At 44.4% G+C, this 126,449-nt stretch overlaps 1 protein-coding gene and 1 long non-coding RNA gene across 3 annotated transcripts in view; both read left to right on the forward strand.

Moving 5' to 3' along the window:
- Window positions 1-55,453: 55,453 nt before the first annotated feature.
- Window positions 55,454-118,479, forward strand: slc12a2 (solute carrier family 12 member 2). Its single transcript, XM_076284373.1, has 27 exons — window positions 55,454-56,530; window positions 82,209-82,328; window positions 84,820-84,895; window positions 85,380-85,475; window positions 89,007-89,146; window positions 89,506-89,616; window positions 90,114-90,222; window positions 90,404-90,528; window positions 90,693-90,777; window positions 91,161-91,324; window positions 91,510-91,617; window positions 91,818-91,941; window positions 92,340-92,441; window positions 94,554-94,709; window positions 97,361-97,460; window positions 99,518-99,629; window positions 100,771-100,911; window positions 101,169-101,275; window positions 103,149-103,228; window positions 104,050-104,172; window positions 106,013-106,060; window positions 107,338-107,460; window positions 107,864-107,975; window positions 110,645-110,731; window positions 111,539-111,674; window positions 112,188-112,255; window positions 114,044-118,479. Exons 1-27 carry the CDS (start codon window positions 55,967-55,969, stop codon window positions 114,177-114,179), a joined length of 3,453 nt encoding a protein of 1,150 aa, XP_076140488.1. The 5' UTR covers window positions 55,454-55,966; the 3' UTR covers window positions 114,180-118,479.
- A 5,815-nt stretch (window positions 118,480-124,294) lies between these two features.
- Window positions 124,295-126,449, forward strand: part of LOC143122497 (uncharacterized) — a 2,366-nt gene continuing 211 nt past the window's right edge. The window contains exons 1-4 of one of the 2 annotated variants that reach the window (XR_012986703.1): window positions 124,295-124,421; window positions 125,115-125,274; window positions 125,590-125,678; window positions 126,057-126,449. The exon at window positions 126,057-126,449 is cut by the window's right edge and continues 211 nt beyond it. This is a non-coding gene — a long non-coding RNA (uncharacterized LOC143122497). The remainder of the gene's footprint in view (window positions 124,422-125,114; window positions 125,275-125,589; window positions 125,679-126,056) is intronic. The other variant, XR_012986702.1, reaches the window with a different exon arrangement.

The following is a 126,449-nucleotide window of genomic DNA, read 5'->3' on the forward strand; positions in this document are numbered from 1 at the left end:
GGGATCAAAAAAGTATACTTATACTTATATACATTCCCATGGCAGTCCCCTCTGGGCAGTGACCGTGAGGAAAGTTGTAACGACAGACACCTCCCTGAGGGGTTGGGGTGCGACCCAGGAGGGCAGGACGGTGAACGGTGTTTGGCCGGACCAGTTAAGCTCGTCACACATAAATTACCTAGAGCTCCTGACTGTTTGGCTGGCTCTCAAACATTTCCTTCTCCGCCTACAGGGCCACCATGTACTGGTCCGCTGCGACAACACCACCGCAGTAGCCCATATAAACCGACAAGGGGGAATGTGCTCCTCGGCCCTGCACTGCTTAACACGCGACCTGCTGCTGTGGAGCAGTCCACACTTTCTGTCGCTACGTGCAACACACGTCCCAGGCATAATGAACACGGGGGCAGATCTGCTATCGAGGGGGAACCCGCTGTTCGGAGAGTGGCGTCTCCACCCTCAGGTAGTAGAACTGGTTTGGGCGAGATACGGCAGAGCAGCTGTAGATCTCTTCGCCTCGCGCGAAAACGGCCATTGTCCTATGTACTTCTCACTTCAGGACAAGAACACGCCTCTCGGCGTAGACGCACTAGCCCACCCATGGCCCAGAGTGCTCCTCTATGCCTTCCCCCCTCTGAGTCTGATTATTCCCACTCTCGCCCGAGTGAGGGAACAGGGGCTGACGATGATTCTGATAGCGACCAACTCTATCTCCTGGGCCCCCCCGCACACGGGAAAACCTATTTCAAAACAGCGCTTATTGCACTGGCTTGTCGACACCATAGCGGGAGCGTACAATTCGAAGGGGCTACAGCCTCCCGCGGGCCTGAGAGGGATATCAGTGCAACAGGTGTGTTCCACAGCTAGTTGGACTAGTCCGGACACCTTTGTGAGATTCTACCGGCTGGATGTTACTAGAACACCGGTTTCTCATTCGGTCCTGAGCGTTGGATCTGCGTGAGTCGCATCCCTACGTTCGTTACACTACTGTCACTTCCCTCACGGCTCAGCCCTGCTCGGGCGATCTCTAGTCTATGTAGGCTACATGGCCGATAACACATAAGCATATTCATAACCATAAACACATTCCCTGGTCATGCTGTCCGCTGAGTGGGATTATATTGTGATTGTGCGTATAACTTTGGATGTGTCTGGCACCACTGCGCTGAGGGGACACCTTGGCGTGGAGACCATCCGAGGCTGACAGTGTCACGAGCTGTCCAGATCTCTCCCTTAGGTGGATCTCGAACACGTGATGATGAAAGAGAACTAAAGGATATACTGGGTAACACCAGTTCTCTGAAACATTGAGTGGAGAGATCCACCGAGTAAGCCCCGCTTGCTTCACGAGAAGCGAATTGTCTACTGATGAGGGGCAGCGCAGCATCACCCTTGATGAGGGGCAGCGCAGCATCACCCTTTATACCACGGATGCGGGGCGGGGCTATCCTTGGCATCGGATTTGCGCTGCTGTCTGTCAAAGCCAGACTTGGTACAATTGGTTGCTTCTGCAGAGGTCGGGTACGGATGTCCCTCCCTTAGGTGGATCTCTCGAACTCGATGTTTCAGAGAACTGGGGTTACCCAGTATAACCTTTAGTTTTAGCAAACGTAGGCCTTTGCTCTCCCAATAGCTGGCCACTCGCGGCATAGCCTAATGCAGCGTTTCTCAAACTGTGGGGAGACATGCCAGGTGGGGCGTGAACTGACGTGAAAAACAGGAGTTTTTTTATTTATTTTCTTTATCTGTAGCACCCGATGCGCAATGGACGCACTGTGTTATTCACAGGGAAGCGCTCGTGTCAAGGCAGCTTAGTTAGTCCCGACCTACATGAGATTTTAAACGTTGTTGTGAGAGTGGTGAATTTCATCAAAACCCGGCCCTTAAAAGCGCGTCTATTCTCTGCACTTTGCGAAGAGATGGTAGCTGACCAAAAGGCTGTACTGTTTCACAGCGAGGCAAGGTGCTTTCCGAGGTAAAGTGCTGCAGGGTACCCGCGGAGTCTTAAAAGTATTAAAAAGTATTCAATTTCATTTTCCTAAATTAAGGCCTTAAAAAGTATTGAATTTCACCTCAAAGTCTGGAATTTTTTCACGGAGGTCTTAATTTTTCAAATGATCAGTAGATTTAGTCTAATATCCTCACGTAGCGTAAATCACAAGGATTAAAGTTCTCCGTCGTACGACGGATTTCCGTCAATTTGATTTTAGAAATGTCATATTTGAGATCGATGCAGATCCGGCGAGAAAAAAAAATAGGAGGGGGGGGGGGGGTCTATCACCTTTTCTTTTACTTTTTTTAAGGCAACTACAAATATTAGGTCCGATGAATTAATGTGTGTGATGGTAAATGTTTAAAGACCTAATAGTGTTCTTGAGAACTTTCAAGAAGATACGTCAGCCATGAGTTTCGCTTTGTTTATGTTGTACACGCTTGTCTCATTTAATTGGCCTGGGGCGGTTGCTTAAAAAAAAAAGAACACGTCTGGAGGACGGTCTAAAAGTTGGATTATAGTGACACAATTGAGACAGCTGATGAGGTTGCCCAATCCGTTTTTTTTTTTTTGGATAGGCCTATGCTATTGTGAGCTCTATGTATGAATTCGGAGGCTGTGTTCTTTCCATGCATCAATGTAGACAATTTCTTACTATCGCGAACTCTTGTCAGGGGAGGTCATTCATTTTGGGTGTCACCTATGACTTGAACAGTTGGCGTGCTATGCCACCCGATGTACTATTATTGTTACAGTTTTTAATCAATGCAACTAACATTATGTGTAAAACGACGCAATATAAACCGTAGCCTATGCCTCCCGTCTGTTATGACATGTACAACAATGTTTTTCACAATTTGCGACGGAAGGTTTTGACTGAGCGTGTTAACAGTTCGCGACATTAATTTTTTTATGTTGAGTAAGGGGGTCAGTCGTGTTTATGACGCACAGACAGCCTTGTAGCCTGCTTAGGCCTCACTTTTTTAACGACAGTAGGAGCGTATGTTGACAAAAAATAACCATGCAATTAAAATAGTCAACTTAAAACTTTGCTATTATTAATGTATAGCACAAAACCATAACCAGTAGGCCTACCAGAACCTCGCATATTAGCGTCATGAGTTGTGTACGTTTATCTATGGCTGATCGTTTTTGCGTTAAGTAGGCTACGCATGTTCTTTCATAGCGCAACACGACCTGTCCCTCACCATATCGCAACTTCTTGTCAACCTTATACAATCTGTTGCTGAAGACAAAAGCGCCCTCTCCAGATTGTCGTTATCAGATGCGCAGACCTCCTGCATGAGCACACACAGTATTGCTGCTCATTGGAAAACTGAGTTGTCTGTAAAACTCAAAATGACCATGTTTTCATTAAATGCGGATGAGGCAACAAATGGAAATATGAACAATATCTAGACTGTTCTGATTCGTTACTTTGATGAGGAAATGTGAAGTCTTGCAAAATTGATTTTATAGATTTTACTTGGTGTTGAATTGCATATTAACAAGAAATCTCCCCTTTAAATACTTTTGGCCTGAAGTAATTAAATAAGAGTGTAAGTTAAAGCTACAATATTGTTGCAGTAGAATAGAACAGCAATGGCTAATCAGCAATGGTCAGGAATGGTATTGAAATATTGTTTTGTTCATCAGGAAAACTCAATCGCAATCAAGAACAGTCTCAATTCGCTTATTCACATGGCGGCCATTGGCGGCTAAAACGAGGCTACAGGGTACACAAACCATAGGATTGTTATGTTCTATGCATTCACCTGTAGGTGGCATTAATTATATAGTAACTTAAGAGTACCCTGTAGCCTCGTTTTGGTCTTTATTTGGTGCTTTACTTTGCTGTTTGCATCTTTTTGTACATTAAAAACCAATAAGTCGCGACCGCAAAAGGGGTATAGGTAGATATGAACAACGTATGATTTATGGCCTGAAAAAAGTTTATATTCCGGTTCAGGTTCTATTCCGTGTAAATTTGTCCATGAAGCAGGACATTCAGTCACGTTACTACCGCGACAAATCTTTGCGTTGCCACTGCACTGCTGTCATGTTTATGTTGGCATGTGCAAACACTTGTAAACAGCAATTATTTGCAGGGATGGATTACTGCACGGGCCTACTGGGCCCAGGCCCAGGGGCCCAAGGGGTCAGGGGGCCCTGAAGCTCAAGCCTTTGCATGGAATCATTGCTTCAATATCAACAAATCAGGATGTAGGCTATGAATCTGATTGAATTTAGTATTGGCCATCCCCAAAATGCACCAGAATACAGGAAATCACATCAAACAAATTAAAACATTTCTGGGGGAGGACCCCCAAAACCCCCTCCCACATATACGACAATTAGTGGGGGGCCCTTAATACATCTGGGCCCAGGGGACCGAAAGTTCATAATCCGCCCATGATTATTTGAGGTTTAATCTTACCTTTAATATTATTTATTCTATCCGAATGGGTGCGATGTAGGTATTAAATTTCATCTGAAGTGGTATTAAAAAGGTCTTAAAAAGTCTTAAATTTAGGTCTGACAATTCTGGGGGTACCCTGTGCTGTTGCACGTGTTTGAGCTCCGAGTCGCCTCTTCTTGGAGGAAGAGCGAGTTTGAATCTGCAAGCACGTTCACTAATGAACATTTCTTGACGAAGCTGGCCTATCTTAGCGATATATTTGATATATCTTAGCGATACATTTGAGTTGAATGTCCAGTTACAAGGCAAAGACAAGCACCTACCTCATCTAGCAAATAAGATTACTGCATTCACCAAAAAAACTTGAGTATGGGACAGGCAGGCCCGTCGCTAGAAGGCAAGCAAACCAAGCAATTGCTTGGGGCCCCAAGACAACGACTGGTTAAGAATAAAATGCAACGACAAACTGTGAGCGCCCCTTAGTATAGCAGTAAAGTGCAACGACACTGTTACCGGCAATACCGGGATCCCCCTCAAGGGGGCCCCTCTCAGTAGTCGCTGACAGCAGACAGCCAGCCAGGTTCGTGATCTCTGCTGCCGGGAAAATATAAAACCTCGAGCATGGAGTTATGCGTCAGGAAGCCAGAAAAGAAAGAAGAGAAAGGAAGAGGATGACAAGAAAAAACAAGATAGTGGTAAGTGATAAATTACACTGGATAAAATATCTCTACTTGTCTTGTACAAATGGTATGTCCAGCAGGAAGGCTAGCCTAGCAAAACATGTTTATGTTAACTACCTGCCTGACAGCCCCTGCTGCTTGTAACAAACTAGAACAGTTAGCGCAACTTTTTTTTCCGAACGGACGGAATATGGTTACATACTGTAATATGTTTATTAACGGGATAAGGAAGACGCAGATCTGTTCCAGAATCACTGTTTATCGTATTTAATGACATAACATTGCTATAGCTTTGTAATAGGTTTTGATGAAAGTGGCATAGCTTCTCTGCTATACTAACTATTGGACAGTTATAATCTATTTACCAAATGGGGGTTAGGAAAACCACACGATAAATTCCGTGCATCAAAGCAGACTGGAACATTCATGTCTAGTAGTATTCATGCACGCCAGCTGTTTACTATCTTTAAAGCACCAGGTGCGTCTGTCTAATTCTCAAACAGCAGAATGCTTAAATGCTATGTTAAGCTACAAGTAGGCCTAGGTCAATGTAACATTAGCTTGGGATGTTTTTACAGTAAGCATTGGTAGTTGTGGAAGCAGCTGCATCCCTTCTAAATATTAAAATATGGAAATGCTAACATATATTTTTTTTCTCCCTCAAGGTGCTTTGCTTAAATATCTCAGCCCTCAGGCTCTTCCTAAGGATACCTCCACTGATGAAGATGGCCTGAAAGGTTAATATTATGTGTGTGTGTGTGTGTGTACTTGTATTTATGTTGGATTTTTAAATTGCTATACAACCTGCACTCTTTATAGTTTGAACAATGCATCCTTTTTCTGCATAAGATGGCAGTGTTTTAAAACATTTTTTAACTGAAAAATGTTAATGTGAGTGTGTGTTTGTATGTATGTGTGTGTGTTTAAGTATGTTGGATTTAGTTATTGTGCACTTTTTTAAATGTATATTGGATTTTATGGTACGGTGGTGTTTTTGCTCAAAACTAATGCACAGTATATATATGCAACAGCAGTATTTGCACTGTCAACATTTTTTATTTATATAAAGTGTTGGTGAACTTAAATTGTATGGCTATGCTGTGGTTCCTGTAGGCTTTGCGTGCGGTGGGGGTTGGGGGTCCATGTCCATTTTGCTTGGGGCCCCCAAATTCCTTGAAACGGCCCTGTTTTGCAGATCAGCGATATAAGGTCTTTATAGTCAACCAAAGGGTCAAATGTGAAGTAAATTGTGTCATAATGAAATCTAACTACTATAAGACACCCTGCACGATGAGGCAGGGTGTTCATAAACGAGGTAAGTAAGGTACTTTGACGGGCACTTGACGAGTCACCAAATGCGAATGGGTGTCATCTTAGCACCGGGTTTGGCACTGTCAATGCAATCACAAACCTTAGGGTTTGGCTCCATCTTATGGAGAGAGAGGTGCTGTCACATGTTTGTTTTAGGTTATAGCACTACATCAATGAACAGAGCTGAACACCTGTCCCTACATTAATATAAGCCACCCAGGACAAATGTAAACATTTTGCTTGAACCCAGTGATCTCAAAGAACTAGCTAATGAACACATATATGAACAGTGTTATACACATTTCATAAAAAGTTTATATACATAGCAGCTAGTTATATGTCACAAGACAAATGTAAACATCTTGCTTTTTCAAAACCAGTGATCTCAAAAGAACTAATGAACAGGTGAATGAATGAACCCATTTATGTTTTATTTATTTTTTGCAAATGTATAAAACAGAAAACTCAAAGTCTTTAGTGTGTGTGTGTGTGTGTGTTTTCAGAAAATGCCAAAACAAGTTAAGTTGTACAAGAAATGGTCCCAAGAGGACATGGCGAAGGCCCTGCAGGAGCTGGAGGCAGGGGAGAGTCTCCGATCGGTGAGGGCCCATTATGGCATACCGTTCAACACCCTGCAAGACCACCGGAGAGGCCGGTACACTTATCAGCCCCACCCCAGCCGTGCCCTCCTCCCGGAGGAAGAGGAGTCTTTGGTGAAATACATCATATGGATGGGCAGGTACGGCTTCCCCATCACCAGGCCCGTGGCAACACTGCTGGGGACAGCGATCGTCAAGGGGTCCGGGCGGCAGACGACGGTGAACTTTGAGCAGGGGCTGAGCAGGATGTGGTGGGGCCAGTTCCGGGATTTTTGTAATCTGTTCTATGTTGTCTACTTTGTTCAGTTTTAATAAATGTTAATTTTTCAAGAACTTATCCAAATCAAAAGTGCATCAGTCTTTTCTTGTAGCACACACTGTTTCCTAAAACCTAAAACCATGTTTGATCCAGTGACCGTCATTGACGGGTTTACTAAAGCTAAATAAACGAAATAATGGACTTTTGGTGGAGGATACAAGCTTTCATAATACACACAGCCTATCAAATAATAAACAGCAGAAGGTAAGTTTACCAAATAAAAACATTAGCTACCTAGCTGCTACACACCGTCGAAAATACTGTACGTAGCAAACGACGACTGAAACTAAATACATCTTAATCGGTTATTTCGGCCTAACAACAGATAATGTACACAGCATGTGTAGTAACAAACAGCAAAAGTTAGGTTAATTCACATAAATGTATATAAAACGCTACCTACACGCCGTTGAAAACATTGTACGGTTTCATGTTACGGTCCCAACACTGACTGTACGGAATCCTGTGACACGTAACATAGTTCCATACACAGCGCCGCTGAATGGAAATAGTCATCTACGAGCTTTTTAAAGGCAAAACATAAACCAATCAAAGCTAAGAAACGAAGATAACACCCTCCCCCAGTAAATGAGACATCAAAAGTCCATTGGTCTAATCTGTTAAGGGTCACTCTGACGATTTTATGTGTCCGGAAGAGGAGAGGGAGTTAAGTCATTTTCCGACGAATGACCGTCGCAGGAAGTTGCGTCATAACAAAGGGACGCCAGACCCTCTTGTAACAGCTGTACTCGGTGTTCTCTGGTGATACTGCAGACTCGTAAAAGTAGTTAGAAAATGAGGCAGAAAAAAGACAAGTTTCCTCATGCTGCTTCCTTATGTGGCCTGAAGCATAATGTTCTAAACAGTGACTACGCCACTCCCGGTTAGAAGGGTGGGAGAGCCCTATACCATACACCTAGGTCAATTCCCCAGCAAGTTCACTAAGAGAATAAACTGATCAGGATACAGCTGTCATGTATTCAAATTCTTATTTATTTCACAGTTGTTTTTATACACAAAGAAGACAATGGGCTATAAATCGCCACCAATAAGGGTAATCGTAGGCAATGTGCAAAAAGGCAATCTCAATATTGTGCAAAATGGCATTAAGTAGTATCTCAGATATTGTGCAAAATGGCAGAAAGTAATAAATGGTAGATATTATTATGCAAACCGTAGTAAATAGGAACCATAAATATAGTCACTGAAATAAGTTACTATTAAAGGATTATAAATTACATCCAACAGTCAGACAGTACACTGTGCAAATTTGCAATAGTCCAGGACTTCAGCTCAATACAACCAGTACTCAACAGCTAGTACTGAGGCTCAGAGATGTAGTGATGGTACCGACCAATAAGACACACCACACAGCAAAGATGTTTCACAGCAAACACTAAACAAAATCAAACAAAACACCTAATGTAGGCTACAATTGAAAAAATGAATGCAGCTGCCACTTTAAGAGAAGGTAACTTCTATTCAGAGTGCCCAAAATACACAGCACACAAGGGTGAGAATAACTGGGGTTGGCTACACACACACACACACACACACACCTTAGTTAACCGGTGTACTAACATCAAAGACTGAAATATATTGCACTTAGCCCATATAGCCACTGATAATTGCACATAGATATAATTGCACAAACCCGTTGAATATTAACACAACTAATGCAAATCACCAGACACGCATTAGAAATCACCTTAGATATTGCACTAGCCCAATACGCCTCTTCAGTTTGCGACAGCACACACTAGTCAGAAACCTAGGCCTAGTCAGATATTGCACATAGCCCACTAAATTCACGAGAGCTCAATAAGAAACAAACTTAATAAAAAAACAATAAAATCAACATGGGAAAAACAGTGGTGCCCCCCTCTATCGTAGCAACACCAATTAGGGCCACGGCCGCGGCAAGCCACCGTGTAGTAATATAGACTCGTTCCTGAGAGTAGAAATGGGAGAGTTACCATGCGAGGAAATTTCCGTAGTTAATCCCATGTATACCCAACACCCGAAGCATTAAATACACTCACATAAGTGACGAGTATAACGTAGCTTAAAGGATGAAGGCTACCAGAGAAAGAGAGCAACATTACCTTGGTTGACTCACTTAACCCCGAAACTCGTCTCGTTACAGCTGGGCTCACACCACCAGCGACGCTGCTTGAATTAACAATCCAGTATGAAGGTAAAGACTTAAACGCACATCCGATACAATCCAGTATGAAACTTGTCTCGTTGCAGGCCCGGCGTTACAGCTGGGCTCACACCACCAGCGAGGCTGCTTGACTTAACAATCCAGTATGAAGATAAAGACTTAAAACGCACATCCGATACAATCCACAAACATTCCAGTATGGAGGCAAAGTAGGCCACGCTTGCTAACGACACAGGTGCACTCGGATGAACAATAGGCTCGGCGTCTCATGCCAGGTGATTTACAGATGACGTTTTAAGGCCTAAGTGAGACCTCATTAACCTAACCATGTTCCCGCTGGGCCCTAATGCCTGACCGTGAATGTGCGGACAGAAAGGGGGAGGAGGAAATTATCTAATGTATCAGAAAAAGCGTACAAAGTGCTGCCATGGGCTACATCCACCCCAACTTTCAAAGGGAACCGTCCCGGTGACCCACCCCATTTAAACTGGTCCCATAACCTAAAGCAAGCCTGAGGTCCCTACCATCGGGTGAGCTGCAGTCCCTGATAGCCCCTCGACCCCCACTGCGGTTGCAGACTGTGGTAGATGATAGGGGTTGGTGTGCAGTCCTGCAGTTGTCCGAGCGGACCGCCGGACCGTAGCCTCCGGGGACACACTACTTTCCCTCAGCTGTTCTTCTGGCACCCGTGGTGATGGAGGGCCTGGGGGGTCTTGGGGTTCACTGGGCTGACCAATGGAAGGTGCTGGTAAAAGGTCTCCGGAGGTTGAGCCTCCTACTGGATCACTCTGTGTGCAGGTCTCTGAACTTCCAGAGAGGTTGGCCAAGGTGGGCTCACTGGACTCCCAGCATGGGAAAGGCTTCGCCATCAGCAGGCTCCCTTGGTCACTCTCTTCCTCAGAGTCGCTTTCTCTGTAAGGCACAGATGGCTCTGCACACATATCTGTAGCTTTGGGATCAGGTCCAGGCTCTGAGGAACGGTCAACTGGGGAGACCCGTAGTTCTGTGCGGTGGATGTTCTTCACAGGCCCCTCCCCATCTAGGGGGCTGATAGCATAGACTCTACCCAGATCATCCAGGCATCTTATCACTTTGTACTTGGCCAGGCCCCAAACGTCCTGGATCTTGTTGCGGCCTTGGACATGATTGCGGCGGTAAACAACTGTACCCACAGGGAGCAGATCGGCATTGGCCTGGGGCTGCTGATGGGCTCTCTTGACTGCTGCCCCTTCCAGATGGCGTGTTGCAAGGTCATAAGCAACCCGGAGACGTTCCTGATGTTCTTGCACCCAGTCTTCTATAGAACCGTCAGTGGCACCGTCCTCTTGTAAACCAAGCAGAGCGTCCACTGGTAAGAGAGGCTTGCGCCCAAACATGAGCTCGTAAGGAGAGTACCCTGTTGAAGAATGCACTGTGGTGTTATAGGCAAATATTACTTGAGGTAGATGTTTAGGCCATTGCTTCTTCTTCGCCGCCGGGAGGGTCCGCAGGAGATCGTGCATGGTGCGGTTAAACCGCTCGCATTGGCCATTTCCCTCAGGGTGATAAGGGGTAGTGCGGCTTTTCTGTACCCCATAGAGCTTGCACAAATTCTTCAACAGGTCACTCTCAAAACTACGCCCCTGGTCGGAGTGGATACGTTGCGGAACGCCGTAGATGTAAAACCACTTTTCTGTTAGTACACGAGCCACTGTACTCGCCTTCTGATTAGGTGTTGGGTATGCCTGAGTAAACTTGGAAAAGATGTCGGTGACCACCAACACGTTTTCCTGTCCATCACTGGTTCGTTCTAAGGTGGTGAAGTCCACTGCGATCACTTCTAGGGGCCTGGATGCCAGGAGATGTCCTGGGAAGGTTCGCACCCTCGGTTGGACTGCCTTGGACACCACACACCGCTCGCACTGCTGACACCATCGTTCCACAGCTTTTCTCAGTCAAGGCCAGTAACAACGCCCTCTTAGCAAGTGAGTGGTTCTCTCACAACCCTGGTGCCCATGATCGTTGTGGAGAGCGGAAAGTACCTCACTGTGTAGGGTCTGAGGTAGCAGCAGCTGGAGGACTCCAGTGGTGCCATCTGGGGGGTGCACCAACCGGTAGAGAACCCCATCTCGGTATCTAATTCTCTTCCACTGACGCAGCAGCTCTTTAACTTCAGCAGGCTCCTGCACACGTTCCGCTGCAGACGGGGCTTCTCTTCGTTTCCAGTATTTTAAAAAGGGCCCTATGACTGGATCAGCAGCCTGTAGGACTTGAAGTTCATGTTTCTCCCTAACAGGAAAAGCATCAACTTCACCACAGGAGACAGAAGAATTGACAAGATTAGCAGAGGCGCTCTGGATGGACAATGGAATGGCCGTCCCTGGGACAACTTCAGACATGGTTGTTGGGGCAGGAGGGGCTGGCAAGCGGGATAAAGCATCCGCATTCCTGTTCATGGCACCCGGTCGATACTTGAGGTCGAAATCAAACAGCGCTAACTGAGAGGCCCAGCGCTGTTCAACCGCCCCCAGCTTGGCTGTCTGCAGGTAGCTAAGGGGGTTGTTGTCTGTATACACCGTGAACTTAGCTCCGAGCAGATATTCTCGGAACTTTTCAGTGATTGACCATTTTAGAGCTAATAGTTCGAGTTTCATTGAACTATAATTGGCCATGTTGCGTTCTGATACATGCAGCCCCCGACTGGCAAATGCTACAGGTCTCTTCTTGCCCTCGTGTTCCTGGGACAGGACTGCCCCCAGACCCGCATGGCTAGCATCAGTCTCTAGAATGAATGGCTTAGAAAAGTCTGCATACCCCAGCACTGGTGTGCTCACCAATTTGTTCTTCAGCCCTAAGAAAGCAGCTTCACAGGCATCATTCCAGTGTTCCTCCAGAGAGCCAGCCCCAGGCCTCTTTGGTGCACTCTGCAACACCCCCACTAGCTTGTGCAAAGGAGCAGCCCACCGAGCAAAACAGTCCACGAAACGGCGGTAATAGGAGGCAAAGCCCAAGAAGGACCGCAGCTCTGTCAGAGTCCGTGGGCGCTTCCACTCGGCCACCGCCCTGATCTTCTCCGGGTCTGTTGATACTCCTGCAGAAGAGATGACATGCCCAAGGTACTTAACTTCAGTCTGGAAAAAACTGCACTTCTTAAGCTTCAATTTTAGATTATGTTGCTGTAGTCTTCCCAGGACAAGTTCTAGGCGGTGTAAATGTGATGTAAAGCTACTGGAAAAGATCACGATGTCGTCCAGGTACAGTAACAGAGAGTTAAAACGCTCATCCCCAAAGATGCGCTCCATTAAGCGTTGAAAGGTACTGGGAGCGTTACATAGACCAAACGGCATCCTGTTGAACTAGAACAATCCAAATGGCGTACAAAACGCAGTCTTTGCCTTGTCCTGTTCGGCAACGGGAACTTGGTTATAGCCACTTGCCAGATCAACAGTTGAAAACAAAGTAGCACCAGTCAGGGCATCTAATGATTCCTCGATCCGAGGGAGGGGAAAGGCGTCTTTTCGGGTCCTAGCATTCAACTGTCTGTAATCAACACACAGCCTTATGGTCCCATCTTTTTTTTGCACAACCACAATAGGGGAAGAGTAGGGACTGCAGCTCACCCGCACTACACCTCTGTCTAGAAGCTCGCCAATGTGGGACCTAACCAGCTCATATTGAGAGGGGGGGAGCCTGCGATAGCGTTGTCTCACAGGGGCCTCATCGACTAAGGGTCTCATGCTGCACAAGTCCAGTACACCCAATGTCAGCATCACTCTGACTAAACACAGAGCTATATTTGTGGAGGAGGGCCCTACCCTCCTGCTCTTGACTGTGACTGAGATTGGGCCAGGATACTTCTGATAGGTCTAGGGGACTACTCTGCACTTGTAACGACTGAACCTGAACAGTGCACCCATCCTCACTCGACCTCTCTAGTGTGATTGTGTTGCTGTTTTTCGGTAATTGTGCTGCATACAACTCACCAAGGATGACTCGACGTGGAAGCCAGATATCTTCAGATGCAACATTAACTACCGGCACCCATACTTTCCCCTGTACTACTGAAAGAAAAGCCCTCGAAGCTAAAAGGCCATCTGGCATCCTGTTCATGGTGGGCTCAAACAAAGCAGAATGGAGAGCACGGCCAAATTGTTGAGTGCATGTGGCAGCAACCATTTTCAGTGACCCAGCTGGTACGCGGACAGGAGAGCGTCCATTCAATTTAACACATCCTAGTAAGCCAGATTCGGACAAACAGTCCAATTTGTGACACTCTGACAAAGCATCCTTCCAAACTTCACTAGCTGTTTGTACAGTAGAAGACTGAAACAATGCTGAGCCATGCTGGTGAAAGAGCTCCTCATAGCAACCACTTATCACATTCATGCCTAAGAGGCCAGGCACCTTGGCTTTGTTCGCTTGACTAACTGGGTGAGGGGGATCGCGGACAACCAGGACACCCCTACGTGGGAGGGCCTTTCCTAGAACTGTAATGTCTAGCTCTAGATACCCCAGATATGGAATCTCTAGGCCATTAGCTACCCTTAGTTGAAGCCAACTGCACTCTTGCAACTGTTTGTCACCCCAAGACTGAAAGTATTGTTTAAAGAAACTCTCTGATATAGTGGTTACCATTGACCCAGTATCAAGTAAGCAGGGAACTCTGACACCCCCCATCCCAACCTGTACCACAGGACACGTCCCAATGAGTTTTAAGTGCTTTGAATTTACAACTGAGCCGTTGAAATCCCCTTCTGACGGCCGGCTCGCTACACCAGAGGGGAATAGTTTCCCTGCTGCTCGGAACCCTCAGCCGCTACACCCGTTTCCACCTCATGGACAGCCACCCTTCCCCGCACATTAGACCCAGAGTTTCTAGGCAGTTCTACACAACAAAAACGGGCAATATGCCCTGGCTGGTCACAACGTAAACATATTGGTTTACCATCTGGTTGAAAACGATATGGCCTACGAGGGGGTCCACTAGGGCCCCGACTCAGCATGGTGGGTGAGTGGGAGGAGGCCAATTGTTGTAAAATAGCATCTAATTGCGTTTGCTGTTTCCGTAAACACTCCTTCAACTCTGACAATTCATCACTAGGTTTCATAGTAACTGCATGGCTGTCAGCTCGACACTCACCCACCACCTGGGCTTGAAAGTCACAGGAGTAAGCACGAGCCCTTGGAGCACCAACCCGTTCCCCATCTTCCACCCAATGAATGGCTTCACTGCGTATTGTAAGAAAAGAACACTCAGGGTTAAGCCTAACCGACTTCTTAAGTTCTCGTCTTAGCAGCCCATCACGCACATGTTCAATGAATTGATCCCGAACCAGAGCATCCGGATTCGGGACACCTCTGGGGTTGCTACGTTTTATAGACTCCATCAATGACAATAAGGCATGAGAAAATTCCCGAATTGATTCCCCCTCCAACTGCTTACGGTGAAAAAATTGCTTCTGGAGAGAGATAAAAGATTGGGAACACCCATAAATTTCAACCAAAATCTGCAATACTCTGTCCGGGTCAACTCGATCTGTAGATGGGCGGAACCGAATTTCATTTTTTGCTTCACCATCCAACAAATCATACAGGAATAAAGCTTGCTCTGCCCGAGACATATGTCGTACTTCTAAGGACCTACGTGCCTCTTCCACCCACTCCTCTACAGACAAAGGGTCAGTACTTTTTCCAGAAAATCGGGGACATTTTCTCTCTCTAGGCAAGTAGACATAACGTTCAGACCTATCAGGTGCTATTGGGGCCGGAGGAGTACCAGACCCTGATGTAGTAGCCCCCTGTTCCCTTTCAGAGCTAGCCCGTAACCTCTCATTGTCAGCCTGCAGCTTTTGAATGCGCTCATTTAGCAGTCTAAGCTGTTCTTCGGTGTCCATGACTTTATTTGTCGTAAGCTGACTCCAATGTCGTGTGGCTGGAGGGTCTTTCGTCGAATGGGGGTAACCACTGTTTTTCCCAATGTATTCCCACAAAACAAAAAAAAAAAAAAAAAATCAAAACTACATGCACCGGCCAAACTATGAGCTCTGAAAATCAGTGACAGCTGTAACCACTCAGTCCTGCCCGACTACGCCAAATGTGGCCTGAAGCATAATGTTCTAAACAGTGACTACGCCACTCCCGGTTAGAAGGGTGGGAGAGCCCTATACCATACACCTAGGTCAATTCCCCAGCAAGTTCACTAAGAGAATAAACTGATCAGGATACAGCTGTCATGTATTCAAATTCTTATTTATTTCACAGTTGTTTTTATACACAAAGAAGACAATGGGCTATAAATCGCCACCAATAAGGGTAATCGTAGGCAATGTGCAAAAAGGCAATCTCAATATTGTGCAAAATGGCATTAAGTAGTATCTCAGATATTGTGCAAAATGGCAGAAAGTAATAAATGGTAGATATTATTATGCAAACCGTAGTAAATAGGAACCATAAATATAGTCACTGAAATAAGTTACTATTAAAGGATTATAAATTACATCCAACAGTCAGACAGTACACTGTGCAAATTTGCAATAGTCCAGGACTTCAGCTCAATACAACCAGTACTCAACAGCTAGTACTGAGGCTCAGAGATGTAGTGATGGTACCGACCAATAAGACACACCACACAGCAAAGATGTTTCACAGCAAACACTAAACAAAATCAAACAAAACACCTAATGTAGGCTACAATTGAAAAAATGAATGCAGCTGCCACTTTAAGAGAAGGTAACTTCTATTCAGAGTGCCCAAAATACACAGCACACAAGGGTGAGAATAACTGGGGTTGGCTACACACACACACACACCTTAGTTAACCGGTGTACTAACATCAAAGACTGAAATATATTGCACTTAGCCCATATAGCCACTGATAATTGCACATAGATATAATTGCACAAACCCGTTGAATATTAACACAACTAATGCAAATCACCAGACACGCATTAGAAATCACCTTAGATATTGCACTAGCCCAATACGCCTCTTCAGTTTGCGACAGCACACACTAGTCAGAAACCTAGGCCTAGTCAGATATTGCACATAGCCCACTAAATTCACGAGAGCTCAATAAGAAACAAACTTAATAAAAAAACAATAAAATCAACATGGGAAAAACAGTGGTGCCCCCCTCTATCGTAGCAACACCAATTAGGGCCACGGCCGCGGCAAGCCACCGTGTAGTAATATAGACTCGTTCCTGAGAGTAGAAATGGGAGAGTTACCATGCGAGGAAATTTCCGTAGTTAATCCCATGTATACCCAACACCCGAAGCATTAAATACACTCACATAAGTGACGAGTATAACGTAGCTTAAAGGATGAAGGCTACCAGAGAAAGAGAGCAACATTACCTTGGTTGACTCACTTAACCCCGAAACTCGTCTCGTTACAGCTGGGCTCACACCACCAGCGACGCTGCTTGAATTAACAATCCAGTATGAAGGTAAAGACTTAAACGCACATCCGATACAATCCAGTATGAAACTTGTCTCGTTGCAGGCCCGGCGTTACAGCTGGGCTCACACCACCAGCGAGGCTGCTTGACTTAACAATCCAGTATGAAGATAAAGACTTAAAACGCACATCCGATACAATCCACAAACATTCCAGTATGGAGGCAAAGTAGGCCACGCTTGCTAACGACACAGGTGCACTCGGATGAACAATAGGCTCGGCGTCTCATGCCAGGTGATTTACAGATGACGTTTTAAGGCCTAAGTGAGACCTCATTAACCTAACCATGTTCCCGATGGGCCCTAATGCCTGACCGTGAATGTGCGGACAGAAAGGGGGAGGAGGAAATTATCTAATGTATCAGAAAAAGCGTACAAAGTGCTGCCATGGGCTACATCCACCCCAACTTTCAAAGGGAACCGTCCCGGTGACCCACCCCATTTAAACTGGTCCCATAACCTAAAGCAAGCCTGAGGTCCCTACCATCGGGTGAGCTGCAGTCCCTGATAGCCCCTCGACCCCCACTGCGGTTGCAGACTGTGGTAGATGATAGGGGTTGGTGTGCAGTCCTGCAGTTGTCCGAGCGGACCGCCGGACCGTAGCCTCCGGGGACACACTACTTTCCCTCAGCTGTTCTTCTGGCACCCGTGGTGATGGAGGGCCTGGGGGGTCTTGGGGTTCACTGGGCTGACCAATGGAAGGTGCTGGTAAAAGGTCTCCGGAGGTTGAGCCTCCTACTGGATCACTCTGTGTGCAGGTCTCTGAACTTCCAGAGAGGTTGGCCAAGGTGGGCTCACTGGACTCCCAGCATGGGAAAGGCTTCGCCATCAGCAGGCTCCCTTGGTCACTCTCTTCCTCAGAGTCGCTTTCTCTGTAAGGCACAGATGGCTCTGCACACATATCTGTAGCTTTGGGATCAGGTCCAGGCTCTGAGGAACGGTCAACTGGGGAGACCCGTAGTTCTGTGCGGTGGATGTTCTTCACAGGCCCCTCCCCATCTAGGGGGCTGATAGCATAGACTCTACCCAGATCATCCAGGCATCTTATCACTTTGTACTTGGCCAGGCCCCAAACGTCCTGGATCTTGTTGCGGCCTTGGACATGATTGCGGCGGTAAACAACTGTACCCACAGGGAGCAGATCGGCATTGGCCTGGGGCTGCTGATGGGCTCTCTTGACTGCTGCCCCTTCCAGATGGCGTGTTGCAAGGTCATAAGCAACCCGGAGACGTTCCTGATGTTCTTGCACCCAGTCTTCTATAGAACCGTCAGTGGCACCGTCCTCTTGTAAACCAAGCAGAGCGTCCACTGGTAAGAGAGGCTTGCGCCCAAACATGAGCTCGTAAGGAGAGTACCCTGTTGAAGAATGCACTGTGGTGTTATAGGCAAATATTACTTGAGGTAGATGTTTAGGCCATTGCTTCTTCTTCGCCGCCGGGAGGGTCCGCAGGAGATCGTGCATGGTGCGGTTAAACCGCTCGCATTGGCCATTTCCCTCAGGGTGATAAGGGGTAGTGCGGCTTTTCTGTACCCCATAGAGCTTGCACAAATTCTTCAACAGGTCACTCTCAAAACTACGCCCCTGGTCGGAGTGGATACGTTGCGGAACGCCGTAGATGTAAAACCACTTTTCTGTTAGTACACGAGCCACTGTACTCGCCTTCTGATTAGGTGTTGGGTATGCCTGAGTAAACTTGGAAAAGATGTCGGTGACCACCAACACGTTTTCCTGTCCATCACTGGTTCGTTCTAAGGTGGTGAAGTCCACTGCGATCACTTCTAGGGGCCTGGATGCCAGGAGATGTCCTGGGAAGGTTCGCACCCTCGGTTGGACTGCCTTGGACACCACACACCGCTCGCACTGCTGACACCATCGTTCCACAGCTTTTCTCAGTCAAGGCCAGTAACAACGCCCTCTTAGCAAGTGAGTGGTTCTCTCACAACCCTGGTGCCCATGATCGTTGTGGAGAGCGGAAAGTACCTCACTGTGTAGGGTCTGAGGTAGCAGCAGCTGGAGGACTCCAGTGGTGCCATCTGGGGGGTGCACCAACCGGTAGAGAACCCCATCTCGGTATCTAATTCTCTTCCACTGACGCAGCAGCTCTTTAACTTCAGCAGGCTCCTGCACACGTTCCGCTGCAGACGGGGCTTCTCTTCGTTTCCAGTATTTTAAAAAGGGCCCTATGACTGGATCAGCAGCCTGTAGGACTTGAAGTTCATGTTTCTCCCTAACAGGAAAAGCATCAACTTCACCACAGGAGACAGAAGAATTGACAAGATTAGCAGAGGCGCTCTGGATGGACAATGGAATGGCCGTCCCTGGGACAACTTCAGACATGGTTGTTGGGGCAGGAGGGGCTGGCAAGCGGGATAAAGCATCCGCATTCCTGTTCATGGCACCCGGTCGATACTTGAGGTCGAAATCAAACAGCGCTAACTGAGAGGCCCAGCGCTGTTCAACCGCCCCCAGCTTGGCTGTCTGCAGGTAGCTAAGGGGGTTGTTGTCTGTATACACCGTGAACTTAGCTCCGAGCAGATATTCTCGGAACTTTTCAGTGATTGACCATTTTAGAGCTAATAGTTCGAGTTTCATTGAACTATAATTGGCCATGTTGCGTTCTGATACATGCAGCCCCCGACTGGCAAATGCTACAGGTCTCTTCTTGCCCTCGTGTTCCTGGGACAGGACTGCCCCCAGACCCGCATGGCTAGCATCAGTCTCTAGAATGAATGGCTTAGAAAAGTCTGCATACCCCAGCACTGGTGTGCTCACCAATTTGTTCTTCAGCCCTAAGAAAGCAGCTTCACAGGCATCATTCCAGTGTTCCTCCAGAGAGCCAGCCCCAGGCCTCTTTGGTGCACTCTGCAACACCCCCACTAGCTTGTGCAAAGGAGCAGCCCACCGAGCAAAACAGTCCACGAAACGGCGGTAATAGGAGGCAAAGCCCAAGAAGGACCGCAGCTCTGTCAGAGTCCGTGGGCGCTTCCACTCGGCCACCGCCCTGATCTTCTCCGGGTCTGTTGATACTCCTGCAGAAGAGATGACATGCCCAAGGTACTTAACTTCAGTCTGGAAAAAACTGCACTTCTTAAGCTTCAATTTTAGATTATGTTGCTGTAGTCTTCCCAGGACAAGTTCTAGGCGGTGTAAATGTGATGTAAAGCTACTGGAAAAGATCACGATGTCGTCCAGGTACAGTAACAGAGAGTTAAAACGCTCATCCCCAAAGATGCGCTCCATTAAGCGTTGAAAGGTACTGGGAGCGTTACATAGACCAAACGGCATCCTGTTGAACTAGAACAATCCAAATGGCGTACAAAACGCAGTCTTTGCCTTGTCCTGTTCGGCAACGGGAACTTGGTTATAGCCACTTGCCAGATCAACAGTTGAAAACAAAGTAGCACCAGTCAGGGCATCTAATGATTCCTCGATCCGAGGGAGGGGAAAGGCGTCTTTTCGGGTCCTAGCATTCAACTGTCTGTAATCAACACACAGCCTTATGGTCCCATCTTTTTTTTGCACAACCACAATAGGGGAAGAGTAGGAAAGAGAGCAACATTTAGGGATGTGACGCTCGAAGCTGACGTTTCGAAACAGTGTCGAGCTTCCGAAACGCAAGTGTTTCGAACAGTGTTTCGAAGTGTGGTTCAAAACGCCCATGTCACGTGACCATGGCTTCGTGGTGTTTCAATTTGGTTTGGACCTTACCGCGCGAGCCAATTACCCGAGTAAACACCTGTTTGATCTAAATTACAAAGTCCCAGAATGCTTAAAAGTCATTCAAACACATCCTATCTTTGTGGGTTTTTTGTGAGGAGAGAGATTTTTAGAGATATAGCGACATAGAGACATATAGAGATATAGCGATTTATAGTGCATTCTTGTGATTGATAGGTTAGTGATATAGATTAGTTGACAGGCTAGAGACAGACAGTGAGCGATAGTTTAGATAGATATAGTCTAGTGACGTTAATATTTAGATAGTAGCAGAAGTAAAAAAATATATGACTGATGCCTTTATTTCAAGAACAGCTGACCCTTTGAAATACTGGCAGGAGAGGAGAGTGGTTTATCCAAACCTAACTGTGATGGCCAAAAAATATTTGTGCATGCCAGCAACAAGTGTGCCTTGTGAAAGAATTTTTTCCAAGGCTGGGGAGGTTTATTCAAAAACAAGAAACAGATTAAATGCCAAGACGGCAGAACAACTGTTATTCCTAAATAAAAATGTATGTTGACATACAAAAAATGTGTTGTTTATTTTTCCCATGTTGTACCTGTTTAGTCTAACGCATGTATCCTTTATTTCCCTACAACATGTTCCCAAAAAAAACCCTGGGCCATAAGCATAGCCTACATTTTAAAACCATTGTAGCATTTTCCTCTCCAGCATATTCCAAAGGATAATGTACTATGAAACTGAAATAACAAAACATCTAACTGGCAGATATAAAAATATTCTTGTTATTGAAGGCATATAGTCTGAAATTTCTAAGCACCAGCAGGGAATCGAACACCGGACGCTCCGGCCGAATGCAAGTGTGTTAACCACTCAGCCACGTAGCTGTGGACGAAATCGTGTGTTCCATGTTGGCTATTTATATTCTTCGTCTGAAGCAGTTGTGCTTCACGGTCAAAATGTGATGGTGACATCTAGTGGCTAGTTTTGCTAACATGGAGTTACGGGTGTCGGATTGTTTCGAAACCTCGACACATTCCGGCGCAATTGCTTCAAACGTTTCGTTGTTTCACAAAGCCTCGTTCTGCCCATCCCTAGCAACATTACCTTGGTTGACTCACTTAACCCCGAAACTCGTCTCGTTGCGTGTACGGCGTTACAGCTGGGCTCACACCACCAGCGACGCTGCTTGAATTAACAATCCAGTATGAAGGTAAAGACTTAAACGCACATCCGATACAATCCAGTATGAAACTTGTCTCGTTGCAGGCCCGGCGTTACAGCTGGGCTCACACCACCAGCGAGGCTGCTTGACTTAACAATCCAGTATGAAGATAAAGACTTAAAACGCACATCCGATACAATCCACAAACATTCCAGTATGGAGGCAAAGTAGGCCACGCTTGCTAACGACACAGGTGCACTCGGATGAACAATAGGCTCGGCGTCTCATGCCAGGTGATTTACAGATGACGTTTTAAGGCCTAAGTGAGACCTCATTAACCTAACCATGTTCCCGCTGGGCCCTAATGCCTGACCGTGAATGTGCGGACAGAAAGGGGGAGGAGGAAATTATCTAATGTATCAGAAAAAGCGTACAAAGTGCTGCCATGGGCTACACTTATGTTGGAATATGCAAAAATGTACAAACAATCAAGAGGATGCTTTCTTGTATGTGATTTCTGCAACAGTGATACTGCAAACGTGTTGATAGCCTATTGTTGAGCCTATTTTTATGCTGTAGCCTAGTGTAAAGCATGTCACACTAGCCTAGCCTACAGAAAACACTTAATTGATGTGATATAATGATAACTTGTATGCCTACAATGGTTTATTAAACATCGTAGTCATTTATTTAGTCAGTCATCATGTTCATGTTAATGAATAGGAAGGACATCTAAACGATACCAACATTTAAATAAACCAACATTTCGCGCAATATCTGCCGTGAGTCCCTATGCGTGAGTCACGAGCTCCTCCCAGCTGACTGGCAGATCACGTGGACAGTCAGTCGCGATCGATTATTTAATAAATACATGTGAATTACGAATAATAATAAAAAGATTCTACCTAATGTGACTATTTTTTCCATGAACTGTAAAAGAAAACACGTTTTTTTCCACTGTATTCTCCATAAAGAGTAAAGTAAATTATGTACTTATTTCTGGAATTGACGTCACTTCCTGGACTCGTCTGAGGCTGGTCTAATGGGTCATTCGTCTCTATAAGACTTAACTCCTACTGCGGAAGAGCGTTTTCGTGTACGGATGTTGATGTGGAACTGTGGTCCTTGTGCGCAACTTCAAGAAGAAAAATGTCACCCTGCAACTGATGATGAACCTGGCAGGTTCTTCATCTTTGTCACCCACATCGCCATTCATGCCAGTGTGTTTATTGTGACCCTGATGAGCGTGCAGAGGTACGTGGTGGTCCTGTACCGTCCGCAGTGGTCCAGACTTGGGGGATGAAGAGAGTGTGTGGTGTTCGTATGGGTACTGGCTAGTGCCCTTGCCTTCTCTCCTGCGGCCACTTCATGCAAAAAATAAAACAGACAAACAAATGGTTACTGGCTAGAAATTAAGCTATTTATTTTTTCAGGGTAAAACATTGCCAAATACTTTTCTTTACAAGGCAGATCTTGCAATTATGTTATTTTTTTACTTGATTCATGTTTTTTTAAATTAACTTGCCTGTTTAAATCCTTTTTTGCTAATTTAGTTACATTTTTTAACCTAAACTGATGCATCTGTGACCTGTTTTGTTGCCTGAGAATAAAAAAAAAATATTTTGAAATAAATGCAGCTCTGTTTAATAATCATCAATGTTTTGTGTCTTGAATTTTGGATGATTGTAGTCCTTGTCAAAAAAACTTTTAAAACTCTTGATAGTGTTACAAAGTTCATTTGAGGACAGACATTGACGTAGTAGCTAACAAGAAATAGCAGACAGAGCTGTAAAAATGATCAGATCTGTCTGATTAGGAACTGATTAGGAACACAAATTCAGTGATAGCAAAGCCTTAAAATAGTGAAATATTTCAAATCGGTTAGAGAAGTCGGTCTACATGCGCCAGTCATCCCACAGTTGCCATAACAACATGCCCACAGTAGACCTAAAGGAACTGTGAGTGAGTGAATATGAAGGGCCAAAGCTCCAAAACATGCAAAAGTGTTTGACAGACCAGAACAGAGCTATGATCACAGGTTATAAGGCCTGGGTGAGCCTTCCAAAGCCCAGAGAGAGGGTGAGATGGAGAGAGAGAGAAAGAGAGAGAGAAAGGGCTGTATTTTGCACACCAGCGCATGGCGTAAAACTCGTTTTTCACTCACGCAAAGTTTAATTCGGTATTTGGCACGTTTATTTTTTAAACATTGCGCCCAGGGGTGTGGCAATTACAACCTAGGGAGGGTCCTGGCGCGTTGTCTAAAAATCGATATCATACACCACCTAAACCTGGTCAGAAGTCAATGGCGAGTTGTTCATATGCTATTTTAAGAGCGCATGTCATATTGGCAGGTGCACGCACCATCCTTCTATCATTCATGAACGCACACCAGCACACGTCCATGCAAAGCATTACAAATTGCACGATTACAATGGGAAACATAATTAGAATAAAGATATTACGAAATACTGTACATCTCATGATGAGTAGTTATTCACCATCATTTGCAAATTGGTAATGACGGTTAAAAGTGATAGGGGAGAGGCGAGAGACAAGTATGGAGCACAGCTGAAGACGCACTGTCACGAGATATAAGCAACTCCTCTGCAGGATAAATGTTGTTTTATTCAGTCATTTGAGCAATATTAGGGTAAGGGTTGCTTTTTTCCAGCCTATGTTTTCGATGGTAACCCATTGTCAGTCAATAGTGAAAGTAACTGCATATAACTGTCTTGTCGTTGACTGACTCCTTGGTGAAGTTAGTTTCACTTTGCCAATGAGTTCAAATAATAGACGAGTGTAAATGCGTGAAGGCTATGCTAGGTTTTAGTAAAGCATGGTTTAAGAATGACTATTCTATACAGTCTCGCAAGCAGCCTCCTTCAAATGCGCCTTTGAATGCCTAAATACCGATGCATTTATTTGACATATCGTTCATGTTAAAGGGAATGGCAAATGTCATTCTCATTGGTTTAAAATGATGTTACGCCCCAAACACACCCATATGACTGATTAAAAGACCTAGGAACACCTTGTTACGCCATGCGCTCCACTTTTGATAGCGAAATCCCTCCCAATGTGAACTGGACATTTGTATTGATGGTGCAGTTGTCACTTTTAAAGAAGCCCTATGCAGGTCTGGTTATTCCTTCGCTGTTTCTGGGTTTTCGCCTGATTTGGGATCGCATTTTTCACTACACAGCTCCCCCTGCAGCTTCGGTAGCAAGTGACTTCTATGCCAAACCACCACTAGCTAGCGAGCTAGCCATCAAGAAACCAAGCTAATCACAATGAAACGGTCGAGAATGAAGTTCACCCAAGGGTAGGCTACTTACAATTTCAACAGCAACAAAGCCAAGTCAGAGTTCGTTTTGCAGTCTTCTTAGAAACTACAATCTGACTACATTTTCGCAATTGTTATACTTCCGCTGAGTCACATCCGGATGTGTTCGGACCGCGACCAGAAAGTTGCATATTCGGTTTTTCCGCGGAGAAGGGGGAGACGAAGCACCCACTAAACGACCCAAAAAGTGTTGTAGAACCATCAGAACGACTCTCAACCTGCCTAAGTAAGATATTTTTTGCTAAAATTGTTGCATAGGGCTTCTTTAACAGTCATGTCACAGAATTAATCCTCACATGTGGACTGATAGTGGACATCAAAACACCCTGAAACAGAGTTGGTATAATGTTGCGGTTGTTTTGCATTGAAGGATTTGAACATTTACTCGACTCCGCTTGGGATATGTATGCACACATACTCACATACCCAAGGGCACACACACACACACAAACACACACACACACACACTTAAGTGAGACTTGTGGCAGACAGCAGGGTGTTGAGGATGGCCTGCCCTCCAGTGGCATACTCATAAATTGAAAGAAAAAAAACACAAATACCTTACTCACATAAAATGTCTTTGTATTTGAATAAAATAATACAAACATATTAAAGTTAATTATCTAAGTTGTCTGTTCCTGGGCTATGCTGTGCTAAAACAAATTCCATCATGGGGACATTAAAATATAATTCATTTTATTCTATTCTATTAAATGAAGATACAAATATACTCATCCAAGACCATTTCCCCCACAATAACTTATATCTATGTGCGATAATTTGACCTGCTTTTTTGTCTATTTGTTCATTTTCTTTAAAGTTCTCAAGAAACTTGAGGGTGGTATGAAGGAGTGTATTGTGTGAGCAATTTCATCTTCCTAAATCTCAATATTATGATCACAACAAGTGTGGGCAAATTATGAATTAAATTTTTACGTGGGGTAACCACATAACCGGTTCCATTTCTTCCAAGTGGATGATTAATGATAAGTTTCTTGAGAACTTTAAAGTTCTCAAGAAACTTGAGGTTGGTATGAAGGAGTGTATTGTGTATTGTGTATGTGAGCAAACATTGTGCACTTTGCTTATGGGGCAACCACATAACCGGTTCCATGCGTTCGAATTGGATGACTAAAGTTCTCAAGAAACTTGAGGTGTATGAGGGAGTGTATTGTGTGTGTGAGCAACCTACATGTTACTTATGCCTGTCAGCACCAGTGCTGCATTCATTGTTTTGCACTTTTATAATCACATCACCAAAAGTAGGTTATTGGTTTTACCAAATGTATTTGGCAGTATTTTTAAACTACACACCTATAAAGTATTTTGATACAAAATATGATGCCATTTTTTCCCAACTAAATAAAATACAAATGTATTTTAAATACATGTATCAGACATGTATATCCCTGGCTGTTGGCTGCAGCAACTCAAGCTAGGTAGTACTGATTATTTTGTGTTTGTTTTGTGTTTATGTTAGTTTTGATCCAATTTGACAGCTTTGCTCTGTTGCCCACCCATAATTTCTACCAGCCCACCCAACTATAGTAGTAGGCCTACTATGTTAGAACCAGCCCTGCCCTGCATGGAGACATATTTTACGATAATAATGGAGAAAATGTTTGGCAAAACTTTTTGTTAACGGAATCTCCCTCCCTCAGTCATCTACTATTTGCGCAACAGCCCACATTCTGCGTTCAATCCAGCGAGACAAGTGAAATAAATGTTTGTTTTTTTTGTTAAGCGGACATCGCCATAGGCACGATATTTAAGCTACCTCTGTTAGGCCTGGGTGATTCTTCAATTGGGGGCAATTTTGCCATCTCAAATTTTAAATTATAAAATCAGGAACATTTTGGTTTAAATTATGCCAAGACAATGCTTACATACTTTAATATGAAGGTATAATGCTGGCCACAACCGAGTTTAAATATATTTAAAGTTTGCCAACTGGCATTACAAAATGTCATTCCCATCACAACATTAAAAACTTGAAAATAAAATAAAAATGATCTAACAAGGAGATAATTTAAACTCATTTATGTTGTAAACATTGTTAACCATCAACAATAAGTATAAATTCAAAATGTTCACATTCAGCAAATTACATATATTTTGATATTCTCAGCATCAAAATGTGATTTTCCGTGTTCAACAAAGTACACTTTTGTTTAATTTCTGGAAAAGTAGTTTTAGATATTTTTTCTTTGAATATGTGGATAAGTATTAAGCGTTTCATGCTCAATATTGAAGAATTTCAAAGAAAAGCACAAGTCCAACTTGTTGTGTTCGGATTTAGGCAGTAATCACACAGACTTAGTAGGACGCCATACTTCTTTATTTCTAACTCCACAACACCTGCCGTAAAACAGTCGCGCCTCTTAAAGGCACAGTAACCTTAAGAACAGAACAGACACTATTCTCAACCGGGCACTGTAATAGTGTTTTGCAAACATAACATTTCCCCCCCCCTTCAAGAAGACCAAACCAAAACTCTCAGCCCCCCCTAAACCCAAAGTAACTTTCACCCTGTAACATAGTCCCCATGCCAGGTGGGCGGGACCCTCACTCTCTGAGGGCGCGCCGGCAGGACCGCCATGTCCGGTGGTGGTGGTTGCGGCCGTGGCGGGTCTCCGGCCCCCTGGTTTGCTCTGGGTGGGAGCGGCCAGGCAAGAACCCCTGCTGGAGCCAGAGGTGGGTCCGGTGTTGTGAGGGCTGTTACTTTGTGCAAACGGTTAAAGTGCCAACGAGTTCCGTCGTTCAGCCTGTAGGTGGCCGGTCCTAGCTGCTCAGACACCTGGAGTGGCTCTGACCAGTATGATCGTAGTTTGTTCTGCTGATGACGACGTTTGATCCTAACCCAATCCCCTGCACACAGTGAGGGGCGCCGTACTCTGTGAGCGGCGTCGAACCTCCCTTTCATCCGTGCCTGTGAAGATGAGACCCGAGCTTTGGCTGTCTCGAGCCCTGGGCTCACTTGTACAGGGGCAGGCTCAGCTCTCAAACAATCCAGGGGCTGCCTTAACTCTAGTCCGATCATGAGCAGCGCAGGTGACACCCCCGTGGTGGAATGCTTGGACGCCCTGATGGTCAGCAGGGTTTGGCTGAGCGCATCATCAAATGTTTTCCCCTCTTCCAGGCAGGCTCTGAGTTCATTTTTGAGCGTTTGATTGAGTCTTTCCACTCCCCCATTACTCTCTGGGTGATACACGGCTGTTCGGATGTGCTTGACTGACCGAATGGCCAGGAACTCCGTGAACTCGGCTGATGTAAATTGGGCCCCGTTGTCCGTAGTAACAACACTGGGAAGCCCCCAGCGCCCAAACAGGCCATCCAGGTGACTAATGATGACGTTAGAGGTGATAGAGGTCAGTTGAACAACCTCTGGCCATTTTGAATGGAGGTCATGTACCACCAGCAGGAAGCGTGCGTGTGCGGGTGCTCCATGCAGTTCTCCACTGAGGTCTACCTGGAGGTGTTCCCAAGGCCCAGTAGGCCAAGGGGTTGGGGTCAGGGGTGCTGTGGAAGGCTGGCCTGTCTTCCCGCTCAGAAGGCAGCAAGTGCAGTTACGCACTAGCTCCTCTATGTCAGAGTCTATGCGGGGCCACCAAACTGTATCCCGGCAGCGTTGTTTCACCTTGACCACCCCCAGGTGCCCCTCGTGAGCCATGTGCAGCACTCTTGCCCTTAGGGTCTCTGGGACAAGCGCACGATGGCCACGAGCGAGACACACCGACCCCCAGCAGGATAGCTCATCACGAAAACGGTAATAGGGAAGCAGGTTGTCATCCACCTTGGCCGGCCAGCCATTCTGGACGAAGGCGCGGAGAGCGGTGAGTGTGCTGTCCTCCACTGAGGCCTGCTGCAGCTCTGCCAGGGTTACTACTGTGCTGAGGGGCCCATGCAAGATGTTGACCCAGTTCCCTCCCTCCTTCGTCAGGGAGACAGCTCTTGACAGGAGGTCAGCCACTGTGTTGGCGCGCCCCGGCAGAAACTCCAGACTGAAATTGTACTAATTCAGTCGGTCAGCCCACCTGTGCAGTCTCATAGGTCTGTGCCCCGAGCCTTTGGTCGCTAGCAGAGCCGTCAGCGCCTGATGATCTGTACGTATGGTGAAAGCCCGTCCATATAGATAGACATGCCAGCGTTCGCATGCCCACAGGCAGGCCAGAGCCTCCCTCTCCCCTACGGAGTATTTCTGCTCCGCTGGTGTAAGCGCCCGTGAAGCGAAAGCCACCGGGCGTTCCCCCCCCCCATGGATCTGAGAGAGCACCGCCCCAAGCGCCACCCCAGAGGTGTCACAGGTGACCAGGGTGGGCGCGGTCAGACAAAAGTGGGCCAGCGTGGGAGGGGATGTGAGCCGCTGCTTGATGGCACACACGGCTTCAATGCAGGCAGGGGTCCAGTTCCAGGTGGCATCCTTCCTGAGCAGCTGGCGCAGGGGGGCAGTCGAGTCTGAAAAGTGGGGCATGAACCTGAGGTAGTAGGCAGCCATCCCGAGGAAGGAGGAGAGCTGAGACGGTGACTGCGGGTCGGGCAGGGACAGAATGGCCTCGGTGTGAGACACAATGGGAGCAATGCCCTCCTTGGAGAGCCTGAAACCCAGGAACTCAACCTCTCTGACTCCAAATGAGCACTTCTCCCCATTCAGCACGACCCCATGCTGTTCGAACCGCTGAAACACCTGTTCCAGGCGGGTGTCATGCAGTGTGGCTGAGGGTGCGTGCACCACCACATCATCCAGAAAGATGGAGACCCCCTGGATACCAGCCAGTATGAGTGACATTATCTTCTGAAAACAGCTGGGGGCCGATGAAAGTCCAAACGCCATGCGTTTATACCGAAAGACCCCCACATGTGTGACGAACGCTGTGAGGTCCATGCTGGCCTGTGCCAGGGGCACCTGCAGGTAACCGTGTCGTAAATCCATCTTGCTGAAGACGATGGAGCCATGAAAATGGCTAGTGAGTTCCTCGGCTGTGGGTAAGGGATATTTATCGGGGATGATGGCTTTATTTATCTGTCAAGTCAACGCATAGGCGTAGTCCACCCCCTTTTTTCTTGGCTATCACCAGGTTCGACACCCAAGGTGAGGCATCAACTGGCTCTATCACACCCTCCTCCACCAGGTGACGCAGCTCGGCTTCCACTGCATCGCGGAGCGCCAGGGGAATGCGCCGGAGAGGCTGTATCACGGGGGAAACTGATGGGTCAACGGTGGGCTGGTGAACGAATCCAGACATGTGGCCCAGCCCTTTAAACAGGTGAGGATAGCGATCAGGCCAGGAGGCCCCCACCTGCAGGACACGCAGACCCCTAGAGTCCGTCACCGCAAACCCCAGGGCAAGGAACAGGTCTAAGCCCATAATGTTGGCTCCCTTCTGAGTGATGCAAAACTCAGCATCGGGAACAGTCTGTTTGTCATATCTGACCGGGAGTCGGGTTACACCCAGCGTAGAGATGGGGGAATGGCCATAGCCTGACAGGGGTTTTGCTACTGCTCCAAGAGGCACGTGTCTGAAAAACAGGTCATATGTGTGCTTGTTCAGGATTGATACTTTTGCCCCTGTATCCACCAGGAGCGAGATGTGAGCTGCCCCCACCTGACATGTGCAGAGCTTGAATGAGGGCTGGGAGGTCTGTATTGAGTTGATGGAGACAGCACCAGTGGCAGACTGTGCAGGAGGGGAACGACAGTAGCGTGCAAAATGGTTCAGCTTATTGCAGTGTCGACAGCGCTTTCCTTGGGCAGGGCAGGCTGGATCTCTGGCGGCATGTTTAGGAGAACCACAGTTGTTGCAGCTCTTAGACCCACTCTCTCTTGGCCCCCTGTCCACTCTCTGTACATCCCAGCTGTCACTCACCTCGATAGCGGCAACAGCGCCTTCGGGGTCTGTGTTCGGAACTGATGACAGAGGTGACTTAACAGGCTCCTGCACAGCGCGGCTGAACTTTCGCGCCTCCTTCAAAGCCTTTTCAAATTGTTTCCCTAGCACCAGAGCATCTGCTAAACTCATAGAGTCTGATTCTATCAGTAGTCTCTCCCTCAGCTGGTTACAGGACGTTTTCTCTATTAATTGGTCGACTATAACTCCATCTTCCAAAGCACCAAAATCACATCGCTTGGCCAGCTCACGTAATGCCAACACAAACTGATCAACGCTCTCACCCGGTTTCTGAGCTCTCTGACGAAACTCAAAACAATGCATGCGCCGGCTTCTTCCAGAGCTAAAATAATTCTTCAGAGCAGCTGTGGCTGCAGAGTACGCATCTTCCACCTCCGGTAACGGGAGCGTTGCAAAGATTCGTTGTCCCTTTTGCCCCAGGCAATGGCGGAGGAGAGCACACTTCCTCGCCTCTGGCAGGACCGACAACCTATTGCAAGCAAATAATCCTCAAACGACGTCAGCCATCGGTCCCAGGGAACGGCTGGGTCACCGGGAACAGGAAGGAAAGGTGGGGGAGGTGGTATCGCAAAAGCAGCCATCCTCGTTCGCCAAATGTTGTGTCGGATTTAGGCAGTAATCACACAGACTTAGTAGCACGCCATACTTCTTTATTTCTAACTCCACGACACCTGCCGTAAAACAGTCGCGCCTCTTAAAAAGCACAGTAACCTTAAGAACAGAACAGACACTATGCTCAACTGGGCACTGTAATAGTGTTTTGCAAACATAACACAACTCCTCCAAAGTTGACGCCAACGCCGATTCAAACAACCGCGCTTCGTTCGCCATAGCCACCTTCCTTGTTGTTCACTGTCGCAGGACTGTCGTTATCCTGTTAAGCCTGCCAAAATAGAGCGCTGTGATTGGATGACGTCCATGGCGTCAGCCAATAGAAATCCCTATGGTTTGGTACTAGACGTACAGGCTGAGCAAATTAATTTGCCGCCGCTAGGGTGCGTCTAGATTTCTAGGCTAACTCTAGCCTGTTAGTCCTCTAAAATGTTATAGAACATTGAGAAAAAGTTGAAATGATTTAGAAACGGACAGCAGTAGTTACATATAGAAAATACCAAATACCTATGCGCCACATATAGCGCATATCCACTTTTTGCGCCACTTACGAGCACGAGCACGCAAGCGTGCGCGCACACACACACACTTTATTAGTAAAAGACTGCTGGAGAGAAGGACTGTTGGCAAGCCAAACACACATTGTTTGTTTAAGCCCCAGTATTCTATATGTCATTCTTAAATAGCTATTATGCAAATCTGTGGCAGTTTTGGGAATAGAGGTTTCCCAAAACACCAGTGGTGCACTTATTATGAAACACTCTGGTCCTGAAATATAAATATATAGAGCCGCATTGTAATATGTTGTGGCCAACATATTATTTCCCATTTCATTTTCGACAGGAGGAAGTAAACAACATTGTTTCAACTCACCCATTGCACTCCGTGCTTCTGGTGAAATTGAAAACAGAAATGTTGTCCTGCAACTGAAAACAAATCGTTTTATGGGCAGGATTTAATGTCTGTAAGATTGTGATATGAAACACAGATTGATTGGCTGTTTTGCTGCAGGGCTATGATCCCTCTGCAAATCCATATCTGCAGTGGAGGCAGAATTGACACTTCTCGCAGAGAGCACTCTCTCTCTCGTCTTCTCTATTTTCTATTAAAACTCTAAAACTCTATTTTATCTCTATTTTCTCTGAATGAACTTTTCACAGCCAGCTGCATAAAAAGTGAGTCCAATTTCTGACATTTGCTCTATCCCTCTCTGTGTGTTTGTGTGTGCACATTTAAGTGTGTGTGTGTGTGTGTGTGTGTCTGTGTGTGTGTGTGATGTGATGTGACTGTGCATGTGACCTTGTGTGACTGTATGTGTGTGTGTGTGTGTGTGTGTGACTATTGATGTGCATGAATATATGGATGTGTGCGCTTGTGTAGATGCATCTTTATGACAAAATGGATGGTGCCTTCCTGATGGTGTTTTTCTCTGTGTGTGTGTGTGTGTGTGTGTGTGTGTGTGTATGTGTGTGTGTGTGTGTGTGTGTGTGTGTGTGTGTGTGTGAGCATGGACTGTAGCCCATGACTGGTCTGGTGAAGGCACGATGACAGGGAGATTGGACACTGCTCTAAAACAAAATCTTTTTTTTAAAAGTTATCGATTTTCATCTAAGAGCACAACTTATTTTCCATCAATGAAACAGTATGTAGGTCTATTCTAGTTAGGACAGCTCTGTAGTAAACATTAAAAACCCCTATAATTTATATACATTATTTATGTTTTAAGTAAATATGTCTAAGCCCTGCACCTGTGTCTTGAAACTTAACTATCATGGGATATAGGCAGGCTTCAGCCAATTACAGATTTAAATCCACCACATTTCCTCTAGGGGGATCCAGAGCACAACTTTCTCTGGACTGTGAAGAGAGAATTCAGATAGAGACATACCAAATCAGATTTTGTTGGTTATATTGAGTATGGAATATGGGGGATATAACACGTTTGATGGATGCTAGTTCACTCTTCACTTTCATTTGGTATTCATGGTGTCCAATTGAATTAATTCAATGTAATGTCCACCCTGGTTGCAATCATGAATGTATAACATTACACACAATTTCATCATATCGTATGACGATTTGAAAGTCGATAGCATCCCAGTACGCATGCTAATCTGTGTATAAGTATCCCTGTCTTAATTATAGTCTAGGGCACAAAGTACTGACCTCAACCTCCATCTAAGCTGTCATTAAAGCCACACAACGACTCCAGGTAGTAGATTCCACTCCATGAAGCAGTATGATACAATAATGACATCTTGGATGTCCAAAATCAAAATCAGAATGTCTCTTACTCTGTCCTCTGTGTCTCTTCCCTTCTCTCAAGTGTATGGTGCGTGTGTGCGTGTGTGTGCATGCTCGTTCCACACGCATATTGGTCTGTGTAAATGAGTGTGTGCATGTGTATCCTCATTCAGGTTAATTGAGTATATCTGTCTTCACCCCTCCATATATATCTGTAAGGGGGAAATGGACCCCCCCCCCCCTCCTCTCTCTCAGAGGTGATCACATCTCATGATCTGCGTATCTCTCTTGTCCTTGCCTGTGACTCTGACTTTGGCTTTGGCTCAGGCTCCACGGCCAGTGTGTCCGGCTGTAACCGGAGGAGGCCCCCCTGCTCTGCTGCCACAGCATGTTTTTTTGGGGTTGGACCTGCAATTTTATACAACGCTTCCTCCACCAGACTCTGCAATCAGCCATGTGACGTGTTCAGTTTATGTTCTGTAATATGTAATTTGACCATGTGTAATCTATAATCTCTGTTGTGTAATCTGAGGAATGTAGGGAAAAGAAAGAACTGGCTGTGAACATTTGTGGTTATTGATACTGTCACACTGTAATTTCTTTTCCATTGTTTTTGCAGATTATATTTAGCATAACCATAATAACAATGAGAGGAGTTAATCTTGGACCCCTGCAAAGATGGTTGAGAGTATTTGTTTATGATGCGGTCATCCTTGTGGTGTGTGTGTGTGTGTGTGTGTGTGTGTGTGTGTTAAAATCACAACAGCTGGCAAAATTCTGTGTGGTGCAGGCGATGTTTTCTGTACCCATGAGTATCTACTTTACCTCTGGAAATATTTGAATCCCTTCAGTGAAGTGATTGGTGGACCATGGTTATATGTAGAACATGGTGTTTAAAGCCACCTGAGGTGTATGTTACAAATGGTGGTTGGTTATATATGGATGGTTACATATCCAGTATGATAATGCATTGATAATGATATTGATAATGCAAGATTCAGTGGCTGGATGTAGACCACTTCACATCATTCTCTTCACAAAGAAAAGGCAAATAAGAGATCCTCAGAGACAGCTCTGAGTGAATTTGTTTACTATGAAGTTCACTCATTCATTCATAGCCCCAGTAATCACATATCTATGAAACTCACTGACCTTGTTTTGCAGGAGCACATTTAAACAGGAAAAACGGCATTCCAGATGAGAGGGGAAGTGACATCCACCGTCATGAATGTTCTCCTGTATGTATGCAGAATTCAAGAGTATACTGCTCTTAGTGGTTATCTAGACCAGGGTTTCCCAAACTTTTCAGCCCGCGACCCCCAAAATAACAGTGCCAGTGACTTGCGACCCCCCACTACCTCGGAGGTAGTAGAAGTATACCAATGTTGTGCGTAACAGCGTATACACCCTAATAGACCTGTCAAAACACAAGCATAATACCACAAAAGAACATAACAGCCTAACAACCATAATACTGTATTATGTATAATTTAACATAATATAATTTAACCATAATATAATTTAATCAATACTTTTTTTAGATACAAACATTTGTTACAATTATGGCTAAAATATGCTATTTCTAATAGTTTTAACATTTTTCTTTATTTCTGATTGTGGTGCAGTGAATACAATAGCCAAGGCAAAGCCAGTTTATTAAAAGTACACCACATTAAAGACAGACAGCAAAGGACAGTGCAAATGAAGCAAATTACACAATATCAGAACAAAACATCCAAGAATTTGCATGCACGCTGTACAAAGAAGAATGACAGCATTCATGGTGGTATCTAGAATACACTTCACTTCAGACCAGTGTTGTAGTCAAGTCACTATGCCTCGAGTCCGAGTCCAGGTTCGAGTCCCCAGTGTTCAAGTCCGAGTCAAGTCCAAGTCATTAAAAAAAATTCCAAGTCAAGTCCCAGTCGAGTCCACTACTCATCCGAGTCAAGTCCGAGTCGAGTCACTATTGATCCACGTCGAGTCCGAGTCTAGTCCCTATTGATCAAGTCGAGTCCAAGTCCAGGACTAAAGTAAGCATAGCCTACATGTCGTTCCATTTTTTCCCATTGCAGATGAAATCCTTAAAAGCAAAACGGACAATCTTCTGTCTCCAAGCAGGGGTGCCATCACTTGTGTGAAAGTAGTATTGCCAAATTTCTTGCCAAACCCAATGTGTTGTATTTATTATATCGGACAGAATACCATACCATACCATAGCCTATAGGCCTACTCATAATAAATGAGCAATCCACATCCCAATCACACAGGCCATTAAGTCACATTATGCTGTTACTGACTGCTGACAATTGTATAGGCAGTGCTGTAGAAGTTCATACTTCACAAGAGCTAGATGGACGTTGGAGTAGGCCTATTTGTGGATCATAAAAGGGCCTCCCCGGCATTTAAAAAAAATTCAGGCTGTTAAATAGCCTACACAATTTTAGCGCAGTTTGGGAGGGGCAGAAACAGAGCAGGACCCGTCTTGGTAGCTTCTTTCTGACTCCCGTGACGTAAACACTGGTTACCTGCAACTGCATAATATTATCACTTCACTGACATTATGGAGACATATTTCATGTCAACAATAGAGATGAAAACTAGCTTTCGGTTAACGGAGATGCAGATCATCTGCCTAATTAATTTATTTGCGCAACAGGCCACATTATACGTTAATTTCAGCGAGATGAGTGAAATAAATGTTTTTTTAAGCTGCCATCGCCATATTTGCTACGATATTCACCTGTTGCTACAAGTTGCTATTTCCTTTTTTTCGTGCAGTGGATTAGGCTATCAAATCGCTCATTTGAACAGTAACAGTAATCCACTGTTTTAAATATAGTTGTTTCTGGCCTACCCACGAGAGGTTCAGTTTGTCGGTTTCACTTGCGCAGACACGTAGGCTAGCCTAGCCTAGGCCTACATTGAAACTCTACATGGACACTCTACTAGGCAATGTTGTGCTTCTATATTTTATGACACCAAAATTAAGAAGTATGCTATATCTTGATAAAGAAAACTTTTATTTTATTTTTCTTTCATCCGATAATAGCCTGCTGCAAATTAACAGACAGAAGCACGGCAGGGCACGCCCCAAATGAAAATGAATGAATGGAACCTCGCTTCTCGCGTCAGTCAGGAAAAACACTGTTCACCAAGTCATGAAGATCAGCAGCAGTGTGTGATGTTTAGCCTAGGCTGAGTGTAATCTTAATGTCATGTCATGTATGAGAACTAATATTGCCTGGCAATACTACATTGAAATAGCCACGCACGGCCATGTCTCTAACGTTAGTTAGCTTTGCATGTGAACATGATGTGACTTGCGATGTAGGCCTATGACTCGAAGCAGTAGCCTAACATTCCCTTGAACTACAATTAGTAGCCTATTACAAATCATTTAGATATTAAAATCATATAGCAAATTATAGCTTAATGACATACTACAATTATAGCCTTATGATATATTACAAAAAAAAGTCGAGTCCTCGACGAGTCATCGCGAGTGCGAATGCACAAGTCCAAGTTCGAGTCATTTAGTGCTCAAGTCAAGTCACGAGTCTCTAAATTTAGCTAATGACTCGGACTCGAGTTCGAGTCTCGGACTCGAGTACTACAACACTGCTTCAGACTGATAATATATGAATGAAAAACATGCAGAAAGACATCAGTTAGATACCACATATGAGGTGGTGGCACAAAGTCACCTTGTACAATCTTAGGTCATGTACTTGAACGTTACAAGGACATTATCACATGTTGAAGAAGAACTCTATGTCTTTATCATGCTATTATTCATTGTGCAAACACACTGTCAACATTCTTAGTCAAATGAATCACACGGATGTAATTCCCAACTTCTGATTCTAGAACACAGAAGTCTTGTTGAGTCACCTTCAAGATTTGAATGAGAATGAGATCTGATGATTTGAATGTTCAAACGAATCATTCATAAAAGTGAGTTTGATTGAAGAGGTGGGGATTAAGCCTAGAGTAAGTCTTCTCCATTTGACCGTTTGGAGGACAATGGCTGGTCCAAATGGAAAAGCAAACCCCTAGAGCTTTTCAACATTTAGTGGTATAAATACCAGATAAATATTTACCCCTAAATGTTTACTGACATTGAACATTCAAATGCTGCAGTGCCCTGCCATGGATGAAGTACAATGGCAAAATGTCAGCGTGTGCACAACCCTGTTTCTACTGACAACACAGGCCAAGATGGACAGGGGGCAGGGAGTTCACAGGGATTAAAGTGAAAAAAAAAATCGTTTGACTGAACTTTTTTCAGGCCATAAGTCATACGTTGTTCATATCTACCTATTGAGATAGCACCCCTTTCGCCGTCGCGACCTATTGGTTTTTAATGTACAAAAAGATGCAAACAGAAAAGTAAAGGGAGTATTCGCCTTATTCACACAGCGGCCATTGTTTAAACCAAAACGAGGCTACAGGGTACACTTACTATATAATTAATGCCCCCTACAGGTAAATGCATAGAACATAACAATCCTATGATTTGTGTACCCTGTAGCCTCGTTTTAGCCGCCAATGGCCGCCATGTGAATAAGGCGAATTGCGAGGGTTCTTGATTGAGATTGAGTTTTCCTGATGAACAAAACAATATTTCAGTACCATCCCTGACCATTGCCGACTAGCCATTGTTGTTCTATTCTACTGCAGCAATATTGTAGAAAGGCTTTAACTTACACACTTATTTAATTACTTCAGGCTAATTTTTTTCTTGTTAATATGCAATTCAACACCAAGTAAAATCTACAAAATCAAGTTGGCAAGACTTCCCATTTCCTCATCAAAGTAACGAATCTGAACATTCGAGATATTGCTGCCTTATCCGCATTTAATGAAAACATGGTAGTTTTGGCTTTTACAGACAACTCAGTTTTCCAATGAGCAGCAATACTATGTGTGCTCATGCAGTCTGCACTTTTGATAAACGGTAATCTGGAGAGGGCGCTTTTGTCTTCAGCAACAGGTCGTATAAGGTTGATGGTTGCGATATGGTGAGGGACAGGTCGTGTTGCGCTATGAAAGAACATGCGTAGCCTACTTTCTGAGGGCAAAAACGGTCAGCCATAGATAAACGTAGCTCTGTCGTGGTGGCAGTTGCACCAGGTAGGGAAGATGTCCTGAAGTGCACGAACGTTAACCTTATGGCGGTCTTCTGATTGGTGGCGTGCTAAAACTTTTTCCTATTGCATCCATAAATAATTTTCTTGCAGCAAACCGCGCAAAAGCAACCCCCTGGCACTTTAATTTCTTTACACCATGGCTTAGTTCTCCCCCGTTTCCAACAGCCAAGCCCATCTCCATTTATTTTCTTTAACTGTATTGTCTATGACATGTGTGCCTTCCTTTAGCAACAAAGCATCCTTGACAGCAAGTGGCCTTGCCAAATAGACGCACACAAATCATGACGCCAATATGCAAGGTTCTGGTAGGCCTACTGGTTATGGTTTTGTGCTATAAATTAATAATATTTTATAGCAAAGTTTTAAGTTGACTATTTTAATTGCATGGTTATTTTTTGTCAACATACACTCACAACCTACTGTCGTTAAAAGTGTAGCCTAGGCCTAATATAAGTAAAATAGGCTACAACTGTCTGTGCGTCACAAACACGACTGACCCCCTTACTCAACAGTTCGCGATGATGACTGATATATATATATATATTTGTAATGTTAACACGCTCAGTCAAAACCTTCCGTCGCAAATTGTGAAACACATTGTTGGACATGTCATAACAGACGGGATAATAAATTGCATAGGCTACGGTTTATATTACGTCTTTACACATGTTAGTTGCATTGATTAAAACTGTAACAACTAGATGTACCGCAGAGCGGTACAAAATATGACCGCCGCCCAGTCCAGCACATGTTTTCCACAAAAATAAGTCACGCTGAAAGGCATATATGATTCTAACTGTCTCACTGAATTGCATTATGCACACTCAATTCTCACTGGTATCTGCTAGACAACAAGTACCAAAACATGATTAGTTCATAGATTTCACATGTAATATAAATTTTATACAACCCCACCCCCATCTTGCCTGTTCATAATTCTGAGAAATTCTTGAATTGTGTGCATGTGTGCGTGTACATGTTTATGTTTATGTGTGTGTGGGTGGGTGTGTGTGCGTGCATGCATGTGCATGTGCTTGTGTGTTTGCCTGTTTATGTGCCTGTGTGTGTGCATGTGCATGCATGCGTATATATGTCTACTGTGTGAGTATGTGTCATACGTAGGATTACTGTGAATGTATGTGTGTGCGTGTGTATCTGTTTATGCACATGTGTGCACATGGAATGGGTTTACATGACCCCTGGAGGCAAACATACGCAAAAAATTGGTCATCCTAGGCCCTACGGTTCTCAAGATATTCACAGAAAACTATGTCTGCCCTTCCCTCCTTTCGGGGGGTCCAGTCCAGCGGGGGGGCTACAGATCAAAACGAAAACAGGACGTTCCATGCTATCCATGTGGGGTTACATGCCCACCAAGTTTCGTGTACCCCGGTCTTACAGTGTCCCGGGAAGAGTTCGCGATAGTAGGCTAGGCTAAGAAATTGTCTACATTGATGCATGGAAAGAGTACGCTTATCTCCGAATTCGCACATAGAGCTCACAATGTAGGGCTACCATATCCAAAAAAGTTAAACGGATTGGCCAACCTCATCAGCTGTCTCGATTGTGTCACTATAATCCAACTTTTAGACCGTTAGTCCTCCAGACGTGTTTTTTTTTTTAAGCAAACGCCCCAGGTCAATGAGACAAGCGTGTAGGCATAAACATAAATGGCTGACATATCGTATCTTCTTTAGCGGTCACTGATTGAGACACAGAAAGTTCTCAAGAACACTAGGTCTTTAAAGATTTAACAAAACACACATTAATTCATCGGACCCCCCCCCCCCCTCCTATTTTTTTTCTCATCGGATCTGCATCGATCTCAAATGTGCCATTTGTAGAATCAAATTGACGGAAATCCGTCGCACGACGGAGAACTTTAATCCTTGTTGGTTTCTGATCACTCCTACCTTTCAACACCCTCTGGATCAGACTTTTTCACTGACAGATTCAGATGGTCTTGTCTGTCAGAATCAAACATCTCTACTCCCAGAAAAGTCACTCTTTCATCTAAGGAATATAACTCCACATCTTATCTCAGTCTCTCTTCAGGTCTTCAGTCGTATCTCTCGAACTACAATAATCAAATCTACTAACAGCACCACAATGATACGTTAGCTAACTGGGACAGATGACACAAGGAAAAGAAATCTCTACAGGTCATCAATACGCAAAAAAAATAACATAATAGTGGACTGAAAGAAAGGACAGTGTGACATGTCGTTGTGAGAAGACGGGTTTGTGCTTGACACAGATTGAAAAAAACGTTCCTTGACGACAGCTGAGAACACTGGGAGACTGTGAAAATGTCACCTGGACTTCACCATACAGGTGCACTGTTGAGAATGGTGCAGGTGTGTGAGGCATGAGTAGCTGCACCATCCATCAGAGTTTGGCAAACATGCTTCTCTGTCCTGAATGACGTGTCAGTTTACATTTTTGCTTGGTACTCAGATCCTACTTGCAAGGTAGCAGTGCATGTGTTATCATGTATGGTCTTAGGTTAGGTCTGATGCAGTGCATGAAATGGTCATGTTTATTTTTTAATATTGTAGCATTATATAATGTCCTATCGAAATAAAATCAAAATAAACAGCTAGTGAAGAGGGCACCTGGAGGGCCACCACAAGACTGCAGGAGCTTACAGACGCTTGGCTGGCTGGACAGGTCACAGAATCATCAAAGATCTGAATAGCTGAAACATTTCCTGAAACATATCCTACCATCTAAAGAGGTTAGCTGAAATGTTTCCATTCAGTTTACTCCTAACACACACACACACACACACACACACACACACACACACACACACTAAACATTTGTTTGCATGTGTTTATGTGAAAGTGTATTTTTGTTTGTGGCAATTAAGGGCTATCTTAATTGTCTATTTGTGTGTGTGTGTGCGTGTGTGTGTTAGGAGTAAACTGAATGGAAACATTTCAGCCAACCTCTTTAGTGTATACTCCAGCCCATCAGGAGTGAAAGGGCCCTTCTCTGAAACAATGGGACCAGTGTCCACTAATTGTTCAGTGGCTGAAGAGGCCGCGCCTCATTCCCCTCTTATCTCCTCTTATCGCCTGGCTTGTTTGTAAAAAACAAACATCCACCCACCCACCCCTCACTCAATCATTCTCTCACTCGCCTCACACAGGTCTGGCTGTGCGATCCTTCAAAATGGCCTCCTCTCCAGCCAGCCCACTTCAGCTCTCCAATGGTGCATGTTAATGAAGGCTACTAAAGGTTTCACTCAGTCATTGGAATCGGAACACCGGTTCCGGCGCCGACGAGAGTGGCAGCATGTCGAGGTAGCTCTGTGTCTTTGTGGTTTTTTACCGTCTTTTGTTTACTTTTTACCAAGCTACTTTTTTGGATTACGCACTTTAAGGGGTGTGTTCATTCTATCCTATGGATATGGATCTATTATTCTGCAGCGGCAGCAAACTTGTGTACATAAGGAATCAGCTGCTTGCAATACGACGAATGCTGGTAGGGTTCACGTAAACATCCCGGAGGAGCTGTGGTGCTTTCGGGGATGCAGAGCGGGAGTTAAAGTGAGGACTAGGCATCGGGAGAAGAAGTGGCAACACAAGCCCTCAGTTCCTTCGATGGTTATGGGAAACGTGAACTCACTGGCCAACAAGACTGACGAACTGGCTGCCCTGGTAAGAAATCAGAAGTTGTACAGGGATTGTAGTTTGCTATGCTTTACGGAGACGTGGCTAACAAGCCATATCCCCCCGGCTAATGTTGAACTGCCCGGCTTCAGTGTAGCTCGTTTGGACAGAGACAATAAACTTTCTGGCAAAAAGAAGGGAGGCGGACTGGTGCTATACATACAATGGTGCAATCCCGGACATGTTACAGTGACTGTATGCTGTAAGGATGTGGAGTTACTAGTGGTCAGTCTACGACCATACTACATGCCGAGGGAGTTCTCGCACACCATTGTTGTTTGTGTTTACGTTCCCCCTAAAGCCATCCCGGACACAGCGTGTGACGTCCTTCACTCTACAGTCGCTAGGCTCCAAACTCAGCACAGTGATGCCTTCTTTGCGATCTCTGGTGATTTCAACCACATTACACTGGATTCCACCCTCACAAACTTTTACCAGTTTGTTGACTGCCCAACTAGGAAAAACAGGACAATAGACCTCATGTATGCAAACATGAGGGATGCTTACAGTGCCACCCCCCTTCCCCCACTGGGGAAGTCGGACCATAACCTCATTCATCTTCAGCCAATGTACAAACCAAAAGTTCAGAGGCTACCAGTTGCCACGCGCACCATCAGGAAGTGGACACTAGAAGAGGCTTTGAGAGACTGCTTTGAGTCCACTGACTGGAGTGTGCTACTGAATGGAGAGGACTTAGAGGAGGTCACACATTGCACTACTGACTATCTGAACTTCTGTATGGACATTGTACAGTCCTTGTTGTTCCCACAAGGACTGTACGCTGCTATCCAAATAACAAGCCTTGGATAACCAGTAGTGTCAAGACCCTTCTCAATAGGAAAAAGATGGCGTTTAAAGAGGGGGACATGGCAGAGCTGAGGCGAGTACAGGGGGAACTCAAGAATAAGCTGAAAGAGGCTAAAGAGGACTACAGAAGGAAGATGGAACAGAAGTTGCAAGAAAGCAACATGAAGGAGGTGTGGGACTGTATGAAATCCATCACTGGCCTTAAGAAGAGCAGCAGCTCTGTGGAGGGAGACCTGGACAGGGCGAACCAGCTGAACCACTTTTACAACAGGTTCGAGCAGCCCCCACCCCACCTCATTACCAGTGCAACACTCACCCCCACCATCACTGGATATTGCACCCCTCCCCCACATGGCTACCACGAACAATGAGGTGACAACAACTTCAGTCAACAGCCATCAGACACACAGACCCCAGATGCACTCACATGTGATGAAGACACTGGAGCGACTGGTCTTAGGTATGCTCAGACCCCAGGTACGCCATGCACTAGACCTGTTACAGTTTGCATACCAGGAGAAAGTGGGCGTGGACGATGCCATCACTTATCTTCTACACAGGACACATTCTCACCTAGACAAGGGGAAAAGTGCTGTGAGAATCATGTTCTTTGATTTCTCTAGTGCTTTTAACACCATCCAACCCCTCAGACAAGCTCTTGCAGATGGGTGTGGACGCTCACCTGGTAACCTGGATTACAGACTACCTGACCAAGCGACCACAGTTCGTCAGACTGAAGAACTGTCTCTCTGACACTGTGATCAGCAGCACCGGAGCACCACAGGGAACTGTGCTCTCTCCAGTCCTGTTCACCCTGTACACGTCTGACTTCTGCTACAACACCGAGTCATGCCACATGCAGAAGTTTTCTGACGATACTGCAATTGTGGGGTGTATCAGGGACGAGCAAGAGGAGGAGTACAGGAGCCTAGTGGAGGACTTTGTGCAATGGTGCAAACTCAATCACCTTAAACTCAACACTTCAAAGACCAAGGAGATAGTGGTGGATTTCCGCAGGCCTAAGCCCGCTCTGCTACCAGTCTCCATTGATGGGGTCAATGTGGAGGTGGTAAGCACCTACAAGTATCTGGGTCTCCACCTGGACAATAAACTGGATTGGTCAGCCTACCCTGACGCACTCTACAAGAAAGGGCAGAGCAGGCTGTACTTCCTGAGGAGGCTGCGGTCCTTCAATGTGTGCAGCAAGCTCCTCAGGATGTTCTACCAGTCTGTTGTGGCCAGCGTCCTCTTTTATGCAGTGGTATGCTGGGGAGGAAGCACAAAGAAGAAGGATGCTGGACGACTTGACAGGCTGGTAAGGAAGGCTGGCTCTGCAGTGGGAGCTGAACTGGAGTGCATCACTTCAATATCTGACAAAAGGACCCTGAACAAACTGATCAACATCTTGGACAATGAATGCCATCCACTCTACAGCACTATTAAAAAGCAAAAGAGCTTGATCAGCTGGAGACTTCGCTCACTGCCATGCACAACTGAAAGGCTGAGGAAGTCATTTGTCCCCAAGGCCATTGAACTGTTTAATGTTTCACTAAAGGGAAGAGGAGAGATAGACTTCTCTGCTTAGTCTGTCTGCCTCTCCACCCTCTTCATGTTTGAGTACTGACTGCCCACTACTGCTTTACTACTGTTTTACTACTACTGTTAAGCCAATGGCTTCTGCTACAATACTGAATGGCTGTAACCCTATTACCTCAACCTGTTCTTGCACTGACATAGTTTTTTATAGTTTTTTATATTACCTTGTCTACATTATACTTTACTCTCCTATTTGTCCATATTATTTATGCTGGTCTCTAGACTTTATTATTGCACTGTTGGACTAATGTTGGACTACTTTTTGTACCTTCACCATGACACTCACTCTCTTGAGCACCTTACCATGCACACATAACTAAAGGACTACTGTTGGACTACTTTTTGCACCTTCACCATGACACTCACTCTCTTATGCACTTTACCATACACACAGAACTACAGGACTACTGTTGGACTACTTTTGCACCTTCACCATGACACTCACTCTTATGAGCACCTCACCATGCACACAGAACTACAGGCCCTGTCACTACAAACGTCTCATGCTTGATCACCCTCAAGCACACTGGATTTTTTACATTTAATTTATATAGTATATTTAGTATTTAGTTTTGTTAGTTTTTCTTATCTCCTACTGTCTCTACAGTGGAGTTTGGTTATGTTTATTACTTATATTTACCAGTTCTGCTGTAAGTGCATGTTGTGTGTGATGTCTGTATGCTACTGAGACCCCCTGAATTTCCCCTTGGGGATCAATAAAGTATCTATCTATCTATCTATCTATCTATCTATCTATCTATCTATCTCATATTTCTTCACAAAGTGCTGGCGAAAAAAAAAAATGTTCGAGATCAAGCTCTGTTCTGTCTGTTCTAGTACATGTCACTGAGATCCCTGGTAACATCATATCCTATCTGTCCATGAGTTAATATTTTCTCACAAGAATTTATATGTTATGAGAACATTCCGATCGTAACCTCACAAAGCTTACATAACAACAGACTGAAAATGGGAGCTCCTATTGATTTATTCACACTTTGTTAATTTGTCCATACCACATTGGCAGGCTGTTGACTGTCTAACGGCTTCTGCGGTGAACAGCACAAGCCCAGACAAATATTTACAAATCATTGACAACACATCTACAACAACATCTAGACGAGTTATAAGTTTTAGTTATTTGGCTAAGCCACATTGAACTAAGAAAGTCTGGGTATTTGTGAGATTTAAACAGAGGGGTAGGAAGTCTTTAACATGCTCTGTGAGGATGGCAGTTCTCGACTGGTATGACATGGTGTACAGTAGAGTACAGCTATGGGGGTGCTGCCTTAGGGGAAAACGGAAAGACTGTTCCATTTTTGGTCACTGATGTGAATGGCATGGCCCAGTCATCAATATCCCAACCGAGAGGCCAATGCATATCCATTGTCCTTTGTGGTGTTTAAGTATACCACAGATGACAGTAACTTAGTGGAGTTTTTTTCCACAGACTATAAAGCATAGCTAAGCTGTTTAACAATCTCTGATTGTTTTCACATGACCCAATAAATCACTGTTATTTTGCAATCTGGGTAATTTGATTATATAAGATTGTGATGAATAATATTAAGATCATATACAATGAATAATCGAGGAATTATTTATTATTTATTGAGCATTATTGCATAGAAATTAACAATTCATGTGGAAAACATTTCTATCTCTAAAAACATTTCCCCCTGTATTTTCTAACTTATCTAATTTGAACTGAAATGGCCTTTATATAATACATTTCCTTGCCAGAGTTGTCAATTGATTCGTTTCAATGGGATTTCCATAAAGTGCACTGTATTGTTTTTTCATGCTTCTGTTAGCGTGGGAAAATTTGGGTTGCCAGAGTTGTTAGTGAGTATAAGTATAAGTACTCTTTTGATCCCGTGAGGGAAATTTGGTCTCTGCATTTATCCCAATCCGTGAATTAGTGAAACAAACTCAGCACACAGTGAACACACACTGAGGTGAAGCACACACTAATCCCGGCGCAGTGAGCTGCCTGCAACAACAGCGGCGCTCGGGGAGCAGTGAGGGGTTAGGTGCCTTGCTCAAGGGCACTTCAGCCGTGCCTACTGGTCGGGGTTCGAACCGGCAACCCTCCGGTAACAAGTCCGAAGCGCTAACCAGTAGGCCACGGCTGCCCCTACAAAATGCTGTGCTATTCCAGGAAACTTGTTGTTACTTCCATTGCCCCCCATGAGTCTTGGTCAACTCAGTTTCCCCAAAGGGGCTTGATTTTTCACATGACTTTTGTGTTGCCTGATTGTACAGTCATAGCCAGTGGTGTAGTCTAGTTAGCTGTAGTGGTTATACTGTGATGCAACAGTTGGCTGTAGTGGGTATACTGTGATCAACCTCAAATGTTAATACTGTACATATTTGCTTATTTTAAGTGGATATACTGAGATGGAGATATACTACACCACTGGTCATAGCCACTGAGTCAAGGACACTGCCAGTGAAGATCAAGATTTGGTCAGTTGAAAGTAGAGAACAGCAGAGGAGCAGTGAGATGAGAGTTGATCTGCACTTTGGAATACCAATTTCATTGTTTACCTTGCAATATGACAGTATGGCTTACTAAAAAATGGATGGCAGGTATCCCTATACTCATTCACAGAGTCAGAATTTTCTTATTCATTTACTAGATCACATTTTGTTGTAATCCCAACGTTGTGAATTTCCGAGACACACAGTAGGATCAATAGAGTGAGTTGTTCATTCTGCGGGCACCAGTGGGAGCCGAGCAGCTCTGCTTGGGTGTAAATATTGCCACCAGCATGTCTCCAGTGATGGCAACCCTCCTATTGTTTGTGTGTTTTTGAAGCACGTTTGTAAATTAAAGGCCACTGACATGCACCACACCCTCTCATTGTTTAGCACCTCAACATGGGGAGAGAGGACCATGCACATGCGTATGCACAGAAATTACACCGATGCAGATGGAGGGAACAGACCTTCTTCTCCCGAAGTCTATGTGGCTGGCTGCCAACTCACAAAAATCAAAAAAAAATGGCTGCAATTTAACTGCCACAGCGGGATTCTCTGACGTTCAACTGATCTGGATAAGATCAAACGGCATATCAGATGTGATATAGATGTGTCTGCGCCCAGTCAGAGCCAGATCTGTCCCATACTCACTTGTGTATAAGGTGAAGGATATTTCATAGATCAGCCGACAGTATGGTGACGTGTCGGTAACTTTCTTCTTTCTTTCTTAATAATGCCTCTCCTTGACATTATTGCCTGAGTGTCTCCCTCCCAGAGGAGGAAGAAAGGATGAGCGTGTAGCTGTGTCGTTATATGTGTCTACTTTCTGCTCTCTGGCGGCAGCAGTTGCTGAAGGACACCGGAGGACAAATTGCCATGAATCACCTACACACCTTTTTTTCTGTTTCCTGATACAGTAGATGGCCCGACATGACATATTCACTGCACACAGAAACCTTGAGGTTTCAGGTGGCCAATCCATAAAATGGAGGGAGAACTTGTCTTTTATGCGCTGAAGCGGGGGCTGTTGCTTTGGTGACCGCTTTGAATATTTAATGTGAACTACAAGATTTGCAAGTGAGTTCATTCCTGAACTGTCATGTTTAAAAATATACACATGTTGTAAATCCAGGGGATAACTGCTGACGTAACTGCTGTGTACAGAAGTGGGTTACTGACAAGTCAAAAATAATCCTGAAAATACAAGATATCTTCAAAAGCCATAACAGACATTAAGTCCTTCTTGGCTGTAAGCAGGGTGTCTAATTCGATTTATGTGTGTACCGGTATGCAATTTAATTTTTGAGTAGTAAAATTTAACTCACTGAAATGTCATCCTTGATTTTTTTGTCACAGCAGTTATTATGCTGTTCTTCTAACTCCTCCTTTCCTCCCTCTTCCTCTATTTAGAATACTACTACAGCTGACATCACACCATCCTCTGCTGTCACTGACAGAACCAGGAGGCCCAGTTGTCTAGATGGGCAGTTGTATGGACAATACAAACTCAAGTTGACAAATTAAGTCTGGCAGAAGGTTAAGTCAGCGCGTTCTTACGCTCTGTAAAGGTTACCACACACATACGCACGTGCACATGCACACGCACATGCACACACACACACACACACACACACACACACACACGCTCACACACACGCACACACACGCACACACACACATACGCAAATACGCACACAAGCACACACACAAACACAAGGATGGCTGCCATCATAGACAAGTACTTTCAGCTTCAGTCTGGACCATCTCAGCAGACGTCACACTGTCTATGCGGGATCGACTGCATCACTTCCTTTTATTGGACCAATTAGAAAATGAAACTCAATAAACACAAGCCTTCTATAACAGACCTTGTGACTCTGGAGTCTTGACCACAGGTCACCCAATGGTCAAACACAGATGTAAGTGGGTACATGTTCATTAAGTATAAGGGTATCCCATTGCAGCTGGCACACAAAACTTGACCTCTGACCCCCTGGGGGACATTCTCTGTCATGACTGCAGTGGTCTGGATCAAAGAGATTAGATTAAGAAACTGAATCCGCTAAACAATCTCACATTTATCAATACCAACTCACTTAGTGTGTATATGATGGGGTTTGTAATGACAGTTGGGTAAAATGAGGATTCTGAATGACAGCAATGATTTTTTTAAAAAGTCGGTTGTCATTCCCTTTGAGTATTGCAACCAACTGAAGGAGAAATACATTTGATTTTAACCACACCACACACCAGTTTTCAGCAAGGACCTCTAAGCAGATTATGACTGAATACGGTAATCTTTTTTGCTCAAAGAGTAGATATCTGGACATTTAGGCGCAGAGCTTTAGCAGGGGTTGAATGTGGAGCTTTTCCGTGAGAAAAGTTGTTTTGGAGAGGTAAGTGGAAAAAGGTCTTACTGAAGTCATCTTACATCATTACTTCACATCATAAAACACTTTTGATTTTAACTCTCTGAATTGAGGAATATTTCCATTTAACAAAGAGAATTTGCTTCAAAGAAAGAGCGGTTCTTTGACTCTTGACAACCCAAAGAACTGGCTCCATTTTTGCTGTGAGCTAGCCAAAGTATACATAATGCAATAACAAACCTCAATGCTTTATTTTCAACACTGAGGAAACGGCTTCAAAATATAAACGGGAATTCAATATGTGTGCATTCAATGTGTGTGTCACACGCAGAGGAGTAACAACCTAATCTCCAAAAACGTAACCTCATTGACATTAAGCCCATAGCAGGAATGACCTTGTCATACATTGCCTCCACTCTCCTCCTGGCTGGCTTGTGCCAACCATAATATCAATCATACTCGACCCCCCTCTAAACCAAACTCCCGCCTCTAACAATTTGTCATGATAACAGAGTGTGATGGGCAAAGGCCACCAATGTATTCTTTTTTTCTTCAACTCCTCACAGTCATTAACATTTGAGCGCAAGTTTTACAGCAGGTTGTAACGACCCGAGGCTCCCTTGTAATTAAATTCCCTAGCGGTGTTCGTGCCACTCACACACAGTTACTCCTCACAAATCCTGGCCCATCGCTGGCCAGCGGACTCACATTACCACCCCTCACACACAGAGGGCCTGTGAGCCCCTCGTCTCCACGTCTGACCTGAAAATATGACACATTCCCTTCACTTTGCAGCCTCCTTGGTAATTTAGCACGTCGTGGTGCCTGCTGCAGCCGCTGCTGCTGGTGGAGGTGGAGGGTGGGGGACCCAGTCAGGGGGGCGTAGGGGGAACGTCACATTGGCTGCCTGTGTTATCTGGTGGAAGGGACTGAGGGGGAACGAAAGGAAGATGCTGCTGATTCAGGAGGAGGTGGAGCGAGGAGGTAGAGACACAGAAATAGAATAGAGAGGTTTATGGGGACCACACCCCCTCCAGTTAGATAGAGGAGGTCCTTAGGGTGGCCTGCTTTTGAAATTGAATGCTATGTACTATTTCACTAGTTCACATTCCTGAATTTGCATAAAGACATAAAAGCATAATACATAAAAGCATAATAGAAAAGCATGTTTGGCGAGGTCTCTGGCCATGATCCTGAAGGGCTTTGCGGAATCGTGCCGGAGTCGACTGCGCAGGCAGGAGTCGGGCAGGATTCCGCCATACACCCCCTTATTCTTTAACTTGGGAAGACGGGAGGCGTAAGGGGAGGTGGTGGGTTGCGAGCGGAGTAACACCGATGCTGCAACTTCGGCAGGTAGACTGCGAATAAATAACCTGACTGATTGAAGAAAGAGGCGTGGCAAATTCCGTCACGCTCCTCCCGAACTTTCGTTTGTAAAACGCCATATCTTACATACACTTGTGTATGTCTTTGTTTGTTATGGATAAAGTGCATGTGTTTATTTATAGTGCTTAAAGCTGCTGCCACTTACTGTGGTCCAAACAAACAAGCAAACAAATGATGGGTGCATGTGGTCCTAAATGTTAGAATGTAAGGTTTTGTGCAGGATAATCAGTGTGGGCCCTAAAGCTCCCTAAATCAGATTGGATCTCATAGGCTTCAGATAATTAAATATAATCTCTGTTGTGGTACAATGTTCTCTGCAGTGTTGTGTGCAAAGGTTCCATAGATTCAAGTTTTGTTGGTGCATGAGTCCTTTCCTTAGAAACAAACTACATATACACAAAGATAATAGCCTATTCATATCCTCTTTTAATGAAAGATAGAGAAATATTGGTGAAGCACTTTGAAATTCCTCCAGAGTATATCCCCTACCAAAGGCCAAATAAGTCCCCCCACTCCACCTATCTTGGGCAGCAAGGTCACATGAGTTGGTGCTTCCTCTCTGACTATTTTGGAGATTGTTATCTGATTGCAACACACTTACAAAGCCAAAATCAAGCAACCAGAGAGCAAGGTCATTCGAACAATTCGAACTCAGGGTTAACGCCACATTTTCTCACATCAAACCCCAGCATGTCTTTGTTTCTGAGTCAGCTTTTTGGCATGTGTGGCTACATTAAATTGACAGGCTGGGACAGATGCTGCAGGTTCACTTCACTGGCCTGTACCCCTATCTCTATAGTAACACAATTGCAACTTCCCTATTTCTGTTTTCTTTTTTCTCATTTTACAATTTTAAGTGTTTGCGTGACAGAAACTTATAATGCTGAGGCTGACAAGGTTCAACTTCCATCTCTGCTGGTTCAACTGTTTCTTAGTGTTGTGGCCTTGATTCCGTTATTTAATGTCTGAAACCATCAAAGTGAATTTACATGAAAAGTTTGGCCCTGTTGCATTTGCGTAAGATTTGACCAATGCACTCAATCAACTCGTGAAATTAAGATCACTGTGAAGGACACAACATGTCTCCTGATTGTTGTCATGGTATTTTAAAGGTCACTATGATCTCATATCAAAATAAATGTTTATCAAGAAATACACTGATCTATTTAACAAGCAGCCAGTACAATCACACTGACCATACATTTGAAACAATTCTGCTCTGTGACAGGCACGATTGCATGGCAAATGCAATGCAAAATAAATGATGGAGATAACAGCGCTGCCCCATAAACCACACAGGAAACACAACACAGTGAAATTATTTTGGGTAAATAGAACCCGCTCAAACTAAGAACACAAAACAAATCATCTATCTGACATGTCTAAAAAAATTTTTTTACACCAAACAATATGAAATATTACCACCTGGCCTACACCACCTGATCAAGGTTGTGAATTCCTGCTGCCCAGTCCTAAGATTCGGCTGTTGGTGAGGTGCTGTCAGGCAGAACACCAGGAGATAATCTCAACCATTCTGCTTGACTTGCAGGGAAAGAAAATGTCATTGTGGGAAAAAGAGAGAGGAGCTAAGCGATGACCTGCAAACTCCCAGTGGCCAGGCTTTGGCAATGAACATCTCATCCCATTCACTCTCACAGCATAAAAAAAAACTCAGCTCAGGTCATGACACGCTGCCTTCTGCCCCCAGAGGTCTGTCAATGGAGCCTTTCTGCTGGCACTTAAATGCCGCTCCTTACTTTTGTGTGACGGCTTCGGACCCCAATTATATGGTGAAACTCACCGTTCAACTCAAACGTTTTGTGGAAAATAGTCTTTCGTCTAATACTACCTATGTCAAAGCTATGAAAACAGTCAGGATAAAAAAAAACTGCCACATGGGATGATAACATTAAAGGAACAACTAAGGTGAAATTCACAGAGTGGCTTTTTGTTTGTACTGAATAAATGTTGGACCTGGTAGGAATCTGTGAAATTCTGTTTGACAAAACATAACTCTTTACCTTCTTGTCTTAAAGCTAGAGCTCTAGATCAAACAACCAATGAAAATTAAAATGGGCCTGGAGCGTCTTGTGTTATTGTTGGAGTTTTCCATGTGAAAGAGCCTAAATTTTGGTTCAGAGCTTTCAACAGCAATCCCCCCTAACAGACACTGTCCACATTGGAGGCAAGCTGTTACTAATGACCCAGAGGTGAAAATGATTTTCCAAGAATGTGACAAATGGTGTATTGTAGATCACTCTAACCTGACCTGAGATTATTATTATTATTTTTATTAAGTGACTGTCAACAGAATATGCACCGATGCACCAAAAGTATATTCTGTACACACATTTTTAAGGGAATGTAACCCGACAATAGCTAAAGCCTACGCGAGGAAATACTTGCTACTAAAAGAAAAAGGAAAAACATAATCTTATAAAATTCCCTAACATATAAAGAACATCTTTAACAAGCCAGCAGCAGAAATGTTTTGTCAGGTGCCATTTGTCTGTTTTATAGCTGGAGCCATATTTCACTTCGATGGTCAGATGACCTTCAAGTCCAAATACCAGACCAGGAGTGAAATTATATTAGGTTACAACCTGAAAAGCCTCTCTCTTCAACAATAAAGACGTGTATCTCACATCTCATACATTTTTCCATATGTCATAGTAGGTAGGCCCCATTTCATGGTTTTCTGCTTCAGGCACATTTGCAGAATGAAATGTGTTCAAATGTAAGCCTTGCACATGGTGTTTGCCTTCTATAGACAAACTAACAATAAAATCTCACATCACTTGTCATTTTTGTGATTTTCTTTTGTACATTACTGTGACTATGAAAAAAAAAAAAACATGCATGTAGAGTGTGTACAAGAATGTTCTGGCTTTTGTTCCCTCCCTGGAGCCTGGTGGTCTTTGCTCAACCTGCCTGGATCCAGTAGTAGCCTACACTTTGAAAACAACATAGAAACCTAATTGCTTTAACTGGATTATGGGCACCAGGGGTGTCGGATAATGAGAATGGATTTGAGTCCTCACCCATCGTTAACTCTGTAAGTAAAAGAAAGCCCCCCTACCCCTCTCTCTCTGTGTTGTGTATCCATACAAGTGCAAGCTAACCAAAGTGCAGTCGGTTCTCCCGCCATGGTTTTTGAAGTCACACACCTGCTGTAGGCTATCTAAAAGCCCACGCACATAAGGCCTACGACTATCACTCTACACGTCACAATTTAATTTACTATAGCTGATCCTGCCTCCCCAAAATGCCGCATCATGTGAACAGATCAGCAGGCCAGCAAATTTTCACCTCGCTTTCAGACACAAAAAGACGGCAAAAAGACGTCCCCTCTTCCCGCAAATTTAGCGTGATCTCTGTGTGAAAAGGCCTCATGTGTTTGTTTGTGTATTTCACACCGCCACACCGGGTGTGTCAGGCCTATTTGCATGATAATGTTCTGCTACAGACGGTTTGGTTTGTAAACTCTACACCCCATCACACAACACAATTAGCACTCCTCCTAAGTATGACCCATTTTGGACAAGACACTTGTCATTCGCCTATTCATTGATTTTTTTTCACCTAATGCCTAGCTTGAAGTATGCAACACTTTATCATGTTGGATAAAAGCATCTGACAAATTAATTCATTATTGAAGAAAAAACAAACCATTTAGGCTACATTTATAAACAAAACACTAATACATTTCTACTTGAATTGAAATGAAAATCCACTTGGATTTCCCCTTGGGGATCAATAAAGTATCTATCTATCTATCTATCTAATGAATAAGCCGTTAGGCCTATACTACAGCCTAATGCAGTTTATTAACACCAACCGAAACACTTTTCATATACGCGTTTGATTTTCTTTTTTGTGTTCTTTTAAACTGAGTACACAAGGTTTATTGCATAATTTCATTGCATTGGCAGCATCTTTCATTATTCCTCCCCCACCCCCAAGAGTTTTCTATCACACGTCAAAAACACGCCTTCCCTTAACCGCGCTGAAAAACCATTACACTGAGATCTCGCGAGTTTACGCTAGCTTGGAACCCACCCCTCCAGTGATGCCCTACTGCAGTGTGTGTATATAGCAGCGAGGGACTCGCTGGAGTCTAGGAGGAGTTGCGGCAAGGTCGGGGAAGCATCCTTTGACTGTAAACACCGAAATCGACCAGCCACGGGATCAATTAACATTAAAAAGACATTTCAAAGCTTTAAGACCGAGGATTGACTCGGCTATTTTACTTTCGCCGAGGAACATCAGGTGGAGCTGAAAGCAGACACCTTCCTCATACAGAGGTTGTTGAGTGAGCTAGCATTCTCCATTTGTGTCCGCATGTCTGGAGTCGTGTTGCCAGTTTCAACGAGGTAAAGCGGCAGTCGCCCTCAGAATTTGAAGGCACGTTTCCTGTGAATGAGCATTCAGGCGGTCTTTCACCACCAGGGAAGTGAACGGGATTGTGCCTGCGACTTCTATGTTCGGGACATCTGGTACAGAGGCTGTAACATCAGTTTAGTGTAGTTGTCGCGATCGGACACGGGTTGAGTTTAACATTGAGCTCGCTGTTGTTTTCAAAATCCCACCCTCTGCTGATTGGTAACGTTAATATTAGACATGTCAGACCCAGCGTCGCCGGCTGACTCTCCCGCCCTGGGGGATCATGCCCCGCCAGAATCCGAGGGGCTGACCGTGGATACTGGATTGAAACCTGCTGGTCCAACACCAAGCCAAAGTCGGTTTCAAGTGGATCTGGTGACAGAAGCAGCCAGCTTAGCGGCTGGAGGTGATAAAACACCCGGCTCGGATGCTTCTACAAATGCTGGCGATAAAGCCGCTCCCGTCGCGGAGGAAGCAGCTAGCGGCGAGGAGGCGAAAGGCAGATTTCGGGTAGTGAACTTTGTAGATCCAAGCGGGGCTGATAGCCCACCAGACGGTGTGCCCCCTGAGGGTTTCCAGAATGGAGACACCGTCATGAGTGAAACTAGCCTGCATTCGTCCACCGGAGGCCAGCACCAATATCACTATGACACTCACACCAACACCTATTACCTGAGGACTTTTGGTCATAACACCATAGATGCGGTTCCGAACATCGACTTTTACCGGCAAACTGCAGCGCCCTTGGGCGAGAAGCTGATCAGACCCACCCTATCGGAGCTGCATGACGAGTTGGACAAGGTAAGCTTGTGTTGAATGTTTAGTGATGCAGAATACCGTCGCAGCCTGTGCATGCTCCCTGGAAGGCTTCACGGGTTGCCAGCATTATCACAGCACTACAATCCCATACGTTGAAGGTCTCTTTTGACGATAACCTAGTCAACCAGAATTACCTTAGCCTAGAAAATGATGGACAATGTGTAGATTTTTCATGTTTGACAGCAATGTAGGTGTTACCATACCTCATTTAATGGAAGCAAGAAAACTAGCATGCCGGTAGACTGGGCATGTGGCTAGGCCTGATGAGTGAAGTGCCGCTGAAGTGCTGGCTGTAGCTGAGCAGATGACTTGAATATCAGACATATTGCGTAGGGCTCCGTCCGTCTCCGTTCAAGTCGAGCTTCGCCTTGATGTAGGAAATCTTGCTATGCTACGTTTAAGGTTACTACTATTCTTTTCATAAGAACGCTGTTTGAAATCGTTATTTTTCTTCATAAGTCGGCACCCATTACCGGCACATTAGCTACTTTGTTGATCGTCTTGACTTTCGAAGTCACGTGTAGGCTACAGGCAGTGCAAAACACGTAATCTCATTTAGTGGGTACTATCGCTAATAACCGTACTGATGTCAAGTGTACTCTCCTTTCCTGACGCCAAGCTCCAATAAACTCATTAAGGGCTCTGTGTTTTTCGGAGTTCTTGTAGGCCACATTTAATGAGCACCCAACTGTTTTGTGTTGAGAGACGACAGCGTTCATTACCGATGCCTGTGAGGTGCGATTGCTAATTCCTTTCTAAAACCCTTTGCCAAGTTGACCACTGAAATTAGTATTTTGTATTCCAATGACTGCAATGACAACTTGGACTCCTAAGGAAACATTCATTGTTTGGAGTCATTGTAAAAGTTGAGACCACATCCTTGTTCACTTCTGTAATACAAACAGTCCTACCTATTTGCATCGGATTGTTAAGCATATCTGAATAATGGACATGATGTGCTAGGTCTGCAGTAGGCCTACTCCTGTGAAATATCAAGTGTGACATGGCTTTGGTATGAGATCGTAATCATGCTTAGTTCTGTCTAAATTCTTCCAAGATGAAAGACAAACAGACAGTCATGCCATGTTGACATTCCAGCATAGGAGGTGAGGAAGTAGGCTAGTTCGGGAAGAAGGACGCTCAAGGTTTCCCCCCCTTCCTCTCTATCCCATCTCCCTCCCGACCAACCACATCCCTGATCCGCTCTCTTCCACTCTTCCTCTCACGCTACGTTTTTCTGTTGCCTTGGACTCTGTTTCCTGTTTGAATAATCACTCATTTTAAAGAGTCACACTCTGGAGAGCAAGCAGTCTGAAATGCTCTTATGGAATTGTTCTGTTCTTTGTCACTTAGCTCCTGCATCGCCCCATTTTGTTTCTTTCTCCATCTCAAACACACACACACACACACACACACACACACACACTGACATCTAAACTGTTCAGTTGGTAGAATTTCTGTTCTCTTTCTGGTATGTAGATCTATAGGATGACATTTTTCAGGTGAGGCAAACACATTTTTAGCTGATAATGTGTATACTATACATATGTTTTTTTTTTTCTCTCCCCAGAACAATCCTAAGCATTCTAGTCTGTCCAAGTCCTTCCACATGTGACTGATGATCACAGACAAGATGCTTTGCAGCGTGGGTTACATGCTCTTTGCCGGCATCTCTCTGAAACTCTGCCTTTTTTGGCAGCGTGCATCCATGACTGTGCGCCGGGCAGCTGTTTGTAACCTGATCCTCATAGAAATTTACTGTGACGCATCACGTTTGCTATGACTCTAAATACAGACGTAGCAGTTTTGTCAGTGGACAAGTGCTTTAATCTGTAGTTGTCATTGTGGTATGTGTGTTCAAAGTCTTAAGCTGTGAGTTTGGGTGACTCAAGTCTTGTTTAGTCCAGCTGCGTTTGACACATCGCTGTTTATTTATATGATTGCAATCAAACGCTGTTGTTTCAGCTTATTTTTCCTCTTTATCGGAGGACTTCCAGCTTGACCTCATGTTGGTTTGGCTCCTGAATAGTCATGGAATGGGACTGGAGTCAATTTTTAATGAAAAGGAATTTCATTGGAGGGTTATTAGGTTGTGAGTTGCACTCTCATACAAGGGGCAAGGAGGCAACAGGCTTCATGTGCAAAATTGGTCTGAATTCTCACAAATTAATAAAAAAAAGTGGTAGTTAAGATCACAGGACTGTTCTGTCCATTGTTAGTAACTGGGCTCAGACAGACCTGGCTCATGTTTCAGTGTAGATGTACAGTTTTGTTAGGCTACAAGTTGAAAACTTTTTGACAGGATGTCACAATATACTTTGATCAGTGCCTCATTGTCCACTAGACTTTTAGAGATTTTCAATTTCTATGCGTCATGACAACATCGATATGGAAAAAATAAAAACAGAAAAGGCAACGTTATTGGACATGAGAGTGAACATTTTCCCACCGATCAATGAGCTGGCCAATTAAAGCCACTAAAAGGCCTGAGTGTTTATTTAATGGAATACCTAAGCATGTCTTGGTGCGGCTGTTTGGTATCCTCACATTTATTCTGGTCCCTGTAAACTTAATTAAATTACCATATTTTCATTGAATGTGGGCAAAGCAACGTGCTACTTTATGTTCACATGGTAATTGCAGGGTTCCTACGCAGTATGGAAAACCTGGAAAAGTATGAAATTTGATTTGAGTAATTTCCAGGTCTGGATAAGTATGGAAAAAAGAAACAAGGGTATGGAGAAATATTTGTGTTTCCAGACTATTGCATCTACAGTACTATGCTTAATCACTTCACTCAGGTCATAATGAACCATTCCTACTGAGTAGGAACTGAGTACCGTGTAGCTTAACTGTCAGTCCACATCATCAATTGAATGGGGGTCCTCAGAAAAAAATCTCTCCCACAAGGGGACTTTGGTACAAAAAAACCCTGTTCTATGCACATGCCCTATTGTGCACTGATATGTTTGCGTAGCTCTGCTATTTTCTGCTAAAACACTGGTAGACTTTATTGATTTTGTAAAAGTTACCAAGACATGGATACTGCATTATCTGATAAACTTTTATTGCAAACAAATAATACTGATTACGGTGAGGCCTCTGCCAGCAGTGCACTAGTCTCCAACATACATGTATGTAGGCTATGCTGTATCTACAGAGAACTAAAAATGTGAGTGCACCTTCCAACACAGCGCTTCCCCAATGAAAAGTATCCAACAATGGGCAAGTGTTTTCTGAGAGCTAACAAGTTAATAATAAACATTATTATACAGCTCTTCAAATGCTAAAAGAAAGCTCCATTGACAATGTCTAGAATATGGTCAGAAAAATCTACCGAGAAGTTTGAATATTTGAGTATGGAAAAAGTATGGAATTTTAAAATGGAAAATGTGTAGGAACCCTGTAATTGGTGCCCTGTGACATCAGCCAGTGAGGATGCTGTTCTCAGAGGATGGGGAAGGAGGGTTTGGGGGCTGGGTTTGTCCACATGCAGCCTGCCTGTGGGCCTGGCTGTGCAGTGAGTAGTTGTAATGGTGGTGGTGGCGGCGGTGGTGGCGACGCAGGCGTTAGAAGGGGGCCAAAGCGCGATATTGACCCGCCAGAGGGAAACCCTGACAGGGCAGATTTATTCAGTGTCGTGCGGCCAAGCAGAAGCAGATTGTGCTGAAATATTGATGTCCTCCTCGCTGCCACTAACAGCAAGAGAGCTCCGGCACACAGTACCATACTGCACCGCACTGCTATGCTACGCCGACTTTTCTCTCTCTCTCTCTCTCTCTCTCTCTCTCTCTCTCTCTCTCTCTCTCTCTCTCTCTCTCTCTCTCTCTCTCTCTCTCTCTCTCTCTCTCTCTCTCTCTCTCTCTCTCTCTCTCTCTCTCTCTGGCCTGCACTGCGACGGTTTGCTCAAGGTGATGGGTAGCAGGCATGCCAAGTATTTATATCTCAGACAATTTTTAATTTCTCTGTGGCATGCTCCGGGTCTTTGACTTGGGAAGATGAAGAGGTTGCGTGTAAGTGCCATGTGTTATGTTTTTATACGGACAGGTCGTGCAAGCAAAGGTACACCCCAGGAGGAAACATTACTCCCAAGGGGAATAGCATTAACCATGCTGTACCGTAATATCCTTCCACTTCCTTTGCACTTAGAATTGGCTGAGCGGCAATTCCAAGAATGCTTATATGTCACTCTTGATGGTACTTTTCCCCCTTCACTCCCATGCTCCCTTGAGATGATAGGGACCAACAGATCTCACTCTTGCCATTGGCTGATGTTTTTGTCTGCACTGTTGCTTGGCGACATATCCCCTGGCTGGATAGAGATCAGCATCTAAGTACCAGTGGGCCTCTCATTAACAAGGGCCCATTTTAGTGTGCCATTGTTGTAGGACGGATTACATTTACTTCAGATAATTAACATGATGTACTTTTGAATAAGTTGTCTACTGTAGTCAGGGCAGATCCCCCCCCCCTTCTCCGAGTGAGGGATTTGGGGTTCTCAGCCCTTAACTGGAAGGCTGTGAACTGTGGGAGGCCCATTCTGTCCTAGTAGTGGTTTGCATTTTTGGTCATCTGTGATCACGTGTTGGCATTAGCTCGTTAAGTATGCTTGAAAGGTTATTTTGTGATTGACTAATAAAGCGAAGCTCTTGCACACCATGGTGCTATTCCTCATGGTAGCTTCAGAGATTTCTCATCAAAGAGCTGGGACAGGGTGCCCCCCCCACACACAAACACACACCCACTAGTACATGCATGATTTTGTGTATCCTCTTGCCATAACACTCACAGAAAGCCTTGTGTTCTTGCACCCATTGGGGCTTAGAAGTCTTGCCAAGAACAATTTCCTCTTCACTCTGGTGTAAGTCTGCACATGTCTCAACAGTAGTTTAGTCCTGAGAACAATCATTTGAAGGCACAGTAGCTTTTGCAGTCCTAGTTTTGACATTTTCCATCATGAGGCTGACTACAGATGATAAGGCTGCAAAAAGGTGGTCTTCATCTTCTATGTGCCAGGCACATAGAAGATGGCAATTCCAGTCCTAGAGGGAGAGCTAAGAGTCTTGGAACACAATCAACAGGTTGTCTGTGGTGTTATGGTGCAGCCGAATATGGCAAAGCCACCATCGCATAGCATCTGCTAAACGTCACTTAAGGATCCGCCATGGGCCTTTGATCTTTCCCTTTGGGGTTTGTTTTAACAGTGAATAATTACTGCAGACACTTGATGATGTCTGGCATTGGGTGTGAACTAGGTTTCATGGATGGTGGAGGTGGAAAAAAACTGATGGTTACTGAGCCATGGCCTCATGGTTCCCCTCACCAGTTTGTAAATACACACATTATAAGCAGAAGTGTCATGTTCTAGATCAACATGCAGTATCAGTTCTTTTGCAACATCAGGAAATGGTTTAGCGAAAAAAAAAAAAAAAACGAAAGAGTTAAGCAAGATTGTACCCATGCCACCGCAACGCCTTCTTTACACCGTGCTCTTGTGCCACAGATAGCAACGTCACAACTTCCCCGTCACATTGGGTAAACATTGTGTTGCCGTCTCAACGATAAACCCTTGGCAGACAGACAGCCTTTAGAGGGTGGGAGAGCACTGCCTGTGGCTGCAGGAGGAGTGTGTCTGTCTGTGTCTGTGTGTGTGTGTGTGGACAAAGACTGTGAGTCTGTCTCAAATGGTATACTTACGTGAGTACACTTTCGTGTAGTACACTATGTGCACTGTGTGCTTACTGGCGGAGTGCGCAAATTTTAACAAAATAGTATTGTCTCATATCAAACACTAACTCCGTGCACTTCACGGAAATGACGATCGCAAACATTTTAACATAATTTTATTGGCGTCCTCAACTCGACAGTGACATGGTCATACTGTGTCAAAACATGAACCGTTATGTTATAACTTGCTTGTACCTCCGTAAAGTCTGTTTTCCACTGCTGCTGCTTCAGCTTTCTCAACCGCGATTTCCACGAGTTTGAAAACGCTCCCTCCCCTTCCGCTATCTGGCCAAGATGGTGTCCGTTAAGGGCGAAAAGTGTCCAGCGTTGCACACTCAGCTTTTTGACCGTTATGAGTGCACCATCCGGGAACTTGCAGCGCCCTTCGTGTCGTTGGAATTGTCAGTGTGAACACTCTCATGCACTCAAATTAGGTATTGTAAGTGCAGAAGTACGCGATTTGAGACAGGCTCTGTCTGTTGGCTGTCACTCCGAGAGCCCTCCAATGGGCTTTAATGATGAAGGCCCAGCCTGGCTTCAGGAATCAAGATGGCTAGACCAGAGAGGTATCATATAAGCCAAAAACATGCTATCCATTACATGGATTATTAGGGACAATAAACAGGCCTTCACCTGTTATTGATGGGCACATTTGCAGTGCCAATAAACTAAACATTTCTTGGCAAGAAGCATAGTTGCATTCCACCAGAATATGCTCACTGCAATCATGCTTTCAGGACTGTCCAGTTTTGAGATCATTGTCACACTGTTTATGTCTGCTTGTGTAAACACAATTAACTGTCTTTTTTGACAGGAGAGAGCTAGTTTTAAACTAATTTCCACGCTAGGAGATAATCCAGGACTGGAAGAAAGGGGATCAATGAGTTGAACTCCCTCCAAATCCACGATTATCTCATCTTAGCGTTGTCATTCTCTTTTCTTTGGCCTAGTCCCGTGCACCGTTTGTGTGTGTACAGGCAGATTGGTGGCCTGCTGTAATAAGGGGAAGCTCTGGTGAGACTAGCCAAACACAGGAAGAGGGTTGGCTGCGAGAGAGAGAAAGAGGACTGGACTGGGCTCCATGGAAGCCTCCACGTGGTTGTGTGTTTATGTTCTTGCTTTTCCTAAGAGAGCTCTGTCTTTCTTTCTCAAGCACTCGCTCTCACTCTCAAAAGTAAGTGTGTGTGTGTGTGTGTGTGTGTGTGTGTGTGTGTGTGTGTGTGTGTGTGTGTGTGTGTGTGTGTGTGTGTGTGTGTGTGTGTGTGTGTGTGTGTGTGTGTGTGTGTGTGTGTGTGTGTGTGTGTGTGTGTGTGTGTGTGTGTGTGTGTGTGTGTGTGTGTGTGTGTGTGTGTGTGTGTGTGTGTGTGTGTGTGTGTGTGTGTGTGTTGGCTGCGCTCAAAACTGTAGTGTCACACACAGAAAGAGACAGAGGCTAGAGTGTGTGTTGAGAGAGGGGGGGGGGGAATGAGAGAGGGCGACAGCGGGAGGCCTTTTGTTGCCATGCCGGATCAGGCTGTTGGGGCTGCCTGCAGATGGTGAAATGTATACAAGCCTTTTGGCAGGGACTCACAGGTGGTGCCGAGACACAGAGGTGAAACTGCTATGGGGAGCTGAGAGACAGACTCTAGTGTCGTCTTTTCCCCCCCTTTCTTTGAGGCCATTGCTGCCTGAGGTACGAGGAACTGATATTATTTGTGTGTGCAAGTGTCCGAGAGTGTCTGTGTGGAGATTCCGTACTGTTCCTCGAACATGGTTCATTCATAGAGCTGCTGGTGTCCCGGGGGGTGGAACAGTATCTTCATTCAGCTTTGTTCCTTCCTGCTGACTGATGTTCAGAAGCCATATTGTATCAGTAACTGGTAGATAATCCTACTAAGGCCCCGTCCACACGGAGACTCTTTTTGGGTTAAACGCACCGGTTTTGCTTCGTCTTGGTCGATCGTCCAAACGAATCCTGTAAACGCACAGCCCGAAACCGCACTTTTTTGAAACCTGGTCCCAGGGTGGAAAAATCTGAAACCGTAGCCCTTGTGAGTTCGTTTGGACGGCGAAACCGCATACTTGCATAGGCTCAGCTGCCCTGGACTTGACACAAGTTTATAGTATTGCCTAACAATAGTTTTCATACATGACATTACCTACGATTACACTCAGTAGGATAAATATCACAACTGGTGCTGCGCAGCGCCAATACCTTATGACTTGGTGGACTGAATAGTGCTTTCCCCTGTGTTTTTTTGATGCATTCTAGCTACTGTCAGTGACGCGAGAGAACTAGTCAGAAGTCATTGGAAGTGCGGTGTAAGTTTAAATTAATTTGTGCGTAGTGCTGGTGTCATTCATTTATTTTGAATGTCTTACAACATAAATAAATGCATTCACAGTCTAGTGAAGTCAAATATGAACATACCAAGACGCCTAGAACTCATGTTAAGCCGATGAGAGCACTAAATGCGAATGCGCAATTTGATGCAGGCAAAAGTATCTCGGCTGTTACTAACGAAGGTATTATAGCAATATTATAAATGTGGCGACGGAATAGCCACATAGAAAATAGAAAACAATAGAAAAAAGATCGGTTTGGTACGTAATGTGGACTAGGCCTGAGGTTTCCTTGTACTAGTCATTTTTGTCGTAGCCTATTCTGTCTGTTTGTATAGCCTACAGCACCGCAAGCTTTGGTCAATTTCTGTAAAGAAACAGTGCCACCTATAGGCCTGGGATATGAAGTAACGTGTTGAGTCGTTGAGATGGATCCGTTTGGACGCAAATATTCTTGATACGGTTCCAGGGAAGACGGAGGAAAAAAGATCGGTTCGGTACGTGTGGACTAGGCCTAAGTTGCAATACTCAGATTGTTTTTTTTTTCTTCCTAACACTTATGCTTGACATCTTGTCATAGGATAAGGTAGATAACTACATGGTTGCTCAGTATCACATTGTATGGAACACTCAGTTGGTAACAAAATATTCACTACAATAGAGTTTTTTTAGTTTTTTTGTTGCTGTTGTAGCATTCACCATTAGAGAGACACTTCTTCTTGGTTTCACATCGGTGAAACCACCTGATCAGAACTTTTCACTAAAAAACACAATTCACTGAATAATGACTAATCCCAGTAGGTCAGACAGTAAGAGCTCAATAGAAACCTTCTGTGGACAAATGGCATCTCCCATGATGCATCTCATGGTAAAGCTCCGTGGGAGGCGCCCCCCCGTGCGTTCATAGAACAGACACACACTGCTGATGGAACCGAAATGGCAGCCTCCCGTGTTACCGATGGCTTTTGCCATTGAATTGTTTTGAATTACAGTTTTGATCGTGCAGCGGCAGCCAATGATGAATGAGCTCTCGGCAACAATGAGGGCCTTTGTTGCCTAGCAAAGCAGCCTCATTGGTGGAGGGAGTACCGATGTACAGGTCCCATTGCCGCGCTGGTACACATGCACGTTGCTGGGTTTTGGTCCGCAGAAGGCAATCTGTGACTGGATCTGAGAGGATGTGGTGTAGAACAGTATCAGCCTGTGAATCTCATAGCAGTTTTGTCAAGTAGTCTATTCCTGTTAGATAAACTTAGTTACAATTTGTTAGTACATTTGTGATTCTTCTCTTGATGTTGGTCTTAGTAGTAGTAATGGAATTAGTAATAATAGTAATGTAGGCCGTAGTAGAAGTAACGTAGGTTTTGACTGTAGAAATGCAAGTCTTGGTAGTGATTGTGTTAAAAGTAGGATCTGCTGAGGAGATGTAGTCTAAATATAGTCACATTTAAATTGAAGTCTGGCCTTTTAAATGCAGACTTTTTGTTGAAGTTTTCACTAACAATAGAGTACAACTTGCAGCATCCTTACTGAGCAGTTTGTTTCTTGTAGTGGAGTCAAGTTCCCACTCCTGTGGCAGTAATGTTTAATGTAAGGCTGTAAAACTTAAACGATTGTCAGACTCATTCTGTTTGCCCAGTTGTGTAAAATACCTTTTGTTCTGCTGCTGACCCCGTGACTCGCTAGAATTGTAACTATGTCTGGTGTCGACCCTGTTTTGTATATTCTATCCCTTCTGGTTGCTACAACGCTATAGGCATTCTCACAAACATCAGGTGATTTTCAGACATAACAATGATCTTGACATAAATGCTACGGCTCATTGATTGTCAGCTCAACGTCTGTCTGCCTTTGGGTTGTTTGTAAACACCATCTCTCTCTGTCTGCATGTCTCTTTCTTTCTCTCTCCTCTCCTCTCTCTCGCTCTCTGCCTCTATTTTATTTTTTCGTTTTTCCTGACCTGTCGGATTTAATACATTCACCTCTCTCTTAGCGCAGGACTAGATTGTGCTAGCAGCGCTGTGTGTGGGGCTTCTGTGGTTCACCAATAGGATTTTGTATGATGTTTGTGAGTTTCAGACTGTACCGTCACACTCTCTTACGGCCACTGTTGCAGCGTATGTTTGGTTCGAGCTGACTGATGGACTACTGAGGAAACCGCTTTTGCATCTCTCACCACAGTGGTTTTGTTTGTGGGCTTCTTACTTGGATGAACTACTTTGGTTTGGATTCTGTAGTTCCATAGCAGTGCTTCACATGACATCCCACTCAGTGGCCAGTTATATACTTTTGTTGTCAATCTTTGTTCTCCCAGCTTTACTGGCCCATATGAGACGCAAGTATATCCCATATATCATATATGGTATTTTCCGTTGCCAGACCGCTGTCATGTCTGGTAATTCCATTCAGCAGGCAAGCATATAAAATGCACCCTGTTTGCCATATATGGGTTTACAGTGCCTTGGAACACTTTTTAATTTCCTCTGTGTAAGCTGAATATGAGACAGATGTGTGAATGAATTCTTGTAACCCTTTTGAAGTCATCGGGAGTGTGTGTGTGTGTGTGTGTGTGTGTGTGTGTGTGTGTGTGTGTGTGTGTGTGTGTGTGTGTGTGTGTGTGTGTGTGTGTGTGTGTGTGTGTGTGTGTGTGTGTGTGTGTGTGTGTGTGTGTGTGTGTGTGTGTGTGTGTGTGTGTGTGTGTGTGTGTGTGTGTGTGTGTGTGTGTGTGTGTGTGTGTGTGTGTGTGTGTGTGTGTGTGTGTGTGTGTGTGGTGGGGGGTTCTTAATAAACAAACAGGCACAGGAAGTAAGCTCATATCCCATAGTGTGCCTGCAATCGAGACACTGAAGAGTGAGAGGAAGTGGCTGATTGGAATCTGGTGCTTTGTGACGTCACAAATCCATAGCTACTTACCTAATGTCTATGTGATGTTCAATGAGTCTCCGGTTGGTGGAGGTGTGCCTCATAAAATGATGAATCATGCCACTTTATTGATCGTCTTCTCTGAAGGGTTGAGACAGCGCCTAGTCCTCGACCTCTAACATCTAAGCTAATGTACTTTTGGTAGTATAAGGTTATTCTGAACAAGGTGCATTTGTTAGAGTGCATAAGCCTGCGGTGTGCTGACAAATAATTGCACTTAAAAAAAAAAGAAAAAACACAAAGACCTCATTATATTGAGACCACAATTTGGGATATTGCCTCCGCTCAAAGTGACATTTTATGAGGGGAGGTTGTCTTCTGTGGCAGTACTGGCTACTGGTCATACTGAAAAAAACATTGAAAGAAAGAGAAAATAGCTCATTTCCTGTTTAGAATTTGCCCTGGCCAACTCCCCTGTTAGGGTCACTAGTAAAACGCAACCCAACAGGAACAGAAAAGTTGCTTGTTTTTGGGCAGCCATATTGGAGAAGCTGGGTTGGATGTGGTATTTTGTTCCATGATGTAGTCTAAACTTGCATTGGGGTGGGGGTGGGTGGGTGGTTGGGTTGTTTCTCCTAGATTGTAGATGTTAATTTCAGTGTTTGCTTTTGGATTATAAATGTTGCGGCTACCCTCATAAACTCAATAAACCCCCTTGGAAAGAACAAACATAATGAATATTTGCTGCTTGGCCTGTGCACTGCATTCAGTAGAGCCCAGTGAAACAGTCACTCTGGCACGTTCCCCCCTCAGGTTTCTGTCTGTTTACAATGCACATTTAATTTTTATTGAGTTCTCTTTTTATTCCTAGTGTTTTGTTTTATCCAATAGCAGTGTAAAAGATGCAAGCCTATATCACCTTCCTAAAATAATGGCAGGAGTAAGTTTTTGACAATTTGTTTTTTTTGCTTAAATCATCATCATTCAATTTTTGGTTGACTTTTTTTGTGTGTTTTCTAAGAAAAATGGAAGGTGAAGATATGTTACCACCATTGACACAGGGAAAAGTGTATAAAGTTGAGTTAGCTTGGGCCTTGGTGTGTTGCCCTCAGACATTTTTTAAATCATACCTGTCATGTCATGTTATATAATGGCAGTTTCAAACTTCATTTTGAAATACCTTTTGCTACTGAAGTGTGACAAACTCTTTTTATGTGATGAGATCCCTCACGCTTGTTTTTGGAGGTCCCCTCCTGTTTCTTGGGCTTTTTGAACAACAGTTTCCTCCGCCATGCTAAGCTCACTGTGGAGTACACATTGTGGTCAAAGCCGTGCTTTGTGTTCCTCCAGCCAAGTAGATAATGTCCTCTGACTCGTCCACTGCCGTTTGCGGTCGATGGTGTGAATTCGGAAGTGTTGGACCTCGAAGCGCATCAACACTTTTGAATTCCGTGCGGCTGCATGTAGCCTCGCCAGGAAATGTGAGAGAGGAAGAGACAATGATGTAGGCTAATGTTTGTATATCACCATACTACACCAGAGTTGCACTTTCATTTTATTTGTTTTCTAAAGGCAGACATATCTTTTCTGTGAAGATAAATGTTCAGTGGCACTATAGTAGCCATTTTGTAGTCTTATTATGTGAATGTTAATTGGTCCACTAGGTGTCTATGTTATGCTATGTGCGCACACCATATAAGGGGGAACCATCGTACAGGTGACAGGTGTTGCTTGACTGAGGGGGAGCACACAGTTTTTTGACCGCTTTGCTGTGGCAGGCCATACTGGCTGACAATACATTGTAGTGGTGTCAACAATAATCGATTCGGCGATGCATTGCAATGCGGGGCATGCACGATTCAGCATCGATGCGGCAACGTGCCATAATCAATTATGTCACTGTTTATTTTCTGGCCTTGAGTGGACAATAAAGTTGAAGTTTTAATTACTTCTGGGGGCATTTCCGGAGCAACGTTGTAATGACATGTGCAGCCTGTAGCTACATGCTAAGCGGCAGCACTAGCTAGCATAACAACAACACTAAAGAATCAAGAACGCACCCAAGACTAATAACGATTTTTATTCAGCCTATGGCTCTCAGCTTTTAAACGATGTTAGCCGTTAATTGCTGTGGCGAACGGTTCATGAGAAAAGTAAATAATATAATTCAATTTAATCATAAATTCTACTGAAGGTTCTGCGCTCATCTCCCTACCCATTCATATCGGTGGGATACTTCACGAACCCTTCGTTCAACATAACAAACCATATATCAGAATAAACAGCTGACCTTACCGAACAGAAAGGTGTAAAGCTGTCCCCTGTACAGTTAGTCGTTCCAGAGTAATCCAGTTTTGAATTTGCAGCAAATTTCGACATGCATGGATGTCTCTAAATTTGGGCTTTACGTTTTACAATGTGTTTACATTATTAAACTTATTAAAATGCCATACCAATACCCTGTACCATTCAATTTTATTTTATTTAATGATATTTATGTCAAAGATACAGGAGAGTAATAATACACACACCAGCCAATAAAATCTGTTGTTCAATATCTGACTGCTTATTGCCTCATGACCTCAACATTTGCCCTGTTGTGTGCAGTAGAATTTTGATGCATCGCAATGCATTGTAGAATCGAATTGAATCGAATCGTTACCTGGTGAATCGTAATCGAATCGTGAGGGCAGTGCCAATGCACACCCCTAATACATTGTGTAGTTTGTGGATGTTTGAACACTGTAATTTCATAAGATAAACTTGTGGTGAGCCATAAATACCTTTTAAACGGCATGTTACGTTTGGGATGCCTTTCATAGACACAAGTAACGCAAGTGGCTATATAGCGCGTCAATTAAGTGCCCAGTCGAGTAACCCCTCAGGGCTTCAAGTTTAGGCTGTGCCTCTACAGGCACAATAAGCTTACCTAATGTGTTTGAGTGGTCTCTGCCTTACAGAGGTCATGAAGTGTGTTAATGCCAACGCATGCATGTGAATGCCATCTGTGGATTATAGTTAGATAAACAGTGGCGGAGTAGTTTAAACGTCTCATGATCTCTCAACCTTAGGAGGACACGATTATCATCAATCTTCTAAAGCGTCTGAGTGTAGCTCTTGAGTTGCAAATTACTTCTGTGTGGAAAGGGAGGGAGTTGTCCTTCAGTTCACTCCAGAAGTCTTTGAACCCCTTGATGGAATATAAATAGGGTTGGGTATCGTTTGGGTTTTACCGGTGCTAAATCGATACTTTTAAAACGGTGCCGATGCCGAAACGGTGCCTGAACTGGTACTTTGTTTTTAAATTAAAATGGTCTAAAGGATGAATTGCTTTTTTATAGATAAGACAAATTTGAACATGAAATTGAACTGTTATATTCAATTTACTATCAATATCTCATTGCTCCTACACATAATACACAGTGGCGATTGCTGCTCTTTGGAACAGGGGAAGCTCTGATAAAAATGGTCAATTATTAAATTAATATTATTTAGGTGCTATATTGTTCTTTGAGGGCAAACATTTTCCCAAAACCCAGAAAGGCCAAACAGTAGGCTATAGAGTAAGCATGGCATCATGTAGCCTACACCGTTATATAGCGCTCTACGTAACTTAGCCTAAATACACAACTTAAACAAGTCACAAACTCTGTAACTCCACATTACGGTTTTATTTTCAGTAGCCTATGCTATTTACAAAGACCAATAGAAACCGACTGTATTGCTCCCAAATTATGAGAATTTGAGCTGCAACTTGCCTTGCCTCTCGACTTCACCTGTCAACACTAACGTTAACGCATCCCTTGAACTTGAACCACTTCCTGTCAGATCGCGACATATGCTGTCAATCAGAAAGAGTCCAGCCTCTATGACGGTTCCTCCAATCATCATACAGAAGCTCGGGGTCCAGGCCATCCCACTGTCCCATTCACTCCCAGAGACGCCGGGCTTCCCTGGAAATGACGATTTTGTGGCGCTTGTCCAATAAACGTGTAGCTTTTCTGCACTGAGACAAAGTCCTTTTTAGGCAAGTCCCTCCACTCGGCGGCCATATACCAACGTTTTATGGGCACTCATCGGGCACAGTCTTTGGGTCGAACTGCGCGTGCGCAAGGCTTCACGACACCAATCTTGCTCCAGCGGCGAGATCACAACGCATGATTGGCATGATGTCTTCACAACACACCATATGATTGTCTCAATGTATTCACATCACACCACATGATTGGCTCAATGTATTCACATGTCGACGTTTTGCCGAGGAAGGGGTGGGATATGTGTAGACAACGGCCATATTGGCGTGACAAATTAGCCCCATGCATTTCTATGGAGTATTTTTTGAGTGCTGTGTCTCCACATTAGAAAGTCTCTGACTGAGATCAGCCCACTCTGTAAGTGCCATTGAAAGTCCAGTGAAGCCGAGCGTCTATGGGTTTTTTGCATGTTTTTTTGATGGATCGTGTCGTCACAGCAATCTATTACGGGTGCGAAATCACGATAAATGACCGACAAAACCTTATTGCTGAACAAACTAGCCATGAAGATGAACATGTTTTCAACATGTAGTTGGAATAGAAGCTAATGTAATAGTGTTATTTGATGCGATTTTCCGTGATATTTTAGAGGAGGCTGAGCTTCCATTGTAGTCTTAGAGCAATCGCATCTGATAATACATTTAAATGTTAAAACAGCTTGCCATGGATGCACACACAATGGTAAGCTCTGCTTTCAAGTTTACCCTGTGTAGGCGGTTTGCCATAAGGCATGTTAAAGGTATGTTAAAACCGCTTGCCATAGAACCGCTTGCCATAGAACTTCCAGAACTTTAATGGACAACGGCATTTGCAAGCAAGCTAATCTAACAAGGACTCTACTTTCCAGTGAATTCAGTGTGTTCCCAAATGCTTCAAGAAATGTCATGTCTTCCCCCATAACACGCAATAGTTTTGAACATATTAGGCTACATTATGTCGGTGTTGAAGTGTTTAGATTCCCAGCGCTTGTAGTAACAAGTTAACAGCAACTATGGTTATGCGCTAACACCAGTCAGCTGAGTTTAATTAGCGATAACGGAGATGGTTCCGTAGCCTCTTTGACAGCTCAGTGACATCAGGTATGTAACCTATTTATGTTTTTGCCAGCTAACTTTTAACATGATCTTCATATTCATTGTGATTCTATATGGGCCTCATGCACATGAAATATTAATATCATGCCATTGTGTTGTTTAGAACACACCGTGAAATAAAGTTTTCACCTTACAACTTTGCTGATAACATTTCAAATAAATGCCAGTTAGCGCATTAGCAAGGATATTGTGTAAAGTATACTGTTGATGTTGTTTCATAGCATTTTGCTTGTGTGTAGTTAGGCCCACTGCTAGATTTTGACAGGAGCTCGTGATATCTAGTAAGCTACTTGGGCTCTCCACTCGCCTATGTGGTGCACCCCTCCGTTTATACATACAGACAGTGTTTATGTTAGCTAACTGTATCTGGATGTGTTGCTATCAGAGCAAGACGTTAGAGATGGCGAAATGAGGCACCAAATCCACGTTGTTATTCAATGCAGTTACTACCATTTGCGTCGGCACCGGTGCCATATTGTAACCGTGTTTCGGTAAATATAAAGGATGTGGAAGGTGGCTTCTGCTTCTCCCACAGCTTGCTATAAGTAGCAATCATAATAGAACAAAGCACCAAAAATTCCAAAGTAGGCTAGCAGTGTGCACTCCAGTGTTTTTTGTTCCCAACAGACGCCCTGGCTGTTGCCATTTGATGTCCCTGAAGCCTGGGAGTTGTCATGTTAAAAAAAAAAAAAAAGATGATAAATGATAATCTGCTGACAGGAACATCCGACAGAATTTATTATTTTTTTTAACCAGGCCAGATCCCAAAATCTCAAACATGCAGATCCCAGTTGTGACTGAAGAAGCAGGGTGATATTCAGACATAGACAGATTGGCAGCATATCTTTCCATTTTATGTAAGATGTCCTTGGGAGAAGGCCCATAAAACAAAATGAAAAGGGAGAGAGGGTATTTCATACGGTAACTACTGCTCAGTGGGTGCTCAGTTGACACGTGTGGCCAGCCCGGACCCTCCCTTCCCTTCCCTGGATGCTCACGCACACGCCACCTCCCAGCTTGGGTTCAGCTGCAGTGGTTGAGCTGAACCCACTATCCCCCTGCGTCCTCTAATTTGTCCTGTTTACGCTCCAGTTGAACGTCACAGGTTCTGTGGAAACTAATGAACTGCGGTGGCTGATCACATGGTTCCAGCTCCTTATCTGACAATTGGGGAACACATGTCTCCAAATGTCATTAATCCATCCTTAAAGATACAGCCCTCCATAATCAGACCTAAAATGCCTATGTAGGTGGCCCGCACAGCACTGCAACAATTATGCATTTTGTAGAGAGCTTTTGTTTTTCAAGAGATGGTTAATTTGTGTTGCATCTTTGATCTGACCTTATGAAATTCCTATCTTCTATGGCTTCATGCTACATGCTACACCTGGCTTTTAGTTTATAGCTCGAAAAAAGAAGAGGGTTGTTTTTTCCTTCCAAAGCACGCAAGTGTCTAGGCTAGTAGAAACAAACATGTACAAACATGTAACTCTCACCGGATAAATGCATCGATCAGGTGAATCAATGCTCTTTAGCAGAGCATCATGGAAGTTCCTGCCAGTGGCTTTCCACCAAACCTATGCCGCTCTCGCTTTTCCGTGACCTCATTTTCAGCTGCATGCACTGCCATAATGTTCTAAACTACGTTTTTCAGCAGTGAGTGGTCTGGCTAAAAGTTTTCCCCGTCTATGATTTGCACGGTCAATCAATGAAATGTAAACCCTTCCCCCAGTCCATGCACTTTACAGGGATTTTATCCTGCTGCAAGGATACTGAATACTGTGAATGAATGTCTTTGTGTTGCTGTGTGTGTCGCTTGCTAGACACTAGAAGAACAAAAACTAATCTGCCTCTTCAAAGTACTGGCGAAAGCCAGCTCTGTCATTTAAAAAAGCCCAGCTTAACTTGGTCTGTTATTGATCATTTGATCAATCTCCAGTCTCATTCGTAATTAGGAGGGCGGAATAGTGATCCATGAACCGTGACTGCTGTGCTAAATCTGTGTTGGTGGAATTTAGCCTTTCATGTTTTTCCATGAGATTAATTCAGAAGTCTATAGCACTGCAGGGCAGATGTACGAGGCATCATGGAACAGGCCATGTAACAAACTTTCAGTTACGGAGGTATCCCGTCCCTTGCTGTTGAAGTGCTTAGGTATTTGCGGACCCAGTAGTGATCTGAAAGCTGCTAAAGCATGCATGTAGTGGGGGATCAGTGGCTTGCAGCTCACAGCCACATGTTAGTTCAGCTGAAATGGCTTCTCATGTTACTAGCACACACGTTTGTTATTTATGTGCTACACTGTGGAATGAGGATGTTGGCCTATGGCATCTGAGTGAGTTGCTGGTTAGTTTTGAAATCCGGGTCGAAGAAGTGAATTTCACAAGACCGAGTTAAGTCTGATGTCAATCTTGAGGACGATGTTAAATTCACACCTTTTTTTTTCTGCGCATCTTAGAATCAGTATTTTGCAAAAATATTACCAATGGATTTCAGTGATCTCACTGTTCTCCTATGGATGAATGTAAACTGTATCTGAAGCTTGCCCCGTACATTGTATTTTTAGCCTTTTTAATAAATGCTATTTTAAAATATTTGTTGGCTCTGGAGTTTGTCTTCCTAGTGCATTGAAGAGGCTTACAGGCTACTCACAGTGATTGGACGAGGAGTATGTATGACCTACATGTGTGTGAAAAGTAGGTAGACGGTCAGGCACTTTGCCGACATGTGAATACTGAGCGTCGTCTTTGGGGGTGCACACACTTCAGAGGTTGCATTCCTTCTCTGTAGAGGTCAACCTGCTAAATTCATAGCTCTGCTCACAGGGGGGCTTGAAACAAACGGTAGTTTCTGGTCCCATTCTTCAAGAAGAATAGACCTCCGTGATGGCAAATTAACATGCCATGAACTCGAATGAGTTATGCATGGACAACGATCTGGCAGTCACGAAAGAGGGGTAGAGATGACCAGTCCGTTAGAGGTGGCACCTTTGCACTCTCCTCATTTTTTTTTTATTTTTTTTTTTTTTTTTTTTTTTTTGGCCACATCACCAACCCAGCTGTTGAGACTTTGGATGCCAACAACACAGATTAGAGGGAGAGACTTTTTTTTTTGGCCAGAATTCTGCTGTGTAAACAGACGTCATCCACACAGCACGTGTAAACTATTTTCTACTCATTAATGCCTCAGAAGTCAAGCTGGAGTCTTAAAAAAAAAGAACTCCTATCCAACACACTCCTATTTCCCGCATGTTGTCTTGATCTGTTATTGGTTGACGTATTTAATATATGTGGTCGGCACAGCGCAATGTGGGATAGATTCACATGTTTCTCCAGTCAACGCACGCTTTGTTTCGTCACAAGCTCATGCCGCGGCATTTCGTCTTGAGTTGGCAGCCCTTTTGAACAGATCTGTTTTTCCCTAAGGGGGGTTTGGGCATAATCCTCTGATATTTTCTCCTTGAGCAGCTTCTAAAATAAGTCCACCCACGACACAGCTATAGGAGATGGAGGGGTTGCGGTGGTGGTGGTGGTGTGGTATGAGGGTGTTGCTGGTTAAGTGAGAGGAGTCAAGTGCTCCTCACACATGCTCATATGCCATAGCTCTCCGACAACGGTGTGATTCAAGTCTGATTAGCAGCATGGCGGAAAGTATCTGTGGAGCTTTTAGTTAAATTTGACAGGCCATTCTGAGCAGGATGGGGATTTAAACGGTGATGAAGGTTTTAAAGTTTGATTCGGTGCCCGTGGCTCCTCCCCTCTCTCTGTGTGAATTCTATAAATAAAGGAGTCACTTGTTCTGGGAGACTTTCCCATTCATCACCCTCTTTATTAACAGAGAAGCCCATCTTGTACAGTTGTGCTCATAAGTTTACATACACGTGCTAAAGTTGACTAAAAAGAGGAATAAAAAATCTTCTTTTGGAAATTGATCTAATGCCTTAATTAAAAACAAATAGGAAATAGCCAACCTTTAATGACACCAATTTTCTTTGTGAATGAATAATGTATTGTAAATAAATAAATGTTCTTCCATAAAATACAGGGGCTCATAAGTATACATACCCCTATGTTAAATTCCCATAAAGACAGGCAGATTTTTATTTTTAAAAGCCAGTTATTTCATGGATCCAGGATACTATGCATCCTGATAAATTTCCCTTGGCCTTTGTATTTAAAATAGCCCCACATCATCACATACCCTTCACCATATCTAGAGATTGGCATGGGGTACTATCCATAAGACCATTGATGGAAATTAATTGTATGACCATTTCTTGCCCAGACTGGATGGAGGCTTAGCCTCATTTACATTGAGAGCGTATTCTCTCTATGCCTTTGATCCATTCAATGCAGATGTAGGTGTGAAATACTTCCCACTGGCTGGGTACCATCTGTTCACAATCTCCTTTATTCTGTCTTTGGAGTAGACAAAGACCATGGGCTAAACCTTAGCTGAATTATATGTTTGTGTTATTAACTGTAAATGTATTCATGTTTGGTATCATTTTTATAGTCTCAGTACAAGGAGTATAATGAATTAAGTGTAAGAATGTTTAGAACATCCTGTATAACATTTCTACCTGAGGAGCCTGCCTAGTGTGTCAATGGTAAGGGGGGGTGTTCAGGTGTGTGTAGGTGTGTCTGGGTGTGGCTGACGGAAACGGCGGGAAGAGGAAGCCAATCAGAGGAGGTTGTACCCATGATCACCACGTGGACCACACCCTTGCAAATTGAGCATAAAAGGCCGGCCTCTTCCTGTAGTCTTTAGAATTAAAGTTGAAGCTTCCGAGCTGAAAGCTGTATTCTCCCTTGACGCGCGTTATTGTAAAGTAAAGCCTGAATCTTGGATATCTGGAATACTGCCGAAGTCTGCTGTGTTTTTGTCAAGTAATTACATCCACCTACAATTACTTTCACCATCTCTCAATGCAAATCAAACCAGCTATTAGGCTACCTGAAATAAAACCATGCCAATCTCTAGGTATGGTGAAGGGTATGTGATGATGTGGGGCTATTTTAAATCCAAAGTAATTTGTTTTTTCAAGAGTAGTGAACTGTTCAACAATACCACTTGGTTCGAAGAGTGTTTTCTGAGCCATGAGTCATTTGGAGTAATTAACCAAATCGGACTGATTAAATATAGATCTGCACAGGCGAGCTAGCATGCATGTTCTATTTTTTAGGGCAGACCTTGTGCATGCTGGCAGGGGAATAAGAGGGGTAGCAGCTCTTTCCGTGCAATCAACACGTCTGACAGCTGCTCTGTTTAAACTTTACCAATGGTGCTAGACAAGCACCATACAATTACCATAATAGTCCAGCACACACATTAAGAATACATAGATCAAGTCTGTGACGCTCATTCTATTTTCAGGACCTTCCAGTAATAAACAGTTGACATGGCTGCTAATTTGCAGTGACCATAACATATGGTCACTTTCTATTGTAGTGTGGCTACTAAAAACTCAGCACTGGTGATACAGATTGATAACAAAAAATAGGCCCAAACAATGGCCTAGTGTCCAATGACACAACCACGTTGTAATGAAGTATTGACCGCCATACTAGAGCTACACTCTGGGTTTTTTTTTTTTCCATTAAAGAAGCAGGATTTTTTTTAATTAAATAAGTATAATAAGATGGGTAGGTAAAGAGTTAAATACAAATTTGTTTAGTACAATAGATTTTATTATTGTCCTGTGATGTGGCTTTAGGTTAACCTTTTCTGAACGGTCACAGTGTTTTAGGGAAATGGTCCGTCTTGCTCTCTGTTAAGTGCAGTTCTGCTAGCATGACTTGAGGTAAACAAATCTTTGTTTATTTCATTGAAAAAGACTAGATTATGAATAGGGCCATTTATATTGGTTCCCAAAGACTGGGAACACCAGAAAAAACATCCGGGAAACACTGATTTCTATAATAGAGAATATTTTTTTTTAAAAAAAGCCAATTTATCATGGCTCGTTTTGATGGTTCATGCCTGTGTGGAAGATTTTGAACAGGTAATTTTTGTTCCAAGAAATACTGGTACCAACATTTAAATGGCGCCACATTTAATTAATATGCTGGCCTCTGGCCTGTGTGAAACAATCCTCCCTTGATGCAACTACTCACACAGCCGTTCACCCTCACCGCTCCTCTCTCATTTCATTTCAATGTCCCGAAGACTCCTGGTCGCCAAGATCCCTATTAATCGGAGTTTGCTGTCCTCTTTGTCTGTCTGGAATCGGAGGGGAGATATCCAGCGAGGGATGACTCCTGGATTGCCTCCGCGCCCCTCAGACATCCTGAGGGGACTTGACTCATGGCAGAGAAGGCTGAAAGCTGGTCAGGGAGGAGTGTGACTCACATCCTGAAGCGTACTGTCTTGCCCCCTTACTGAGGGATCATGTATTGTTCATGCTGTGACCTAATGATGGTCCTTTTCCTGCCTTTTGCTCGCTCCACCCAGTGTCCTTTTTGTCTTGTGTAACATAGCTGTAGAAGGGCATGTCCACCTTGTATGTGGAACATACATCAGTGTTTCCCATACATTGAGTTATTTGTGGCGGCCCTCCACAATATCAACATTGACCACCACACAATGATTTTCCAGGTTGTACTAAATTGTGCTTAAATCTGGTTAGCATCATAACCTGTGCTAATTTGTTAAAAGCTGTTGCATTCGAGTTAATTCTGCAAACCAACCACCACAAATGGAATTCAGTTCTCTGGGATACACTGTACATTGCTGCCAAGTGTAAACTCAGGCTGTTGTAGCCAGACCCTTGGATATTTATTCTGTGAGCAATACATGCTTACACTTAAAATGACCTAGAGGCTATGGTTAACCAAAAATGCCCCATCCCTTGGCTTTCTGCCCATTTCTTGCTGCCAAAGCCACGTCTGCTCTCTCAACCATTCACCTTCACCTCCCCTTCGCCTCGTGCTATGTACCTACACGGCTGTCACGTGGTCTCCTCCCTCACCTACCCTCTGGCTCGGCCTGCTCCGCCTCTCCTCCTCCTCCCCAAGGGGCCGGGTGTTGACAGGCCACGGATCCCAACAATGCTGCTCTTTCTTCTCTTCCTCTGCCCCGGGCCCCCGTCTCAGTAGCCACTATAGTCCTGCTGGTGCCAGGCTGTATGGTGGGGCTGTCATGATGCAGAAAGAAAGAAGGAGAGGGAGACGGAGGGAGGGTGATTTGAGAGGGAGAGAGAGAGAGAAGGAGAGGGAAGGAGGGTGATTGAGAGGGAGAGAGAGAGAGAGAAGGAAAGAGAGAGGGAGAGCAAATTGATGAGCATAAGGAAGAGCATAAGGGAGAGACAGAAGAAGAGTGAGAATAAGAGAGAAAGACGGATGGAAAGGATGAGCTTGATTGCAGATGGCACAGGTGAAGTTGGGCCCTGGCACCCCGTCACACGCCCTGGAGCACACGCCAGCAACACCGCGCGTGTATATTATTCATGCATCTTATTGTTCCTCTCCGCACCCACTGTAATAACCGCACCAGCAGTGCCCTTTCGCCGATCATACTGTGCCTCATTATGCCACAAATAGTGCTCACTTTTTGTTAGGCGGCGGTAATATATAGCAACGAGAACAGCCGTTGGAATGAAGACGGAGCATGTACAGCAGTTAAAACCATTGTTCTGGGATTGAAGCTGCAAAGTAGTGGAAAGCCCAAAAGGTGGCCTTTTTATAATTCATGTATCCATTGTCTGTACTCCGCATTAAGAAGATTCAGTCACAATCTCGTCTTTCGTCACATGCTGACCATATCCTGTAACCTGTAGTAGGTTTGATTTGTATTATACCGTGGTACAGGCTTGGTGCTTTGAACTCTACGGGTCTGGGTTTAGGCCCATCACCTGTGGAGAAAACACAAGTGCAGTGTTTTCATGAGGGCTCTCTTGCTGTTTCATCTCTACATATGTAGCAAAGCAGAGGGAAGATTACGCTGTTGTTTGATTCTCTCCAGTTTCCAGACAGATGGTTCTCCCATCAGATAGACAGGCTGCTCTCAGTTCATAGTGCAGGTAGTAAGTGCCTAACAGAATCAAGCCTCATCCACACAAGAACAAAATGTTTTGAAAATTATATTTTCTCTTTGCGTGTTCAAAAATGTTGCATCCACATCACATTGTTTCCTGAAATATCCTTGTCCAGATGGAAAGTCAGAAACTAAGTGCTAGCTAGCACAGGATCTGATTCATTCGAATGACCCTTTCATGCACCATGACACTGCTGTCCTCTGTGCCTAAAGTTAGTGTGGTCACTTAGTGATTATGATGACCGAAGGCCCGAGTGCTCCTCTGTCCTCTGCTCAGCTGTGCTGGATCAGCCATCGAGCTTGTAACACAACACGACCTCCGTTCTACCAGGCTGCCAATCAATAGCATCCCTTCCTCTCAAGGTCATCCATATGTCCGATAAGAGGCCCTTGTCAACACCTGCTAATGTTGGGGCCCGTTGAAAGCCTAAGGAATTTCTGGTTGTCTCGTCTTTTTTCTAAAAAAAACTTTTTTTGCCACCCAACTGATAGAATCCCTGCTGTATGAAGTGGCGCGGAGGGAAGTGAATGGGCCCTTGGTGGCTCTGGCTGCTTTATCATCCGCGTCAATCTCTAACCCTCTGTCCCCTACCCTGCCCTCCCACGATCCAATCTATCCCAACCCGATCCAATCCCAACCCAACCCCCTTGTCTGCTCTCAATCATTCACCACATCTCTCTCTCCATACCACACTCCAACTATGAATTGGCTGCATGAGTCTCATTGAACTCTCTCTTTTTTTTTTCCCCCCTCCTCCTTTTTCGATCGGCTCCCCTTGGGCAAGTGCTGGCATTGAGCGGGCCGCCAGTGCCATGCGTTTTTTTTTTTTCTTTCTTTTTTCACATGCACCACAAATAGTCAATCAGTAAAGCCATGCATGTGCAAATGTCATTGGCGGTAGGGGGTTTGGTGTCACCCCTAGTACAGATGAGGATGACGGCTGGAAGCCAGTTTTTTTTCCCGCTCTCTGTATTCTTTTTTTTTTTCTCTTCTCTTCTTTTTTTAAAGAGTGTTCTTTGTGTGAAGCTTTACGGGACAGGATGTTGTAAACCTGCGGTAGGGAAAGGGGAACCAGCAAGGGAGGTGTGGATTCAAGGGTGCTTCCCTTTGGTTGTCTCTGGGACGGACAGGTCTGTGAGTGACACATGGAATGTCAGTGGAGGGGGTCCTAGGGGACGGTTACTGGGCAGCGTTCGACGTCACAGCATTGTCTCAACACAGGAGGGAAGCTTCCTGTGTTTGACCTTCCACAGAGACCTGCAAGGATAACTTTTGCATCTGTGTGTGTGTGTGTGTGTGTGTGTGTGTGTGTGTGTGTGTGTCTGTGGTGTTGGGGGTAGGGGGTTCATGTTTGGTGTGTTCATCAGATAAACGGCACCAAGAGTGGTGATCAGAATCCAGTCCAAATAAACCACCCAGCACAATCACACATAGTGCTGCTGGTCTACAAATGCATTGTCACACCCATGCACACGACTCTCTCCCTAATCAGCCCTTGCTATCAAAACATCATTATTATAACACTAACAGTTCCCGGCTATTTTTGGGTCATTGTTGCTAATGGATGCCCATTGTCTCGTTCTCAGGAGCCGTTTGAAGATGGCTTCGCCAACGGAGAGGAGCTGACCCCGGCCGAGGAGGCGGCAGCCAAGGAGGCGTCCGACTCCAAGGGCGTGGTGAAGTTCGGATGGATCAAAGGCGTGTTGGTGAGTACGAAGAACAGCCGAGTCTGGTCACTGGTCAGGTGGGACGCCTTAAAGTAAAGTCAAGTGACTGGTATTTAGCAGAAGCTTTGTCTATCTAGTTGTCTACTGTATATATGTGTCTATCCACGGACTAGCAAGAGAATTTCACATGGGCCGACCGACTGTCAGGCAGTGATGCAACCACTGTCCCACTGTGTGATGCCTCACAGCTGAATTCACTAATGACTAAAGTTTGCACTTCTCGCATTTCATAACTTGTTGTGGAAAAAGAAGACACAATGTACATTTTTAATTCACACTCATTCTCAGAGCTTTTCAACTAGATCCAAACCTTTCACAAGATCCAAACATGTGAAAACCTGTTGCAGCAGTAAATATTGTGACAGGATTTTTTTTTTTTAAACCCCCAAACTGAAAACAGGATAAACCATGTGTAAAAATCATACACATTGCCTGTCTGTGGCACAACAAAAAATGTGCTTAGCAGGTCATTAGTTTGATATGTATCCTGTACCTTCAACTACAACTTAAGGCCATAACCTCTCTTTGGGCAATTAACGTTTGATCTCTCAATAGGGTGCCTGCTTGGAACCTAACGAACGCTCTGTGGAGTAGTGCTCTTGAACGTTAATGCCCGTGGAGATCCTTTGCTATCCCTTTCGCCCACTCAGCCAATTTGCTTTTGCCTGCTGAAGAGCTCCACATGGGTCTGAATAGTCGTGGAAATGGATTCTCCTATGCTTCCTTTCCCAGTCATTCATAGGCAGTGGTGCATTCATTGCTGACGTGCGTTCGGAGAGAGGTGAGCTTTGTAGCAGTAGACATTGGACAGTGAAAGCTTAACACCGTCATTTGCTCAACCCTGGAATATCATCACTAACACCCCCTCCCACCCTCCCCCAAAAAAAGGAAGTAGGAAGAGACAAAGACGGTGCCATAATGTGGGCTTTCCTGTGTTTAATTTTTGGTAGGGTTTTGATAGATGTAATGCATTAGACTCTTGTTGCTGGAGTTCCTGGCTCACTCCTGGTTCTTGTCACCCACTATGTATTATGACATGTGAAAGACCTCTCTTCCCTTTGCTCAGCATCAACATTGGCCTCTTCTTCTCACAAATCCTGAAATGACAATTGTGCTACAAGCCAAATCTTTTTTCTTTTTAACTAGAGCACTCTTTTTTTTTTTTTTGTACTTTAAGTTAATTCTTACATATCCAGAAAACTTACATATTCAGAAATACCCTAATAGGTTTTTTGCATTCAAAGTTAAACTGTGGAAACATTTGCTTTTTCATCATAGAAACCCACATACTGATGTCTAACAGCATTTTAGGCCACAAGCCCCCAGCTCTTATTTAAAGGGGTGGTTCAGGATTTTGGACATAAGACCTCATTTCCAAGTAAGCAAGTGTGATATTTATCAGTGGAGACCGTTTTCAACACGTTTCATCCAGTCCTTCTAATTGCAGAGTTCGCAGGTGCTAGGCTAGCGCAAGTCAACGGTATGTGCTAGCCTGCCACTAAAGACAGTCTTACCCACTCTAAACTACACCTGAGGCAAATTCCAGACAATCGATGTAAATGTCTGTGTTGATAGAATAGTGTAAGAAATACAACTACCCTTGCATCGCGTTGCAATAGTTATACTTTGGTCCCTGAAGTTGTTAGTAGTCATTTTGCAACTCAGCGGCGGACTGCTATTACCAAGGCTACTACTAGGTATCCCCATTGGAGTGCGCTTTATTGTTTACTTTTCGGCGCAGTACTACTAACCGGAGAAGTATAATTCCGCTGCTGCTAAGAATCTAGTCCCTCAAAATGTAATGCGATTGTTGAAATGCAAGGATAGAATAACGTTAGAAATAACACTATCAATACAGACATTTACATCGATAGTCTGGCGTTATAATTTGTTTGCCTCGGGTGTACTTTGGAGTGGGTAAGACTGTTTTTAGTGGCAGGCTAGCACATACCGTTGACTTGCGCTAGCCTAGCACCTGCGAACTCTGCAATTAGAAGGACTGAATGAAACGTGTTGAAAACGGTCTCCACTGATAAATATTGCTTACTTGGAAATGAGGTCCTATGTCCAAAATCCTGAACCACCACCCCTTTAATGGTAGTCGGCCCCTTGACTTGTCATTTGAACACCCCATTAGTTCCATGGCCACGACATGGGTGGGATCCCGGCCTAGAATCCTGGATCCACTAACATGTCACCATAACCACCTGATGGTGGGGTTAGGTTTGAGGAACGGCTTTTGGTGGACTGTCTGTTACTGTGTGTGTGTGTGTGTGTGTGTGTGTGTGTGTGTGTGTGTGTGTGTGTGTGTGTGTCTGTGTCTGTGTCTGTGTCTGTGTCTGTGTCTGTGTCTGTGTCTGTGAGTTTGTTTGTATGTGTGTGTGTGAGAGACTGAGTGTCTGTGTGAGCGTGTTTGTCGTGGCCTAAAGTACGTGCCTTCGCTAACCTCCCATACCCTTCCTTTGTGCAGGTGCGATGCATGTTGAACATTTGGGGGGTGATGCTCTTCATCCGCATGACATGGATCGTGGGCCAGGCGGGAATCGGTAGGTCACACCATCGAGCCGAGTTGGGAAGGCTGTGTGAATTAGCGCCGCTTTAATTCGCACACAAACCACTTGGCCTCCAGTCAGTAACACCCCCTAACCCCCCTCATCTTTCCCACTCAGCTGCTAAATGTTGCCGAGCTGTGGCACATGCAGTCAACTGTCAAACCCCCCTCCACTACACCCTCCCAACCCCAGTTCATTCTCCAGTACCATCGCTACTATTCACACACCACCTGCAGAATGTCCGAAACGTCAGAAGAAGAAAGCAAAACAACGGAATTTTATTTAATGAAATGAGTGGATTAGTTGAGCTGTACACAAGTGATCAAGTGATTTTTGTACAGATGTGCAGACACAGCTGATGTAGAGATGTTTTTTTTTTACTTAACTTTTGGGATAAACTAACTTCTTGTTTAATACAGAAAATGTTTATAGTCTGTTTCCATTATTCAATTGTTATTATTTCATTTTCATTCCACAGTGTACTCCTGCCTTATTGTTGCCATGGCTACCGTGGTGACCACCATTACTGGCGTCTCAACATCTGCAATTGCGACGAACGGCTTTGTACGAGGAGGTGTGTATACGTATCTAGGCTTATCACTGCTTATCTGTGTAGCCTAAAGGCAGAAATCACCGCTTTCAGCTGTATTCCACTGTAGCCCGAAAATCCAAACCCTGTGGATAAAATCGTTTAAAGCCAGTGATTTTTATACCAAATTATCCTCTGTGTTCTTTTTATTCTGAAAGACATACTTTATAGGAGCCAAAAAATGGAATCTTGTAAACAAAAACTTCTAGAACGATTGGAGAGCAGCCAGTGCTCATTTAGCTCACAGATGCCCCCTGAATGGGCAGTGCTTCAGCGAAAGCAATGCCATAGCCTGAGGTACACAGATGCTCACAACAAAGCAGACAGCAAAAAAAAAGCAGCATCATTGTTTTGTTGTCATGGTGCAGCTGTGGTGAGAGTCACCTGGTCTGCCCTCGGGAAGCTGTCTGTCGGTGAGCACGCTCCGCGCAGGTGTAGAGTGGAATGGTGTTGAGGAGAGATGGAGGGGAACCGGAGGGGTCAGATCCTCTCAGTTCATTAGGTAGTGCCTCTCTCATCTCTCTGCCAATGCTTTGGGTGTTGAGTAGAATATATTGCCCTGACATCTACTTAAAGGAGCTGAAGTGCGTGTCAAGGGCTTGTAAGGTAACATAACTGAACTGATGACCCTTCTAGTCGCTCTTTGTTTAGCAGCAGTCCATGAAGGTTAAGTTTATAAATGTTCTCTTAAATAGATAAGGGTAAAAAAAAAAAACATGCTTTCCTTGACTTCCAAAACCAAGGACATTCACATAGTATGTTTGAGCCCCACATCCGCCGTCAGTGAGTTTAATTAAGATATCCCTCTACTTGACTTGTCATCACCTCTATCTCTTAATCTCCCCTCTCGCGCAGGATATTGCATAAACTGCGGGAGTCTTGACAGGAGTCCGATTCTAGGAGAGATTAATAAGATGCTGTAGTTGTTGATGCCGCCTGATGCCAGAGTCAATGGCATTCTGATGTAGATTAGTTTAACTAGCTGGTCATGGGACTTTGGCTGATAGCTTTTGCTAGTGAAGTGACTCATTGTGAAAAATGAAATCAGAGACGCCGCTAAGGGCTCATCACTGGAGCCGGACACAGACGAGAGGTCACGTGAAGGTCATAGTGTCCTGACCGCTATTGGATCCCCATTGAAGCTCTCTGAGTAAGACATAATATGCAGCAGGCTAACGCTCAGCAAGGCACATTGGTAGCCATTTATATCATGTTTTTTTCCCTCTTGTACCCTGTTCTATCAGACAATATTTTGTAAACACGGCAGACGAACTGGCAGCAAATGCAAACATTTTGGAGATAAACAATTAAAAGGTCAGGAAAGTGTTTTCTGAAAACGCACCGACAGCCTGCACCAGCATATTCCCTTTCTCTCCCAGTGTTGCTAATAAAAATCCTGCCTTCATGTTTATAGTTTAAAAGTTAAACACATGACCATGGTGCTGTGAACATGAATATAGACACCACCATATCTCCATAATACCATAAAAGACCTTTCTGTTTTTCTTCATCTTGCCCCCCCCCACCCCTCTCCCTTTAACCCTCACTGTTTGTTTACCTTCTCTTCCTCCCTCCTGAGAGCCCTTTCTTCCTCTTCTCCCCTGCTTTCGTTCACTCTTGGCTGAGTGTCCTCTCAGTAAACCTGACTACCTGCCTGTTTATTTTAGGGAGTTTTATGCTGCCATCACCTTTTGGCCCTGTCCAGAGTGACGCTGGTCACTGCCGGTCTCTGGGACAACACCTCCTGCTTAGTAGCCTTGGAATGTGTTTCCGCACAAGGCCGTCTGAGAGCAGGGCCCAGTGGCTCACTTGCGTGAGCTTACTCCCTGCTCCACTGACTTAGCAACCACACAAAAACCCAGATCCACAACAAGTGAATTAGGGGTAATCTTTTGGTACTCTGGAGCCTTACTGTATCCATCAACAAGTGAATATCCAGACTCAAAGGACTAGGATGGAATTTTACTGGCTGAGTATTGATGTTTTATGTGAACTCTGGGGATTTATTAGTTAGCAATTTTTTTTTCAGCTTCTGAGGACTGGAGGAAATTGCTTAGTTCTGATGGAGAGAGAAGGAAAAAAAAGTCTCAGAAACCTGGAAATACTCAACTTTGACATGGCGTGAAAAGCAAAAGCTATGCTGCATTCATCCCACCATAAAAGAGCATTCTGTGTGGCGACTCTGGTCTGAAAAGCCCTGCGATTCTCACTCAGAGCCATTTGAAAGGTGGGCGATAGCACTCAGCACGTTGCTCACAGTTCTCGCAGCATGTGGGGAAATTCAATAGTGTGTTCCTAAAAACCCTGGGCCTGTTTTTCCCCACCTGACTGTCCAGGGAGGTGCAGTGTTTGACTCAGGCAATCTGAAATTAATACAGGATGCCTCCCGACAGATCGGTCCGGGGCGAGGACGGAAGGAAAACAATTTGGAATGTTTCGATTTTTGTTTGGGTTTCACAGCTCCAGTTTCCTATCTTTTTTTTCTCAAAAGGGTAGAAGAAAGGTTAAGTCTATAGACGAAGATAGGCAGGTATGGTCATTTTGTTTTCTCAGACAACACTGTAGGAGACTGCCTATTTCATTGACCTTCTGGACTCTTGCAATGGTTTCACATGGACCAGATCGTATCGTTTACAGTGGCAGGCCAGGCTGGAGATGACGCCTCATGGCGATCTCGGTATCTATCTGCTGATGTTTGGTCTACTACAGTGGTGGCAGGATAAACAATGCAGGCATTAAAACCAGCAAAGGAAACTTGTCAGACCAAATGGATCAATGAAGCAGGCATTTCAGACACCTCTGCAAAGCTCACTTCGTTTCAGTAGCTCCGTGGCATTCACTGAACTCATAATTTTCTAACTTTCAGATGTTTGAAATTACCTGTAGGCCTATTGTCTGTGGTAAACGTTTTAGCGGGGTTCATCATGTTTCAATGTTATAAGTTACTGTTGCAGCAGATGACGGTTAGAAATGATTGAAGTCACATGCCGTGAATGTGGATTACTATAATACCCTGAACTGCTAGGCTGTGAGAGATTTAATCCCCCAGAAACTAATCTTTCCAGGTATTCCAGAAATTCCCATGTCCCCTACTTTTAGCTTCAAACTTTTCAAAAAAATTCAGGGCCAATCACTGAACACCACTCTATTCTGCATAGCATTTTAAAATATTTTTTTTATTCACTTCAATATGGATGACTGCTTTGGCAGAGTACAGATTTTTACAGTCTATGGTACAGATCCACAGAGATGAAAGACAGAAAAGCAGTCCTCAAGAGTTTTCGTCCATCTGCTCATAGAAGGTGTACAGAAATGTTACTACTATTAGTGGAACAAATTACGTAGACAAATCAAGCAGCTGGAACAAATTTAATAATCATTCAGTTTCAAAGAACTTGCACACTTGGACTTGAATATGCAGGCCTCTGATCACAGCTACACTTAGATGCTAGTGTGTGATAGTTGGGACTGATCTAGGTATAATGTTTTACATTTTTCAAATGTTTTCTATTGTAGGAGGGGCCTACTACTTGATATCAAGAAGTTTAGGTCCCGAATTTGGAGGATCCATTGGCCTAATCTTCGCCTTCGCCAACGCTGTGGCAGTAGCCATGTATGTTGTGGGCTTTGCTGAAACGGTGGTGGAGCTTCTCCATGTAAGAGGAGTTTTACCTTTTTTTTTCACCCCCAGAACACGAGTCATGGTACCATACTGTTATCACAATAGTTTACACAAGCTAAGATTAGCCATATCAGCTGTATGAATGACGAGGGTATACTCAAACACTTACTGGAAATCCTGTGTACAGAGTGGAGATTTGTGTTTGTAAACGCCATCTTGATAGGGTTTCTAGGAATTTAATTAAGAACAAATGATGGTGACTGTATTTCAAGGTCCTGGCTACTCCATTTCCAGTTTGTGCTTAATGATATGACCTTTTAAAGCATTTGTTACCAACTGCTTGTTTTGGGTTTTCTCTCTCCAATGGGTGTACCACTTTCTTTATTTTTTCAGTCCGTGGATGCCGTCATGCTAGACCAAACGAATGATGTTCGGATCGTCGGAACCATCACAGTCATTCTCCTCCTGGGTATCTCTGTCGCAGGGATGGAGTGGGAGGCCAAGGTAATGTCCAGTTGTGTCTCCATGCCTCCTCAGGACCGTGATCAGGGTTTTCGAAGGATGGTGGTTTATTTAACCCTTAAAGGTGTACCGTCACACCTTTAGTGTAGTGTGTGTGTGTGGTCACCTAGGTCTGCAATGTTTGCAGCAGGAGGACTTCAAGTTGGCTTGTCGCCATAGTACATATGAGTCATTTCAGAGCAGTCAGCAGGTATAGGATGAGTCATGGTGCCGATTTTATTTTTAAACTCAAAAAAGTCAACTCAAACTAAATTGGAGAAAATTAGAGGAAGTTGACATCATTTTCTTATTTGTGTGGTTTACTTTTTAAAACATAATATTAGAGGTTAGATCCAAGCATTTCACAGAGGAACAGATGCTCAGAGTCTTTTGAGCTAGGTTTTGTTAATCACCTTTTGCATGCATGCATAAGGAAATAATGTAATTTGAATAAACGTTTTATAATGTATTTAACCACTGTTTTGTCTTTCAATCTGTAGGCCCAGATATTCCTACTATTCATCTTGATCTCTGCCATTTTCAATTACTTCATCGGCTCCTTTATCAAAATAGAGTCGAAGAAAGCCTATGGCTTCTTTGGTTACGACGGTAAGAGTCTTCTCATGATCCAGAAATGGAGGATAAGGTCGTCGCTGTTTGCACTATATCTGGAAATTCTATGTAGCAAGACGGACGACGAGTAACATTCTCTCTCTCTCCCTCTCCCTCTCTCTCTCTCGCTCTCTCTCTCTCTCTCTATCTCTCGTCCTTTTTCATCCTCCTTGTTTAGGTACTATCCTGTGGGAGAACCTGACTCCAGACTTCCGAGGGGAGACGTTTTTCTCTGTGTTTTCAATCTTCTTCCCAGCTGCCACTGGCATTCTTGCTGGTGCCAACATCTCAGGAGATCTTGCGGTACGTTCCCGACGTTCATCTCTCTGACTTCTGCAGTCAAATGGCAGCAAACAGATTTATTTTATGGCAAAACGCTTAATCCATCATTACATGGTGGATATAACAATACTTTTCATATGTCTGAGCGCTTTGTGATTTTATCGAGACGTGGTTTGTGTTCACAGGATCCACAGCAGGCCATCCCAAAGGGAACACTTCTTGCCATTCTCATTACTGGCATCGTTTACATGGGTGTGGCCGTCTCCACAGGTACGTGTTTGGATGAAGTCTGACCTATTCGGTTACCACTTCACTGTAGGGAATGCAGGAATGTTCAGGTTTGGGGGTGTAATTTCTGCCATTCCTTGTTCATATATTTAGACATGTGGATTCCACCTATGTTGTAGATTATGAAGAGCATCCAGATTTTGGCTTAATACATTGTTAAACTGAGCTCAGTATTATTTGTTGTGCTATTAAGTGCTCTTTTACTAGAAGGTATAACACATTCAAATTGGTTGCTCATAAGCATAATTGGGCTTCAGCCTATGAAATAAAATTCATCTGCTCAAGTGACATGTTTGAAAATATGAGCGCGTCCAGGGAAACTCACAAAATGTTTTCTCTGTCCATTCCCATGTTTCACTCTGAAGGCGCCTGCATTTCTCGTGATGCCGCTGGACCTACTGTCACACTTAACATGACTACTGGATTTGTCAACTGCACCGATTTCTCCTGCATGGACTTCTCCTATTGCAAACCTGCAGAGGGAAAGATCGAGTCCATCTGCAAGTTTGGCCTTCACAATGACATGCAGGTATGTCCTTTTCTTACCCTTTCAACAAACCCAGTGTGATTTAATTAGCAAAGGTCTTTTTCTTCGTTTTATTTGTGGATATTGTCAATCATACGGTAAAATAACTGTATTGTGTTGCTTTAAATGGTTGGTGTAATGGTGGATTAGTTTGTGCTAACTGCTTTGGCTGATCTCCGCCCGCACAGGTCATGAGCACGGTGTCTGGCTTCTCTCCACTCATCACCGCAGGCATCTTCTCAGCCACGCTCTCGTCAGCCTTGGCCTCGCTGGTCAGCGCCCCCAAAGTGTTCCAGGTAAGTGCTGATGGAGTGAGTTGAGTTGTTGAGTTGAGTTGTTGAGTTGAGTTGTTCCTTCAGCTAAGGAATTAAATATTCATTGATCATGCATTAAGTAGGATAGATGATGTACATTTAATTTTTTATAAATGCCATATATATATATTAACAGTATAAAAAAGGAATTCAATGTGTCTGTGCTTTTTCTTTGTCACTAGGCTCTATGCAAAGACAATATCTACCCAGGAATCGGCTGGTTCGGCAAGGGCTTTGGCAAGAACAACGAGCCCCTGAGAGGCTACATTCTCACCTTCTTCATCGCCCTGGGCTTCATTCTCATTGGTATGTACCAAAAATAACCCCTTTACTTTGATGTTCGATGTGGAAGTGCACGTCTAGTGCCATCACCTTTTGAAAGTGAAAAAAAAAAAATTGGTCGAGGAAGTGAAGTGAATGTAGTAAGTAAATTGTTTATTGCTTGTTGGACATAAAAGGTTGCTACCACTCTAGTAGTCAGGGATCGGGGCTTCCAGATGGAACACCTGATGGAGTTGACACCATTGAACCCACAAGAAAGGCATTTAGGCCGAAGTTACTCCAGGGGAACTGTCTGTGTTATTAGATCACTGTAAGGCACTCTGGATAAGAGCACCTGCTAAATGACATATTCAGTTGATGTTCAGATGATGATAGATAATGTAATGGATGGTGTTAATGGTGTACCCTTTTTGTCTCTTTAGCGGAGTTGAACGCCATCGCTCCTATCATCTCGAACTTCTTCCTGGCCTCGTATGCCCTGATCAACTTCTCTGTGTTCCATGCGTCCCTCGCCAACTCTCCAGGTAAGCAGCTCACCCCATTCCTCCCTCTCTAAGAATGGCCTCGAGCAACTTGGCCACTTATTATCCCTCTCTTCCAGTCGCAATACGAGTCCCTAAATCCTGTTCGACAGCCTCCAGCTCCGTCATGAATCATTCATAGTCCAGGATGTGCATCTGCAGGCGAGCTGAAGCATGTTTTATCTGATTAACCCTTGTCCAACCCTAGACAAATGTCACCCAATAGCTGAAATTAGAACTCACTCTTAACGTGGGAAAACATACTTTTAAACAGTGGTTCTCAGTGGCCATTGTTTGAGATGCCACTGGGACTGGAAGTGGCTGAGTGATTGCGAGAATAGTATAAAATAAGGCTCTTAACTTGAGATTATGACATGTGCAATGTGTTTGCCATTTTATTAATTTCTTGTCAGTAAATTTGAATTGACCTTTCTCAAAATATGTTTATTTGCCCGTCAATGCTTAACATCCCCATTTAAATTGACGGCTTATGTTGAAGTAGAACATGGTCTATTTACAATGCACGTTAATTATTTTCTATTACACACTATTGCATTCATGGTGTGATATCATGTTTGTTTATGTCTGTGTAAAGTGGTGTGTTTTTTCCTTAAAACCAAAGCTGTTGAAGACGGCCAGGTATAAATATATATATTTTTTCCTCCTAATTTGTTTATGTCCATCTGTCGCCATGACACCCATGTACATTCATGTACGTTCACACAGCTACAACTCAGTGACTTAAAGGGTACGTTTTTGATAGCGGCGTTTAACTTTGAACCGCTGACATTTTAGCCATGTTGCTCTTAACCAACTCTGGCCATCAAAGGGCTACACAGCCCCATCCGTGACCCATGAATGAGGTTCAACCTCAGTTATCCGGTCAAAGCCTCTGTGTTTCCATGGCAATCTGCACTATACAATGGTTGCTGTTTGCCTGACCTAAACTCCTGAGAGGGTTAATTGGTGGGGTCAGTGTTGTCCTTTTCTGGCCCAGAGAACCTTTAGACACAAAAGATGAAAAAAAAAATGTTGTGTAGAATCGTGTGACGTACCCTTCAGGTCATCTACACTGTGTTGTGTTATATTACAAAATAACAGTGTACAGTTAAAAACACTTAAAAATTCTTAATTGCTTTACTCCACTAAAAAATCCATAGTTCTAGTAACACTCACACCCACACCCACCGAGACACGTACGCACACTCATACACATTCACTCACAAATACTCTCTCTCCCTCACACTCATTCTCACTCACACACACACCAAAACACCAAAACATGTGCATACTCATACACACCCTCCCTCTCTTTCTCTTACACACTCACACACACAGACACACAGACACGGTCACACCAGATCTACACTCACTATAATTCCCGGTCTAGTTGTTAATTTATTATCTTTTGTTCTCCTCAGTAACCCTACTCTAACTGGTAACTCTGGCTAACCCATTTTAATCCAACGTGACCCCATGCTCCTCCGAATCTCCTCCAGCCAGCAAAGCGAACTAAACAGGTTCTTTCTATTAAGGTGTCATTTTTGTAGTAATGATGACCATTCTGAAAACATACCGAGGAAACTGTAAATCCAGACTTGGTCAATTCTGAGAAGAATAAATTCTCGTGATGCGAGGAGACCAACATTGGTTGACTTTGGTGACTAATAAATTGCTTTGTCCATCTCAGATGATGCAGAAAGTCATCCCTTTAGGACTTTAAGAATATAGACCCCCCCCCAAACGAACCAGATGACATATTTTAGAAAAAGTGTGATGGCTGGATTATAAAAGCTACTACGGGATATTGAGTGAAAATGATAAAAGACTTGATTGAAGATAAAAGTGAAACTTTTTCTTTATCTTTGATGATACACTTGCATGTTAAGGATGTTATCTCTTCAAGAGAAGATCTGACAATAGATGCTTTTTTTTTTTTTTTAGAAGGCGATTGTTCTGAGTGCTTGGCCTGTTTATTGAAAGCAGACAAAGAACCAGAAAAAAACTCTGAGGTGTCATCCTAGTTCAGCTACTTCATATCTCTTCCCCTCCTTGGCTGCAGCTTCAGGGTGTGTTCTGCTGCTGATTTACCCATGATTCCCTTGTTTGTGCCAGGCTGGCGTCCCAGCTTCAAGTACTACAACATGTGGGTGTCTCTGGCCGGGGCAGGCCTGTGCTGCGTGGTCATGTTCGTCATCAACTGGTGGGCTGCCCTGCTCACCAACGTCATCGTAATGTCCCTCTACATCTATGTCAGCTACAAGAAGCCTGGTAAGATTTTACCACTCGTTCACTCACTCCAGTTCACTCACTCCAGTTCACTCACTCCAGTTCACTCACTCCAGTTCACTCACTCACTCCAGTTCACTTACTCACTCTAGTTCACTCACTCACTCACTCCAGTTCACTCACTCACTCACTCCAGTTCACTCACTCACTCACTCCAGTTCACTCACTCACTCACTCCAGTTCACTTAATCCAGTTCACTCACTCACTCACTCACTCCAGTTCACTCACTCACTCAATCCAGTTCACTTAATCCAGTTCACTCACTCACTCACTCCAGTTCACTCACTCACTCAATCCAGTTCACTTAATCCAGTTCACTCACTCACTCCAGTTCACTCACTCACTTACTCCAGTTCACTCACTCACTCACTCCAGTTCACTCACTCACTCACTCCAGTTCACTTACTCCAGTTCACTCCCCGTCCCATTTCTCCCCCCTTAAAACTTCCACTTGGTTTTGATTGCCCTCAACATTAAAGCCCCCTCGACAAGGGAAGTGGAGGTGAAGATCTTTCCCTATGAATTGGGACACCACTAAATGCAAATTAGCGTAGCGAACGTGCTCACCTACGTCACGCGCAGCGCCGACGTGTCTACCGGTAGTAGCCTGCTACTATTTTCATTCAGGAACATGCCCATTCCAGCGGTCGTTGTTGTGTGGGCTGTGCTGGTTTATCTACGTCTAGTTAATCAACAAAGATATTCGTGTTCATGTGAACGCCAGAACACCCACCTTAAATATTGACGAAACTACCCAGATCAGATATATAACGTTATTTGATGGGCAGACTCTCTCAAAGCACTCAGCAGATATCATGAACATCGTCAGATAGCTTCGTGAGAGATTTTCTAACATTAGTGTTCAAAACTCAACAGTCCATCAGATGTGCATCCAGCTAACATATTCCAACATATTCCGAAATTTTAATATGCTTATTTGCGAAAATATATGAAAAATTTGGCCGGCTCGCTGAGCTCGCACGGTATCCAGGGTAATTTCATCTCCCACTTCGTTTTAAGCCTGCATCGGTCCTGGCTATGTTTTGAGGGTTGATTTTAAGGGGAAAATAGCACTTCCCCTTGCTCCCTAAAGTAATGGGACACCCTAGCCCTACACGTGCACGCGCAAAAACGAGGGTTAGGGCAAAAATCTAGGGGTAGGGGAGGTATTGGGACGGGCCCTTACTCTCTCACTCACTCACTCCAGTTCACTCGCTCACTCCAGTTCACTTACTCACTCAAGTTCACTCACTCACTCACTGACTCACTCCAGTTCACTCACTCACTCCAGTTCACTCACTCATTCACTCACTCACTCCAGTTCACTCACTTACCCACTCCAGTTCACTCACTCACCCACTCCAGTTCACTCACTCATTCACTCACTCACTCCAGTTCACTCACTCACCCACTCCAGTTCACTCACTCACCCACTCCAGTTCACTCACTCATTCACTCACTCACTCCAGTTCACTCTGTTTCTCTCTTATCTGCATTGTACTCTTCTCCATTTTTTCTTTCTTTATATTTTTTTCTTCATTCTGTCTCTGTTTTTATTTCTCTCAATAAGTGCTGTCCATGGCAGTTCCTTTCTCCCTCTCTGCAAATAGAGGAGTGGGATCGAGGGAGAGCGTGTGCGAGTGAGCTCTTTGAAGTTCACTGCTGCAGTGAGGTCATATCCACTGTTGATATTGTTATTCTGTTTAGGAGTTCTTGCAGAACAGCACATCCTTTCTTTGACATCTGAAAACTGCACTGTGAGATAAATCCACACTTCAACTGCTTTGTTCACCAGCAAGGGCATTGGGGATACAGGCCTCACAACCACTAGCCTTGCTGATGGCAGTCCGGTTTCCTGACAAAGTTACCCATCTCACAATCCCTGTGTGGTGTTTTGAATGGCCGCCATTTGAATAGCATATTGTCACCTAAGCAAATTCGCCCAATGGAGTTTACATAATGGGCTCTATGCTGTGGTAGACTCTCCAGGCCCTTATTTTGAAATTGCAGTGAGTAGCGAGTGCTGGGCTCTCATTTTGAAGGCTTGGCTATCCATATCTAGCCTTCAACCTTTTGGTTACTATGGTGATTTTCACAAGCCCCAGATATGTCTGAGCAGGTGTGTGTGTGTAGCTCTCAGGCTTATAGCAGCTCTTTAGAAAATGAGGGGCCTGTTCTTGTTCGTGTGTGTCTGTGTGTGTGTCTGTGTGTGTGTCTGTGTGTGTGTGTGTGTGTGTCGTCTTTGCATGCAGAAGAGCAGCCGGGGCCCTGCTGGCCTTTCAGGTCAGAACCCAGCTGAGGCCACAGATGCTGAGAACTCCCATGTGGTCAATCTGCTGGCCTTTTAAAAGCGAGGCTGCATGTGTGTGTAGGCAGGACAGAGAGTCTGTGTGGTCCCAGAGGGTTTGCAGGCTATTCAAACACATGGAAGCATTCTCATTTGTGCATGTGAACACACACACATACACCACACACACACCACACACACACAGATGGACAAACACCCTCATGTCCTGGCTTTGCAGTGTCGCTGAGATGGCACGTGATTTGGTTCAGGCACCCAGCTGACCGCCTATGGCTTGAAAGTGTGGGGTCCTGATGGGGTCCTAATCCGCTGTGCTCTCTCCCGTAGATGTCAACTGGGGATCCTCCACCCAGGCGCTGACCTACCACCAGGCCCTGACCCACAGCCTGCAGCTCTGTGGAGTGGCCGACCACGTCAAGACCTACAGGTGCGCCAACAAACCACGACCCACTCCACTTAGACACTCTTGGTTTTTCTCTCTCTCTTTCTCTCTCTTTCTCTCTCTCTCTCTCTCTCCACTCACTACCGAGTTTTACAGTTTCTTACACCCAACACTGCAGGCTGGTTAACTTTGCCCTGTTGCAACATATTACAACAGTATTGTTTCTGGTATCCATGGCTGTAGATGGAACCTTATTAGCAATTCATGACAACTAATGAAGCTATTTAGCAACACTGTGAATACCTAGTTTTTGTCAGTGCCAGGGGTAGCTCTTGCAGAGCTGAACCTGTGATCTATGGGGATGTCTGTGCCACGAGCCGTGCCTCTCTCTCAGTGCCTGAGCCAGTTCTGTCAGGAGATGCTCCAGAGATGCTCCCTTCAGACCCTCCACCTCAATTAAAAACTCTGCAGACACGCTGCTTCCACAAACCCATTAAGGTTGTTTGCAAATCTCACTACAGCTCAGCTGGGAGATATTGGGAATATATCAGCTTGAGATGCAGAGTATATTCAAATATGAGTCAGTCTCTCAAGTGTAAAATTGTTCCTCCACGTTTCTCTTGTTTGTCTAAAGACAAAATATTCTTGGATAACTGTAGCTATTCAGTGTCGATTGGTATAGTGATGGGGAATTTGTGGACTAATTTGAGGCTTATAAATGGCCGCTGTGACCTTCACAATGGCTTTTGTCCCTAGTGAGGTTATTTATATTAGGCATGCGATTTTTTGTATGCTGTGTGCATGTGCTTGTTCTCGTGGCGGCATTTTGATCAGCATGAGAATGAGTCGAGTCAGATTTCCTGTAACGAATGCTGCTGCAGGGTGATTGGCAGAGGAAGGTAGGGTTGCCGCGGCGAACATCAGAGGATGGAGGGATGGGTAGGGAGGGAGGGGTGGAGAAGGTGGTGGAGTGAAGGTGCGCTGCAAAGAGAGTCTTCATAGCTTGACGGCTCCCAAAGTGCATTGCATAACAAAACACCTGAGACAGCTCTGTGCATATCAGCCACAGCAAAGGCCCCTCTGCCCTCTCTTTCTCTATCTCTCTGACTGACTGTTTTTCTTCCTGTCTTTCTTTTTCTCTCTCTCACTCCCCCTCTCGCTCCCTTCTTCAGATTGCCCTTTAAAATGTAGATCCAGAGTGTTTTTTTATTATCCAGAACAATAAAGACACCGTAAACAACAGATGCAAAAAAAATTTTTGAAACGGGTGTAATTATCTGTGCTGGAAGCTGGGAAATTGAATGGTGTGTGTGTGTGACTGGTGTCTAAGAGATTATGCATGAGCTGTAATTAGGCCCATCATGTGCCCTGCCCAAGACATGATGGAATTGCCTGGATCTTGCTGTGTGTGTGTGTGTGACCCGTGTTGTAGTCACACGGTGCACTTCCAGGGTAGCGATGTTTCTTTTTTTTCTGCACAAAGCAGCCCGCAGAGAAACTAAAGTAATCTCATTAAGGTTCCCATTTTTCCGCCTCAAATATGTGTGAAATATAGTTCATCGTCTCTCTAGTCCGAATAGAGTGGAAGAAAACCGAGAAAAGTTTGACCATGCCGTGCCCCCGGTGCAGTGTTGCCACGGCAACAAACCCCCGTTCCGGGATTAGGGGGTGGGTCTGACGGCGTCTTCGGGAATCACACTACTGTCCTTTCGCTCAGCCGTAATCCTCCCTGGCCCCTTAGCATAGTTGCTTTGATGTGTGCCGCTCTGCACCTTCACGCTTGAAGTCCCTTGGGGAGCAGAAGACGAGTGCTGAAGGTCAGGGGGAGAGACTGCAGGCTGCATGGACCATCTACTGTATCTGCTCCTGTTGGACACATTCCTTTAGTTATTGGCAGGTGTACTGTGTGTTTGTTAAGATGGATGGTTTGTCTGGAATAGGCATAAAGTTTAAGGTCTACTTCGCCTTTGCAGCACCTGGAAGAAAGCAGAATTGTTGTATAACTACACAATAAATGTCTTAACACTTGCCTTTCTTTCTTTCTTTCTTTCTTTCTTTCTTTCTTTCTTTCTTTCTTTCTTTCTCCTCCCTTCCTCTCTTAGACCTCAGTGCCTGGTGATGACCGGTGCCCCTAACGCTCGGCCAGCTCTGCTCAACCTGGTGCATGCCTTCACCAAGAACGTGGGCCTGATGGTCTGCGGACATGTCCGTATTGTAAGTACCCTTCCGATTACTCTACACTGCTAACCACACGCATTTTCACCAACATCTAACCACATTTCAGGATTAGCGTCTGGTAAGTGGAAAGCTTTTTCAGGTCAAAACCCACTACATTGAGTTCCAGAGTTCTCAAACCACATTTCATTTGCCATGCTACCAGCACTTGCCAACACTCGCCCGCACTTGATGGCATCAATAAAAATCTATTAACACATGTTTGACTGTTGACCAATCGGGAGTTGTCATTACCCCTCTCTCTCGTTTACCGTTAAAAACCCATTTTGGTTGAGTGGCACTCCCACGTGCCCGGGAAGTGTGCTTTCGCATCGAACAATTGTTCCTCTATTAGTGGCGAATATAAAATAAATAACTCCGAGCGAGCCCTTTACCTGGAACCGTAACTTTTCCAGTCCATTATGAGGACGTAGGGGACCGAGGGATGATGTAATTGCTCCTGCTCGCGCTTGTGCCACATTGTAAATGAAAGACAGCGTTTTATGAACTGCCCTCCCCTCCTCTCCCCTTCCAGCCTCCAAGCAGTAGCCAAAGCCCAGGAAGGCCCGTGGTAATCAAACCCACACGGGCTCGGCCCAGGCAGTTCCTCAAGGCTCCCAGTAGACCCGGTCCACTGGACCCACTGGAGCAAGGCCCTCTCTCCGTGTTGGCCACAGGCATGCATATTCCATTACTGAGAAAGGGAGAGAGCAAGGGAGAGAGCCAGGGAGAGAGAGCCAGGGAGAGAGAGCCAGGGAGAGAGAGCAAGGGAGAGAGAGCAAGGGAGAGAGAGCAAGGGAGAGAGAGCAAGAGAGAGAAGGAAAGTGTGAGGGCATGTTGGTTAGAAGGGAGGAAGATTGGGAAATAGAAGGACTGACTGAAGGAGGAGAAGATTAGTTTTCCTGGCGGGCTGGAGAGCTCTTTTTTTTTTGCCCTTTTTGCCTCTGGTTTTCCTATAGCTTTGTGTGTGTGTGTGTGTGTGTGTGTGTGTGCCACCATGTTGCGTGGCAGCACTGACTGGTGCACAGATCTGTTGCGATCAGTGGGGCTTTGTTTGCACACGTCTTCCTAGCGGAGAGATGGTATTAGTCATTGTCTGTCTCCAATGTTTGCTTATCTTTTTTCTTTTCAAATCCCACAGAGCAACCGCAAGCCCAACTTCAAAGAGCTAAACAATGACCTGGTGCGCTACCAGCGCTGGCTCCTCAACAACAGCTCCAAAGCTTTCTACACACCTGTACTGGCTGAGGACCTGAGACAAGGCACACAGTACCTGCTGCAGGTGTGTGTCTGTGTGTGTGTCTGTGTGTGTGTCTGTGTGTGTGTCTGTGTGTGTGTCTGTGTGTGTGTCTGTGTCTGTGTCTGTGTGTGTGTCTGTGTGTGTGCGCTGTAGTGTTCTTGTTCCTGAGATTTTTGGTTTGTGCCTTGGGCTATTAAAGGAGCTTTTGTGCTTTTGCTGAATAGTAGGCTGGAAAGGATTTTAATATAGGAACAGAAATGTCCAGTTCTTGGATAAAACTTTGTGTGTGTCTCTCTCAGGCGGTTGGACTGGGTCGGCTCAAGCCCAACACCCTGGTGATTGGCTTCAAGAACGACTGGAGGGAGGGAGACCTGAAGGATGTGGAAACCTACGTCAACCTCATCCAGTAAGACACACACACACTTACTTTATGCACACACACATAGATATTACCTCAGATACATTGAAATACACACATGCTTAATTACAAATATATATGCATACACACACAACCACACAGGCACAGGAAACACACACACACTCACACACACTCATTAACTAAACGGTAATCAATCAAGCAGACCACCTTTAGCACATCACGGCTGACACTCGCGATGTTGTCGCACAATCGGCACGGCGCTGGCCTTTAAGCAAGCAGTCATTAAAGCGACGCCCATCGCCTTCATCTTCTGAAAGCCTCTCCGCTGACTCACAATGTGACGTCATGTGCGGCTTTCGACAGCAAGCTGTTCCTGGCACAAACGTGCGTGGAGACTCGCATTAGGGGTGTTCTAATCAGGATACGTTTGAGGGCTCGTGTTTTTACATAAGTGCCCAGAGACCAAAGGAATGTGTATCTTTTGTTATGTTATTTAACTTGCGTTTGTGTTAGATTTTGTTAGCTTTTGTTATGTTAGTGGTGTGTCAACAACATTTGGCTCTGAAGACTTTCAGATGTAAACGGTCACGGGTCTTTGTATTCTATAAGAGATTACTATGGTCCGCGCGCTCTTGAAGGGTATGGTTCTGATGTAGTCGCATGCCAAAGAAGTTGTTAAGCTAATGTGACCCTTTAGATGTGGACTCCATTATGCTGTTGTACTCCGCTAGAGAGGTCTAGAGATCAGGGCCTTAGTTTCCATTACTGAAGGCAGGATGTCGGCACCTTTGGTCTAAAAGCCATGGATTTAATGGCTATACCGGGTCGACTGTTACGTCTTGGCATCAGTGCGGGAGTCCTTAGATGTCTCGTGACAACGTAGTAATGATGTTTTAAAATGAGTCATAGTTTGTTATTTAGAACATTCCTTTTTCATGTGTTGGGTACCATACAGTTTAGTCTGAGGGATGCTGAATAGCAACATGTTATTTCCCCAAATAAAAGCCTTATGATTGACTCATGTACAAGAGTATAGAAGTCTTGACGTGACTCATGTACAAGATACATATTTCTTTTTTCTGATATCAGTAGCCAAGCAGTTGATGACATTGTGCATCTACAAAAGCTGATTATTAAATAGCAGAAGATCAATACTCGGAGACTGTCACAATACAGAATTTGGCAAAATGCTCCAGCAGTAGTAGTAGTAGTAGTACGCGCTATTGATTTGTGTGCTGCGTCCTTCCCTCCTGGGGTCACTGGATATCACACTGTAAATGCTAAACCACAGCACTGGGAAGGCTAAAAATAAATGGAGAAAAAGACCTTATGACCTCACATATTAGACCTATTGGCTTCACTATTTCCTCTTTTGAGTTTTGCTGTGGATGAACTCCCCTAGTTGGGTGAATCACCACCAGACTTAAGGATATATTTGGACCTGATTGACGCTATCCTTAGTCTGATGATGTACTAGTAGCAACTTTTTTGTTGTTATTTTTTGGTCATAGTGTCAAAGTAAGTGGTGTTATAGTGTCAGATTTATTGTTTTATAAAAGGCTTAACATTTGGCCACACAACTTTTTTCCCACAGGCTTCCATTCCTCATGACCTTTTGGCCAAAAGTCCTCTTGTCAAACAATAATGCTCTCCTTGTCTGAAGTGGCTAGCTTTGTTGTTGACAAGCCACATGTGAAGGGTAGGGTGGTCTGTGGAAGCATCTGTTTGTTTGGCTGTTTACAGTTCAACAATTTACCGGAACATTCCGTCTGCATATTTGATGTGGGGTGGGGAACCGTCCAGCGTTAATGCAGCGTGATGTGCGCAGACGGCGAAGCTTCCGCTCGTGGCATGATCCTAGTGCAGGGAAGTGACTCTTGCTCTGTTTGTGTGTTCCCAGCGATGCCTTTGACTTGCAGTACGGCGCAGTCATCCTGAGGCTGAAAGAAGGCCTGGACATCTCCCATATTCAAGGACAAGGTACTCCCTCTCTGTCCAGTCTTGGACGATATTTAGGTTGTGGGTAGTACATACAGTAGCATGCTTTCTTCCACTTTTTTAAATCATCTTCAGCAGTTTTGAATATATGCCCTTGTGTCAGTGTACCTAAGATTTCTATGTAAGCTTTATCAGGAAGCAGTCAGGCAGCTAGGTCAGTGTAGCCAAATCTGACATGAATCAAATATTTTTTATAACACTCTTGTGTAAATCACTCCAGAACACCTTGCCTTAAGCATTTATATAATCTAGTTCTGTTTACTCTCCTGAACCTTATTATAACTCCTTAAAGGGATTCTATTTACCTCGTAAATAGAGCTTGGTACTGTTTTGGAAAAGTGTTTATGCTTGTTTTTGGGCAATCATTGGCGTTAAGTATTTAAGAGGTGGTCAACTCATCCCCTGAGAGGGTTTCTGCAGCTGAGACAGAGAGTGCAACTCTACTTCGTCTTTGGGTGAATTCCTCTCAATGGAACAATCGGGCCAAAGTGGCTAAATAGGATATTTATGTGAACAGAGTCTACCTTTCTTGGGGCTAAATTCTGCCTCCATTCCTCCCAGGAATAGCACAGATTTAGTTTTGGAGCCAACTGAGCTTTTTTGTGTTTAGGTGAGACCAATTGTTGTGTTTCTGCAATGTTCTCAAAGTGTAGAATAGAACCTTGTTTTATTTTTGCCAAAGCAGATTCTACCAAGAAATGTGAACTGTGGTTGAGTTGTTTGTGTTCAGACAGAAATAGACACTTATGGTAAATAGGAGAGGTACTGAAGTTGCATTCCCCCTTTTCTTCCTTTTGTCATAGACGATACTTCAGTGATGAAGGATATGGTAGTATCCATCGACATGAGCAAAGACTCGGACGGCGACTCCTCCAAGCTCTCCTCCAAAGCCACCAGCGTTCAAAACAGCCCCGCCGTCCAGAAAGGTTTGTCACTCTCGTACCTCTTTTTATTGCCTTTAAATTCCCCACTCTTTAGGAGGGGGAGACGGTCACAAGATGTTGTGGGTGTCACAGGCACCCAGGCTATGCATGAACATGTTAGACATCAACTGAGTGTGCATTTGTAGAAGTCTTCGTGCTTGCATACTGTGCTGATATGTTTTCAGTAGGTCAACTGACCAAAGTGTAAATGAAGTGTAAAGCTAAGAGCCTTCAAGCTTTGCCGGATTGCGTAAGACGGACGTTACCCAGTATGTGAAAGCGGATGATGGGGGTCAGAAAGGCGTCTCTGAAAGCCACACTGTTATCCAAAGGCCACATCTGAGGTGACCCTCCTAAAGCGCGTAGAGGAAGTCACTGCTGACCGTGTGATCGCTAGAGCTCCCTCAGGACCAGCTCGCCTCGTCACAAACCTCCTCCCCTACACACACACACACACACACACACACACACACAAACACACACACACACTTATGTATACACACATAAACAAACAAACATATGCACGCACACACATTCACATACACGCGTACACGTGGCCTTATTAGAGTCAGTGCATCTGTGTGTGTTTACATGTTTGTGTGTCGGGTCATAGAGTAGCCTCCCTCATTCAGGAAAAAAAGAGCAAACAAACAGAGCGCTGGTTCCCACACTCTTGGACACCCAGGCCTAGGAGCAGCTTCACAGAGCTGCCCCGAACTCCACGTCTGCGGCCCATCCTCGCCTCCCGACGAACGACTTCCTCCCCGACACAACGAGCACCACCGTCCCAGCCCGATGTAGGGGTCGACTCAAACATTCTTTCTTGATATGAATGAGCAGGGCCTTTCTCATGAGTTCAGCTAAGGAGGCTAATGAAATCCATATGACTGTCAATAGATGGTTGTCACTGGGTTTTAGCCTAAGGTTTAATTTGGCAAGTCCCTGTGCTGTTTTTGTGGGATTTTATTTAATTTTTTTCCATTGGGACTGCAGGCGTCCATTGCCAAATGAAAGGAACAACAAATTTCGAAGATTAATGTCATATGGCTAATCCGCTTAAGCATAATCGGCCGTTAATACGGGAATCTGTCGTTTTCGGAAATGGGTGGTTAATGTAGTGTTGTGTGTTTGAAGTAGAGTTGAGTGTTTCTCTCATTTTTCAACCGTCTGCCCCCCACCCCCCGTGTTCCGTTAAAAACGGAAGCGTTGGAGAGTTAAGACTGGGGGTCTTAATGGTGTTGTACAGTAGGTCAATCCTCTGGTCACTACATACCATTGTGTCCTTCTAAAAAAGCCAATGATTGAGAAACTTTAACTTAGACCACTCACTTCCTCGTGGACTTAACACTTAACACTCACTTCCTCGTGGACTTAACTGGGATTGGGAAACTCAGTTGTGTGTGTGTGTGTGTGTGTGTGTGTGTGTGTGTGTGTGTGTGTGTGTGTGTGCCAGTAAGGGCCATTGTTTGGAACTTCTAGCTGCCTTTGCAGTTCCACGACCCCCTAACGCTGGTGGATGGTATCAGCTGGCCTGACTCACCTGCTGGTAGTGTGTGGAGGGCTTGTCCCAGAGACCATCCTCTCCCCTGGGGAGGACTCCACTTCATCTCTCCTTTGCTTTTCTTTCTCTCTGTTTGACTCCACTAGTGGTGGAGGAGGTTGAGGGCGAAGTTTCTTTTCGTTTTTCGGACCTCTGCTCAAATTGCATTCCCAGAACAGACGCTTCATTGTACCTCACTGTTGTTGACGCATGTGTTTTCCATCACTGCGGCAGAGAATGTTAACCCCCTCCTTTTTTTTTCTTCTTCTTTTTCTTTTTGTCTCTATTTCAACCTTCTTCCAGATGATGATGACGACGGCAAAACCCCTACCCAGCCCCTGTTGAAAAAAGGCAGGCAGTCCACCTTGTGGTTCATCTCACCTTTCAGTTTTTATTCTCTCTCTCTCTCTCTCTCTCTCTCTCTCTCTCTCTCTCTCTCTCTCTCTCTCTCTCTCTCACTTTCTCTCTCTGTCACTCTCTCACTCACTCTGTATCTTCTCCTTTCTCTGCATCAATCTCTCCATTTATGACTCTTCTATCTATCTATCTATCTATCTATCTGTCTGCCCATCTTCCTCACTTTCTTGTTCTATCTCCATCTGGCTTTTTATCGATTCCACTTTCCCCCCGTCACCCCTCTGTACCACTGTAGTTCTATGTAGTCTGCTCTGGTTGACCTTATTACTGTGTAATCTTTTCCTCTCTGGAATAACTGCTCTCTTTCTCTCTCTAGTGTATCTAGTCCTCTTTACACTGGCCGTCTTCTCCAGTTTCCCGTCGCTGCTGTTAGTGTGTTTGCTCTCGCACACACACACTGTATAAGTGTGTTTGTGTGTCTGTCTGTGTGTGTGTGTGTGTGTGTATGTTTGCTTGGCCTTACTGTGGGAATCTACTCCCTTTCTGGTGTGTGAATAGGATGTGTTTACGTGTTGTGTGTGTGTTTGTGTTTAGTGTGTGTGTGTGTGTCTCTAGTGTGTGTGTGTGTGTGTTTTCAGTTTGTGCCTTCTCTTAATCCTCTCTCTTCCTCCTGCACTCCTATGAGAGAAGACCACTTCCCTTTTCCTTTTTCTCTGGGTCTCTGCTTTCCTGTCGTAGCCTCATGCCCTCTGAGGACTCGGCTGCTTGTCACTGCTGTCGTCAGTCTCTCTCTCTTTTTCTGTCATCCTCTCTCGCTCCCTCTCTTCTCTCCCTCCCTTCCTCTCTCTCTCTCTGCCTCTCTTCTCTAATGCACACCCTGTTGTGCAAAGCAGTACTCTGTCTGCGCTTTCAATTCCACTCGATTTGAATAATGTAACTGCTGAACAAGCAAACTGTCAAGCAAGAAATAGACATCCCTTATTGTCTTGTTACCGTCAAACAGCTTGGCTCTCTCTGCTCTCTTTCTTGTTCCTTGTCCGATTGTTTCTCTTTTATTGTTTCTCTCTCTCTCTCTCTCTCTCTCTCTCTCTCTCTCTCTCTCTCTCTCTCTCTCTCTCTCTCTCTCTTTTATTCTCCAGATGCATTAGATGCATCCCTTAGGCTGTGTAATAGCTAACAAATAATATTTTCTCTCTCAATTTTTGTACCTTATTTCTACTGTTGCATTGTCTGGGTTGTTAACGTCGATGTGTGCTTGTGCCCGTGTCCAGACAAGAAGAGCCCGACCATGCCTCTGAACATGGCTGATCAGAAACTGCTGGAGGCAAGTCAGCAGTTCCAGAAGAAGCAGGGCAAAGGCACCGTGGATGTGTGGTGGCTGTTCGACGATGGTGGTGAGTCTCTCTCGCTCTCACACACACACACACACACACACACACACACACACACACACACACAAACACAGACACAGAAACAGAAAGAGAGAGGGAAACAAACAGACAGACACACACAATCTCTCTCTCTCTCCTCTCTCTCTAATGTTTGTAAGTGTGAGCACATCCCCTACTGACCACACAGTTGAGATCTTGATACTCACAATTGAGGAAGTAATGGACGACTTCAGTGTTGACATTCAGATAAGTGTACCAAAAGAGGAACTTCTATAAAGGTCTGTGGTCACACACCCACTTTCTCTCTCTCTCTCTCTCTCTGGCTCTCTCTCTCTCTCCCTCTCTCCATCTTTCCCTTGCTCTCTCTGTCAACTCTTTCTCTTTTCCCTCTCTTTCTTTTCCTCAGGTCTCACCCTGCTCATCCCATACCTGCTGACCAATAAGAAGAAGTGGAAGGACTGCAAAATTCGTGTCTTCATCGGCGGCAAGATTAACCGCATCGACCACGACCGCAGAGCGTGAGTGTCCTTGCTTCACTCAGAATTCACATCCAGACCACATTTATTGGCACGACCAATACACACACGTCACACACACATGCACACACGTCCGCCTCATCCAAGCATTTAGAGAAGCACATGAGACAGACGGTGCACGATAACACAACAACACTTTAGGCAAGACTGGCATCAGTCCTCTCTATGCCCATAACAACCAGAGAATACCCTATAGTGTGGGTAGTACCCAGGGTGCCCTGGAGAGCTACGTTTCTCCCTAAGATGTTGGCATGGCAACTTGCAGACATTTGGAAGGCCTTGGTGAACACGGCAAGCGTGTGGTATGATTTCTGCTCCAGAGATGTTCGCCTTTTGTTCCAGTGTTGTAGGAAGTCTGTGGTACTTAACACAGTCAGCTTAAGTCTGGCCCTCCTCTTTAGTTTTGTACACCAGGCTCTCCAGCCCCCCCCCCCCCCCCAAACCCCACCCCACACTCTTTGGTGCCTCTCCAGAGGAAAGGAAGAGGGGAAATGAATCTCACTATCTCTCTTTTTACGTCTTACATTTGCTGCCTCACTCTGCTTCTCTCTTCCTGCTTTTACTCTCTTGTTATCTCCTTTTTGCCTAAGAAGGGTAGACTTTGTTCTCTCTCTCTCTCTCTCTCAAGGTCCAATTCAAATAGGGCTTTGCTGACTGAGCTCTCAAACCATTTCATACATGGTGGGAAAAAAAAGAATCGGAACCAAAACAAAATGCAAATGCAACGACAAGAAAGATTAGATTGTGTCTGTCTCTGGCTGTGTCTTTGTCTGTCTCTCTCTCTCTCTCTCTCTCTCTCTCTCTCTCTCTCTCTCACTCACTCATCCTCCTCCATCATGAGTGCTTAGTCAGGGCTGTGGCCTGAGCGGGATTTAATCCGCTGCCTCTGCGCGTGCGCTCTGTATTAATACGCCACATCTTGTCCTTTTATATATTTATTTCCCCAACACAGACGCTTGATCCGTCACCTCAATCTGCTCATTGGTGTCAGCAGCACCCCACACACACACACACACACACACACACACACACACACACACACACACACATACATACACACACACTCCACCCACTCCACCCCCGCCCTCTTTGCCCCGCCACACACACACACGTGTGAAGCGCTGCACCACGTGGCCACTATTGTCCGACACAAATGTCTGCCTTTGTCCTCAGCAGCTGCCAGCCCGTCCGCCTGCCTGCCTCGCTTGTTCGCTCACTGGCTTTTGTGGCTAAATTTAGCCCCCAGCACCAGCACCAAGGCTCAGCACAGGCTCATATCACCCCACTGCTGCTTTTCAGGGGAGAGAAAAATACACTCCTGCTGTTTCTCCGAGCTGAGCTGAGCTCCCCTCTATGCTACTATGCAGAGAATCTGGCCCTGCCATTAACAGACATTTGCCAAATCGGCTTGCAAAAAAGCATCATCCAAATAAAGATAAAGATACTATGGAGCTCCTTAACTCTTTGAACCGCTGATATCACAACAGTTCTTAAATTCAAAATTAAAATGGCATTCCACTGCAGTGGATTCGTCGTAACCCTGTTCTCAAGGGAGTTTGAGTACAGAGGTCGTGCCCTTGGTGTTGTGATAATTGCAGCACCTCATGTTTTTTTAAGGGTGTTAAATGTTCTGAACCACTGACCTCAGAACAGGTTTCAGATGTAGCACCACTGCACTGTAATCTCCCCAACAGCACCTGTTTTGGTTGGTGAATAGCCCGTTGAATCACTTGACCTCAGGACAGTTTTCAAATATAATCCTGTCGTACTACACTGCCTCCAACAGCATCTGTGTTTATGTCATGAGTGTCTTGAATCCCTGATCTGAGGACAGTATTTAGACCGTACCCTCTGCTTTTGTGCCACCTGCAGTCGCCTGAGTCACTGACCTCAGGACAGTTTTCTATCACCAGCCTTTCCTCAGAGATGCCTGCCTGTGTGTCAGTGATGAAGTGAGTGTTCTTTGTTCCACAAGGTCTTGCGTCACTCTTGAAGATTGATGTGATCTGTAACCTTAATCCACTCTGTGCCTTGCTCCTAGTTCAAGGAGCAATCTCTCTCTCTCTCTCTCTCTCTCTCTCTCTCTCTCTCTCTCTCTCTCTCTCTGTCTCTGTCTCTCTCACACACACTCTCTCTCACTCTCTCCGACTCTATCACTCTCTTCGACCCTGGTGGGGATTTGGACCGAGATGCAAAGACTGACACTGGCTCCACCAACAGCTGTTGCTGAGGCTGTTTTTGTTCTTGCGTTGTCGTCCCTTTGAAGAAAAGTGCTAGGGGAAATTACCTTTATGCGTCTCTTTGTCTCCCACACAGTTGCTGTCTCTCTCTCTGGCACACACACACACACACACACACACACAGAGACTCATACACTCAACTTGTAGCTGAATTTATTTGTTTCAGTTTTTGATCCAAATCTCCTGTGCCTCATGAGATTCACCTGTTTCCTCAGAGCTGATGAAGGAAAGAGGGGGAAAAAAATAAAACAATAGCATGAAGGCAGCTTCTAGAGCCAGTTTTTTTACAGACAGCCACAGAACAGTTCTCTTTGTTCTCCCAGCAGAGGTGTTTTATGGCTGCCATTGTTTATATATTTATTTATAAATTTTTCTCTCTGCTCTTTTCTCTTCTGATTTCCTCCACTACAGGATGGCTACACTTCTCAGCAAGTTCAGGATAGACTTCTCCGACATCAACGTCCTCGGGGATATCAACACCAAGCCCAAGTCGGAGAAGTGAGTGAAAGAGAGCAGTCTGACGTCAGACTGGCCCGCACAAACCCCCTTCACACACACACACACACACACACACACACACACACACACACACACCGCTCGCCTTGCCTCCCTGAATGCTGCCACGAGGCGATAAAAGCTTTTCTGCATCTCCCCAGAGTGGCCTTTGATGTCGGCGAGTAACGCCACCACTAGTCCTAATGATGACTCGGCCCCTTAGAAGGTCTACGTGTTTCCTCCAGCACTTAGTCTCGTATTGACGATGATGATGATTATGTCGACGACGATGATTATGTTGATGATGTTAATGGACCTTAATGAACAGCAGACGTCTTTTTCCCAGAGCAATAGTAATTGAACATGTTTTTTTGTTGCTTTGAGGTTTTCTAAATTGGCATTAGTCATGCATTGTCTAATAGCTTGTGGCGTTGCTTCACTGGCTCCTTGAATACTTGATGAGAGTCTGAGGTCTTGATTAGTGTGGTACAGCACTGGGCTCCCATGGTAAAACTGTACCCACAAGACCTTGGGCAATGTGTCAATCAGGAAACTATCAGTAAATATGTATCTCACCTAAACAGAATTTCAAAGCAGTGAATGGAAATATCACTAATTCATTTACATTTATACTTACACATGTAACAAAGCAAGATTTGGCATAGGTAGGCTATACATTTTATTAGTGTGTGTGTGTGTGCTCCCCGCAGTCTGCCTGTTGTATTTAGGAAGCATAGCTGTAGAGGTTTAATGTGTGTGTGTGTGTGTGTGTGTGTGTGTGTGTGTGTGTGTGTGTGTGTGTGCGCGCAGTGTGGCTGCCTTCACCAATCTGGTTGAGCCGTATCGACTGAAGGAGGACGACATGGAGCAGGAGGCGGCCGAGAAACTCAAGGCCGAGGAGCCCTGGAGGATCACAGACAACGAGCTGGAGCTGTACAAGGCCAAGGTCAGTCTCTCTCACACCACCACCATTGCTCGCTCTGTCTGTCTGGCTGTCGGTGCATCTCTGCCTTGCTTTCTCCATCTCATCTTCTCCTACTCACTCCCTGAAGGACTCTCCCACACAGCCACAGACATAGACTCACATTCACTCTCTCTCTCTCTCACCACATCTTCTCTCCCCCATGTGTCTCTCTTTCTATCTATCTCCCCCTTTTCACCTCTCTCTCTCTCTCTCTCCCTTCCTCCCTCCCTCCCTCCCTCTATGTATCTCCTTAACCCTCTCTCATACACACCCTCTCTATCTATGTAAACATTTAAGAAGCTTGCATACTCAGCACTCCATATTAAACCACCTGACCTATTCCAGAGGAGAGAAGCTGTTTGTTTCTGTCTCTGTCTCTGCAATAAACAGGGGGGTGGGGGGGGGTGTTGTCCACTGTTTATCGTCCTGTAACCCAACATCTCGCTCTGACCCGTGCACCTCTACCCTCACCCCACCCTCCATTTTTTTTAACAGAGCAATCGGCAGATAAGGCTGAATGAACTGCTGAAGGAGCACTCAAGCACAGCAAACCTCATTGTCATGTGAGTACTTCTGAAACTTTAAGCGTGAATAATGTTGGCTGTCTGTGTATGTGCTTGTGTGTGTGTGTCTGTCTGTCTGTCTGTCTGTCTGTCTTATTCTGTGTCTGTGTGTGTGTGTGTCTGTATGTGTATTTACCAAGTGTGTGTTGGTAGACTCTCTGCTCTCAATAAATAGCATCAGCGTCTCTGACCTACTGGCTGTCAAGCGAACAGTGGGGCTACTCTTTCCGCTAATAGCACGTGAGCCTGTGTAAGCGAATTAGCTGCACGCGAGGGTGTAAAGTGATACAGTAGCACAGGCCTCTAGGGCCTCAGCATCCACCACAACTCGTCCACCGCCATCTTGGTTCCCGCGGCTCAAATGCAAGTTGCCCTTGCGCAGAGCGTCATTTCCCAACTGTGCTCAGGAAACATCTTGTGAAATCCACTTTGCCTCATGCGCAGTTCTAACATGCGTGGTTAGTCTGCAGAGTAGGAGGCCATTTAGACCTTGTTGAGGCTCCGTAGCCCTAGAGGCTGACGTGACAGACAGTGGGCGACAGATAGAACACGGAAAAAAGGCAAAAGCTCTTGGGTATTAAGGCAGGCGGAATAGTGTGTATTGGATCTTGGCTCCAGCATGCCGGCCGAAGCGTGTGTGTGTGTGTCTGTGTCTGTGTCTGTGTCTGTGTGTGTGTGTCTGTGTGAGCTTCATTTAATTGCCTGTCACTGTAACCACTGGTACAGGCTGAGTCATGCAAGTGGCCCCCTGTTGGAGTTGTCCGGACTCTGTCTGGAATAAAACAATTAAAACAGACTGCGGAGCACAATAACGCAGATGCAGATGCTCTTTCCCAGCACCGCAACGCGTTTTGGAGATGGGGGGGTAGTATCTCTATTTCCCAGAATTCTCATTAGGATGTGTGGCTTTTTTCTTCTTCCTTCTTTTTGTGCATTTTAAAACAGATGTCTTTCAAATGGACTCTGGTTGATTTAGTCTCTGTGCACAAAGGAAATATTATGCCAGCGGTTGAGTGGTGCACTCGTGTGAATGGGTGCTTTTGAACCGCCACGCAAACAATGGAAACCTAGAAGTGCCTGAGCCGTGAGGTGCAGAATCGCCTAGCGTGAGCAGAGACCTCGTGGATTTGATGTTATATATTATAATAATATAATACGAAAGCGGCTTTCGTGCATAAAAAAGAGGAATCTGCAGGATTGGAACCATCTCTCTTTTTTCTAAAGAAGTGATAAAGGGTGAGACACATCCCCTTGTCTTTTACCCACAATGCTCTCGACCAGAGCTCAGGACCCAGGAGCCTCCTTACATAACTTTGGCTAAATTCGGGGCTCATGATGTAACCTTGGCAGTTCTACCGGTCGGTCTTGCAGGATGCCAGCTGTGGAAAAAAGAAACCCAGCCAGAAAGTCACTGATGATGTGAATGTTTGTGCTTGTTTGCTTGTTTGTTTGTTTGACATGTTTATGTGCATTTATGCAGCATTGCAATTAGATCATTGTGATGTCAGCTTTGGCCATTTTGCTGAAGCCATTTGACAGACTTCTTTATTCCATTGCTGTTTGAAGGGGGAAAATGTGCGTTGCGTGGGTGTTTTTAAAGTTGAAACGGGACATGGTGCCATTTCATTCTGAATTTATGAGAGAAATGTGTGCTTTACGTCATGTTTGTGTGAGGAATTGATCCTTGGACTTTGGTCTTTCTAAAGGTAATTTCCTGAGGCTTTGCCCTTGCGTGTACCCTAATCCTACCTTCTTCTGTGTGTGTGTGTGTGTGTGTGTGTCCCACAGGAGCATGCCCCTGGCTAGGAAAGGGGCCGTGTCCAGTGGTCTGTATATGGCCTGGCTGGAGACTCTGTCCAAGGACCTCCCTCCCATGCTGCTGGTGCGTGGCAACCACCAGAGCGTCCTGACCTTCTACTCTTAAGAAGAAAGCACACACACACACACACACACACACTACTTCAGGCACGCACACACACCTCCACCCTACCCGCTGTCTTGACCCTTCACAGCTCCTCCTCATCACTCACACACACACACACACACATATACTCACAAGACACTCATGGGGATGAAGACGAGCAGCCGGTGCGATGATGTAATGGTGGGAACGACATTAATAATGGTGGTGGTAGGAGACCGTACCTCTGGGACGCTGGAGGGAGGGGTGGGGGTGGGTTGGGGTCCAACTGTCTGGCGTCACGGCAGTTGGCCATCTTGGTTCCCGTGGAAACGCAGGGTACGTTCTGCACCCCTGTTCCATCTTGGTCATGGAAGAGGTGAAGAGAACAATCTTCAAAGGTCAATTTATTTTTAATTTCATTGTTTTTTTTCTTCATTCTTATTTTTTCTTTATTTGTGTTCTCAAAGAAAGGCACCTGAATATGCAGAGGTCATGCTTGATAGAATTGTTATTATTCATATGATGATTATTGTCATTATTATTTTTAATACTACAACGACAATTTAAATTACCGTCACTGTCACTGTTTCTAAGTTATTTTTCATTTTTTTGCTGCAGTTATCAGCAATAACCACCCTTGTTTCCTTTTGCCTCACATGGAACAAAACCATACAGAATGCTTTTGCAACACCATTAATAGCCTTAAAGACGTGCCTTCCAGTTCAATCAAATTACATTATTATTATTATGATGAAAAAAACAAACACTTTGCCCTTGATTGATAAAAAAAATGTGTAAGCAAATGAGTATTTTTTATTGGGTTTTAACTTGTTTATGTTTTTATTTATTTAGGGTTGTTTTTTTATGCGAGTGGACTTTTTACGTTTCACTTTGACAAAACTGCTCCACTTCTAAGCATAAAAAAAAGCTTTATTTCTTCTGGTGGGATTTATTTGTGTGCGATTGCCTCTAATTGGTTTTTCTTTTCTGTACTTCATGTAACTTTGGGTCTTCCGCTAGAAGCTGTGATGGGATGAGATTAACGTTCACTGTACAGTGCCCTCCAATACCTTTAGTGATGCTCGAAAAGGAGTTAGCTATCGCTCGGATGACAGATACCATCCTCTTCCTGCTGTATTGACGTTTGGGATAATGTCCATACCGTAGGACTATTTAAGTATACTGTAGGACTGTTTTGAGTATACTGTAGAGCCTAAAGGCAGTTTTGAAGAGCAATGTTTGTTTTGTTTTGACGGTATTGTTTTGCCTGTAGAGAAGAGCTGCCATTTGTTTGCTGAAAGAATGGATTGCTGTAGGGCCATCGAAGCTGCTAGCATTATGAGAGGAGTTCCAAAAACAACAACAAACAAAAAAGCAAAAAAAAAAAAAAAAAAAAAGCAAGCAAAGTCTGAAGCCTCCTTTTCAGTGGCCTCCTTGTTAAAACACAACTCCATGAACAAACAGGTGTGTTAGCAAACAAACATGACTTTGCCTTAAAAACATAGAAGTAATGATTGTTTGTGTAACTTGATTCCCCTCATATAAATATATAAGCCATACTGGCTGATTCAATAGCAGGTCAAATGCAAGTTGTAGCTAGTGCAATTAGGTGCATAGGTAGAATGTAATGTCTTTGTACATTATCCCCTCAACATCTGAAACAACATGTAAATATAGTGTACGGTATGAACTAAAATACTACATTTTTAGATTTTGCCCATTGTCAGATTAATAGCATTTCTGCTCAGTGAAGTTTGGTTACAGACATGCACGCTGTGTAGACCACATAGGCACACTGGTGGAGGTTGTTGGTCCAAGTCAGGACAACCTAACCAGTGTTTTGTGTCGCGTCGTGTGAAACTGTAAAAGGCGTTTCAGTTGTCTGGTTGAAACTTCGGGCTCTCGAGCCACACATCGCTGTTTTTTATTTATTATTTTGTTTAGTTTTATTTTATTAAAGGTGGTGTTTTTAGCATGGTGGTGTGGTGGGGGTGAGTTGCGTTTTTCATGCCACATTTGCAGATTCAAAGATGTCGTGGAGCAGGGTAGAGATGTTGGTCGAAGCTAACATACGAATGTTGCACACAGTGAGCAGCCTCTGAATCCAATGGATACATACCTCTATGCAGGTGAACTGTTGCTGGCGCTTAAAGTAGTTTTTTTCTAATATTATTATTATTATTATTATTATTACAGCTCCGCTCACCTTAATATTTTTTTCAACTTTGGAGCTTCTATACCCATACTGTGGGGTTTGTCCTTAACATGGCTTTTTTCTGTCAGCATGTCCAAGTGCCCAGAGGAGTCAAAATCTGTCTTTCCAGGAAGGTTCTCGAAAAAGTTTTATTTTTTACCTCAGAGCTCTCTGGTTGGTATGTCACTGAGCTGATTCCCTGGGATGAAAAGCAGCTCAACGACGATACAATCAACTCTTATGTTAGTGTTAACTCTGCCAAACTCCCCTCTTGTGTTGCTGTCGCTCAAGAATGGGTTCTGTCTCTTCATTGCTCCGTGCTGTGTAACTGTAGTCGGGGAGTGGTGCTCTCCTGGTGTAGTGTTTTATGCTGTACTGGTTGCCCAGGTCAGAGCCGAGGAACTGATTTCTCTTAGTTTTCCTCACCTCGGGTAAGAATGTCCGTGTTACTGTAAGGAAAGGTCAGTCTTTTTGAATGTAAACACTCCTTAGTCACAAAAGATTATTTAAAAATGAAAAAAAAGAAAGAAAAACGCAGTGACACTGGGTTATTAGCACTAGTTTTCCATTTTGTTTTGTCTTTCCTTTTTGCAGAGGGCTACTTGTTTCCCTCACAAGTTATAGTTCCAGTCACATTTGGCAAACCCAGTACATTGCAATGTGTGTTACTATTTTGACCTCTTTTTGTTTTGTCCAGTCTCTTTGTCTATATGGGTAACTTACACAGTTGCACCCCATCAATTCATGTTCCTTAGCTAACAAAATAAAATACAAATATGCCATGTGATTTTTAAAACTAGTGTCTGAATGAGTATAGTCATATTTATAGTCACTATATATTCTAGTGTTTCAAATAAAGATGTACTTTGAAGTATGTGCACAAGCATGTAGTTACATTCTGTCTATAAATATATATATATATATATATATAAATATATAAATAATCTGTGGGGATTGTAAAGATTCTTTTTCAAATTCCTGATGGTACAATCTATCAAAGATTTTCTGTGCGTTGCTGTATACTGTATAGCACTCAAGAACATCCTCCCCACAAAATAGCAACAGATCAAGTGTAACCTGTTTAAATTATTGAGCTATTATATATATATATATATATATATAATAGCTCAATATACACACATACATAAAGACAATTGGGAGAGGACATTTTTCTTTTGTTTTTGGAGATGTCGATGTAAACATGCTACGGTTATGTGTCACAACCAAATACTGTGTGTGTGTATGTGTGCATTTTTCATTGATTGTAGATACACTTGATTGAGGAGATGATTCAGACGGAGTGGGTGGGGTGTGTGTGTCTGCCCGTCATTCGGGCGGAGGGGAGACATAGGGCCGGGGCAAGCCACAAACAACGTCTACGTGCTTGTCACTTTTTCTACCACTTCCCTATCAACCCTGCTCCCTAATCCTCCACTCTCTCCTCTCCTCCTCAAGCTTCCATTTGTAGCCAAAGCAACCCCCCCACACACACACATTTACCCCTCAATCTTCCCAATGCCATCCCAGTCTGTCAGTCTTGGCAAAGAATGGTAAATAACAGTGGAATTGTTAAGTTAAATAAGCAATGGACAACCTCATAACTCTTTAACTCTCTCCTCCCTAGCCCCCTCCCCTCCACCTCCAGTTCACACTGCAACTCTTAACTAACTTGTAAATAACTTCTAGTCTAACCAGAGTAAATTAAGGGAGTGGAATCGCTTAATGACAAATTAATATGGAGAAACAAATATTTATTTTAGTTTAGACTTCTCCAAGTTTTTATTATAATTTTTTTTTTCTCGTATGTTTTCTTGTTCTCTTTTTTGTTTGAAATTTAAATTGCATGTTGATTTTTCGTTTTGATCTTTCTCTCTCTCTAGTCCCTGTGCATTTCTATCTTTTATATGCCTTTGAAAATAAATCTATGTTGACGAACAGTTAAAAACGATGTCTCTTCCTGAACTACCATACAGATGGATACAATCTGTCAAGCTGGGACAGTAATTTTTTTTGATATACTGTACTGTTAACCGTCACGGATATGCTTTTTCTAACATTTTAACATTTAAAATTCCCAATACTTTGTACATCTTTATTGCAATAAATAAAGAAATCAATCAAAATGAATCCTACCCCTTCCCTGTCTCTGGTGTTTGTCCTTACACATGCTTACATCTCCCCTAACCTATTAAATGGGGCCTGTGTGGCCACTCTCTTCTCAGATGGTTCTCAGAGATTCCTTGTTTTCCTTATACTGCCTGTTTTATCTAGTTCCCATGAAGCAACAGCAGAGGGTATCTCGACTCCACACTGTTAAGTTCAGGGGGTGGGTAGATATGATCTCACCAAGTTCTCCCCAGGGGACTTTTCCAGGCTAATTGTAATCACACGCTCACACAGGCGCATGCGCTCTCCCTCCCTCCCGCTCACTCACTCATGTATCTGTGGTTACACATAAAGTTTAAACTTGAGTTAAGGGTCCTAGAGACGGTGTGATGATGTGGGTCCTTTCTTCATTGTGGGAGGGGAGCAGTGTGTGTGCGTGCGCGCATGTACGTGTGTAGCTCTTAATAGAGCTCATTACTCCTTGGCTCCACAGGTGTTCCCAAACACTGTAATCTGGACTAGAGAACTGCGCTGTGTGTGTGTGCGCGGGTACGCCAGGCTAGATGCCCATTGGATGGTGGCAGAGCCCAGATCCGACTCTCCCGCTCACTACCCTCATTGTTCTACCTCTAGACTGAAGGATCCAAACCATGAGCATATGTCAGAAGGCCTGCCACATGCTTTTTAAAAGGTCACCATTGTATCAAGAAAAGCCTTAACAACTCTGCTAAGACTTCTATGAATGGCAGGAGCTGTGTAAGTGTAATTGGACTTGAGTTTATGATGAATCAGGATAAAAAGTGATGTTTTTCCCAGTTGCTGGGTAAAGTTTGGTATCGGTCCAACACCAAGGGAGTGGAACATAAATTACCAAAAATTACCGATATGTTGCAAGCAAAAGGATTGCCACAAAGAGACATCCATGAATATCTGGTAGAACTAAGTGCTAAAATCACCTACATTATTGATTCAGTACCCAGGGATCCAGCATGTACAGTATCTGCCCTGTGCTGCAAGTAACTCTGAGTACAAATGTCTGGCAAGTGTATAAATATAATGCAAATGCCTAACACCACTGTGAGGGCATGCATTGTTTTAATGTTTCACAGTTGAGAACAGAAAAAACGATATGGGCCAGGCCTAATCTATCAGTCCTCACAGTCCGACCTATCTAGAGCCTTCTTATGCCGGTTGCACAACCTTTTTTCATTCTTTCTTGTATATCCTAGGATAGTATCAAAGTCAACTGCTTAAGGATTGCATCACCGTTAAAATCAGGTGCAGAGGCAGACAATGTGGGCAGATAGATCATGATCATGATGATGATCATCTTGCAGACTGCAGTGTACGGGTGTTGGCCCAGCATCTCATCCAGGCATTGAACAACAGTGACACACTCTGGTTGCCATGAGCACAACCAGGGATCTCTCAAAAGTATGATCGGGAGGTCTCCCAGACAGCAGCTAATCCTGGGTGAAGTGGGGTCAAAGTTTGAACCAAATACCAAACCCAATTTTTAATAAATAAAAGTGGAGACCAGAATTTTAATCTGTCAAATTCAGCGCAGCTCGCACAGTCCTAGGGTTAGGGTCCTTGTTTTGGAATAAGCCATTTTAAATTACCTTAATTCAGTTTACTATTTTTTAATTTTTAATATTCAGTGCTTTTGTGCACACAAGACACTGATGCATGTAGATAAGTTGGTGTTTTAATGTATTGTAACGATTTGATAGTGACACACACAGTTGTCCAATCAAAAGGTTTATTAGCTGAGATCGAGAGCAGGGACACAGACACAGAACACAATACACACGGGGCAGGTCAAGTACACGCACACACAGTACACATACAGGGGAGGACGCAGCCCCCCACACAAAAAGGATCACACACGAGGGAGAACTAAAAGGGAAACATGTCACAATAAAGACGCTAACATTACACTCAAAACTAAGGAGAAATACAGACATAAACCCCCCAAATGTTCGCTCTCGTATCCCAGGATGCCCTGCGCAGGAGAACACTAACACTGTCTTTTGCGCCGACGTTACATAGCTCCCCCAACAAGCTATTGCCGTCCTCGGCAATGACCATGAGGTAGCCACATGCTAACGTCGGCACGCGTCGCCCGCCGCTCAGTCCAGTGCGACAGTACCGCCAACTCACGTGGGGTGCACACGCCGCAGGAGCTCACTCAACGGGGCGCCACGCTGCTAGCAATCCAGTACGGGAGTGCTAGCAGCCACGTGGCAGACCCGCTCGTCACCAGCTCCCTCTCAGCAGCCGCCCTCAGGCTGCACTTTCCGCGGCGTGACACCGCGGCACTCCTCCTCTCCTGGCAGGGCCCTAGGTGGCCTTTTCAACCGTCGACACTGTACCAAGCACTGGGGTTCGAGGGGGGTCAGATGAAGCTGCACCAACGCCACTCCGCTCCGTCGTTTCACCGACCAGGACAGACAGGCACCGACTCCGCAGCAACCGGACTGCGCTGAGCTGTCCCGCTGCAGCTACCGTCTTCGGCGTCCCTCCTCGTGTTGCCTCCTCGCAGAGTCGTCCTGCTCTGCTCCCGGCCCGTTCCACTCCCTCGCGGCCTCAGCGAAGGCACGACCCCCGAGATGGCCATGCTAACGAACTCCACACCACGAACATTTTTTCAAAAGGCGCCGGCCAACAGGCCAACTAGAACGGGCGCCCACACAGCACGGTGCCTCTCACACGCACCCAAACGTTTTTAAAGTTCAGAGGGCCTTTCCGTCGAAGCTGCCCCACCGTCGTGAGTTCGCTGCCCTCAGCGGCTCCGCCAACCGTCCATCGTCTAGGAACCTCTTCCTCGCCGCACTCCCTCGGCTCTGCTCACGCGTCGCGGCTCGCTGTGGAGTCAGCGCCCAGGCCAGCCTCGTCTTCTCCGCGACCGCTTCTTCCGGCCTGATCTCCTCCCATGGCAGCAGGCAGGTCCAGGCGACAGCTCCTCTCCTCCAGCGGCAGTAACGATAGAAGGCCTCAAGCTCTTTAGCAGCCCTTACAAGGGCTCTCTCTGGATCCTCTTGCGTGGGCCTCCACCCAGTGGTGAGGTCTCCCGCTCCCAGCTTCTCTCGCTGAGCGGAGGCCATGTTTGAAAGTCGCTTCTGACACCAATGTAACGATTTGATAGCGACACACACAGTTGTCCAATCAAAAGGTTTATTAGCTGAGATCGAGAGCAGGGACACAGACACAGAACACAATACACACGGGGCAGGTCAAGTACACGCACACACAGTACACATACAGGGGAGGACGCAGCCCCCCACACAAAAAGGATCACACACGAGGGAGAACTAAAAGGGAAACATGTCACAATAAAGACGCTAACATTACACTCAAAACTAAGGAGAAATACAGACATAAACCCCCCAAATGTTCGCTCTCGTATCCCAGGATGCCCTGCGCGGGAGAACGCTAACACTGTCTTTTGCGCCGACGTTACAGTATGAACACACTCAATTGAACAAAAGAAACATACATTTTTTTATAAAAATGAAAAACCTCCATCTTACGGGGTTGACACACAACTGACGGTGTTGACACACAATTAACGGTGTTGACAAACTAATCGAGAATCAAACAAAGAGTTTCTACAGGACCTCAGGCAAGTAAGTTCTATGATTTGCTCCAATTTCTCTCAGCAAGCAAGGCCTTCGGTGCCTTCGGTGTAGAGCCAAGTATTAAATATTTATATATAATAGTTTGTCTAACCTGCGGGACTTGGGCATTGGACAAGAGGTGTTGAACATGCCTACGCTCTATGAAGTCCATAACATCAGGGGCTATGGCATAGAGCTCCCTGGACTGGCTTGCTTGGAGGGGACAAGCTGTCCCTGCTGTTTCAAAATCTTTCACTGAATTCAGCGCAGCTCGCACAGTCCTAGGGTTAGGGCATAGATATATACACTAGATGTCGCCTTCTGCTTCTCAGCATGCGTCAACACCGCCGCCATCTTTGTACAGGGATCTGAAGCGCTAAACTAGTTCTCCTGTATTGTCAGCGTTACCTATTTAGCGACGTTTGGCCATCCCCAGCGATAGAAAACCTTTTTAGCGATTAGCGACAAATTTGGGAACTTCTCACAATGATGGCAGATCGGCTTCTTTGTTGTTGAAACGTAAGAAAATCACCTTTCTCATGGCTTTGTCATTTATGAATTCAGCTACATCTCGTTTGCCCATGGCACTGACCCATTATTATAAAAGTAACGACTGGCGTAGCCTATGTAGTTGTAGTAGCAGAGGTAAATGTTCTACAGATCTACAGCAGCTTCTGGTGAGATTACAATTTACATGAGTAAACGAGACGAGGGGTATGTGGCCTCAACCAGAGCCTGTCTAGAAGAGCCTGTTTACTTTCATTGTATCGAACCTGGTTGCAGTTTACTCATTGTTCCTCTAGGGGCCGCCGCTAGCTAGTGCAGAATGAATGGGAGTCTATGGGGCTAGACGGGTAAAATGTATCTTTATTATCGTCTTAAGCTTAGTTTTCTCTAGACTCAACCATAAATACATGCCTGTCAGTTGGAACAACCCAAAAAACTAGATAATTGCTTGAGATTTTGACGATTTATGGTGATTTTATTTTCGCTAGATCTTTGCCCAGATTGATGCTAATGCATTATAGAGGAGTGGATCACTGAAGCAAGATGGCGTCTCGATTGACGCATTCGTTCCAATGAACAGCAGTAGTCAAGGCGACATCTAGTGTATATGTCTATGGGGTTAGGGTCCTGGGGGTTGACTGTCCATTCAGTGGTTGCGCTAAAAGAGCTAGTGTGCCTGTAAATGGGAACCAAAAGTGTAGTTTGGACCAAACTATACACAATCCCCGGATTAGCATAGTGTTTCAGGGGCACAGGGAAGGAATGATATAATAAGCGGTGGAGCTCAAATATCCACAATCTGAAATTTATGTCTAGGAAATTTGAATGAAATCTCTTTTGAATGAAAGTCCACTTTTAAAGGTAATGTCCATGATCCTGGCTAAAGCATGTTGTTCATATTAGAGAAACTTGGCAGGATTAGCTATTATATAGCTAGCTGCATTATGCTATCATGTGGGAAAAGGTAACGATAAAGCACATGGATTTGTTTACAAGCTAGCAACACGGTTAGCATAAGTTCGGCTTGTAACAATGTGGATGTTACAAGACAAGAAACACAATTTAAAACCTCTTACCAGGACGGTAGTCCCAATGTTGCAAGGATTTTCCGCTTAGGGACGCTAGGCGGATTTGCCAAATAGTTGCTAGTTCTCCTTTAAGCCCTCAAAGACAAATTAGTTCTACTAAACTGCATTTCACTTAATCCTATTGCAACATTCCATGTGAAGTCAACCAAGGGCCCCAACTACTTTTTTTGTGTGTGGGAGATGAATCAAGATGATGAAAGGTCCTATCATCAGGGAATTATTTAAGTTATAGCCATGGGGGGGGGGGGGGGGACACGACCTATATGGTCTAAAAGTCTCTGGCAAGTGTGTGGGGATCAGAAAAAAACAATCATCCCCTCAAAAAACAAATCCTAACTGAAAAAAGCTCACAAAAAAGCTCATCCACTGCTCAGAAAATATTAAAATGTTCAACTAATAGTTCACTGTAAAAACTGAGACTGGGGTTAATTAATATTTAATAAATAAATTATAGTGAGCTGTACATAATAAAAAAGGCTATGTGTAGTTTGGAATCAAATTGAGTGGAATTCAACAATTTTTAAGTATTTGTTAATTGCATTTTACTCAGTTTTGTGTGAATAAAATTTGCTGTGAATCACTGAGTAGTATTTAATTGTATTTCATCAGGAAAGTCAAAGATACAGAAAATTAGTAAATTTTACTCATTGGGAGATTGTTGTTTTTAATCACCTTAGTTACATTTCCGCTCAAGGCATTTCGCGCCACATGGATGGAACACACACATTTCGTGGAAACTTTCCCAAAGGTAAGACCCGTTTCATTTATTGTTTCACATATAGCCCTATGCAGACGAACATTATTTTTATCTACTGTAAATTCGCAAATCAATTTTGCTGCGCTGTAGCTTAACTCAAACTGAAGCTGGTTATATTCAGTCTTGTCTTTGTTTCTACTTAGCCTAAAGCAAGGGCTAAACAGTGTCTGGCTAAAACAATTTAAGTACGCTGTAATGTTATAGGCTACTAGCAGGCTATAGCCATATGCTGCCCATAGACTGTATATATAGAACTATATACAGTCTATGCTTTTACCAATTTCCCTCGCCTCAACCAGAGCTTCTAAAGCCAACTTTAAGCTAGCTAGCAAGTAGCCTAGCCTAGTTGACTTTAGAGACAGCTTTTCTGCACAAATAGGAGTAGATTTTTACTCTCAGAGATGAGTAATTGCAAGTTACATTTACAGCATTTCGTTTTCCGAAAGTAAATTGCTCTCGTGTAACGTTTAGGCTGTTTGAAGGTAGCCATGTTGCTGAAATAAGGCTACCTAGCCTGCTTAACTTCGGGAGGTCAGTTTTGTGTTGCTACAGTTTGAAACAATTAACGTGCGCTGTTTCATATTACCTTTTTTTTACTTAACTTTTCATGGACAGTCTGTTATTGTACCCCCCCCCCCCCCCCCCCGGTTTTAAAAATGTTGTAAGACCTATCATGTACACTAGTTTCTATCTTTCAGATCCAGCTGATGCATTTTACAGAATCACAATGGTGAATCAAGTTCATGGCCAAGCTAGATGAGTAGCTGCTACACCAAAGCTTCTGAATCTCTTCCAAGCCAAGGGTGGAACCATAGGGTTGAGGTTGCAGGCCATCCTACTCAAGGTATCCTTCAATGAGTTATGTTAGCTAATATTTTATTTAAGGAAGGGTTAGGAATGGGTTGGAATAACCGTTGCATTACTTAAATGTACAAGAAATAATGCTAGCCTGCAATTCAGGCTCAGATGCTATGCACTATTGCTTTGCTGGGACCAATGACTTCCTGGAGCCATAGTTTTTTACCTGAAAACGTCAGGTAACCAACTATAAATACAGGAGCCTTGATGGGGTTTCATATAATACAATTTCAGTTTTAAAACGTTTTAGGTCAGTGGATGTTTTCCAGCCCTTGAATAATGTTTATTTTTGTAATTTCAGGCTCCAACCAATCCTAACGCTAACTTGACCAGAGATGTTGTCATTCGGTGTTTGGGGGATCTTTAGATCATCTTCTTAAAAAGTATGATGTAAGTACATATTAAAATATGAAGGTCATCCCTACAGTATATAAAGTGTATTTCTCCCAATAATCCTTGCCAAGCTACTGATGTTTGCAGATTTGCACTACTATGTCTAGTGTATACTATGTACTATGTACTTCTAATGCCTCTAAAAGTTCCTTGCTAAGGTTTTCTTTCCAAACAGCAGCCGATAGCCACTTTTACAGACCTTATTAATTAGCAGAGCAGCAGAGTTAATCCAGTTGCTGACCCTTGGCTTCACGAATGACTTTAGAGATACGTTGATAGGTGACCAGCCTGTCTTTGTGAATGTAGAGAAAAATACTCATCAATACAGTGCAGGGCTGAACAGTCATATATATATACATGTTCTTACTATTCCAGGATGCTGATGAAGATGGTGTGCCACAGGACCTTGCTGTACAAAGAATGGAAATCAACAGCATCAAGACCAATACATCAGAGGGTCCCGATGACGTTGGTATCGTGGTAGAGGGAATGAAAGTTCTGACTGCTCTGGATAACTTTCCAAGGGCTTGCTCCACGCTCCTTGGGTGGACATATGCATTAAATCCGGCCTATACCAAGGAGCCCAAATACAGTATACGTTTGAAATCCTCCAGAACTCCTCTTTGAGCTGGACTGTTCAAAGCCAAAACGTGAACATTCTCAAGAACAAACTGCTAGCTTAGGAAAATGGACCCTTGCAAAATGTAAAGGAATTGTTAAGTCTCTGTCAAATGTCACATGGTTACCTTCACATGCTTGAGTTGCTCA

This window comes from Alosa pseudoharengus, unplaced genomic scaffold (assembly GCF_046254945.1).
Source record: "Alosa pseudoharengus isolate Yale_2024_CS ecotype anadromous, Long Island Sound unplaced genomic scaffold, YU_APseudo_1.1 YU_APseudo_1.1_scf_14, whole genome shotgun sequence".
Lineage (NCBI taxonomy): Eukaryota > Metazoa > Chordata > Actinopteri > Clupeiformes > Clupeidae > Alosa > Alosa pseudoharengus.

Coding starts and splice junctions, on each gene's coding strand:
- slc12a2 (XM_076284373.1), top strand. CDS start 55,967: ATGTCAGACCCAGCGTCGCCGGCTGACTCTCCCGCCCTGGGGGATCAT. Junction 84,896..85,379: donor CGTGGGCCAGGCGGGAATCG/GTAGGTCACACC, acceptor TTCATTCCACAG/TGTACTCCTGCCTTATTGTT. Junction 106,061..107,337: donor CCAGCCCCTGTTGAAAAAAG/GCAGGCAGTCCA, acceptor GCCCGTGTCCAG/ACAAGAAGAGCCCGACCATG.